At 34.4% G+C, this 144,179-nt stretch overlaps 16 protein-coding genes across 17 annotated transcripts; 7 read left to right on the top strand and 9 right to left on the bottom strand.

The window, feature by feature from the left end:
- Positions 1 to 10,837: 10,837 nt before the first annotated feature.
- Positions 10,838 to 15,173, top strand: LOC120335683 (uncharacterized). The gene is made up of 5 exons (XM_039403255.2): positions 10,838 to 10,949; positions 12,040 to 12,297; positions 12,598 to 12,802; positions 13,557 to 13,681; positions 13,994 to 15,173. Exons 2-5 carry the CDS (start codon positions 12,061 to 12,063, stop codon positions 14,198 to 14,200), a joined length of 774 nt encoding a protein of 257 aa, XP_039259189.2. The 5' UTR covers positions 10,838 to 10,949; positions 12,040 to 12,060; the 3' UTR covers positions 14,201 to 15,173.
- A 3,445-nt stretch (positions 15,174 to 18,618) lies between these two features.
- LOC120336700 (actin-histidine N-methyltransferase-like) lies at positions 18,619 to 32,511 on the top strand. Its single transcript, XM_039404434.2, has 12 exons — positions 18,619 to 18,845; positions 19,924 to 20,016; positions 20,408 to 20,550; positions 21,220 to 21,292; positions 21,686 to 21,796; positions 22,440 to 22,520; positions 24,790 to 24,982; positions 26,471 to 26,585; positions 27,179 to 27,353; positions 27,658 to 27,816; positions 30,376 to 30,536; positions 31,090 to 32,511. Exons 1-12 carry the CDS (start codon positions 18,743 to 18,745, stop codon positions 31,456 to 31,458), a joined length of 1,776 nt encoding a protein of 591 aa, XP_039260368.2. The 5' UTR covers positions 18,619 to 18,742; the 3' UTR covers positions 31,459 to 32,511.
- An 803-nt stretch (positions 32,512 to 33,314) lies between these two features.
- LOC120336701 (peptidyl-prolyl cis-trans isomerase FKBP2-like) lies at positions 33,315 to 36,711 on the bottom strand. The gene is made up of 5 exons (XM_039404435.2): positions 36,514 to 36,711; positions 35,787 to 35,899; positions 33,651 to 33,697; positions 33,539 to 33,574; positions 33,315 to 33,421 (listed from the first exon to the last, which is right to left on the bottom strand). The coding sequence occupies exons 1-5, from the start codon at positions 36,679 to 36,681 to the stop codon at positions 33,360 to 33,362; spliced, it is 426 nt and encodes a 141-aa protein (XP_039260369.2). The 5' UTR covers positions 36,682 to 36,711; the 3' UTR covers positions 33,315 to 33,359.
- A 27-nt stretch (positions 36,712 to 36,738) lies between these two features.
- Positions 36,739 to 44,260, bottom strand: LOC120336699 (uncharacterized). The gene is made up of 2 exons (XM_039404433.2): positions 44,177 to 44,260; positions 36,739 to 42,437 (listed from the first exon to the last, which is right to left on the bottom strand). The coding sequence occupies exon 2, from the start codon at positions 42,400 to 42,402 to the stop codon at positions 38,431 to 38,433; it is 3,972 nt and encodes a 1,323-aa protein (XP_039260367.2). The 5' UTR covers positions 42,403 to 42,437; positions 44,177 to 44,260; the 3' UTR covers positions 36,739 to 38,430.
- Positions 44,261 to 45,807: 1,547 nt separating this feature from the next.
- Positions 45,808 to 47,993, top strand: LOC120335552 (kelch domain-containing protein 4-like). Its single transcript, XM_078120587.1, has one exon. The coding sequence runs from the start codon at positions 45,951 to 45,953 to the stop codon at positions 47,658 to 47,660; it is 1,710 nt and encodes a 569-aa protein (XP_077976713.1). The 5' UTR covers positions 45,808 to 45,950; the 3' UTR covers positions 47,661 to 47,993.
- Positions 47,994 to 48,611: 618 nt separating this feature from the next.
- Positions 48,612 to 59,708, top strand: LOC120335551 (isoleucine--tRNA ligase, mitochondrial-like). The gene is made up of 15 exons (XM_039403079.2): positions 48,612 to 49,379; positions 49,459 to 49,581; positions 50,220 to 50,629; positions 50,731 to 50,880; positions 51,202 to 51,484; positions 51,991 to 52,190; positions 53,023 to 53,199; positions 53,733 to 53,984; positions 54,509 to 54,743; positions 55,031 to 55,156; positions 55,892 to 56,023; positions 56,463 to 56,566; positions 57,253 to 57,395; positions 58,005 to 58,198; positions 59,392 to 59,708. Exons 1-15 carry the CDS (start codon positions 49,215 to 49,217, stop codon positions 59,671 to 59,673), a joined length of 2,976 nt encoding a protein of 991 aa, XP_039259013.2. The 5' UTR covers positions 48,612 to 49,214; the 3' UTR covers positions 59,674 to 59,708.
- Positions 59,709 to 60,793: 1,085 nt separating this feature from the next.
- On the bottom strand, positions 60,794 to 88,369 carry LOC120335448 (rab3 GTPase-activating protein non-catalytic subunit-like). Of its 2 annotated transcripts, XM_078120568.1 has the most exons (29): positions 84,897 to 87,366; positions 84,313 to 84,392; positions 83,485 to 83,605; positions 82,665 to 82,749; positions 81,906 to 82,029; positions 80,666 to 80,876; positions 79,609 to 79,859; positions 79,047 to 79,190; positions 78,466 to 78,606; positions 77,771 to 77,954; positions 76,963 to 77,185; positions 76,004 to 76,144; positions 74,656 to 74,732; positions 73,661 to 73,813; positions 73,136 to 73,272; positions 72,283 to 72,544; positions 71,236 to 71,385; positions 70,355 to 70,617; positions 69,642 to 69,768; positions 68,541 to 68,771; positions 67,529 to 67,654; positions 67,073 to 67,182; positions 66,320 to 66,496; positions 64,798 to 65,042; positions 64,072 to 64,237; positions 63,192 to 63,371; positions 62,419 to 62,478; positions 62,180 to 62,338; positions 60,794 to 61,365 (listed from the first exon to the last, which is right to left on the bottom strand). In XM_078120568.1, the coding sequence occupies exons 1-29, from the start codon at positions 84,997 to 84,999 to the stop codon at positions 61,210 to 61,212; spliced, it is 4,587 nt and encodes a 1,528-aa protein (XP_077976694.1). In that variant the 5' UTR covers positions 85,000 to 87,366; the 3' UTR covers positions 60,794 to 61,209. The 2 variants fall into 2 exon arrangements, with proteins under 2 accessions (XP_077976694.1, XP_077976699.1); XM_078120573.1 differs by lacking the exon at positions 79,047 to 79,190 and having other exon boundaries at positions 84,897 to 88,369.
- Positions 87,520 to 94,560, bottom strand: LOC120335522 (uncharacterized). The gene has a single exon (XM_039403039.2). The coding sequence runs from the start codon at positions 94,509 to 94,511 to the stop codon at positions 88,398 to 88,400; it is 6,114 nt and encodes a 2,037-aa protein (XP_039258973.2). The 5' UTR covers positions 94,512 to 94,560; the 3' UTR covers positions 87,520 to 88,397.
- Positions 94,561 to 96,085: 1,525 nt separating this feature from the next.
- On the top strand, positions 96,086 to 96,850 carry LOC120335525 (nudC domain-containing protein 2-like). Its single transcript, XM_039403042.2, has one exon. The coding sequence runs from the start codon at positions 96,368 to 96,370 to the stop codon at positions 96,848 to 96,850; it is 483 nt and encodes a 160-aa protein (XP_039258976.2). The 5' UTR covers positions 96,086 to 96,367.
- On the top strand, positions 96,812 to 98,625 carry LOC120335524 (bifunctional peptidase and arginyl-hydroxylase JMJD5-like). The gene has a single exon (XM_039403041.2). It carries the CDS (start codon positions 96,813 to 96,815, stop codon positions 98,085 to 98,087), a length of 1,275 nt encoding a protein of 424 aa, XP_039258975.2. The 5' UTR covers position 96,812; the 3' UTR covers positions 98,088 to 98,625.
- Positions 98,626 to 98,861: 236 nt separating this feature from the next.
- On the bottom strand, positions 98,862 to 102,147 carry LOC120335523 (uncharacterized). The gene is made up of 2 exons (XM_039403040.2): positions 100,989 to 102,147; positions 98,862 to 100,100 (listed from the first exon to the last, which is right to left on the bottom strand). Exons 1-2 carry the CDS (start codon positions 102,107 to 102,109, stop codon positions 99,800 to 99,802), a joined length of 1,422 nt encoding a protein of 473 aa, XP_039258974.2. The 5' UTR covers positions 102,110 to 102,147; the 3' UTR covers positions 98,862 to 99,799.
- A 4,549-nt stretch (positions 102,148 to 106,696) lies between these two features.
- Positions 106,697 to 113,051, bottom strand: LOC120336306 (monoglyceride lipase-like). The gene is made up of 9 exons (XM_039403961.2): positions 112,950 to 113,051; positions 112,264 to 112,402; positions 111,596 to 111,702; positions 110,827 to 110,963; positions 109,695 to 109,805; positions 109,087 to 109,176; positions 107,845 to 108,060; positions 107,498 to 107,592; positions 106,697 to 106,836 (listed from the first exon to the last, which is right to left on the bottom strand). The coding sequence occupies exons 1-9, from the start codon at positions 112,984 to 112,986 to the stop codon at positions 106,830 to 106,832; spliced, it is 939 nt and encodes a 312-aa protein (XP_039259895.2). The 5' UTR covers positions 112,987 to 113,051; the 3' UTR covers positions 106,697 to 106,829.
- Positions 113,052 to 114,886: 1,835 nt separating this feature from the next.
- On the bottom strand, positions 114,887 to 127,520 carry LOC120335270 (succinate--CoA ligase [GDP-forming] subunit beta, mitochondrial-like). The gene is made up of 9 exons (XM_039402754.2): positions 127,385 to 127,520; positions 123,832 to 123,979; positions 123,003 to 123,202; positions 122,682 to 122,834; positions 120,114 to 120,300; positions 118,190 to 118,351; positions 117,484 to 117,626; positions 117,008 to 117,128; positions 114,887 to 115,521 (listed from the first exon to the last, which is right to left on the bottom strand). Exons 1-9 carry the CDS (start codon positions 127,454 to 127,456, stop codon positions 115,409 to 115,411), a joined length of 1,299 nt encoding a protein of 432 aa, XP_039258688.2. The 5' UTR covers positions 127,457 to 127,520; the 3' UTR covers positions 114,887 to 115,408.
- LOC120335272 (glycine cleavage system H protein-like) lies at positions 127,510 to 128,311 on the bottom strand. Its single transcript, XM_039402756.2, has one exon. The coding sequence runs from the start codon at positions 128,213 to 128,215 to the stop codon at positions 127,706 to 127,708; it is 510 nt and encodes a 169-aa protein (XP_039258690.1). The 5' UTR covers positions 128,216 to 128,311; the 3' UTR covers positions 127,510 to 127,705.
- A 1,165-nt stretch (positions 128,312 to 129,476) lies between these two features.
- LOC120335271 (alpha-ketoglutarate-dependent dioxygenase alkB homolog 4-like) lies at positions 129,477 to 130,778 on the bottom strand. Its single transcript, XM_039402755.2, has one exon. The coding sequence runs from the start codon at positions 130,463 to 130,465 to the stop codon at positions 129,557 to 129,559; it is 909 nt and encodes a 302-aa protein (XP_039258689.2). The 5' UTR covers positions 130,466 to 130,778; the 3' UTR covers positions 129,477 to 129,556.
- Positions 130,779 to 131,524: 746 nt separating this feature from the next.
- LOC120335269 (NHL repeat-containing protein 2-like) lies at positions 131,525 to 140,633 on the top strand. The gene is made up of 11 exons (XM_039402753.2): positions 131,525 to 132,280; positions 132,568 to 132,767; positions 133,003 to 133,140; positions 135,877 to 136,078; positions 136,262 to 136,470; positions 136,963 to 137,188; positions 137,974 to 138,056; positions 138,226 to 138,372; positions 138,698 to 138,820; positions 139,290 to 139,472; positions 139,904 to 140,633. Exons 1-11 carry the CDS (start codon positions 131,947 to 131,949, stop codon positions 140,396 to 140,398), a joined length of 2,340 nt encoding a protein of 779 aa, XP_039258687.2. The 5' UTR covers positions 131,525 to 131,946; the 3' UTR covers positions 140,399 to 140,633.
- Positions 140,634 to 144,179: the final 3,546 nt, after the last annotated feature.

Genomic DNA, 144,179 nt, shown 5'->3' with positions numbered 1-144,179 from the left:
AATGATGCCTTATTTTAGGCAATAGTTAGAGTGAGTTCAAACCAGATACTATTTTGGCATTGGATGAGAAATGACTTGAACCGAATGAGAAATAACCTAATTGGCCTCGCCTTAGATGACCACTGAGTTTGTTAATAAAAGATTGACGGACGAGCGTGATACGATGATCCATTCACTTGCATCATATAAAAGTGTACTAATGAATTAAATACGACATTAGCATTTAGATGAAGTATCTGCCTCCACATGGGTCTCAAATACAATTTGCTAAAATGAAAGTTTATGCTAAGCCCTCGCATCGCACAAATCTTACTAAACTTGGTTTTCAGTGCACCGGCAAGTCTATGTCTTATTATGCGCAACCAGCAAGTAAAGGCTTACCGCTTTCATGCTCATATCATGACATTTTATTACATCTACTTTTTGCTAGTTGCAAGTCGTTGTTTTTGTGTCGAATAGCACATTACGTTTTCAAATTACGACCAGTTAAATTCCGAAACTTTTGGGCCATATAGTGTATCAGAGAGAAATTGCGAATAAACTAAAGAACAAGTGCATGTTGTGGTACGTTTTGTAAAGCATTTCGAGTATAATTGGCAGGACGCCGATTTAATTTACGTACAATTCAATGCGACATTGAAATAGCTCAGGTCACAGGAAGAAACGTCTGCTGTCGTTGCCCGTTGGATTGAGGCAGGTAAATACTGTAATTAATTTATTTTCGGAATATGCGGGTGAAATCCTGGTGGTGAACCAATTGGGCGAACTGAATTTATGGTTTTGGAACCACATCTCACATTCACTCGAATTGAAATACTAACTTTATGTCCGATCTCAAGGTTGAGATATGTAACGTACTGCAAATCTATACTGCATATAGGTCCCAATCCAACGGCCAGACTGAAAGGCAGAAGGTATTATTAATTAATGTATTTCGAGGATATACGTGAATAAGCAGATTGGGATTGGGAAGAAAAGTTTACCTTGCAGTTGCAGCGTATAGCGACTACACTACAAATTACACAATCAATGTGCGTTGTGACGTAATTGAAACATCTGTTTATGATGACCCTAAACCCCGGATTGGTAAGATACAGATTTGGGACCTCCTACCTCCAGCTTGGATTTCGCAAACTGTTCGTCATGAGCATTCCATTCAAGTGGCATTTTTCTGAGCCAATTGTGCGTAAAAGGTACGTCGGATATTTTATGCGTAACATTGATATATATTAAATTTTTCTGTACCGTGATTCCAGTTTAATACTACGTCATAATTTTAACTGCCGATAATGTAAAAGAAAATCATTGATGCAGAGGTCAACAAAACAAACTTTCCGTTCCGCCAGTCTTTCTTCGTGCGAATCCAACAAACGTGTCTGTACCGCGCGATCCAACAAGCCTATGTACTTCAAAGTGCGTAATGCAATAGCATGCACTTGTACATAGAACAAAGTTGCGATTCAAGTTTTACGCGCCGGAAATGCGTGGTTGTTGTTTCTAGCCCTCTTCTAATCCTTTTTCTCATACGAACCCTTTTTATCAAGAGCAACCCTTTCACTGCACGCTTGATGGATTTTAGACATTTTTCAAATTCCCTTTCTTGCTCGCGTGAGAACAGACAGAATGAGATAAATAGAAAATGTGGTTTCTTTGATCTGGGTTTCTGAAAATAGATATCCGTTAATCTATGTTCGTTGTGTGGTTTATAAAGAGGACTTCTGTCTTTGAGCTTTTCATATTTAATATTCAATTAAGCAACTTTATCTTTATGCGTCGCAAGTACTGGTGTACATACTTTGTAGAGCCGCCGTAAAATTTGGATGTCCTGATCGCGAAGAGGGCTTCAAATTTTGTTAGAGACTACAAGCATATTATGAGACACTGGGTGTTATGGGTGTTTCCCTGTGTATCGACTCCCTTGTAGGCAAATCAGCAAGATAAAACAATTCAAATTTTATACACCACTCAAACACTTTTTTCACCCGAATATATTTTTGGGCATGGTGGTAAAAACATCGTCCCGTTTTCGTGGTTCCGCTTGATGTTTTTAGGTCTTTTGTCTTGTTTCCAAAATGCAGGTATAAATCCAATAACTCGATGTTCTTTTATATTTAGGGTAGTTTTAATTTAGTTACAGAAATCAAAAACTGACCCAAAAATGGCTAGATTATGCTAGACCTAGCAATCAGTACCCTTGAATGGCAGGTGGTTAAAAACTTTTGAATGAAAATGATGGTTTTTGAATATGTAAACCAGTTAGTAGACGCCTACTTTAAGATAACATCAGAAAATTTGCACCGGTTAAATGTTGGGCGACTGTTAATGGTCAGGGAAACATTCCATACGATCGCACAAAGAATACAATAAATAATTAGCGTTTTCTAATCAATCCCAGTAGATTTCATCAACGTTTTTGCCGTTTCGTTCTATTCGGAGATTAATCTTCCCGCCCGGGCCTGACACCAGCTTCGCATAAGTAACGCTTCGTTTATATAACGTCGATTCTTTTACATAAGGACGACGCACCGAAACCTTGAAATAGACGGTTCCATTCGAGTGCCTTAGGCAAACAAGAGGTTATTTTTTCCACAAAACGCCCATAAAACCACCAGTATAAACAACAGCGTACCGACATTCTGTCACGCCAATTCATAGTTAGCCGACAGAGCGGGACTGACGCGTTGTATTATTACGAAAGGGTGGTCGACCTGTTATGGTATAACATATATAAGATAGGGATAAACGCAGTTTTTATGTTACCGTAAAACAGTTTTAGTCGCAAGTTACAGTTGTACAAAAATTGACACTCTCCAGCATGGTACAGATATAACCAGATTTTCCTCGAGGGCACAGCTAAAATATACTTAGATCGACTCTTCAGTTTATATTACCAACATAAAGTATTCAAAGATAATTAGACTATTACCGTCTACCTTGACTTGAATTTGACATATTATATGATGATTTTTTCTGCAAAATAACGGTTCAGACAGATTTTTGCAAATCAGTGTTAATTGCATTAGAGAATCTTGCATATTTGCTCGAAATTTGCTTCTATTAAATAATATAACAACTGAGCGCGTAGAAATTGGCGTAAAATGGAAGTACGTTTTATGTGCGGTATATGAGGGAAAACAAGACGCCATTGTAACATTTCAACGCGTCTGTAGAAACAGGTGAGCAAATGTCCAAGACAAAATTTGATATGTTATACCGAAGGGTTTACTAGTGAGAATCAACAACGACAGGAGAATTTACTAACAACGTTAAATTAAATATATACTCGTTTTTTTTACCTTTGATTTATGTATTTCGAAAATTTATGATTTCTGAGTGATTTGTGATTGTGACAAATGATTTCTGAGCAAAATTACTGACTTGCAGAAAATTAAATTTTGATGCTAACTTGATTTTGTCGTCTATACTCAATGTCATCATGGTTCAGATGAGTTTAATATCTCACATCCTAATATATTTTGTCAAAATAATCTTTAATTTGATGATATATTCCTCTAAAATATTATTTATAGAAGATAAAACAATTAATTGGTAAAATTATTATATAAACTGTGTAAGGTTGAGGTTATTCAGAAAACCAGATTCCAGATTTGTATGTAGTTCAGACACGATAAAAGTTTTCTATTTTACCACAGCCCAACAAATTTCGGTTGCAAAAATCGTTTAACGGAAGTGATTGGAAAGAGTATTTGAAATGAAAATTGTACATTAAAGTGGTGTAAATAAAAAAAAAAATTCTAGTAAAAATAAACTGGAACATAATCCTGTACCTTGGTTTCACATGTCAAAACACAACAACAATGTTAGCTCAGGCATAACTTAAAAATGATTACAAAAGCGATTATTTGCACGCTATGTACAAAAACAATGGACGGCCTTTTCAAGTAGGTTATGTTCAACGAACGGATGTGTGAATAAATTTATGAAATTCAAAAAATGCGCCCACGCGTCCACTTGAAGCTTTTTTTTATCTACCATCGTCGTGCACAAGAAAACAGATTGTCGAAATATGCTTTTTTTTTTTAAATATGATCAACATCAAATTTCCCGCTTTTGTATTAAAACAAACATTAACACATATTATGTTGAGAGTAAGTAACAGATGGAGACGCTCAAATAACCTTGTTTGTGTAGTAGAGGTCAATCAATATTCCCCGTCCGCAATATGTATTTAAAAATGTCAATACTGAAAACGTTTTCAAAAAGATGATTATTGAAATTGATATTAAAAAAGTCCTATTATGCGTTTTAAAAATAAAAGGTACTGTAAGGATTGCCAAAGGTATCACGATGGGAGATAAAACATCCTAAATAAGGCGGAGAACCCCACGTATCTTTTTACCAGGCAAAATTGGGTACAAGAATAGCTAACCGCTTCACATTCCCAGACACAGACTTAGTTATAGATGAAGGCCGTAACCGATCCACCGGGTTACGTGTACCACCTTGCGATCACAAGTCCAGTGTAAATCCTCCCCTGTATAAACAGTCAACCCTACGTATTACGAAACTCCGAACCCCGCTACCACAACGAGTCATAGATGTTCAGATGATACCGTCATTAGCAATGAATCAGGGTGTTTGTGTTGTATAACGAATTGGTTAGAGCGATTTGGTAAGGATGCAAGTAGTTTGGTGTATAGTCAGACAAAATGTAAAGCATTGATGAAGCATTTGTCCAATTTATGACCCTGTGCGCAGTTTTTCGTAATTTAATACTTGATTCAGGTTTTACAAATATGGCCTAGCACTTTGAATATAAAATTCATAAAGTGCAGAAATATTCCCATCAGACTTCGCTTATATATGCTAATTTAACATTTAACGCAAAAACGTTTTTGATAAATAGGAGCATAATACCATTCTGTTATTGGCACACCACTAATATTCTGTTTACTCCAGCCTAATTTGGATTAGGTCAGGTTATTGTCCCACCTTTTAACCCTGACATTGGCAAACTACGACGCGCGGGCCAAATCCGGTCCGTTAGGTAATTCAATCTGACTCGCCTGATGCTGCCACAACCAAACTAAAACCAAATTTTAATGTTTTACCTAAAAAATAGCTCAAGGAATTTGTTGAGATTGCGATAAAATTTAGTTTTGGAACGCGGCTTATTGTTTTTCTTTTTTGCTTTTGTAACACCGTAAATATGGTTCACAAAATGTAACTTTTTACGCCACACTTACATGATCCGCAAGTCCAGGTGTGTAAAATTTTTGGCCCCTGATCCAAAAACCTTGCCCACCCCTGTTTTAACCTATCATGAAAACAAAGAATCAAATAATGTAGATCAAAATGTTAGTGGTGGCGGAATACCAAAATTGTACCCGGATAAAATATAGAATTTCGTAATTAACTATCTAAAATGCATACATCCACATCATCATTTATGAAATTGAGGGAAACTGCTGACATGCCGGTCGAGAGTACTAGCACGTGTCACTTGTTTGTCGAATCCAAGTCACGCAATATTAGTTTATTCACGGAAGATTAATCAACTGTCAAGTGGATATCAAATATAGACATTTCCTGCTTTTATCTGCATTTTACTGTGTCATCGTACAATGAGACATCAGAAAAGCAAAGTCATGAATATTGTGGTGTTTTTATTTTTTGCTAAAATAAGTTCGCGCAAGCGTAACCGTTGATATAACTAGTAATACAAAAATAGAACAAATAAATTTTACACCAACGTTAACGTCATCAAAGTTGTTACCACAGAATACATAGTGAATACAATGCAATAAATGCAAAATAGCGTGTATTAACTGGTCCTAAAAACAATTGCCGACAAAAAATTTCTTTTTAATCGTTTAATACAGGCATTTTGATGTTGCGTGCTGAAATACGAAACAGAAATTTGAATATATAATGCCTTAATATTACTGATATCTTCGATTGCGTGCGATCAATTTAATAATATAAGTCTAGTGATTGATAATTATTTGAAAATAACAGTAACATGTTTCACTTTTAAAAATGCTAGTTACTTTTACCATAATTTTACCATATTTTAATATATTCAGTAACTATTGTTGAAAAGTGACTCCTCAGTATTGGTAAGGCATTTTTAATGCGTCGTCCGTCACTCTAATTTTAGCGAATTCTATTTTTGTATCAGGTTGCTAAAACAGTTTAATAAATGTACAAAGTTTTTAATAGTATCTTGAACTCTGAATCAAATAGTTCAACCTCGCGTGAGAATGCTTTATCTATGAAGATGGCATATTTTCGTGCAAAGGAATTCTTTCCGTTTTGGACATTTGTTTAATTAGTATAGTGTACGTGCAGTTATTTACCACGCTTGCACGCAAGTCCAATCCTTCGGCAGATATATAGCGGTCGGTAGTATGCTTTCAAAACAGCATGGTATTGAGCAGTAACCACAGGTTTGATCACAGGTTGTGGTGTTTGAGTTCGAGAAATTTTGGCACTCGTATGTGAATCTTTGGATATATGTAATGTGTGTTTCTAAAGATACAAGAATATTAAAAATAAGTTGGTATATATTTGCTCCAGGTGTAAAATAAACCGTTTTGGAGTTAATTCGATGATTTAAATTTAAAACTTTTAACGATAAAATGAATATCGGTTTTTCAACAAATCACGTCCAAGGTACGAACTAATAGGAGGTGTGTGAGAGGTTTAACTTTTCACAAATGCAATTTATATTATTTTTTTTTTCTAATCTTAATATTATTTCGTTTTTAATATAATTTAGAAGTAATACTACAAATAAATCTCTCAGTTATTTCAAACGATTGGTGTTTTATAAAGTTTCAGTTTCGAGGTTTGTGGTCTTTTTGTCTGATGAGCAGAAAATTAATGCGACTACTATACTATACGCATACACACAAGGTGGTCTCTGTCGTGAGTGGGTTTTGTATTTCTCTGGAATGAATTCTTTACGCTCAGATGTTACCCCGCTTTGCTTGGAAATAACATATCGTATTGGGTTTTCATTGTGGGGTCATGTGTCCGTGATCAGTTCGTTAAGCTATCCTTTATAACTAGGATTAATTCTCTAAAGAACGTGATACCACGATATCTATTAATTAAAACTAACTATAAGCGAAATAGGGTTTCTTACATTCAATTGATTGTAAATCCGTTGTTTATGTTACAATACCCTGGTACCCTTTTTTTGGCATGAAGGGCAGAATATATTCTTTTGAACAAAGAAGGTGGAGTGGAAAATGACGCTGTTCCAATACAATTTCGTACGTTATTTAAAAATTCTATACGAAATAAAAAATTGAAGGTATCAAAAATATCATTATAATAAAAATGCAATGATGTCCAATACAATGGAACCCTATTTAATAAATTTTAACGGTTTTCTAGTGGTTGTTGCTCAACCATTATTAAACTTAATCGCTTTTATTTGCGCTTGGATGAATTTACGTGTTCGCTCAAGAATGTGGTTATGATATAGTATTAGCATCCTATAAGCATAATATTATAAATCCAACTGAAAGTATGAAATGATATTTATGTTCCACTTCGCATAGGGCCAATTGTTGTTGAGGATATTTTATAGTCGTAATGTTTGGTTCCACATGGCCCCAGCACAAAAGTTAGCCCGGAAATAAAAACATTCTTTTGACTTTGTCAAAACATATTTTATTCAATTATCGGATCTAACTATAAAATTATATTTTAAAATATGATTTATTCATTAGTAACATCATATAAAGCATACTTATTTCTGCTTGATATTGTGATATCATATAGGTGTTTCTGTACTATTGTTTTGGAGTATTTAAAATCTAAATATAAAACTCAAAAGAGTAAAATTCGGCACGCGTAAATTGCTTGAAAAATTAATAAATCGACGAATAAGTTCAGAATGAGAAAAGTAACTAAGATAAATGACATGATAATTAATTTCCAACGTCATTATAGTGAGTCGTCCGTCTCTGCTACGATATTATTTTCCAACGTTCCATGTAAGAGCTATGAAGTGTCTCGTCGACTTTCAATTATGCTGAGATGTACAACCACATAATACATATAGATTACATATAATAGGTATATCGGATCTATTGAATCCCGTATACCCGCGGGATATTGTATCATAATAACTTAGCTGCGTTATAGATACATTATAGGCGACCCTTCGACATAGTTAAATGCTGTTATTGTGGTATGTTCATGGACCGTTGATCGCGTTATTCGCCCGAATTGTAAAGATCTTGGTAATTACTAAAAAGCGAAAAGAATGAAGAGTAGCATAGACCGGTCGAAAATAGGTAGCTTGAGTTTACGGAGTAATGCTTGGTTCATTGAGGTTAGAGTAGTTCTAACCCTAAACGACTTCAACCAACCATACTCGACCAACCATACATACTCAACGTAGCTATATTGAATATTTCGGACGATCTATTTTTGACCGTAATAGAGTATGTCTTATTTTGTTATATTCGCTCTCTTCGATAATTACCAAGGCAACTAAGAAATATATTTGGCATTCTTTGAACCGGATATATAGATAGACAGTATAAGGAAAGGAGAAAAGCATGGACATGTCACAATTTGAAACCAAATCCAAATATAAAAAAAAATTAACAATTGCCTTTGTCATTTTTCCAAGTCAATGCTCGTCCGTGTGTGATGAAATACGAGACAAGGCAATGGTGAGATCATAATTTGAATCAATCAGAATTAAAACTCTTTGTTTGGCATTTGTCCAAAACGTTGATATATTTTAATTTCGTGCTTGTATAAATAATAAAAGATTCCGGTTCCAATTTGTGCGTTTCGAAAGATATTTTTTAATAAACGTCAAAAATCAATATCAGTCACTATTCATTCCGTGATAACGTTTTACGCTAATCATAATATCAATTCTCACCACGATATACACATTCGGTTTTGGTATCGAATGCTGTCAAATGTCGGTGACGAACTAGTTGTGGATGAATATTTTTTCAGGTCAAGTTTTTTTTCAAAGACTATCAATACTATCAAGAATAATATGTTTGGCGAGTACACGATGCTTTCAAAGTCCGATCTCGTGGAAAGACTTTGCAGTATACCCGTCGTTTTTTGTTTTACAGCAACAAGCAATCCGATACCGTGAACGTCCATGTTCAATAACTTTGGGAAAGGTATTAGAGTTATAGTCAGTGAGACCCTATTATCGAATTATACTGGCTGAAAAAATATAATTATGTAGTTCTCGAATTGCCAGCTGTGTTCATAATACTAAAATTATTAACTTAACAGCTGAGATATTTAACAAAAAGAAATTGAAATCTAGCCCGACACAAGACAAGGTCGACGTCGGAGGTATTTCTTGATCGTTGTATATCGTTGAGCAGGTATAGTATATTCGATTAAGTTTCAGGTCCATCGTGATGTTTGTTAATTGTAATATGTGGAAGTCCTTACCTTCGCTCGACCTTGTTTTGTGTGAGCGTTCTATGACCCAGTCCACACAGGTAGGGTACGGCTAGACAACAGTTCAGTCACTTATCTACGTATATGTCGCCCGTCTAAATATTAGATTTCGCGATCTCGATTACGCTATCTAACATCTAAGCTACTGTTTGAATAAGCGGATAGCTTGAAGAACTTATTATTGCAAAATAAACGATCATATTGAATATCATACAATGTTATTGACAATTGCGAATGATGTAATGTGTCAGAAATATTCGTTGCTTTATTTAATAACTCCAATCGAGTATGGCGACATTGATGAAGCGACATATCTGTACCGCGAGTTCGATTGTGAGCCAGTTTCAGGACTTGATTTGATTAATCACTTCCCACTTTAAACATACGCCAAATACAGAAATTGTTTTTGTTTATATAAAGTGAAATAAATTCTCGAAAATATAACTGGAGAAAATAACATAATTGCCTTAGTAAAAAAAATTGCTCATTGATGCCAAATTGATTTATTCGCAATGCCAAATTAATATTGATACAAATTGTTGAATTTATAAATTTCTTTCACAAAACTAATGATACGTTTTCAAATTATTTGTTCGCATATGCTTCATCTTAACACATTAAAATAAACGCCTCCGGGTGAAGCGACGGTGGGATAAATATACAAAATTATCCCCAGCAGAGAAAATTACGCGATTTTTATCAACTTTAAAGTACGGGCGTTAACTTGAACTGAGCGTAATTATCTACAAGTATAGCACATTTAAATTTTTTTCAGCTTATCTCTAGCCATATAGTCGCACAAACGTAAGAAAATCAAACTTGCGTCTGTTATTGGAATTAGGTGTCAAATTGTGGTTCCTTCATCTCCAGTCTATGACTCGGCTCCTAATTGATCATTACGACCCAACACAACAATATACTATACAATGAAACGCCTTGATTATAGAATAGTAATGTATAAATACCTTTCTATGGTGTGACAAAAACACAAATTCTTAGATATTAGTTCACTAAAATCTGACTCTATCATAATGTATATGATTGTTTTTCGATAATGGTATTAATATCTGTTTAGAGTCTATCTGCTGATATTTTTAGAGTAATAGTATTCCGGATATATCTAATTGGAAATGATTGCCAAATTTTAACAAATTTGAATACCCCGCAGACGAAGCAAATGATGATATTAATTTTGTCGCATGGGTAATTTGCATATGAGAATTTATGATTGAGCTCATTTTATACATGTTAGGTATACGTGACATTTGTCTGTCAAATATGATAGAACCACAATGATACGCACCATGTTCAAGGCTAGGATTGTGCCGATTTAGTCGTATTTGTATGGTACATATACTATTACACTTTAGTGCTATGTATGTGACCGGTATTATTTTTAATGATAAATTGGAGTACAATTTAGTCACCTGCATTTGTTTGAACTTGGAAAATGTATAACACCTGGTATACTATTGAACAGGAGGGCCAACAGGAGATAGGTTTCTTAGAAAACATGTCAGAAAACGGTGAGAAAACAATGAATTTTTGTTTATGTTGTACTCATAATCGTTACTGCATATGTCAGATGTTGAATTGTCGTATACAAGTTACTCTACCAGCAAGTATCCATTTACGTCGAAGTAATCACTCAGAAGGAATTCAAATTCAGTCATATATGATGTAGCCTAGTTAGACTTGCTTATTATACCTAGGCTATTTTCAGACGTCTTCGTTCTTTAATTGCCAGTGTTACAATTGCCAAGATTGTTATTAAGTTTGAATTTTTGATTTTATGTTCCTAAAAATCGAATGTTACCGGTATCACTCTGCTCGCCCGACAGAAATCTGACATTTGAAATTGGTTTTGATAGTTCCGAAACGTAAGGATTTTCACTCCGTTCTCTTAACCTAGCTAACCCCACAAAAATATTAAGATTTAATTCCAGACATTGGATTTTTTTCTGAAATCTTCTGACAATGATTTACTTGATTGAACCACAAACTTACAACGGAAATTGAACTCTAAATTTAAAACAAATTAGTTGAAATTGATTAAATGTTCAATTACCTACTACTACAGAAACGCTGTGGCTTTGTTCCAGCATTAATGGCGGGATTTTCGATATGGCAATATCAATAAAATATCTGTTAGAAAGTCAGTCAAAGTAATTACATTCCGATGTTTGGCGTAATCATTGAATATTTCATTTACAATGCATGTACACGTCACAAAACATTTCCTCGTTGATAATGTTTTACATGATCGTAGTCTGGACCATGGCTCCAGTTTTAAAGTGAGAAAGTCGGCTGAAGTCACTGTGTCATAGTTTCGAACAAGATTTTCGCAATAATACAAATTAAAAATTATTTTTATGAAAACAAGAAACGTGATGCTTACGTTTCACTGCTCGTCGCACGTTTTTAGCTAGTGATTTATTTTGCGTCGAACAATTACCGATACGTCCTCAAGTTAATAATAGGACATAATGTTTAGTACTCGTAGCCTATTGGACCCTCTTCATAGGAATTTATTTATTTTTTAGGCAAAGGTTGAATCAAGCTCAAGAGATCTTAGAATTGAATACTTTATTTAACATCTATTGCGTATCTTTTCAGCTCAAATAGCATAAATAAACCATGTCTAAGATAGCGTTGGTTTTGGGTGGAGCCGGTAACATCGGAAGTGCTTCCACGAAGGCCTTCCTTGAAAGTGGTGGCTACAAGACTGTTGTGATTACATCTCGGAGTCAAGAAAAAATTGACAAAGTTAAAGAAGCAATCAAGGCTAGTCTGGGACAGGATTCCTCTGCAAAAGTCTTGGGCGTGGTTGGAAACGTAGCAAATGAAAAAGCATCAGCAGAACTCCTAGATAAAGTAAGTCTTGAAATGTATTCTCCTAAGTTACTGTTGCTTAAATGCAGCTGTATATTATATAGAAAGAAATTATAACGTAAAAAGGATATAACATAGAAAAATGTCGTGCAAGCTGAAGTGTTCCATGTGGATCCCCCATATTTATATTTATTAATTTAAATAAAAGCCTTTTCAAATTCTAAAGCCCTACCCCTTAGAAGAACCTGTGTACTCTCGTCGTACAAATTGTTTTTGTCCTCGTGCATATCGCTTGTGCGCTGGCAGATGAATTATTATAAGCTATGTCTACATCTTTGTCAGGTTAAGTCTGCTGTAGGTGATAAGGTTGACGTTATAATATCAGTGATGGGATTCCCGTATCACAATTTCGGACCACTGCTACATGTTAATGCGGAACAGATAAATGACGTATTTGGCTCCCAATTTTTTCCCGCATTTGGTGGATACAAGACATTTTTCCCGCTCGTGAAAAATAGTTCGTCTGGGGCATACGTGTCCGTTACAGGTGAGTCTATGATAACCTCGCGTATCTAGCAGTTCTATTTGCTAGTGCAATGCAATGAAGAAGTCATCATTTCACAATGTATATTTAAATTAAAATGCCGAATAAATATCAGTTTGCTTTGTTTCAACAATGATTCAATTTTTGGAAATGTATATTTGCGAAACCAAACATATTACTCGTTCCAGTTAATGCGTACATTGGGTGTAATTGAAATGATTTTTGACTTCTAAGTTCTAATTATTTATCTTTGTTCGGGTATATACTAATTTAAACTTTATATAGAACTTTGTTCACAGTATTGGTTGGATGATTGATAGTGATTGTTGTATATGAAATCCTCCCTTTGAATCATTCATTACTAAATTAACGTTTTACATTGAATTCTACTCCGGAAATCTAAAAGAATTCCTAAAATGTACATAAATCGTACGTCATTTTCTGTAATTAATGTGAAATCAGTCTGTGGATAAACCCGTAAAAGGATATAGATAGCAATGACATTGATATTATAGGCTATTAGCTATCGTACATTTTCCCGATGATGCGTGCTTAATAAAATTCCTTAATTGCCAATTAGAAGAATTTTATCTGATCAATATAAGTTGTAATTGAGGAAATGTTAACCGACAAATCTTCGTTTTTGGGCTTTAGCTTCGGAATATTCTCCTGACCTTTGACTCCGAAAGTATAGCAAACGTGATTAAATATCATTTCGCCTCAATATTTGTATTTAATTATTATTTCAAATTGACAGGGGGAGGACCGGATATGTATTTAGGACCAGGAACAGCCGGTATGACACTGGGTGGGTCGCTCAGCACCGCTTTGGCGAAAGTCATAATGAAAGAACAAGCACAAGACGGTGTTTGTATAAGTGAGGTGAGCGATGCATTAGTGGCTTCATGAGAAATGATAAAATATTTTACCTATCTTCCTGAACTTGTAATGTATATTAATATTGAGTTCGGGTCGTATCTCTCTTTTATTTTTAACCGCGCCAAGAAGACAATGTTTTGTTACCCTCTTGCACAAAAAACTACATCAAACGTTTTGTCTGTGATATAAATTGACTAATGATCACATAAAGTCTGAAATAGAGGATATAATGGCAATTGGATATATATATATATATATTCTTGTGATTATTGTCTAATATCTTACCTACACTTAATTACTTACTAAATACTTCAGGTTTCATTTTCTTGCGGCGTCTGTCCTGATCCATCTGTGATGCCTCCTGGATACAATTGGCTTCCAAGTGTCGACGCCGGAAAGGCGCTTGTCAGTGTGGCGACTAAAAAAGTTGCTGGCGGACAGACGATAACAATTCGAACGGCGGATGACTTGTCACATGTTATCGCTAATGGTGCGTTGAAGCAAACAAATGGCGTGGCATAATATAGCACCTGGAAGACTGTATTTTGTTTTTGATAATGTCTCACATGGCTACAAAATTGAACAATTGTACGTGGATTGTCATCTGGATTTAGATCTGTATTTTATTTTATATTTGCATTTTAGGAAATATTCAAAACATATATATGTTATAACTCAATAGAGGGAGATATTCAATGATTGTCTAGAAAGACACCTTGCCTATAGTTACTGCACTTGAAAATATAGATACTACACCCGATGTCGGTAATTAGAGTGTCATTATTTGAGTGTTTAACAAAATATCTTCACATTTACTTTTCCTAGTCTAATCATTCAATCTTGCTGTCCGTGATATTAACAGGTTTACGAAACACTATGTTATAAACCAAGGATCTCAGAAACTTGCTTTTAGATTGATTATACATTTGATTTAAGTGTGCGATTTTAATATTTTTCGTCGAGAAGAAGCACGGTGCTATTTTCTAGTTATTTTTTTACTTACTACCTGTACACTTTCTTACAAACGTACGCTATTCATTTGTCAATGGCACGCTCGAAAAGTGTTTATCAATCGTATTTGTCATAAAAAAAAATAACTAAAAACAAATATGGTAAGGAATGCCTCTAATTGGGGTGAATTTGAACCAAATGGATGTGGTAAACCGAGCATAAAACTATGCTGAGATTGCCAATCATAATTGAATAAACCATTTTGGACAAGCGTTATTCATGAATTATGTGCAGCAAATTTGTTGGTTCAATGCAGTATATAATATTTTAGAAGTGTGATAGCTCAAGTGTCTCCGATGAGGGGCACATTATCAGTTTACGCATAGTATGATGCAATAAACCACATTTTTAGTCAAACATCAGTTTTTCCAACGAATATTTAACTAAATTTTACATTTTTGTATTTAACTGTTTTGTGAAACTGAATTAATTTTCAATATTTACTGCTAATCAAATCTTTAATAATATTTTAGTTTCCCTCGCATCCTGTAGTCTGTTTAAATCTTTGTGTTGCGTGCCAGAACTGTTCCAGTGTAACGGGCGTTAACGAAGTTTAGATAATGCTATGGGTCAAATAGGTGCAGTATGATAAGTCAGTTGTTTTGGTATCTGGCAAATAAATCGTGGGTTAAACTTTGGATTAAAATTCTCGAACCGGATATTTTACAGTGGCATCACACCATTACAACAAAAATATCTGTGCAGTCATTGTGTAGTTATAGGCAGTGGCGTATCTATGGTATGGCAGCCGTGACTCGTGCCATGGGCGCCTTTTGGACAGGGGCGCAAAAGGGCGAGAAGTTTTAATCACGAAGTATTATGTTTTATGTTTTGAATAGTGTGTTTTCAATAAAATAATTTCCAATTGAAAATAATAGAAACTCGTATTTTTATTCAAATAATAACGTAGAAGTATTTAAGTGCACCAACAGTCGTTAAAAATTGTCAGTCAGCGATCAAGAATGCGACTTTTTAAATTTGCCATAGACGCCATTTTTCGTAGACACAGATTCAGATTCAGATGTATATTATATATTCGATATGACAAAAATGTTTGTTTTTTCAATTTCTTACACTACTATTGAATTGTAAGTATCGATTGACCACTGCTGGACTATCTAAGTTTTCAACTCGAAGTGCCAACTTAGTCAACATTGTCGAGACATCGCCTAAAATATCAAAAACCCGAAATACAGTGTAAAATTTGCTCATGGCATGAAACTGTGGGAACATTGCATTGAAAATAAAATGGGACGGGATATCATCAATTAAAATAAAAATTTTTGTTGCATTCGGAAAACTAGATGAAGTTAGGAACATTTATCGCACCGCTTGCTGCCCTATCTATGAAAGATGAATGTGTGACAAAGCAGGGTGGTCTAACTAAACTATTCGCAGAACAATTTTAGCGTACACTAAACCATTGGCAGATATTTGTATTTATTAGTCAAACATTTCTTCAGCTATTCCAACTCGGGTTGGGATTCCGAGATTTCTAGCCTTTCCCTAATTCCGATGTCGCAAATGATATTTGTTAAAATCGTGGAATTTCAAGGTTGTATCTATAAACGTCAAAGGAGGTTAACGATGGAATCCAAACAGTGCGTCAAATGTGCAAAGCGCGACGGCATTAAGCGTTTAATGAACTGAATGTCGTTAACAGCGAAAAACAGTCAAATAAATTCCAGAATTGCGTCTCGCACCCATTTGCCAGGCGTATTCCAGAGGGTATTGCCAATTAACAATATCGCGTTGGTCGCTCTTCATTGTTTCAAAAATAAGATAGTTGATGGGTACTGTATTTGCAAGAGAGAAACGAATGTAACAGCACTCCCGTGAATGTTGTATTCCCAGTACAAAATACTTGCATCCCCGATGCCTTCGCACCAGTGGCGTAGCAAGAGTCTCGTGGCCCCCCCCCCCCGCAAAAATATTTTGTGGAAATGAACCTAAAAACTCTCGGACATTAGCTAAAACAAAGTTTTTCTTATTTCGTCAAAAAGCATAACATGTCGGTATAAAAAAAAAACAATGGTAACCTAAAATTTGCGCTTACGTGTTAGCAAACTCATCCACCATCTTCGTCATATCAATTTTTTCAATTTGCTTTAAAAATCAGTAGCTTACGTGTGATCATTGTCGTGTAAGTTTTGGAAGAAAATTCATTCGCGCCGGCGCCATCACTTTTGGAGATTGAACACGCATCTGGTTTTATACCGATACCACTGATGCTAGGCTTAATTCCTCCTCAGTTACGTTCGGTATTCCCAAGTCTAATTGCTTCAATTTTGGTTTAAATATTTCGTTTATCTTGGTTACTTTTTTTCTATACGTTCTTCCTCTTCTGCCCTTTATTCTTCGTTTTTATGCGCCACTAAGAGGTTTTGCTTTCGACATCAATCTGACAGCCTTCGTAATTGTGCCGGTGGCCGGTGCAATCAAACCACACGACGCCGAAAATCGACGACTTCGGCATTGTTACGTAACAAAACGATTTATATATTTACGGCAGAACTAGCATCAACATTATAAGATGTGCATTACTGCTTTTGCAATGCAGCTTTTGGTTTTGCAGCTTAAATTTATAAATTTTAACCGCTTGGGGTTAAAATTTTCGCTGTGGGCCCCCCGCGACCGCGGGGTTTGCGGGGGTGGATGCTACGCCACTGCTTCGCACCTTGAACTCGACGTTTCGTGCGCTTATTTTGGTAAAAACACGCCTCCATTTTCATTTTCATGGCCATGTGACAGCAGTAATAAATTCTTTTGTCATTTTGTTTGTCCTTTATATATCTTCCTTAGGATAAAAAAAAAACGCCACCCATGCAACATGATAATAACGGTACTCCATTTTTTTTTTATATATTTCAACATTTTAAAGTGACCAAACTCGCTGTATTTTGATCACTTTATAGCTGAGATAGAGATAGCTGGGCTCTTTTCCATCGAAGATATGTTCGTATAGTCGTTGATCAGATACAGTATTTTTAATTACTTATGATAATGAATCTTGATTGATTACCTCGAATAGCCACCACTATCTTTTCATCATAATATGGGAGTAGGGGGATTTTGAAGGAATAAACTAGGAGCATTAATTTCCCTTTTTACAAGATAAAATAATAGTGCAGTATTAATACAATACAAACATAATGGAGACAACATTAACAGATACCAATTACTTACAATAAACTCAATATCACAGCTATTAGCATAGCCTATATTTTTTAATACCAAGATTTACCTATTTTTTTCTAGGTTTCTGCATTTTTTTCTTTTCTCACTGCCAATATTCCTTCATTTTCATATTTATTCCCCACCAAAATTTGATAAACTATCGATTTTTTTACCAATTTTACACTTATATAAATAATAAATGAAAAAGGCCAACAAGCAAGACATAATTACAAATCATGTCCGAAAAAATTCGACAGTATCCCCAAAAAAACATTCAATCTTGCCGAAGGCAAAATTTTGGGACCTTCAGAAGTATGTCCACCAGGTTAGGGTTCAGGTAGTGCGCCCTCTTGGTGCACATACGTCGGGAGCGCCATACCGTAGGACGTAGGTGATTTTTTAACTTACGCATAACATAAGTCACATAAATTTGCAGGTACTACATTTAAGACGTATAAAACAATATTCAACACAATTGCCCTATGAAATTGTTTAATGTGAAAAGACACGAGTTTTGTTTCAGAACTTTCAATAGTTGAAAAATATATATTAGTATGAAATTTGTTTTAATTAACAGTTAAATCAATAGGTAAATTTTCCGTGCTTTTATTGGTAGAAACAAATCGTTTTTCCCTGATTATTTTCTGAAATTTCATGGGTGTACATTGCCGCCTCCAAGTGAATGGAAAACTCGGGGAACCCCCTGTGCAGCTGTTCCGTCTGTCAGTTTCGCAGCTTCCTTGGGCGAGGTGTGGCCTACATCGCACAATTCTGGTTACTCTTAACCGTAAAAGATATTTCGTTTGTCACAGTTATATAGGTTAGTTTTAGGCTCTATTATAGTCCATTATTCCTAGCGAACTTCCAGCCCTTAAGATGGGTAGAAAGAGCAGATCTAAACATGTTGCCAAGCCTCCTGCCATCAGTGCTTATTCAAACAAAAAAGAAATGGATCGCTTAGTGCAGAAACTTTTGAACAGTAAGTAGGCTAAATTAATTGTTGGGGCATTGAGAGTTATTCATGTATAGATGATGAACTCGCATGGTTAAATGTAAACATGTAAATTCTTTAATAAAAAGCATGATGCATTGGAAATCAAATTTGACTTTTTCAACATTAAATTACAAAAGGGAAATTTCATTATTTAACCCCATTTTATTTTCCAATACCATTTGTAGCCTTATTTTTGGGGTCTCGTGTAGTTTCATACCTAAAGTACTTCTAGTGGACATAGCATAACAATTTTGCATATGTCTGTAGTGCAGAAACTTTTGAACAGTAAGTAGGCTAAATTAATTGTTGGGGCATTGAGAGTTATTCATGTATAGATGATGAACTCGCATGGTTAAATGTAAACATGTAAATTCTTTAATAAAAAGCATGATGCATTGGAAATCAAATTTGACTTTTTCAACATTAAATTACAAAAGGGAAATTTCATTATTTAACCCCATTTTATTTTCCAATACCATTTGTAGCCTTATTTTTGGGGTCTCGTGTAGTTTCATACCTAAAGTACTTCTAGTGGACATAGCATAACAATTTTGCATATGTCAATTACCTGACTGCGTCATCCAAAAATTACGTCACTCTGACATGATAATGGTCTTCAAACTATACACACTGTCATCTGAGATGGCAGATGATCACCCGAAATGGAACAAGCTATTTTTCTCATCGCAGCGATCCTGATACGATAGAGATTAATGAGTTCTTTATCGTCAGCGCAGATACTTTGGCAAGCTCTATGACGTGTTTGTGACGACGTAGTGACTTGATTTTTGGATGGCGTAGTTAGGTGGGGGTTAGGATTGACATGTGCAAAAATCGTTAACGAATATTAAATATAAATTGACATTTTTCAGTAAAATATACAGAATATCTTCATTGTTCTTACTGAATTCTATGGATGAAATTTATCAATGCAACACAGCTGGTAGTGAAATGTGTATTATTATTGAGTATTATAACTTATAATTTATGCTTATGATTCCATTTTAAATATAAAGAATATTCTAATCTATCTATTCCTCAAAGATTTATGTGTTTTTTCCAGCATGTGTGAAGCCGACAACAAGAAAGGACGAATGGGAAAACTACTTGGAAATTCAATTTCTGGTGGAAAGGATACGACAATATCAAAATAGCAGTGATTATAGTCTTCTACTTTGATAATTCGATCATAAAATGCGATTAAGACCTTCATTAACTTCTTCCATAAGACCAAGTAGCCTATTTCCTTTTGTAAACCAATTGTGCTTATTACCTCAAAGTTGTCTTATCATAAATAATTGTATATATTTGGAAAATGTTCCTGACACACACTAGCAAAGGAGCATGTAGTATATTCTGATTGTCAAATATACAATGATTTTTAGAAACCATGTTTACCATTCTACATTTAGCTGTTTCAAGTCCTTCAGGAAAACTGAACTTTTGTTTAAGCAAATTAGGGAAGATATGCAGTATCAAGTTGCCGATCTGTATAAGGTAGCATATTTTATTTTTATTACTTTTCACTGAAGTTCTTTTGCATTTAGAACCCTTCTCTGGAAATCGTGAAGAAAAACTTCCATTGTTCGTTGATTGGTTGAAATCAAATGGAGTAAATATGCAGGATATTGTGTTAGAAAATTATGGAGGAGAATATGGAATTGGAGTGAAAGCAGCGAAAGATATTAAGGTAAATTTAATTCTTTGAATGCAATTAATTGTATATTTTATCTGCATTGTTTCATCACTATTGAATCATTGTTGCCAAACACTTTTTCAGATATTGTGTTATATTTATTATTGGTACACTGTGATTTTTTTTCCTATGGTACTTTTGATTTGCAAGACTATGTCCTGTATAAAAATTCTGCTTTTTTGTCAAACACTAAAACTTGTTAAAATTGACAAAAACCGAATACTTGGTATCTTATTCTAGTGCAGCGCTTTTCAACCTTTCATATCAAATATTTTGGTGTTGGACACTCCAACAGTAACAATGAAAAATTATTCCAGAAGATAAAATGCATGAAATTCGATGATCCTTCTGCTATTGAATTTCTCTCACAAATTTTTAAATCGTGGCTCAATAAAATATTTAGTCGAACGACTGTTTTTATTTTTAGTTGTTGTTAAAGCAGGAAATACTGCTTCACACAAATAGGTGTTGGGAAATTGACAAACCTTTGACATAGTTCACTCAATGGGAAACTTGCAGTAAACCTTACAAAAGTCCAAAAACTCCTAGAACAGCTGGATTGATTTATAATTTATAGTGTTATGCCAAATGCTTATTGCTATAGCTGGAGATATGTATCGAGAAATGTATATCTATACAAAACATTCATGCTTATGAATACAGATGGACGATGAAATACTTCAAGTGCCATACAAACTAATGTTGACATCAGAAAAGGCAGAGGAATCCTATCTTGGTATGAGGCTTTTTCATTATTTGATTTGCAAGTTACTATTTAGAATACATGATGTTTGATAAGTAAATTAGGTGCAAAAACTTTTATGTGGTTCATGCAACTAGTGGTGGACATATAAATGTGTATAAATTAGGTAAAAAAACTTTAATAAACACTGATTAAAATAAAACAAACCTGGTTGGGATACATTGAGAACTGGCTTGTAAAATTGAAATTGTAACACAATTTCATGAAAACCCTGTACATTTTTTGTTCTTTATAAACAGCTTTGGTTTTTCATGACTTCTGTACAGTAAAACAATGTGTTAACTTTTTTCTTACTGGCTATAACTAAAATACATTCGACAATGAATACATGAATCAATGATGAAACAATGGTGAAATTTTTTTCAGTCGACCTCATCAAATCGAGAAAAATGCTGATAGAAATGCCAAACATATCACTGGCTTTGTATTTGCATTGTGAAAGGCTGAACCCTGAATCATTTTACAAACCTTATATTGGTAAGTTTGTAGACAATGGTCTTTAAAATGCTAATTTTTCAACATAAATTTTGATAGTGAATTCTTAATTTCAAGAATGATATGAATTTAGTAATACTGATAAGTAAATTTATGATGCTTACCAGCTGCACACTGTTTATTACATGTTTTCGTTTTTTTTTTTTGGGGGGGGGGACATGAACAGAGGCTTTCATAGTAAAATTAACTGTGAGCTGCTCGATTCTTTGGTCGCAATGAAATTATTCTTTTACTTCCATATGTTAGCTTTTTATTATGGAACATGACAAATAAAATGCCTGCTGGAAATCTGTTGAAAACAAAACTATTTTTTTTTATTGATCCATGGAATTTGAAAGTCTTTGGAAGAAGGGCCACAGATATAATATTTTAGATTTCACAGTCGTGATTTAAAGATAATTGAAGTAAATTCACTATTGCTCTGTTATTACTCATCTGTGCTATTAATTTTGAGCCATAGCTCTTCTGACAAAAAGATAAAAGTCATAAATTGTCAAGCTGTATGCCTCGTATTAGTTCTGTTATCCATAAAAATCATTATCACCATTGTTCAAGTTTTAGTAGCAGGTCTTCATTCATTGAGATATCTATAACTTGGTTACTAATTTTTATTCACTATTTTTAGATGTACTTCCTAAAGAATACAACACCACGCTGTATTTTTCTTCCAAAGAAATGGAAGCATTGAAAGGAACATCTGCTTTCTGTGAGTACATGCATAATACTTTCCTATCCACCTTTTCCTAATTTTTGATTCGCAGTAATTAATTAAGTTATGGTACTACCCATTTGCTCAGAATATGCTCACCATTGGATAGGCCTATTGATTGTCTTCACAAATGTCCATCCTGTGAATGTGATTGTGTGCAATAAGAACAATAATGTTCACATATGTTGTCTGAGGTATAAATATCAAAAAATACAATCTTATTCCTACAAATATAATTTGTAATTCTTGCTAAACCGTGGAATTTGATTTAATCTGTTTTGTGAGCAATTCACTTACAATGGTTGCGGTTCCGGACATAATATTAGGCAACTGTAGAAAATTTCCACCAATGCATAAACTAGACAAAAGATGTGTTGGAGAGTCCTCATCTCCTTCCCCAATTTCTACAATCTCAACAATGGTTTTTGAAAGTTTGCTCTGACTCATTTATTTGAGTGGTTCATGCATGTGAAATTGGTCAAGCAAATGAGCGCATTTTATACAAAAAGTACCTACATGGGAAGGATTAACAAACTCACACAAGAAACAAAACCATTTTTTTTTAGTTGACTTCTCAGAATACATATTACATCCGATTTATTTAAGGTCCAAAACGAATCGAATATTCGAATGTATTCGAATATCAAAGTATTCGAATACCTTTTCGGCTGATTTTCGAATAATTCCGAATAGTAGCCATTTTTCGCCGTAAACGTGGTGTTTCCTTTTAACGGGAATCTTCAAACGACTTTTTACGCTGTCTCACGTATTGTAATGACGATGAAATAGAATCGGCACTTTGATTGTTTATATTCTGTGCGACCGTACGTCGCATAGTGTTGCGACACATTTGCACGTTTGCGTGGGTGGACATTGCCGACATTCGTGTACGTGGCTTTTAATTTACAAATTCATTTCCATTACGTCGAAAAATTGAGAAAGTATGTTTATTTTATTTCTATGTGGCCTGCTTATTATTCGCATGAGTCTTCCCAAGCATGATTTGTGTAACCTTATATTTGGGTCTTAGGGTCTGCCAATCATGATATTTAATCGCAGGCTGGTTATCGTTACTTTAAAGAAACACGGCCACCGAGATAAAGTGATTTGTGACCCTTTCGTTTTGCCGATTCAGCAGAACACGACAGGGATAGGAAAACACAGCTGTGAAATAACCTGTGGACGTACAGTATAGTACTTATCACATTCCAAAATTATTTCGACATTCGGGTTAATAGGTTGTCTAAAATGATTGCCGCTTTACAACTTAAATTAACCGCTCATTTGTTAAAAATATTTAATTCTGTGAGTATGATTCTACCAAACTAACATGATCTGGTTCTAAACATATAAAATTATTAGCGCCTATCAGCATTACTGAACAACAGGGACACAATTTTTCTACCCGTCTTATTGGAGGCCTATATGGAAAAACCTCTTTTTTGAGTGCTAAAAATAGACATCGTCCTATTTGCCATGTGGACTTATTGGACTTCGTGAGTACGAAAATAAGAATCAAAAACTAATTATATTCGGCACAATATCACGGCAATCTGTGGACATAAATTGTGTGGCAAACTCGTGATTACTATTAATTTTTGATTCCTATTTTCGTATTTACAAAATACAACGGCGATCTGTGGACTTAGAATGTGTGGGTAAACTACCCGATTATAAATAGTTTTTGATTCCTATTTTCATATTTATGAAATAATGAAAGTATTATTACTCAAACATACAACGGCGATCTGCGTACTTAAAATGTGTGGTAAAGTTCCCGAATATAATTAATTTTTGATTCGTGTTTTTGTACTCACGAAAAAATTGTCACAAGTCGGAAAAATACCTCATACTTTATCCCGCTTTTTGACAAATAATTTGGATAATTGTTGGTATTTAAAAGTATGGGCGTTTTACTAGGATGATTTTGTGTTGCGCAAATATTCAAATCCATCATCGATCCCACTATTGTCGTATTAATTTAATTCTGTTAACATGACTCATGGTATATAAAATATATACTGCAATAATCTGCAAATATGAAATGCCTGGTAATTTGGCTAGGTTGTAACTTTAGATAGCAGTTATTCCATTGCTTATTGTATGGAAATTCCTACATACATTTAGATAAGCTTCAATTAGTGGATTTTATTTTCGAAGTATTCGAAATTTCATATTCGAAAAAAATAATTTCGAATGTATTCGAAATAGTGAACTATTTGATATTGGCCATCCCTGGACCGTAAAACATGGATTCTATTTTTAGCAACTGCGATTTCCCAGTATAAAAGTATTGCGAGGCAGTATGGCATGTTTTTCAATTTGATGCATGGTGGCACAGCCATGCCAGAAGTAGAAAAGATTCCACTTACTGCAAAGAATGAGTTTACCTATGATGCTTATCGATGGGCTGTTGCATCTGTTTCCACACGTCTCAATAGGATAGCTATTTTGACCAAGTAAGTAATTGCGATCAGCAAAATTACAGTTATTTTTTTAAAAAAAAAAAATTTTAGGCAAAACATTGGTTATACTGGAATTTCTTTGCATTTTAATCGAAGAATTTATATTAATTTTTATGCAGTAGAATCCCCACATATACACCCGTCATCCATGATTTCACTATAATAATAATCAACTTCGCCGGGAAAAATAGCAATCTCTGGTATCTGAATTCTTAAATAAAAGATTGCAACTATTACTAATTCTGAAACTTTGTTGAATAAAATTGGAGGGTCAGCAACCTGGTTTAAAACTGTTTTTATTTTGTGGACCAGTTGTTGAGAAACTACAAATCCTAATTAAGCAATTAAAAATATAGTATTCCCGAGTTTAACCAATAATGACACCCATGTGTTTGTTTTCCCCATCATATCGCTTCAACCATAAAAGTATGACACCTCAGTTGACATATTTCAATAAATAGTAATCAGAGATTTTATTTTTCCCCCTTTTTTTCACGGACTAAAAATTATAATCCTAAGTGATTCAAGAGTCTTGCTGCACACTACCACAAATATATTTCTGTAACGTTTCGTCTGACCAAGGTCAGACTTCTTCAGACATACATAATTCAACTACAACACGAAAAGCAGTTACATGCATATTTAAACAATCACAGTAGAATTATAGGAGTCACGCATGTTAAATGATCAATAAAATCTGTGAATTTCTTGATTAAATAACAGCGGGCGGCCGGAATAAGTGTCATTGATGAGATCTCTCTCTTTGTTTTATATTTAGCAATTGAAGTCCAAATTACACAATGGTGTTTTATTTCTCAGTATTGTATAATGCAGACCAGAAAAGTTGTCTGTGTGTCAAATGTAATATAGTGATATTTTGTCTGTTATTAGCATATCTGGCCATGCATGATCCAATTCTGAGAAAAAAAAATATATTAGGTACAAGAATTGATTAAAACTTTTAAAACGTAACTGCTTTTCGTGTTGTAGTTGAATTATGTATGTCTGAAGAAGTCTGACCTTGGTCAGACGAAACGTTACAGAAATATATTTGTGGTAGTGTGCAGCAAGACTCTTGAATCACTTAGGATTGTTATCTTTACTCTTGCTACAGCATCCTTGCATTATACGCATACGGATCCACCGGCACAAAAACATAGAAGAAGGATAAGTAGTTAGTCTCGCAGAAACCAAATAATCAGTTAAAATTTAATTGCTACTGCAGAATTGCTCTCCTCAAACCTAATTCATAACTTTTCATTTTTACGTAGCTTGCTAATCTATTTCATCTTAATAATAAAAAAGTTTGCCTGGTAATAAACTTTTTGTGGATTGCCACTGGGCACTATGACACTGATTTAAACTACTGAATTTTAAGCCTCTTTTCACCTACTTTACCATTAACGCAATCAAGTCAATGACCACCATAGATCAAAATTTTTTTGTTTAACGTGTTCGCTCATTATTTTCATGTAATTACAGAGAAGAAAAGCAGGAACTTTGCAAGCATGGTGGTTCATGTCATGATCATCATGCAAAAGATTCAACTCTTGCTCTCATACCAATGTGGGATATGATAAATCACAGCTTGGGACAGGTCAGTGCTAAAGCCTTAAATACAGTTTACATGGACCAAAGCATTATGGGTGCATTGCACAGTTACAGCCTACTTGGCAATCTTCCACGTATATGAATTTGGACTAATGAATTGTATTATTATTGCCATACTTATTCTGAATGTGTGATTGCAAGTGTCCGTCCGTATACTTTGTACTCTGTGGTTGGTGCATTGTGCTGAGCATTGAGGACGTGCTTGCTATCGCACGTTTGATTACTCTGCATGGGCTTGCTCCTACGAAGATTAATTATGTGCGAGATGATTTGCTAGACTTCTCGTCGTCGCAGGGTGGTTCACGTAGCCGCTGTTCAGTTATAAAACTGTCCACCATCAAGTGCAGGCATCTGGACAAATACCTGGTCAACTATTCCCATACCCAACATGGACTGCTAATCGTAGAAGAGGCCATGGTTCACCTTATGATCAAGCCTTATTGTCAGCTTGCCTATTTCCCAGGATAAAAAGTCTATCCCAAATATTTGGGGTGCTATGTGTAAAGTACCGTTCATTTGGTGCAAACTGGTTCAAATGCAGGCATAACATTTTAATGAAAATCAAATTTTGTTTTACAGATAAGTACTGATTGCGATCCAACGTTGAAAGTATGCAAGAGTTATGCAATGCAAGACTTCAAGAGTGGAGAACAAATAAAAATATTCTACGGTGCTCGCAGCAATGTTGGATTCCTTGTGTACAATGGATTTGTGGTCGAAAATAATCCATATGATCGTGTGGACATACAGCTTGGTATACTACTGAAAATTAGCTTGTTTTAAAATCAAATTCAAATATTATTTTGTAAAATTGGCCAAAATATTTTGATGATTTCAAAGCTGGGATTTCAAACTTCTAATGGTGTACTAATCTAAGTCAAAATTCGTGAAAGTAAAAAAAGCATTAAGTTAATCCAGCATTATCAAGATACAATTGAGTCATTTTTTAAATGGTCTTGTGTAAATATTCCCAGAATCCACACCTCTTGAGGCAAAGTAAGAATAATACCCCCGACGAGTTGTCGAAAATTTATTAACATATCGCTTTTTAAATTCAGGAGTCAGTTCCAATGATAAATTGTACAAGAAGAGAGTACAATTGCTAGAAAGATTGAGGATCCACTCGAGGGGTTCTTTCCATATATTTGCGATGGTTGAGAACTTACCAACTTCACCTGAACTGTTGGCATTTCTGAGAGTTTTTCATATGAATGAAGGTTTGTTGTCTGGTGATATAAAAAAATTGTTGAGAAATAAAAAAATGAGCGCCAAGCTAGTTACTAGGGATGCGACGAATCCAAAAAGGTTCGGCTCGGCCGAATCCCGAGTATTTGCGCTGGACTCTTGTCCGAGTCCTGAGTCCAATACTTTTACATAGCTCCGAAATAAATACCTAAAGTGATGCTGTTGTTCGCGTATATATTCATTCTGTATGATAAGACTATGTAATTAAAAACGTTGCACATAAACACTATTGCTTTCGAGACAATCATTCGCTGAGCGGCTAGTTTAAATTAGTATAAATAGGTCCTATTCCCCGTCGAAGGAATAAATACTTTGTTACGTAACTCTGATCTACCGCCGCGTCGACTGCTGACGACGCCGCGCTCCTGTCCTGTCACGATAAATATGGGCCATAACCCACACGTTTGAAACAAATTTTTCATGGGAAATTTTTACTTATATGTTATCTTTTTTAGTCGGCGCTGATACAGACGCCCATCTCCGTGATAATTGAGATATTAATAAAGAATTGCCAACTGTGGAGGCATCGAATAAATGTATCTTATAAATATATCGTAACAAAATAGCTAGCTATTCTTCGTTTGAAAACCATCAATAGCGATTGTCGAATCCGCGGAATTTAGGAATGTGTAATTGTTGCTTATAATTCAATAAGAGAGACGCAAAAGGCGAAATGTGTTATATGCTCAGTTAGGGCTGTCTGTTCAAACTCATGGTCATGACGCAATCATTTTCATTAATACAAATAACGGCGCTTTGAAAAGCAAAATCGAATTTATTAACATTAATTCAGAAGTGAGAGTTACGGGTAAGATTTAAGCCACGATAGGTATTGTTCGCTTAAAATAGGGACCGTAATTTACAAACTGTGATATGGAAGATCAAGCGTTGCGTGAGAGCGGATAGTGAAAAAAAGGTGCTTTAAAAATATATTTTACTAACAATAATTAGGATGTCGGTCGCCGAAACAATCGCTCTGACAAAAAAACAATTCGCGATTGTGATAAAATTACGGATAAGAAGTAAAGGCGCCGCTTTTTTATCGAGTCTCCAGTCTTCTAGTAATTTTCTACTATCGGTAAATAAAAAGAAATAGTCGAATTATTCGATCAGGAAAAATTCGATTTTGCCCGTCACTAATCGCAGTGTATGTAAATACTTAATGAATAAAAATAAAAAGTCGGCCCGATTAACATTCAATTACCACGAGTAATAGTTTCCAAATTTATGCACATTTAATCGATGCGACATGCAAGATTGTTTTTGTACATTTATACGATTGTAACGCCACTGACATCTGCGAGTTGTACTTTTCTCTCAAAAGTACCGTAATTTTCACTATTTTATCGTTTTATTTCTAACATTTCTCACATTTGTTTCTCTCCGGAAATGGCGAGATCATTTGTGGAACGATAAAAGGCGAACAGTGCGACATGGTTACCGCTGATTACGGATTAATCACTGTTCGAGGATTATCAAGTATATGCTTGAAATAGGACATGGTAAACATTCACTAAACGACGTCTGGCAATGGAAGGCAAGCTACACGCAACACTGGAATTTATTCAGCTGACTTTCGCTGACATTTTTTTGTTCTTACGGCGTCGTGAACTTGTAGTTTTGGCGCCTAGTTTTAATTTCACCGTAGAGAAAATAGGCTGGACAGTCTCGTGGCAAAACAGAACGAAAAAGTTGAATTTCTCGTCTAATCCGCCACCAGTCTGCGCTTGACTATCGCGTGACGTATGATATCCCGGACTCGGGTAAAATCATCAAAGACTTGGGCCGAATCCGAGTATCAAATTACCAGAGATTCGGCCACGAATCCGAGCACGAGTCCGAATCTTGTCGCATCCCTACTAGTTACTAAACTAAAGTTACATGTGAGAAATTAAATGGAAAATGGCATTCATAATATAATAATCTTACTAAATGTTGAAGAAAATGCTTGAAAAATAGTTATTACTTGTTCAATTTCATGGCAATCGAAGATTAACAGTTACCTAATACCGGTAGTTAGTGTTGCACATAATTTAGTTTGGTGTCACGCAATAATATTCGATTATTCAGTTCGATTCGGCGAAAATATTCGATTCAAATCAAATAATTATTCGATTTTGGACAGCCCGAACTGTGAGCGAATTGAACAAATGATCACTGAAGTGCCAAGAGCTACTTCGTTATGGGATAGAATTATTCACTAGTAAATACCAATTGATGCGAGTATAGAAGAATTTCTTATTAGTTCAAAAATAGCCATAAAGTAGTGAAATAATCTACATATCTGAAATTCTTGGAAAAAACTTTGTGCATAGAATTTTATTAGTGAAAGCCTACAGCCAACCAAGCTTAATGGCTGAAAACCTTTTTGGGGGAAAAAAGTTCTGAAAGAACACAGTCCATTATAATATCTGTATAATAAGCACATTGAACCCAGATTTTATCATTTTTATATAGTCTACAGATCTGATACAGGGGTTTTTGACAATCAGTTCCTATTCATGTTCTTATTTTTTATTTTCTACTAACAGAAGAGTTGGATTCCTGGTATGAGAAAGACTTATTCGGTGCAAATGGTCTCAAAGATATTTACATGCCGAACACCAGACCTATTGAGGCTGACTTGAAATGTTGGAAGTATTTGGAAAATCGGGCTGAATTATTAGTGCGTGGATTTAAGAAAACAGAAGTGGTAAGTTGAGCACAATGGTCCTGCCGTTTTTTGCTTTGGAGTAAACCAGAGAAAAATTGTGTGATTATGTGTACGCATATATATATTATTTTTACTATCACAATTCATGTCCAAGGTTTGAACAAATTTGGACAAATAATGTTGGAGCATAACTTATTACATAGGCTTTCTAGAAGTTGCAGGTACAAAACTTCTGGTTATTGATCTTGTGACATGCGTTGTTCGCATCGCACAAGCTAGCTGTTAGGGCATTGTAACGTCATTAGCATAGATAATAAATTGGAATTATCTTCCAGATTAAATTAGATTTAAAAACTCGTTTCGTGGGCCGCAACCCATTTAAAATTTGCATTGCGGGTCGCATTTGGTCGCACACCCTTGACTCAATAGATTAGGAAAAAATGGAAATCTGATTGATTAGAGCCATTGGTTGCGAACCACACTTAATTGAATGGATTGTTTGTTCATAGGTATGTTATCAATGTGAGAATTTTCTGTCAAGGTGCATTTTCTATCATATGACTGGTCAATATGTGCCTATTGTCGTTTGTAGGAAGAAGAAATATTCTCAAATCCTGAAGTGTCAGAGAGAATGAAATTAGCAATTCGGATGCAAAGAGAAACAAGAAGAGTACTTGAATCATGTCAAGAGTTCTGTTACAACTTTGCTCTTGATGGGCCATTCCGAGAAAAACTTCTAGGTAGCTCAATGCCTGACTATGGCACTCTAGCTACAAGCGTTGCCCCACCCACAGAAGAAGAAGGGTGTGAACGAGACACGGACGCTGATATTCAGTTACTCAGTAAAGTGACCGCAGAAAATATGATAAGCGAGAAGAATTTGACTGAAACTGATTTAAAAAAGAATGAAATCAGTAATCAGACTGAGGAAATTAATTTGCCTATACCTGCGGTTAATTGAGAACATGATAAAGCATCATTAGGTTATTTTGTTTTAATCATATGATAATTTAGTGCGATGAGTTTTGCAGTCTGAACTATGGCGATCAAAAATGATGACACAGCCATGAAAACTGAGATGGACAATTTTGAGTTAACTTAGAGGTTATATACAGTTGTGGGATTCAAAATTTTTACGTAGAGGTCTGCTTTTGTATCGTACATTACACATTGAATAAGGTTTAAAAAAAATGGGTATGCTGATTACCGCACCATTCTTAGAACATATTTGAGCGCCCTCATGAATCCCACCACTGGTTTTATATATATATATTCCATATGAATATGCTGAAAATTGGGTACTCCCTTAGTATGTGTACCAGGTTAGGCCATAATTTTATTCTGATTTTCTTTAGTTCGGGGACTGTCTGTGTTAGCCAAATGAAAATACCCCCTGCCCATAGGTTTCAGTCCCTTTACACAACTTGATGTAAAGAAGGCGAACAAAATTAGTTAACTCCATATTGGTACACATACTTCAGGAGCGCAAAAAATTGTGTATTCTTCTGGCATGCATCAGAAGTACTAATCAATATGATTCTACTTATGTTATTTTGAATAATTGTTTGTTGAATACTCTTTGAAGCTAACTTGATTTATTCATGTTGTCTGCCTTGTTTTGGTAGCTACCCCAAGATTATGACTTGTGTATAATATGTATCACAGTTTTAAAATTCCATAGTTAGTTGACTGAAAGTTAATAAATTTTATATTATTATTGCTGAATCATGGTTCAAATACTTGCATCCCTGCTGATGAAGCTTATTACTATTTTTGAGATCCTTAGCTCATGCAAATCCTGATCTTCAATTAAGCAAGGAGAGCAATAAATGATTGCTTGCTTTGCTAATATTAGATGGTTTATTTTTTATCTATATCATGAGAATAATGTCAACTTTTTCTTTTTTAATTTCATTATTTAGAATTTACTTAAATATGATGCGGTCATGGTCATCATTAAACAACGTTTGACAGATTTAACTAATAAATTTCCATCGCAGATATTATAGCGAGATTTAATGTACCTGATCTAGGTATGACATAGATCAGGGGTCGGCAACCTTTCGTACGCAGCTTCGCATGCCAAAATTTTTTATGTGTTTGGTTTGCCTTTTCAACTACCTTATAAGAATAGTAAGCAAATGGAAGATTAAATTTATTTTAATACTTTTATTGGACAAAGTCTAATACAATCAGAAGACTCGCTTATAATGAGATCCTCGTTCTTTCTTTTCCTTGCTCAACCCTGTAATATCGGGACTATATAAATTTATTACATCATTTTCTGTTGGCAATTCAGTTCGCAATCTCACAAGCTTATACACTGATTCCACGTGCGCCTCAAATCACTTGGCGTGTCATGTAAAATGCACGCGTGCCAGGGGTTGCCGACTCCTGACATAGATGGTCCTCCTGCGATATCAGCATATAGATTTTAGTAATTCACCCATCTAATCGACGGTCTGCATTAGTGATACCAATAAAATTAAATATTTCAAAAAGCAGATTTTTCGATACAATAATATACATACCGGTATATATATGTTGAGATGTGAAATCGAATTTGTGACCCAGATGCTAAAAGGCAGTTTATTGAAATAACTGCAATGTAATTTACCTTGTAACCCTAGCTGATACACGGTACATCACCTGGTGTGCGCACGAGCTTATATAGTAATGAATCTGTGCAAATCTGTAATACCATCGAACACCTGAAACCCAAAACTGTAGGAGTCCACACAAAAATCAGTCTTTTGTAGTCGACCAGCACTTTTATTGCAGCATTTTTATGATAGGACATGGATGAATTTTTCAAGACAAGACAGACATTTATTTGGTCAACTCTGGCATAGTTTGGATTAACTACAGTTCAGACTTTCCTTTGATTTTGAGAAGTTCAACCTCAAATATGAGCGTGGCACCACCTAAAACAAAAAACCTCTTGTGATTATTTAGCTTGAACAAGTTGTTAAAATTTGATCTGATTTTCACATTATGTTTTCCATTGACCCTTTCAAGACTGCCTGCGACTCCTTACTTACCAGGTATCTTTGGTGGAGATCCACGGTCACCATACCCTGCAATGCATATAAATATCATTATTTGTGTTTTATTAATTGTTGATTTATAAATTTTTGTGAAGCAAATTCTTACCAAGATCGGACGGTATTTTTAATTTTCTTTTCTCTCCTTCGCACATGCTGAAAATATAAGAAAATTCAGTAACCTTGACTTTTTATAGTTGGCTCAAAAAATATATGAAGGAGTTCGGCAATGCTTCGGAAAAACAGGGAATCCTCAGAAGATTTGATAACATATGGCATCGTATGGAAGCTAAGCCACGGTGTAAAGTTCTCCTAGATCAGAATTATAACGGTTCCTTGGAAAAACATAGGCAGCAGACTTTATAAAACGCGGTAGATTGTATAGAAGTGTGATATTTCAGAAATAGTAAGATTTCTTCTAAATATACATAAATTTGAAATCTTATTTGGTATATTCCAACAGTGTCTTTTAGAGTTCAATGTTACAGATTGCTTCATTATTGATAAGAAAGTAAAATAGGAAGAATGTGTACAGCAGGCCTGCACAACATGCGGCCTGCTAGATACTTCTGTGCGGCCCGCGGGTGATTTGGAAACACGCCACTTCTCGAGTCTAACAATCAAAGCCGGCATTGTTATGCAAGCGCACCGCTACTCCGATCATATTCGAAATTGGTGTGCCCTTCTCAACCCCTTAAAATCGTTGCTCGACCCCTCGCTCCCCAGTTTGGGAAAACCTGATCTGACTGGATCACGCATAAAACAATATCGGTATACAATCTCACACCCATCAGTGCATATTAGCAACCTATTAATAACCCCATTATTTTTACTAGCAGTTTATGAAACTGAAGTTTCTTCTTTGATTCAAATTTAGAACTTAAAAAAAATTCTTTCATTTATGAATGGTGCAGAAATTTTCGCACAAAAGATTTTGCTATTTACTGTAAAATTTCAAATAAATTGGAGCAGATTTTGTAGAAAAATGTAATTTACCAGTCAAAAAAGTACAACAGAGGAAGACCTATTGCTACTAAACGGATTGTTTGTCTAGCTACAATGGAAATATTCAATAATGGTAGATATGACTAAATAACTTGTCATACATATATTTGGGACGATTTTACAAATCTGAACCTGAGTAGAATATTTTCCTGCAGTCAGTTTATACTGCAACATGCAATACCTAATTCTAATGAAAAAGAAATATTGAAAATGAAGGATGGGTTTTCAAGGTAGATGAACCATTAAATACATATTTGCCATCTCCTATGCAAAAATACTGTAGGGCCTACCTTGGTTTTACTCAAGAAAATAAGATTCTTTATATTTTTAAGTTCCCCAGTAATGAAAGTGATTCATTAAATTTAACTGTTTCACAATATTATTTTGATTTTAGTTCAGCTTGTTAAATATGTATGTGGCAAAGTTTGCGGCCCGCCGGGCCTTCAGATTTATGCTTGCGGCCCTCGTGGTAATTTGAGTTGTGCAGGCCTGGTGTACAGGATTACATTTTATTAGGTGCCTTTTATTATGCTATAATTTGTTGTGGTTTTGTGTTGACTGCTTGGAACGCTTCGAAATTATGTATGAAACCTCTAAATACGATAATCATCGAAATCTGAAGTGTGTTTACTCGGTCAAGACATTGCCTGGCAATCAATACCATTCTTGTCAAACACCTAATTAAGGGCCAATTGCCAAATAAAGCATCTTTGCCTTTTATATTGTATAACCAAGCGGCTACATTGATACAAAATAACAAACCAACATAATTTCTCGCAGCCTGGCAAAAAATCCGGTCCACGTACCAGCGAGTGGGACAGTTTGTTTAGGCTGCAGTGCAGTTACTCATGGAAGAAAAGAAAAAGCTAAGGATAATGAACTACTAATTTGGATGTAACACGATCAAAAAAGCTACAAAATAGACAAATATTGTTGGGGCTCGTAACAGTACTCAATTACATTTACTAATACTCGTCGACCAGCACAAATATCACTTTCCAACTTTCAAATCATATTCACTTGTGAGCATGTTTAACAGAATAAGGCAATCCCACCCAGGGTCGCACCCACAGTTTGGGAACCACTGTCGTAGAGAGTTTTTTGAAGTCATCCTCAATTGACTCAGTAGGAGACAAGTAATGTTTACTGACTCCACGCTCTTCTTATGTTCATCGCATTGGTAATATACAGTCTGGCCATATATTATAAAAATTAAGACATCAAAATAGACTCGTCTTACCCAAGTAGTCCTTGGTCCCATCCTTTAATAACCTGTCCTACACCTAGTGTGAAAGTAAACGGCTGGTCGCGATCAACAGAACTATCAAATTTTGTACCATCTTCAAGAGTTCCCTAAAAATAAATGCAAAAATGAAGCAAACCTCTATTTTAATTAATCTATTCGATCAATATATTTGTTCCAGGGCCGGTCCAGTTGGAGTATTTTTCATGTTATTCTTGGATACATAAATATTGAGTGTATGGAGACCTTGTTTCATAATCACATCTCTTGTCTAGCTGGCATCAAAAAGTAAAAGGGAGAAAAGCCCCAGCACACGCATAGAGTTGAAGCACGCATAGAGTTGAAGCATGAGTTAATGCTTTTGGGTGTCGCTGCTTGATAGCCAGCTTTGGTGCCCCGCGGCTTCCCCTCCCCAGTAAAATGTGTATTCAATATTATTTTTTCGTCTTAATTTTGCATGTTAACTTTTTTCACTGAATGGAAAAAAATAAACTTGACTATGACTAATGCTGATGTTAGATAACTAGCGGGAAATATTTTAGAAAAATTTGCGTAAAAAAATTTAATAATTGTGCCTGTTACTGGTATTTGCAATGGTTCATCAAGTCCTTACCATAACATGGTAGTCAGTTGTAGCTTCTTTATTCAACTATTAATAACCAGACAAGAAGCAAATGAAGCTAAGCTTTAAGTTTGGTTCAGACATCAGACAAGAATATTTTACCGTATAGTGCATATCTAAGACATCTCCCTTCTTCGCTTTCCTTGTCTCATCTTTGTTACAATTTTCTGGTTTGTGCTTCACTCCAATTTGAAGACCTTTTTTCTTTTCAGCAGCATTTACAGCCACAAGCACCAACACCAAAACGATTAAGGCTAATAATCTCATCATTATAACAAACTACAATTATAAGTATACAAACTTAAATAAGATAATAACAGGAAGAAATGTTATGATCAAAAACAATATAATCAATATCAGATACAGATAATAATAATAGGGAAGGTATAATGGTAATCCAACATTCTTGTCTTGAGATGATTTATGTCATTGGATTGTATATTGTCCTATTATGAACAAATCAGGGTAAATTCAATGACACTGTCACATGCATGACCTTTAGTATTGAGCACATCCCTTAAATTTATGCAACCGACTTAAAAACGATAGAAATCAAATGCCTGCCTACAAAATAGCAGTATGTGCAGGAAATAATATTCCGTTACACAGGAAACAATGGATCACCTGTGTTACATAAACACATACACATACAATAACAATCTCAGGGTAACAAATAGGGTATATTGATTAACTGATTTAGCACCAAATAAAATATGCCTGGTGCAAATTTGAAAAATGGACAATGGCTTTAATCTTTGAAGACATTTCAAATGGTTAAGTATATGGTTCAAAATATTACATTCCACAGCACTTGGAATAGGAAGCATCAACACATTTTTAAACACTGAATTGGTTGAACATTTCAAAATCTGAATAAGGTGTCAGAATCATCACTCCACATAAAATAATACAGCCTAATTAGAAATGCCCAATCTTTTTTTTACCTTTATTTACCTAAATCTATTGAACATTACATAATGGAAAGTTGGCCTACAATTTCTTCTTTATATATTCCTAATCAGACTGAGAAATAAATATAGCAGTATTGAAAATTGAAACATAAATCAACAAACAATAAATGATAAATCAAAAATAAAGATTGCACATTTTATTGAAAATAAGAAAAACTGAATAATAACACAATAAATTTCTTCACATTTAAATTAACAGGCATATAATCAAATTTGCTATTAGTTATTATACTTTCATATTTCAAAATCAATAAATTCTGTATAATTTCATCTGATCAAAAACAGTATTATGCTAAATAAATAAACTTGGGACATGAAAAGAACATAAAAGCGATATGTTCAGAATAGCAAATGCTGTGTTTGAAAAAGCTGACTTTGGCGAGGTTTTACAATCCAAAATTAAATTTGTGAAAGTGTGATTCAAGCATTTTCAACATCTCTGCCTAGCCAGATATGATTAACCAATCAAAAATACCCTTCAATCCAAAAATTTTCAAGTATTTATACCAGGGGTGACCAACCTGCTTTAGACCGCGATCGACTAAAATCTTCAAAATAGCTTGCAATCGACTGATTGGTAATAAGATCATACACAAAAACGAATGAGTACTGAATATGCAGATAACTGCACACATGTATACAAATAATTCCACTGCTGCCAATAAGCTCGGCTCTGGGAGTGCATTTTCAATGAAATTGCCACAATAATTTGTATTTTTATGTTCCATTTAATTTGTTAATTTGATTATGTATGATATTCAGCACATTCATTTCACGGTAATTTTTTGGGGTTTGTTATTAAATTCACTCAACATCAGACTATCGATCGCGATCGACGTGTTGGCCACTCCTGATTTATACTATAATAGCTATTTTACAACACAGTATCTAATATGTTATACATATGAAAAGTGGAATCATTAGAAAAATATAATTGCACAGACGAAGCTCGTTGCTGACTATATTTTAAATAAAGCTAAAAAATTTGAATGCTGCATTCCAAATTACTACAGCACCGAAAATTTAAGTTCACAAATGCAGGTTGAAATCAAAATAGACCCAATGGGTCATCAGTTACAGTGGCTGTTTTAGCCTTTTCCGGTTGAGATATATTCTTTTTAGTAGTGGTTGCCTTCTTCGGTTTACCAGATGGTTTATTTGAGGTTGACTGGAAGATATCTGCGACATCATCATCGTCAAAAATAGATGAAGCTGGTGCTTTTGATGCCTTAGCTTTCTTCTCACTTTTTTTAGTCTTTTTCTGCGGCAACGTTTCTGCGAATATATCATCATCAAAAATGCTGTTGTTTGCGGCAGCTGTTTTCTTTTTTTCAACCTTCGGTGATTTTTTAGGTGGAATTTCTGCCGTAATTTCATCATCAGCGAACAGATCTTTTTCAATGTTTTTCTTAGATTTAGCAGAAGGAAGAGTAAAATCTAATTCATCACCAAATATATCCATATCGTCTACGACTTTTTTCGTTTTTTCAGATTTAGGTTTTGCTTCTGGAAGTATATCACCAAATATATCATCATCTGATGGCAATTTACTCTCTCTTTTTGACGTCTTTCTTTGATTAGTTTTACCAAAAATATCTCCTGCATCCTCCATGTTATCTTTTTCACTATCATCACCGAATATATCATCCTGTTTGCTAGGTTTTTTCTTATTTTTAGACAAAACGCCGCCTGTAATGTTGAGATCTTCAAACAGCTCATCGACATCATCATTGAAAGACAAATTTGGGGCTGATTTTTTCTCTTTGTTGGATTTTTCATCTTTCAAAGTATCACCGAATATATCATCATCGTCAAACAATTTCGGTGCTTTGGTTTTAGACTTGGTTGACTTGCTCTTAGAAAATAGCGAACCTGAAAATAATTCCGCATCAATATCTGCAGAATCTATTAAAGCTGTTTGAGGTTTTTCTTTTTCAGCAGGTGTTTCAGATTGTTGAAATATATCAGAGGTGGATTTTTGCTCCTTCGATTCAGAAATTTTATTCGGTTTGTTCTTCTCTCCTCCACTCTGCTTTTTCGAGGCACTGTCTTCTAATGGAGGTTTAGGAGCCGAGATTTCCTTATCATTGAGAATATCACTGGTGAAAGTTGATGGTGGACTTGAAACAGGTCGGCGAGATTTTCCATGACGACTAGGTGGGCGCCGGTTCGCCTGTCCTCGAGCTCTTGTCTTATTTACGCTCTCAAGTGTCTTTAGAACAGGGGGTTTGTCAAACGATACTTCCGTCTTTTCAACTGGTTTTGGTTTAGGTACAGCACCTGGTAATAAAGTGGAAGGATTGAAGGAGAGACCAGCACGTAATTCATTCACTGATTTCTTGCCACCAGACCCATCTATCATCACTGGTTTGCTTTTAGTCATAATCGGTGAATTTCCAAATGGCTTAAATGGTTTTGCTGTGGCATTACTAAATGATTTCTTGGTCGTGGTGGGTGACGGTACAATAACTGGTTTTGTCAATTCGACTATAGGTCTTGTTTCATCGGATTTAGTAGATGTTTCATTTACAGTGGGTAAAACAGCATCTTCCTTTTTGTCTTCATCTTTCAATTTGGAGCTAGCATCTGACGTTTTTCTTGAGCCTTTCTCTGAATCAAAATCAGCACTGCTTGAAGACTTGTTGCTTATTTCGGAAGTTGATCGTCTTTTACTGATTGCGGCAGATAGCTCAGCGCCACCAAAACCTCCTCCAAACATTGCCACTGCTCCTGCGGGTTTCTTTTTAGGTGGAATAATTTCTTCCTTTTCAGATTCATCTCCTGATTCTGCACTGAATAAAGAATCTGATTTGCTTTTCATAATCTCTTCATTCTTTATATTATTTGATTGAGGCTCTTTTTTTACTGGCAAACTTTGGCCAGGAGAAAACAAATCATCACTGTCGCTACCATCACTTAATAATGACTTCTTTTTTACTTTATCATTATCCTTCGATTTGGATTTTGGTTTTATAGCTCCGGTGAAGTCATCATCGGAATCACTATCAAAAAGCCCTTTAGCTTTGCTATCAGTTTTTGGTTTAGCAGTTTCTTTGGTTTTACCGGTATCTTTTGGTTTTGACTTGCTTTCCACAGGTGGTTTCGGTTTTGTTTTCATTGATGAGAAGAAATCATCATCGGATGCACTATCAAAAAGTCCTTTTGATTTGTTAGCAGTTTTATTCACTGGAGGTGGTTTATTAGAGAACATAGAATCATCATCCGAAGAACTGTCAAGCGCTGAAGGCTTGGTTGGTTTAGCTGATTGTTTTGATGACTTCGAAATATCATTTTTCTTTATTTCTGGTTTCTTTACAACAAGTGGCTTTTTTGGTGCAGGCTTCTGAGCAAAGAAATCATCATCACTGCTATCATCACCAAATAGATCAGATGCTGGCTTTTTAGTGTTTTTATCTGCTTTAATCGACATAGGAGGAGGCTTTTCATTTTCTGAATCACTACTACTTTCAAGAAAAGATTTTGATTTTGGCTTTGAGGTTGCAGAGATGTTTTGTTTCGACGGTGCTTTCTTAGCAAATAAATCATCATCGTCATCTTCTTCTTCATCAGCGAGGAATAAATTGCTTCCCTTCTTGGTTGATGACTGTTCAGAATGTTGAGAGGTTGTATCACTTCTTGTTGTGTCACTCTCTCTTCGAAGTTTTGATAGTAGTTCTTTGTTCATTGCCCCGCTAAACATTGATACCCCACCAAGAGGCTTAGAAGATTTTTCTTCAACTTCATCATCTTTGTCTGATTTCTCTTCTTCTTCAGATGACAATGTTTGACTTTTATTGTCTCTTATTTCATCTTCTTCTGATACTTCATCAGATTCTTCATCCTCAATATCAACGTCATCAAAGAGACCTCCAGATTTCTTCTTTTTATCAAATAAGTTTGTTCCAGCACCAAATAACCCACCAGCATTAGCGAATAAATCATCGCCGTCTTCTTCATTCGAACCAAACAAATCAACATCCTTTTCTTTTGTAGCTGTTTTCTTTTTTTTTGAAATTTTTGATGAAGTTCGATCTTTCTTCGGAGGTTTCACTTGTGGTGCTGGTGAATTTTCATCCTCGCTCGAACTGTAATCATTTTTCTTTCCAAATAAGTCATTATCTGACTGACTATCAGAAGTGAAGCTTGCTTTTTTAGTCTTTTTCACAGAACCAGCTCTGATATCTTTCTCGTTATCTGAATCACTAGAAATACTATCAGAATCATATTCAGATGATGATGATGTAATTGAATCTTTTTTATCATCACTTGGCTTTTCAACCTCTTCATCTGATTCACTAATGCTTCCTTGATCATCTTGAATTTCATCTTCGCTTGGGAGATCTTTGATTCCAACATCCTCAGACTCTTGAAATCCTCTACTTCCAATTAAATGTGGTAAAGGTCTTGTTACATAAGGATCTTTCGGTTCATAAATATTAGTTGGCAAATTATTTGTGCCTTGCCCATCTTCAGCATCTGAATCCATATCAGAATCATAATCCGAGTTTGCTGCATTTGCATCCAAAACATCAAAAGCGTCGTCAAGAACTTTGATGCCACTTTGTATTGCTTCTCTGAGTTTAGGAAGAGCATCAATCTCAGTTTGTTCTTTCTCTTTATTATCTGATTCTTCTTTTTCCTTTGACTCTGCGTTTGTTTCCTCTGAAACATCCTCGTCATATACTCGATTTTCAATAAATTGAGAATCACTCAAGGTTAAAAACCGATCTGCAACACTGCGCATTTTAGTTTCGGTCATACATGTCTCGTGAACTAAATTGTTTATTGCAAGTGTTGATTCATGTGCTTTGGCCATAAAATTTGTCGAAAACTCTTGCAAATATTTTAGTAAACCGGCATCTGCAGCTAAATTCCAATCGGCAGAGTTTTGTCGCAATTCATTAGAATTCCATGCATGCAACCATACTTTTTGATCATTCGAAGTTGGCCCATTGGCCAAAGTATCAGTTTCTCCAGCAGGCGCCGAAGTAGGGCCATTTGTCATTACTTCAGATGACATTATACCAAATATAATCTATATTAACACATTGAATTCTGAGAATTTACAAGTTTCAGAGTTTATGGTTTCAATGTACAGATGTAAAGAACTATGCAATGATAAATTCATTTTAAAGAGCTGTTTGATTCTCATGGTAGATTCACACAATACAATAATCAGACATGTAAATTTAAATCAAAGAGCGAAAAGTTAAAAAGACACATTCATCCTTATTTTTAAACTCTTTTTTATTGCAAGATGAATGCATTTGATTGCACAGGCACAATATGAAAATTTTACAGATTAAAATCTTTAAACTTTTCCTGAATATGTTAAATACAGCTGATTATAAAAAGCTCCAAATCTGAAAAAGTATAATTGCGGCCTAGCTGCATACACATTACACTAACAACTAAGTCAATTTTGAAAGACGGTACCGGTACCAGTCTACTGACAGACTGATGTATGGATGTACTACACAGCTAAAATTGGGGTCTCGTGTAGTTTTGTACCTAACGTATTTCTAGTAGGCGTAGCATAAAATTTTGACACGCCAATCCTAACCCTCACCTGACTACGCCATCCAAAAATTACGTCACTACGACATCACAATCACGTCATAGAGCTTGCCAAATACTCGTACGATCGCCAGAAATGGCATCGGTTCCGACGATAAAGAACTGACTAACGTCAGCGATCTCTCTCGAAGTATGCGGATGGTCGTCCAAAACGCGCAGACGATAACCCGAAATCGAGCAAGCTATTTCTCTCGTTTTTTCGTCGCAGCGATCGCAATAAGAGAGAGAATGCTGGCTTCAGCAAGTTCTTATCGGCGGCGCAGATGCCATTTCGGGCGATCGTAATTATACTTTGGCAATCCCTATGACGTGATGGTGATGTCGAAGTGACGTAATTTTCGGATGGCATAGTCAGGTGAGGGTTAGGAATAACATATGCAAAAATCGTTATGCTACGCCCACTGAAAGTACTTGTGGTGCTAAACTATACTAGACCAAAAGTACGTTAGGTATGAAACTACATGAGACCCTAAAATTGTTTGCTACGGGTTAGGATAGGATAGGATTTACATATTTATCCTGGGGGAGAGGAAAGCCGATAAGACGGCTTATCCATATGGCGAACCACGGCCTCTAGTCCGGTTACCATTCCAAGTCGGGTATGGGATTAGTTATATTGTTTGTTTTCGGAAGCATGGACTTGGTGGTGGAGGAAGCCGTAACCGACCAGCGGTAACGTGAACCACCCAACGACGGCGAGAAGTCCAGCAATCCTCTCGCACATAACCATCCCTGCATGGGATTCGAACCCACGCAGAGTAATTAGAGGTGCGGTGGCGAGCGTATTCTTAACGCTCAGCCCGTTGAGCTACACCGCCACCCACGCCATTATCGTATTAAACTAACTTTACATTCAGACATTGTCATTTACCGGTATGCAGGTATGTCTGTATGTTGAATGATATTTTGCTGGCTTGCTATCAATAATCTATTCACCAAATACCGTAACCTTTCATTGATATTGAGGATTCGGAACACAATTGCACGGTTTAAATTCCGGATAAGTGAAGAAAATTAAATATACATTAATCATATATAAATTGTACTTTATTTCACATATTCAATATCCAACAATTCATTGTATTTCCATTCATTGTAGTTGATTGTTGTCCCGAATGTTACCGGTATCATGGTTAAGATAATTGAATATATTTTATATTAGCATGGAAAAACAAAATTTATTAAGATAGGATTGGATAGAAAATCTGAAGACTTACCAAGTTAATAGGATTTTCCGATTTCCTGTTTATGTAAATGTTTTATTTCACATATACAGTAATAAAAATATCTGCAAATGTACGGCAGATTGTTCAACCCCCAAAAATTTCTATAACGGAACCACAGTCCACACGTATCCATTAATATGAAGTCAGGCGTTAATTTCAGTCACGTGGTTCTAGTTGTGGGGGGATCCCCGAGTCGCACGTTTGTGGAATTTCATATTGACTACTAATTCTGAATTTCATTAACTTTCACCATTTATTGCTTAATAAGTGTTGTCGGTTACACCAGAAAGGGTAGGATATTTTTATTTATCTTACTTTTAAAAAGGTCAATCATTATTGAATATTGAAAGGAATATTGAAAAGTGTAGACAAAATCCAAATTTTACAAGAGAACTTGATATTTTACATAATAGCCTAGCTTCTGATTAGTTTTGCATAGTGATCCTTAGTATTGAAACTAATGAATTTTTTATGTTTTCATGATTATAATTAATGCTAATGAATAAATATTGTACTAATGATTAATGTTGAAAATACATACTGGATATACCAATGGACTATTATATGGAAAAATGGACTATTATGGAACAACTACTCTGCTGATGATGTATTTTTTTTGTCACTTGTATACACTTATTTATTGGTATTCCTATATTATTTTATTTATTCTTTAATCATTGATTAATCCACATTGTGGAAACATTCAAAAATAAAAAGATCAATCAAAAATTTAAGCTAGCAAACTTCTCATGAAGTTTAAAATGCAGAAGTTTCTTGTGCCCGATGTACAAAAATTCCAGCAGCAAAAAAACTAGGTGAATGAAACTCGGACCTGACGATGAGCAAAATATTTAATTTTGAGGATTCAACAATAGTTACTGATCCGGAAGTGAATGTGTTTTTGGGTAGATTTATTGGGTCTCATGTAGTTTTGTACCTAACATACTTCTAGTGGATGTAGCATAACAATTTTTTCACGTGTCAATCCTAACCCCCACCTGACCACACCATCCAAAAATTACGTCACAGTGACGTAATAGAGCCCTTCAAACTATGCGAACTGTCATCCAAGACGCGCAGACGAGAACCCGAAATCGAACAGCCATTTCTCTCGTTTTCCCGTTGCAACGATTCCGATAGGAGAGAGATCGCTGACTTTAGTCAGTTCTTTATCGTCGGCGCCAATGCCATTTCGGGCGATCGTACGAGAATTTGGCAAGCTCTATGACGTGATTGTGACGTCGTAGTGACGTAATTTTTGGATGGCGTAGTCAGGTGAGGGTTAGGATTGGCATGTCAAAAAATTGTTATGCTACGCCTACTAGAAGTCTGTTAGGTACGAAACTACACGAGACCCGATTTATTTACTGATAAATCTTCTGTCAAACAAATTTTCTCAATATTGGTACTGGACTTCTGAGTAGTCTAATTGACAAAATGCTGAAATGTGGTAAATTATATGGGACAATGTTGAAATGGTCTCATTTTGTGCAAGAATTATTACCAGAAGCGTTGTAAATTTCCTAAATGATCCTTTTCCATATAATTTTTTTATTTGGTTGGTTTGTTTTATTTTTTGAGTCTAGGCTATATATTTCCTATCTCTACTTCTCAATCGACAATCTCAATTTATTTTATCGTAAAACGCCTGCTATTCTAGTTTTTTATTTTGAAATATTTCATCAACTTGATTCCGCTCAATTTTCCAGTTTTTTTCAACATAATCTGATTCTGTGCAACAATATAATCATTATTACGAATTACGATGGTTAAAAAGAAAAACAAGAAAGAAAAAGGAAGAGGTGCAGAAAAGGCAGCACAGAAATTAGCGAAGAAATCGAAAAAAGACGAAGGTGTTGAAGATTTGGAAGCTTTGATTGCTGAATTCAAAGTCATCGACAAGAAAAAACATGAAGTTTTTGAAGAAAAATCATCACCGCCTTCACCAAGAATAAATCTTTCTGTTACTGTTCATCCAGAAAAAGATGAAATTTTGTTATTTGGTGGTGAATATGACACTGGAAATAAAACTTATGTCTATAATGATTTGTTTATTTATAATATAAAGAAAAATGAATGGAATAATCTGTTTGTTCCTAATCCTCCACCACCTAGATGTGCCCATCAAGCTGTAGCTGTTTCAAAAGATGGCGGTCAATTATGGATATTTGGAGGGGAATTCGCATCTCCTACACACAGTAAATTTTATCATTATAAAGACTTATGGATTTTACATTTACTAAATAAACGTTGGGAACAAATCGACAAACCAGGAGGGCCATCACCAAGAAGTGGCCATAGAATGGTCAATTTTAAAAAGCAATTAATTGTTTTTGGTGGATTTCATGAAAGTTCAAGAGACTTTGCTTATTTTAATGATTGCTACAGTTTTGATCTAACAGAATATCAATGGAGTAAAATTATTCCAACAGGAAGAGGTCCGTCACCAAGATCTGGATGTCATTTATTATCCTCTTCAAATGGCATTGTCATTATTGGAGGATATTCAAAAGTAAAAATTAAGAAAGATATTGATAAAGGAACACCACATGATGACATGTTTTTTCTCGAACCTGACACCATTGGTGGCAAAGACACATCTGCCATTTTAAAATGGAAATGGGGAAAAGTAAAAGAAAGTGGATCAAAGCCATCGCCTCGGTCAGCGTTTGGAATGGCAACAATCGGAGGAAATCGTGCCGTCATGTTTGGAGGAGTATTTGATGAAGACGAGGAAGATGATATTTCAAGTATATTTTATAATTCAATGTATTGTCTTGATTTAACATCTTTTAGATGGTTTCCATTTGATTTGAGAAAAACCAAGCAGAAATCAAAGACAAAAAGATCAAAAAATGTAGAAGAAAGCGAAAAGATGAATGAAGATGAAAATGAAGAAGAACCTATGGAAACAGATGAAACAGAAATTGAATTGAAAGAAAACGAAGACGATTCAGAGAAAAAGAAGAATATTGTTTGGATTCCATGTGGAAGAATGAACCCCGTACTTGTGACAAAACACGGATTTATGTATTTGTATGGAGGAGCTTATGAAGAAGATGAAAAGCAAGTTACTTTGAATGATATGTGGTGCATCAATTTAAAAACACTGACAACTTGGAAACAACTCTATGAAGCTGATGACACAAGTGGTGACTGGCATGAGTCGGACAGTCAGTCATCATCTGAAGATGAGAGTGAAAAAGCTGACGAAGCTGTAGGAGGAACATATGACAATCAAGGTACGAAAGAAACCAAGGGTGATATAAAGAAAAAAGTTCGACATCCAAAACCTGAGGAACAGGAAAGTAAAGATGAATACTGGCTTCGAACGTCGGAGTATTGGCTTGAATTAATGTGCGATGAGGCCGATGAAGATATTTCTGCTGATAAAATCAAAAAGGCTGCAGAGGAAATGGCAGCTGCATGGTTTGATAAAAAGATGAAAAAGAAACCTAAAAAAATGGACGAGTAAAGAAGTTACAAGCCTCAGTTATACTGGAAAATATAATATGACCATTTGAGTTGGAAATAATTTGCACGTTGTAGAAATAACATTTACCGGTAGTAAAAAGCCCCCTCAGTTCTATTTCATGCTTCGCTGTAACAAATTTTGAATATTAGAGAATGTATCGGTGCAAATAAGTTGTTAGAAATGCTGTACTGTCAGTACTGTTCAAAATATTAGGAAATGGCATCCATCTTGACGTATGTCATTTAGTAATTGCACACTTTGCTACTGTACTGTAATTTAATTTGATGATATTGTTCTTTGTACTAACTCAATCATCTATATTTTTTTTCTTAGCAAATTATTTAGATATCAAATATTAGTCAAGCCCATTTCAATATAGAAATGCTTTAAATTGATGCATTTTGTTGATGACTTGACTTGCTGCATCAACCATATAATATGGGGAAAAGCAAAAGACAGAGTATTCATCAAAAAGATGTATTTCATCGATTAAATTATTTATATCAGGCTGCTCATACAGTGCTGACGATTAATCCTATGGATTGGGATTTATCGAGGCATTACACAAATACTTTAAGAACTTTGGCAAAAAAGAATGTTCTGCGTCTCCATCCACATCTTAAACGTACGCTTTGTAAAGGATGTGATTTGTTACTAATACCTGGAATAACTTCAAAAGTTCGAACAAGTGGAAAAAGAGAGAACCATATTATTATTGAATGTTTGCATTGTGATACCCTGAAACGATTTCTTTGTAAAAAGGAATACGTGTTATGGCATGATAATCCAAAAAATATTAAAGAAATTGTGATTTTAGAAAAAAGATCTATCGTTTTTGCTAAAACTGGAAGGGGTAAACAATTAAATGAAAAAGGCAAACAGAAGTCATCTTCAGATGAAATGCAGCAGTTAGAAAAAATGAAACAAGATAATGCAATTTATAACAATTGAATACTTGGAATAATTTTTATTATAGATATCAAAAATGTATCGACCATTGAAATATGTATGTTATCTAAAATAGCCTTATTTTGTAGTTTTGTTATGTGCCGTATGTGAATATTAGACTTTTTAGCAAATGTTACTAGGTAAAAAGAAGTCTTGTTACATTTTCCAGTGAAAATAGTATTTTTTTTAAAGAACACAGTATCTTAAGTAATCTAGTAATTTTGAAATATCGTTCAGAAAACAGTTGTAGTAGAATATTTATTTTGAATCAATTGATTTATTGGCCCATGTGCATGTCTAACATGTTTGTAATAGTGTACATAACATGTGTTAAAATGATATGCTTCACATGATATTGTGATTGACTGTAAACAAACATCTTTAGCCATTGTTTTCAGGATCCATTTTAACTGCAAAATTTAATTTACATCAACTTCTATCTTATCTTTTCATATGGATTGCTACAAGAAATTCTTATTATCGTAACATTGTTCATTTTTTGAGTTCATTTTATGAATCATGCCAAATGCCGATACATTATGTCTTTTCATTTAAAAGTAAATTTATTTCTTTATTTAGTAATAAACATTATGCGAGTAATACAAAATGCGAAATATTTATCTACATGTCAAAACCATCCAGTCATTGTGTCAGATTCGCAATGCTAGTAAAAATACATCTCCGTTTTCTCATACTGTTTTACTTCCAAAAACAACATTTCCAGCCAAAGTCTCTTCCAGTATTGCTCAAATAGAAAATTCAATTCAGCAGGTAAATCAACAGTAATTTACTGTAGTACATGTTTACTGGAGACTCTCAACAGGGTTAACAAAATCATTTTTAATTTTAGACTTACAAATTTGATGACTTATATGAATGGCAAAGAACCAATAATGAAGGAGAAGAATTCATACTGCATGATGGGCCGCCATATGCAAATGGTGATGTTCATGTTGGACATGCACTGAATAAAGTAAGTTCATTTCAAAAGACGACTCAGACTTCCTCATCTCCAGGTTGTCATATATTCTGAATCCGAAAACAGTCTCCAGGTTGAATGAAATTTCCAAATTCATGAAAATCTAATTTTAACTTTATTATTTGTCTTTTGAAAATAGTCTGTCACCGTAATAGTTTACAGTTACTGCTGGAAATTTAGACTTTTATTCAAGCTCTGGAACCTGTTTGGAGTCACAATGCTCCTTCGCTTTGACCCCAATACTAGATGGGAGAAAAATTGTTTATCAGTGTATACATTGTGCCTCTGGGCTCTGATTGAATATCTTGCGCGGTTTGCAGGATTCGTAGGAAATACTTATTTGTGACAGTTTGCTTGACTCCTCATTGTTGTAGGGTGATTCTCAAAACCGCTGGTCAATTACGACTTCCTTCGTCATCAGGTCCATGTATGAAACAAATATCTGATAAACTATTTTTGTACTCGACATGGACTGAAAACTGGATGACAGGCTGTGGTTTGCCATATGATTAAGTCATCTTTTTGGCTTTTTTCTCTCCTGAGATAAATATGGAATTCCTTACAAATAGATATAGAAAATATTATACTCAGCTCTAGTTTTATAATGCAGAAATTAAAATATCATTTTTCAGATTCTTAAAGATGTCACGAATCGTTATAAAATGATGAGAGGTTATCGTGTCCATTACGTTCCAGGATGGGATTGTCATGGATTACCTATCGAAATCAAAGCTATTAAAACAAGTGACCATCACAAACTTACTCCTATGCAAATTAGGACTGAGGCGAAGAAATTTGCGGAGAAAACTATATTGAGACAAAAAGATGCCTTCAAAAGATGGGGAATAATGGCAGATTGGAGTAATGAAGGCTGTTATTTTACATACACAAAACAATTTGAAGCCAAAGAAATTGAAGCATTTTATGAAATTTATAAAAAGGGATACATTTATAGAGATTTAAAACCTGTCTACTGGTCACCCTCAAGTTGCACAGCATTGGCAGAAGCTGAGTTGGAATATAATACAGATCACAAAAGCAGGTTGAGATATTTTACATTCAGTTAATGGAAAAATATTGCAATGCGGATGTCAATTTTTCCGAATACTACTAAAATAATTTATTGAATTTTTTTGTTTTTAGATCTGTCTATGTATCTTTCCCTATGACAGACATTCCACCATTTCTGAAGGATTTTGTTCCAGATAACTCAGTTATAAATATCATTGTGTGGACCACTCAACCATGGACAATACCTGCTAACCGTGCTGTCTGTTATGCTAATGATGAAAGGTACTGAATGGCACATCATAGACAGCAATATTATGCTGTGAACGTTGTTTTCTGGGTTGGGAGGCTGTACTGTTACTTCTTACAAAAAATTAAATGTATCCTTTTTAGCTTTCTAATATTAAGTTTAAAGTTTAATTCTAAAATTTGAAGCGCTTATATCATAGTTTTATTAGGTGTTGTTTTAGTTAATATCTTCCAGGATAAAAATGATGATTTCACGGTAGTGAATGATTTTGGCATGTCAATTATTGGAAATTAGGGTTTTTATCTAACTTCTAATTATAAAACTCTTACTTATCCTCATACAATCATTTTTTACAGTTACCACCTAGGTAGAACTGAAGATGGTAGATTTTTTATCCTAATTGGAAAACAGCAAAAAAATTTACAAAAGATATTTGATACCAAATTCCACACATTACTGACGTTTGAAGGCAAAAGACTTGAAGGAATGAAATGCAAACATCCAATGGATGCCACAAGAATCACACCACTGTTGTCATCATCTCATGTAACATTAGACAAAGGAACTGGATTTGTTCATGTTGCACCAGCGCATGGGGCAGAGGATTTTATATTGGGAGTACAACATGGACTTGATGTGGTAAGCAATGACAGATACCAATCTCTTCTGGGAGATGAAGTTGAATTTTTGAATTTTCTGCAGTCAGAGTTAGAATATCAGGCTTCTACTAGAGTCAAATTTTGACAAACGTAAGCGGCATTAGGCTGACTAAGCATTCTTAACAGACATTCAAATAAAGCTTGCATGCCCCAAAATTTTCATTATCAAAATTGGGTTTTCTCGACTTCAGAAATGAAATCAAAGTTAAAATTTTATTATTCGGGAGTCAAGATCCAAGGTCGGTTTTTATTTGAATCAAAAATTGGTGTCGGAGTCTGATGTAAACTTTCCCTACTTTACATTCCAGACTTTTTCTATTGTAAAATGTTCATAAAAAAACAAATTGATAACCAGAGACAACGATCTTTTTGGAGTTTCATTTTCTCCTGTTAATTTGGCACGTAAGATACAGTAATGATAAGTTATTTTCTCAGCTTGTTGCCTTTGTTTTAGTCTTTTACTTTTTACTTTCTTCATCTTTTCAGACTAGTGGAGTAGATGATATGGGAAAATTTACTGAAATTTCTGGATTTGATTTGGATGGGATGTTTATTTTTGATGACGGAAATGATTCAGTTATCGAGAGATTAAAACAGAATAATAAATTGATTCACGAACATGAATATATTCACAGCTATCCTTATGACTGGAGAACAAAGAAGCCTATATTTGTTAAAACGAGCAGGTAATGGATTTCCTACTTGGGTATATTTTGATCATACGACCATTATTCCTGTGTTTTGATACATTATGATCTAACGCAGTGGTTCTCGAACTTTTCAAGCTGCGCCGCCTTTTTAGGAATTTGTGTAGTCTCGCCCCACCTCACGGATGGAACATAAATATCCAAAAAAAAGTAATGTTTAATATCCGAAATAAGGAGGGCAAGATCAAATCTAACAAATATTTTTAATCAGCTTCACGCCCCCTTGTGGGACGTGCCCCAGCGTTTGAGAACCACTGGTTAATGCTTTGACTGTTAGGTCATTGCTTCCATCGGAAATATGTTATCAAGTCGAAGTAATGATTAATTATCAAACGCTTTTTCTATGGCCCCATCATGAAAACAACAAGCATAGCAATCATATTTCAACTACATGTGTTTGATCAACAACATTATATTGGGTCAATATTATCACAGAGATTCTCAAATAGGATTCAATTTTCACTTTATGAAATTCAGATATGCTCCGTTTTTATAATAAAAATTTTAGCATAATGAGAGTGAAAATATGAATCAAAATTTAATTTGTCGCACGATTACAAAAATTGAATAAAATATACAATTTGATAAAATAAAATTAGTAGCTATGAGATATTTTAGAGATTGTCAAAGGAAGTTCTGTATGAGAATAGGTCCTGCAAGTATCAATCTTACTAGTTCTAGATTCGGGATTGAGTATCTAAACAATAAGCTTGCATTTAAAAAGACTGGTTTTTGTTTCAAAGTAGTCCATCAAACATAATATCGTGTCTGTTAACATCAAATATTAGTTTTTATGTTTTATGTTTCACAGGCAATGGTTCGTAGACACAGAATCTTTGAAAGGAACAACAACAAAGCTACTTGAAGATGTAAAAATCATTCCAACTTCTGGTCGTGCAAGTATGATGTCACAATTAAAAGGAAGAACATTTTGGTGCATTTCAAGACAGAGAGCATGGGGTGTACCAATACCTGTATTTTACCAAAAGTAATTAATTATTATTATTCATTAAAATTTCCTCAAGCCTCACATCAATCGTTGCCGTAAACTTTGCTCTGTGATCAATCTCTTTAATTTCTGAGTGAGTGCTCATTACCTTGCTTTAAGGAAACTTTATCCAAAAAATTTGTGGTTTTTCAGTTAATAGTAATATAGATTTATAGATGTTTTAAAGTAGATATTGTTGTCGGAATATTAAATGAAGATTGATACCCAAATTAGCTAATAACAGAGGTTGTTTATCGTTAAATTTGAATTGTTGTAAAAAAACTTTTTGACTGTTTTATTTTGTGTGGATATGCATTATTTTTATCACATGGTCCAAAAATTTCTCTTTTTAATTTAACATATCACAGAAATTGTGTCTTATGTTATAAAAATATTTTGAGGCATTCAACCCGGAAATGTATATTTTTCGATAATGAACTATTTAGGGCGTGTGAATTTGTAGTTGATGGCCACTGGTTTAGCCAACGTACTGACCAACAAACCATGACACACTGTATATAAACTTGTTATAGACACAAAGGGGAGTCACTGCTGTCAGAAAACAATGAAATGCTGCTCACAGACGCTTCCATAAAACACATTATTTCAGTAATAGAGGAATATGGTTCAGATGCATGGTGGAAATTACCGATGCATCAACTTTTACCTCAATCTGTTTTAGATGATGCTGGTTTCCATAATTCATCTCCTGATGATTTTGAACCAGGAAAAGATATTCTTGATATATGGTTTGATTCTGGATTAACTTGGGCAGCTGTTCTAGGGTAATTTAATAATTCATGCATTATTGACTTTCACTGGATTCCATCAAGTTGTAGGACAATCGGTATTATTTATTACATCAAAATTGAACAAGCTTTTATAGCCTCTGACATATAGACAAAACATATCATCCACTGTGAGAATCACTGGTCTAGATGTTTATAGGAATTTGAGACTTTGTAAGCATTCATGTGGTACAGCTCACATATAGACCCAGCGATACAAATATGTGGAACGAAGAATAGCCTAGGCAGTTTTTCACACGACCCCACAACATAATATTATTTGATCAATCCTTCCTATATGCAAATCATTTCATTTACTGCTACGATTTCTATTAGATCACAATTAAAAATAAATAAAAGGTATATTGAATGAAGTAAACACTGATTAAAATAAAACAAACCTGGCTAAGATATATTGAGAACTGAACGAAACTAAATTTAATTACAACATAACTTAATGAGCATTGATTTTCATCTGTATTTTGGGGTAGGTTCATATGAAACTACGTATTTTTGTTAAGGAAAGAAGGTGCAAAAAAACATTCTGATATTCCTGTTGCTGATCTATACTTGGAAGGAAAGGATCAGTACGGTGGATGGTTCCAATCTTCATTGCTGACAAGTTGTGCAGTTCGGGGGAAAGTTCCTTACAAAAATTTACTTGTTCATGGATTTGTATTGGCAGAATCAGGAGACAAGATGTCCAAATCTCTCGGAAATGTCATTGATCCTATGGTTGTAATAAATGGAAGGAGGGTGTGTTGCATTGTCATCTTTTTTGTTCTTTTTCAGTAAATCTTATTGACCAAAAGTTTAAATCAAAACAATGGATTTGGAAATTCATTGGTTGAAAGCAGAATGTCACAAAGTGATAACGCTGTGAAAAGAGTAATTTCACAGGCGGAATGTAGCAAATGGCGTTAATTCAAAATAGAATATTCAGGCATGCATCGTCAATTCGAGTTCCTAAGTTTATTAATCAGATTTGTCTTCCCCCTCAACATAATCTTTTTGAAAAATGTTCATTCTTTTTATATTTTCAGAATTTGAATAAAAATCCATCATATGGAGCAGATGTGTTGAGACTTTGGGTTGCAGAATCAAATATTCACCATGAAGTTTTAATTGGAAAAAATATTCTTGATTCAACTAAAGATTCATTAAACAAAGTAGGATTTCTCTAATCTTCTTCACCAATTTGCACTTCATTTTATTATGCGATTATCAGAGATTTAATCGAGTCTTTTTCAAAATCTAATATCCAGCAAAATATACATGAGGTTAAAAATTGAGCTATTCGACTCAGTGTTACTTACGTGGTTAAATTGCTTGGTGTTTGCATAATTATGTGTTTAAGATTTGATATGCACCTCTTGCCTGCACAAATTGGTTACGGCCATGGTTTTCAAATTTTCAGGATCAGTGGCGTATTTCCAAACAATCTCGCCCCGTGATCTTCTATAAAAATACTTGTTTTGCTTTGAAGTTGTTTCAGTCTGTTATTTTATGCCCCACGTTTAATAATAAAAAGCAATAGAATAGATGTATTACAGTCGAAAGATTGAATAATTTACAGTGAATTCACTTTAAATTAATTTCTTCATTGTCGATGAAACCTAGTGAAAGTGTGCCTCTGTGCCTTTGCTTGTTACACCCAGAGAACCGCGCTGCAGACCCTTAGGCAGGGTTGGACCTATTTAAAAAACACTTTGATACTGCTCCATTGACCAAGCACTTCCATGATTCTGAATTATTCAAACGGCGACTCGGGTCAGTAAGTTTGAGAGGTTGTGCTTCCCAATTCCATCACACCGCCATGTTACCGACTTTCCCCAACCAGGGGTGAATAATTATAGAAATGTCAGCCCATTTTTATTAATAAAAAATATTATAATTTGTTTCAGATCCGACTTTGCTTCAGATTTCTTCTTGGTAGTTTATCAGATTTTCGATTTGATGATCACAAAGTATGTCTGAAAAAAATGTGGAGTGTTGACAGATATATGCTTTCTTTATTACACAAATACACCAATGAGGTATAGTGGTGAAATTGTTGGTATAACATGACTTACTCAAATAAACATTTAGATTTTAGAACATTCAGTTATACTACTGATACTTATACATGGGTGATCATATCTGAATGCATGTAGTGCCTAGTTGTTCTAGTCTCCAAAGTGTTCATTAACACTATCATAATCTTGATAAATTTTGTTTTGAGTTTCATTCATACAACTTTCGTAGCTATCCCCTGGAAAGGAGACTGAATTTTTTGTGCTCGATTTTCTGAATGACTAACAAGAGTGGTTTGATTAAATATCATAGTTCATTAACATACATTGATTTTCATCTGCAAAAATGTATTTTTTTGTGACACAGATTGTATAAATCACTCATACTCTAGCAATGTTTGGTACTAAGAATAAATCATGAATCACATAAAAATACTCATGCCTCAATCCTGATTATTTTCAGGTCACTGAAGCATATGATTGTTACGATTATGGGAAAGTGACTCGTCTATTGTTACGTTTTATGACAAAGTTATCAAGTTTTTTTTTCACAATCATAAAAGATAGGTAGGTATTGAAGTAAATACTGGATAATCATACCAATATTGGTTACATTGTAATATCTGTTTATCTGAAATTAATAGTTTAGGTTAGAACAGTGATCCCTCAGACTTCTTGCAAAGACTCCCGACACTTATGGCTCCCCTCTCTTTAAAAATATCTTATTTTGCTTTTAATGGGCCATGGTCGCCCAATCTTTAGTCCACCCATGGGCACTTATATGAGGTAGGCGTTTACATGGTGCTAATATTTAACCCTACTTATTAATTTATACTGGCCTTGTTTGGCCAACCCCTCCCCCAAAAGCAGTACATTGTAATTACTATTTCACAACGAAAATGAGAAGCGAGTATGACAGGAATATTTATCTCGGAGCAGCTAGACGCCATATTTCTAGGTGTGTGACCAAACAGCAGCAGTTCAGAGTGAGGCCGAAGCCAATCAAAGGCAATATGAAACAGGTGTATAATAGTTCTGGCAGTTATTTGGTCTTGTCATATTTCCAATTAACAGCTCTGGAGGACCCCTGTACTATCTCATATAGGTATTGTGTTCAGTACATTGCTACTGATGTATTACTTTAGATTTACTATTGGGTATTGGTCACTTCAGCAAAATATAAAGCAAGTTCTCAGCAATCTTTTCTGGATTTCACATGCATATTTAAACCTGCTTTTATTTTTGTACATCAGGCTTTACTGTGATGAACAGAATAGCGTTGCAAGAAGATCTTGTCAAACTACAATATACCATATACTCAATATTCTTGCCAAATCAGCAGCTCCTATCCTGCCACATTCAATGGAGGAAGTTGTAACGCATCATCCATGTCCAAGTACTCTTATGTATTATTGTAGAGTTTATTGCAATGACTTAGTTTTCCGTAGTTTCAGCATCACCTTAGTTGTGTTTTTATATGGTTGCTTTGACGATGCAATATCCTCCTAATCTCTTAATTATGTAAATATAAGGTACACCATTTGAACTCAAAAATCTTTTTTTGCTGGTGATGCTAGTTTTTGTGCTTTCGCGTATGCAAATGAAGATAACTTCTTGAAAGCTTCAGTATTGGCAAGCTTACTTCTGCTTCATTTGAACATTTCGACTACGATTCCACACTTCAGTTGTTATTAAGACTCTGATCCCTAACATCGAGGTTCGAACTTTGACACTTCCTATTTTCATTAATATGCTAAATAGCTTAATAACCAGGGCCATAAAGTTTGAAGTTTGGTATGTTTTTATTGATATTGGAGCTGTTTCCAGAAATCCAATTGTGGTTCTTAAAATCAAAAGTTCGGAAGAAATTTAAAAAAGCATAAAATTTACTAAGAATTTTCAACATACTTGGAAGTGTTTTTGTGGTTCGAATCTCAGAATGGGACAAATCTCCCACAGCCCTAAATTTATTGCTAAATAGGCCAATAACAGTATATTTTTGTAGTAACGGAAAGCATCTTCAAGGATGGTTGGTGTGATGCAGATATCTCTGAAGAATGGCATGATGAGTCAATACACAATAACTTCTCACATTTAATAAATATTAGAGATATATTTACTTCAAAACTACAAGGAAAAGAACATCTATTTGATGTAGAGTTGCGGGTGACAAAAGGAAGGTTGCTTGACATTATTCAGGTGAATATAAGTTAAAATTTTCATAGTGTTCAGTGTGACTGAGGTTGGACAGAATATGTCGAGTATAGGATAGATAGTCGGTACTAGTATATCGAACTGTAGTTCCTTCCTCTTTTTCTACTTCCTATTTGCAACAAGGATACTCGAACGAGATGGTATTAAAGTGACAAATAAGAATAACAAACTTGTTCCATGAAATAGTACGTATATTGGTGAATGGTCCATTTTCTGTTTGATTAAATTATATCCTCTTTATTCTTAAAGAATAGTCGCATCTATTTGTGTAACAGTTTTCTTGCACTATGCCAGGGGTGGCCAACCTATGGCGCATGCGCCAAACGTGGCGCATTGCATGATTAGAGGTGGCGCATTGCATCTTTAACCCTTTTCATGCCAAAATTTTTAATTGCACTTGGCTTCTCCACGCCAAGCCGTTTTTTTGCGATTTACATGGTGACTTTTGATTGTACCTGAAATCTATTCTCCTTACTCCACGTCGCCCACTTACGGCTCGTTGGAATTAGAAACAACAGGCGATTATCGACGTTAGCTTTTGGACGGACTTTATGACATTCATTCTAGACTTTTAGCAAAAATTAGTAAAATTTACTATTTTTTCCCTACTGAAGTAAAAAGTTCGAAACTTCTGGAAGAATAGAAAATCGTCATTTATCAGCTTGAAACATGGATTTTCCATTGCCCAGACTTCCCAAATATCTCCCAAGAACCATTGAACAACCAGTTGAATTGCCCAAGCCTAAAAAATTTGTTATAAATCAACCCACAACATGCTGAAAATGACCCCTAAATACCACCTTTTTCATCCAAACTTCAAATGACCATTGTCAACAAAAGCGAAGCGTAAAATCGCTTGCTGTGACGCAAGTACTAATCTCGAAGAAGAGTAAAATCATGCGACGCTAGGCCAAACAGCTGATTATATATGTGTGTATAATGTATATATATTATAAATTTATATAATTTCAACAAGAAGCGGACATTAGGCGTGGGAATACAAGAGATTTACGGCGCATCTGAAACATTATGTTTAAAACGTGGCGCATGGTATGTGAAAGGTTGGCCACCCCTGCACTATGCACACATTCTGATATCTCTCTAACCACAAGCTTTCATATGCAGGATTTGTTTAAAAGTACACCGAAACAAACCTTGTTATTTATTACCATTTTCAGGCGGTGCAACCACCAGACATCAACTCACATTTTTCTGAACTGAGAGAACTTTTTGGGTGTTCTAGATGCTTTGTTCATCTGCTTGAGTCGTCATCTGACATTGACAAATTTGCAGATGACAATTCATCATCTGTGTATGACAGTGATATAGGATCGTGTGTGATAAAGAGAAGTGATGCTGCTATGCAAAAATGTCAAAGATGCAGACTTTATACAACTGTAAAGTCTACTGATCCATGTGAGAGATGTTCAGATGTAATTGCAGGCCCATGGGCTGATTGATATTTATCATTGAAAAATAAACGTATACTGTGCTGCTTTTGTTTTTCTTTCATGAGATTGCTGCCTAGATTGAATAAATAGGAGGTATCAGAAAAGGTACACATCTCCGACGGTTTTACTGATATGGAATGATCTGCATGCAGTAGCGATCATTGATAAATGCAGAAATTTTGCAAGTTTCTCCTGTATTGCCAGTTACATGACACAGATGGCAGTCGTCTGCTAATTCTGGTGTAAACCTTATTTTTTCACAAGTCTCTCCTGCGATTGATAAATTTAGAATTTGAACCTTTTTTCTTATTTCTTTCACAATTTTTCAACAACTTTGTATACCTTTAAAATTACCAATGCTCAATAATTCTGCGCAATACCTATAGAGGGAGAAGTTTAGCTGAGGAAAACAGTGTTGTTAAAAGTTCCACTTGCTCTATCTATAGCCGTGGTTCTCAAACTTTTTGAAAAATTATGCATAATGGTCTCCTTGAAATTTTTCTGATGACTCACGCCAGTCTTGCGGTACACCAATGAAATGAAAGCAAATAGCAACACGGTATATCAAGTATTCATGTATTGAATGACATTGAAACAGTTCAATGAGATGGGTGCGCCTGCTAGTTCTACCTCGTGTTTGGTTTTGGATAATGCAACTCTCGTATCGTTTCCACGTCCATACTGTTTCAGCATTTGGTTTTAATAGCGAGTAGCGTAAAAAAGCTGGCTCACATTCGTAAGTTGTAGCAATTGGAATGAGCATTTTTAGTGCCATCTTATCGGGGGGCAACTTGAAATTACCCCAAGAAAATTTACAATCCGACGCACACTCATTTCATAAACATTACGCTCTGATTCACGGTACTTGCCACATTCACCAAAGTTTGTCACATAATATTTTGTCTTCGGTAGAGCGTGTAGTGCTTCGAGAAACACCGTAAAAGCATGAAATCAAATTTCGAGGTTAAAGTTGTCTCGCGGTCCCCCTAAAATCAATTCGCGGACCCCAGTTTGAGAACCAATGATCTATAGAATGACAGTAGAATCCTGTGAAAAATAAGCCCAATCCTGTGTTACCCTGTAGCCTATTTTATAGAGTTGCGCTGGAGCCGTATTTTCACCTCATGTATACAATAAAGGTTACTTTATTAGGATACAATTTAAGAGCAACATAAGAATATAGGCACACAAAATAGACTATTATTGCACCGATGGTAGAGAGAAAGATCTGACTATGCTTAGCATACAATTACAACATTCATACAGACAAAAATCATTACACAAAACTAAGCCAATAATAGAAGCATATCAATTAGACCAGAGCAACATTACATCAATTCTCTCTCGAATATGACTATTTATTACTATCAATACTGGAAAGGCACTTTCATCAAATCACTTTATGGTTACGATATGATTTTTCAGAATGTTTTAGGTTTTCTCAGTAAGTTAACTCTTGAGGATCAAACAATAAAATACTAGCGACAACGAAACACAGCAATTTGTATTCAACTCCGATATTGCTGAAATGATTGAACACTTGATTTATTTGAATCTGTTTACCATGGTAGAAGCAGCTTCTTCTAAAGACAAAGCCATATTATATAAAGAATTTGTCTCAGACATCATTGTTAATACTGTTCTTGATAATTTCAATGTGTCCGAAACATCAACATCTGGTTTCTTCAGCAATGTTGAATCCTAAAAAAGTTATTTTCTATGTAGGATCAAACAGCAATAATTAGCTATTTTATAAATCAAATAATGCAATAAAACAATGATTGTCGAACTTCTGCCCAAAACAAAGGCTGTACTATCAAGGCCCTAATTTGACTTACCTATATGAGTAAAAACTTTCCTGTTTGGATGGTTAGGGTGTCATATTTTTGACTACTTACCGTAAGTAAAACTCATGATATCCACTAGTTCACTGAAGAGAGTTTTGATAACAGGACTGGGGACTTGGAGCCACATTTAACATAATACCAGTAATTCTAGTGGCCCCAGCTCCGCCCATCCAATTAATTTTTCACATTTATATTTCCTAACACCTTAAAGAAACCCATATATCATAGTTTTAAGTTCTGCTTCCACGAAACTGCATTTGGGCTGATATTTCATGGTAGTTGTCATGAACATCAAGGAAATAATGTTCTGGAGTGATTTCAAACTAGCTCCCGATAGTTACACACCACTGTTATAAATCACAAGACATTGATGGCTTTTGTAGAAATTTCATCATTTCCAATAACAAATTCACACTTATCAAATTGAGGTAACTAAATAGTTCAATTTTTTAGAATTTCCAATAATCTAAATTTGGCAGTAAAATTAAGATATATACTAATTCTAATTGATCATAAGTTACTCTGTAAAAGTAGCAAAAAAAGAAAAGAAAAGGTAATTTAAATTCTCATCAGCAACTTTTTTCAATCTTTGGCCGGAATCTCTATTCTGATATGCTATTTTGCATTAGGCAAGATAAATGGCTTTGATAACTAATAAAGCTTCTTACTTGTGATTTAATCCATGTGCTTAGTGTAGTAGACATTCTTGACATCATGATAACACCATCATCAGGATTTGCATGAAGCAAGATATACGATAACCTTTGACCCACGATGAGCACCAATGAGGAAGACAATACTTCCTTGTCAGAAACTGTAACACTCGCCTGGCAAGGTATGTAAGATTTTGTGAGAATAGAGAACAAAGCAAAATTTTGAATAAAAGACACAAACAAAAATAGGTAACCTCAAGTCCTATCGCATCAAGTCCATTCTTAAACAGCTCATCAACATGATGCAATTTTACCTAAAAAACAAATTTTGTATTATTGAAATACATATATATATATATGAGCAAACAGACTATTTACAGACTGTGAGCTGCACATAACCTTAATCCTTCACAGATTTGAGTTTATATGCATAGCTAGGGAAGGAGAAAAAAGATTTAAAATAGGAAAAGAGAGAAACATAGTGAAAAAGGTTGGAAATGATCGTCTCAGAGAGCCTACAGAAAATAATAAAGTAATATCATTTTAACGAACACTTCCATTAACTATGAAAATTTGAAAGCAATATTACTTTAGTAGTTCCAATGTTCCAACCACATTCCATTGCTACGAAACTACGATTCAACTAGGTTCTACCAAATTCAAATATCAAAAGACAAAGAAAGGCCTCCACTAGGCACCAAAATTAAACTGACAGTGACTCGTTAAGTTTACTGGGGAAGAGAAGTCGCGAGAACCAAAGCTGGTTATCGAGCAGAGACACCCATGGTTCAAATATGTAATTTAAAATTTTAGAATTTTTCAATCTACTATCACTTCATTTGTTATGTATATAGTATTAAACATGCTGACTACAATAACAGATAGAAATCAGTTGAAAAAAAATAGGGGGAGTCATGGAGTGTGAAGGGTCAATGTAGGAAGGTCATATATCATGAAAGTTTGAGAACCACTCGTATACAAAATGACCATCTGTACTATGAAAAGGAAAGAAACTAAGCTATCATACCTTTTCTGATGATATATGAAATTCTGATGCCATATGAACAGCTGTTTCAATCCATTTTTCCAACTCTAATCTGCATTCTTGGTCAGTCATATGCAGTCTTAATGGACTACTGATTTCTTCTTTTTTATGAACATGAGAAGCAAGTTGTTGAACAGCAGCACTGACAACTTTGGTCAAAAACTGAAATGAAAAAAATATACACACAGATGTAATGTCAATATGTTGATCTTTCATATGATATAGATTAGGGCAATAAACATATAACAAGTGCTGGAGAGCTTGTACGAAATCAAAATGGCTCCACCTCTGGCTAGAAGCTCAATTGCTTATCTCTCCAGGTTAGGCTCTATGGCCATGGTTTCTTGGTATGACTATTACCAGAAAATATCACGGTTTTACTGAAGCAGTAATTAAAGCCAGGATATAAAGTCTTAAATTTTGAAGATAAACTTTTGAATATAAGCTGAAAAGGCTAGATTTTATTAATTGTATAGAACAATAGATTAATATAAATGTAAAAAATTAAGTAGATGGATAGGAGATGAAGACATTACAATTTTTGATAGCTCAACAGAACATCAAATTCACTTCAAAATAGGATATATTATGATCACCTGAGATTATAACTTATTGCTGCATCGCAAAACTTCTATAAATAATGGTTGATACATATAATAGCAAAGATACATAAAGCATTAATGAGATAAAATCAGAACCGTGAGGTCTGTGACTATTCACACTAATCTTTAACTTCCGATCATCAACATTACAATCCTAAAATTTCGACGACACTAATATCAATAAAAAAAGCCAAACTCTGACTTCACAGATCCCACTAAGTCAGCAATAAATCATATCTCAACTGCAATAATATATTTACATGTTGTCTGGCTTTATTTATTGGCATCTCCATTGTATCAGGATTAGGTAATGATGGATCTTGTGTGGTCAAGTCTAATCCAAAACATGATTTTCCTCTTCGATCGAACAAACCAGAAAGTGGCTTTACACCACGAAGCTGAAATTGCATAGTAGCATGCATGATACTGGAATAAAAGAAAATTGCTAAATTTATATACTGATACCATATTGATTATAACGGCCTTCTCTTTACAGATACATACCGCTTACTTGAAGATAATGAAAATTAGTACAAAATTAGCATATTGAATTAAAAATAGTTAAAAAATATGGCATGAAGTTAGCTGAATGAGACCACACGAACGAGGTTACAAACAGTCACTGATGTATAAGAAGATGTAAGATACTATCATTTGGAAGCGCTGAAATCTTTCCAGTTTGGCATCGCTAACATAATATATTACGCCATGAGCGTGGCATGTTTATCATATTAAGTATATTAAAAGTAACATAAAAATTCCCATGTTCGCTATGAAAGATGACTAGCAACTACAAAAAATGTGAATTTATACTCCGATTGCCACATTCCCCATTAAAGCTGATGTTAAAAGTGCTTCTTGTATGCTACTAATTTATTTCTCACAAGGGAGGAATTTATAATGACTTCTAGGTCTACTGAACAGACATGATTACAATATCCAACATTTAACATATATAAAGATGTAAAAAAAAACAAAAGACTTACAAACTTAAATGCATATTATGTTGTACCAGTCCATGATGAGCATGCGCATGAGCCCGGCCCATGTCCATGATTGATCGTTTGCCCGTGACATTCTGCCAGGGATCTTCTGACCCAGTAGAAATACCACTGGTATTGGAGGCCACTTGTTTAGGAATTGTATCCAGTTCCGCATCGGCAATGATTTGCAGTATATCAGTGCAGGCTTGACAAAATGAAGGCATCAAAATATCACTGATTCCAACCTCCTGTAAAAAATGGCATAGTTGAGTATCCTGCTATGTTCGCAAAGTTGAAGTCGCAAAGGGAATTCATTGTTACCAAATTTAGTAGTTCGTTGATCCCTACAGGTGTACTAAATAATTAAAAAACCTAATTAAAACTGAATGAGGTAAAGCAAAACCTGATTAGAATATATCGAGAACTGCCTTTAAAATAAAATTAAAATTGTTGTAACAGGACTTTAGGAACATACTGTTTTTGCACATTCAATCGAAGTGATTCTAACTACTATTAAAATAAATAACTGAAATTTAGGTATTGAGTGTTCTTTTACATCGGGCTTATGATCCAAAACTTTGACTGGAATTGATCCTTAGATTCAGTTTTTTTCTGTTCAACAGCAAGTGTCTAACAGACAAACAAACAAACAGACAAATACCTATCAACATACTTACAGATCGAGATCGGTAAGTAATAATACAGTACTGCACACACACAAAATATGATATACACATATAACACTTGAGCCCGGGTGAGTTCGATAAAGCATATTATTATGTAACAAAAACAAAGTTTTGCTGCTGCCGATGTTAAGAAATGAACGTGCAAAATATTGTGTGCCTTGACTGACGTACGGTCGCACAATAACTGCACTATGCAAAATTAATTGTCTCACTCCAAGAGTAGTGTGATAAATTTTAGTCGCAATGGTAGCAGTAGAATCAGAATGCCAATTTTTTTCAATTCCAAGCGAGCGAAGAATCGGACTTTGTAATTGTAAATTGGGAAGTTTGAGAAGTCATGTAACATTTATGGTTTGGGAATATTTATTTTTCGCTGTTTAGAATAATACATGGATACATAACAAGGTTTTTTGAGAGATTTTCAACACTTCCGACTAAAAATTAGACAGGTCTTGAATCAGAATTATATGATTTGAATAAATCCCAAATAAATGATGAAGCATTTACTCTGGGTACAATTACATAATCAAATTAACAAATTAAATGGAACATAAAAAATTAGGACGATTTCATTAAGAATGCGCCTAATGAATTGATCTTATTTACAGCGGTGGGGGATTTTTTGTATACGTGTGTGCATATCTGCATATTCAGTACTCAGTCAATCGCGAGCTATTTTGGCGATTTTAGTCAATCGCGGTCGCAAGTAGGTTGGTCACCCCTGCTATACACCATTGCGTCTGGAAAGCAAACAATTTCGAAATAATCCGCTCAATAGCATGAATTTCTGATCACTTTCAGTTATTCCAAACATTGTAAACACAGTAAATTTTTCCAACCTTTCTACATAATCTATCCTTCGGTGCTTTTCCGACTTTATCCATAAGTTTAGCAAGAGCAGCATATCGCTTGGTAACAAATGTTCTCCATGACATAACAGCAAGACCATGTCTAGAATGGGGATCTTCTTGAACCAATCTTAGATGATCAATAGCAGTGATAAACTTGGATATTTCCTAAAGCAGTATTTACAATAAATTAATAGTTAATCTATCAAATTTTCAAGCAAACAAGTTTATTTTTAGTATATTATTGGTAAACTAGGCATAACTATAATGAGCAAATTGAGCTGAACAGTATACCACACTATTTGTGTGACTGCTTTTCCGAAACCGTGCTTGCTCCATTAGCAAGGGGCCTTGAGCCTTGTGAAATCCTTCCTATGAGGCACTTTCACTCAAACCAAGGATCTGTCAATCAAGCAATAGAGATTTCCGATTCAGCATTTCCCACTCAAACCTATTGTACAGTATAAGTCCTAAGTCAACTAGAAACCCTTTGATACCAGCATGGTTAGTACAATGCTCCAACGACTATACCATCACTCTTATAAAAGCAAAAGTGAGAAACTTTTTTTTTTATACAATGCATATTTATATGCCTTTTGCTCTGAACAAAGCTCCGCACAAGCATCCACAAACATGTAATCTTTTAAAACCCGAAATTTTAACCTGCGATCTCATCATGGTATGTCTAACACTTCAACCACTGGGCTGTCGCTCCTGCTAATGAATATACTGACATGAACATACCAGTGGTTCTTTATTCCATTCCACCATCAATTCCCAAAAGCTGTGTGAATGAAGACAATCAGGTGCAAGAGAATATGGAAATTTAACATACAAGGTTTGATGAAGAAAATCTGAAATAGAAACCATGTTTATTTATATTTGAATGGTATGTTGATGGCCCATACTGTTTAGGCTCCTGGGATAATAAAAACAAATCAAACCAATTCAAATTAACTACCGTATTTTCCGGCTGATAGGCTTAGACCGGTAAAGAGCATTTTTTTCCTATTACTATATCATTATTTTATTCCTTTTTTCTTCAGTTAGGCGCCAGTGCACTCTAACTCTTCGACGTGTTTGCAGTACATGCGCCAAAACCAAAAAGCCTTGTTTTCATGAGATCCTATACGTGATGGTATTGGTATTTACTTTTACTCGTGATGAACACACAAATGCGGAAAACACAAGAAATATTACCCAAGAATGCTCTCTGTGGATCCGTCAAACTGACTGTTATATTGTCTAGTTCAACGTTTTTTTGCAATAAACGAGGTGGAATGTCAAGTTCACATATAGAATGAGAGACAAGTTCAGCCATATAACCTGTTGTAAATATAAAAAAATGAGTTTAATCCAAGTTTCAAATACAGTGGGTGCTATATTATGTTTTGGACTACCTTCATCCATGTTTACACCTTACATCGGATCCACGACCACGACCAAATGGCTATTGCTATAAGGAAGGATGGTTGAATAAGATTAGTGTATTATCGTAAAGTATGTATTAAAGTGATGAATAAGAATGACAAAATTGTCAATCGTGTTTTTAAAGCATAACTGGCAACCAATGTTTTCTCAGGTGGCTGAGCATGATCTGTGATGTCATAAGTTACAGTTAACTAATCATGACTCGCCAACTGCAAAGATGAAGGGACCATAATATGCTCTTTTAGTTGGGTGCACAGTTCTGTTGGTGTGTCTGAATTGTTGCTTTGGATATGGCTATGTCTGTTCACTAATTATATAGTTATCCTATATTAACAATAATCTCTTTGTATGAAATTGCAATTCTCGATTTATACAATAAAAAAAACTGTGTTTCGGAGGTGTTGATTTTGTCATGGCTATGTGTGTTCACTAATTATATACTTATACTAAATTAATCTCTGTCCACGAAATCACAATTCATGTTTTATACAATATCGAAAAATAGTTTTATTTTTAACGGATTTAACGGATTTTGATCGGTTATTTTTTGCCACATTTAATAATAAAAAACCAACAAACGAAAGTAAAAGAATGCATTACAGTCAAAGAATTAAACAAATCACATGTCATTCAATTTAAATTAATGTGGTCATCGCAAATGATGCCTAGAAAAACCTTGGGACCCCCAGATAAACTATACCCCGGGGCCAAAGGCCCAATTTAAGAAACCTTGAACTAAACTAACTTATTCGGACAATTTATAAAGAACAAGATTTCATACCTGGTCCATTTGACAACAAATCCTTTACTGATACTCCTTCGTTTACATAGTCATCACTTTGTTCAATAGTTTTATCATCTGTTGTATTGTCTTTGGAATCTTCTTTAGAAGCTGACACTCTTCTTTTTGTTTTTCCTAGTTTAATACTGGTGTTAATGAGAACAGAATCTTCTAATTGATGAATGAATAAATTCCATTTCTCAACATCAATCCATAATGTCTCCCAGTCACCTGAGATAAACAAAAAATATTGAAGTTAAAAGATTGAAATCTTGAGTTCGTAGTTGTGCCCACCACCTAACTCAGTGTGTAACAAATTAGATAGGTAATGCCAATCCCGATATTTTCAAAATAAAGCAGATCCTCACATATCAGTTGATTTTTGTACAGAGCCATGTTCTGAGCGAAAGGCTATAAGTATGTTGTATAAATAAATTTGTAAATTTGTGCTTTTACCCAATTCTACATTTATGATTGATGTCATGAGTGATTGATCTATGTTTAAAATGTAAGATCACATTTGTATCTTGATTGTTATGGTTCAAAAAAGAGTTGCCTGCTCGACTCTCATTGTTGTAACTTGTAATATTCATATATTTGCCAGACTGCTTTTCACACAACTCATTACTGATTTTAGGCCGTTAACAATAGGCCAAGATAAGCTAAATAATCTTCGCTATACAATAATTCTGTTCCCAAACTATAAATCTTCTTCACCTTAACATTTGTATGATCGCCAGTTTTAAGTTTAAACAAGTTTTGGCCTACCTCTAGTTTTTATCAGGATATTTCATATACCTCATTAAAAAGCTATTCCCATTTTATTGGATTTTGATAACAAAATAATGAATGTGTCGGATTCTATAATATGTTGTGAGATATAATACGTTGTTGTGAGATGTAATACGATTCTAGAGTGTATTCAAAATTCTAGATTTTAAAATAACTTTTTAGGATATATTTACGGAATAGGCCATCCATGCCAACTATATCATCAAAGCATTGAATCAAACCAAAAACACATTGATTATAATAATCTCATCCCTTGCTATGACTATTTTAGGATATTTAAACATAATAATATTATTAAGATGGAATCACCATTTCTAGGCTTTGTATTTTGTTCAGTACAAGATTCTTGATAAGATGGAGGATCAGCAATAGAATTCTCATCCACCTCCTGCTTCTGCATCTTCTCCCAACCATCCCCATCATCAGAATCTTCTTTCTGAGAGTATCAAATTATTGTAGGTATAAATCAATGAGATATTAAATATAACACAAGAGTTATTTATGACGAGCTAACATTCCTACTTCTCTTTCCCTTGAACTTTGACTCACCTTGTAACTGATAAACTGAATAAAAGTTTTTTTACAAGACAGACTGAATAATCAGTATTAAAAGCGAGTAAAAGTTCATTGAACTGAGAATTTCTCGGAGTTGAGAACAAGAGTGGGTGCAGAGTGGCTTGGTAATCAAAGCGTCAGGCTTAACGATCATGGCATCACAAATTAAATCCCATGCCCACCAGCATACCCGAGATGTAGCAAGGCAAAGAAAAATCTGGAAGATTCCAGTCCTTTTAGAATAAATTATATCTCCTGACATATCAGAGGCTGTTTGTGAAGCCTTATTTTTTTTAAATAGCTTGGAGTTCATAGTTGGAAGTCAAGTGTGAATTTTCCCGGCTTGCAATTAATATTTTTTATAATTACAGCTGATGAACCATATTACAGAAATTGATTGTGGTATTGGGGCTGTGGGAACAATGTACATCCATAATGATAATAAAGAGAGTATGGTAAGTACATACTTCTTCTTTATCTCCCTGAGTATTAGCAGCAATAGCCACGCCCCGGGCAACAATTGCCAGAAAATAAGCTGCAATTGTACTGTGTGATGATGCACATATGTCTTCTCTTATCCATTCCCACAAATTAATAGAATCTTCAGATGATTGTATATCTGAGCTCAATGAAGTATCTATTGATTCAGAGTTTGGTGTTGAAACATTGGAACTTTTCTTTCTGCATGATTCTATGAAATCGTACAACTTGCGAAGGCAGTTTGTGAGACCTGTCATGGATAGAAGTTGGTAAAATGTATATGCATCAGCTTTACTTGAAAAAATTGTTCTTGTATGATGAAACTCATCTTCCAAAGACCTTAAAATTTTTAAAAGAACGCGTCTGAAACCTTTCTTGATTTTCAATAAATAGGTCAAAAATTATATATTCCTTATGCAAATGAATACTTCTGCTTCAATGAAATACCTGCTATTGTACCTTTTCCACAATGTCTTATAATAATCCTTGATCGGTATTGTGTAGTTTTGCGCTTTCCATGATGCGATTTCTAGACTCTAGTGCTCAATTTTACAAAATTCACAAGTGGAAAAAATGGATTCGGATGCATATAAATTACTGGGAATATTTATAATTATACAGCAAATATTTTGTTAGGAAATTCCACTCCCAATTTTCTGATCACTTGGTAATCAGGTCAGTGTTTCGCCATGCTTGGCCATTATGGAGATATTGAAAACAAATAAATTGAATCATTCCATTGTACTCAATAGAGCCAAGTCCAAAAAACTGAACAGGCCATGTCATGTAATGCATGAAAAAACAACTTTATTATTATCTGCCATTTTACTTATACCAGAACAATCATAAAATATATACTTGCATTTACCATTGATAATTGATGTATCTTGTATCAACCAATGTTGGAATAAAAGTTCGAGTATGATTCGAGGTTTTAAATCAATCGATCCATTCAAGGTGAATAAAATATCATCAGGAGATGTAGATCCAAACAAACTTGAATGAAATAAGAATGCAGCTGAAAATAATAGATTGTTTTATAAATGAGAGAAATTGAGAAAAAAGAGAAGCAAAGTCATGATTTTCTGTCATTTTCGAGTACAAATTTTTGGATGACTTCAGTCAAAAAGGCCGTATTTTTCAATATACCTCCCAAGTAAAAAAATCGTCCAAAACTCATTTTAGATAAATTCTAGGCCATCAACTCTTAACATTTATTCAAATTTGTATAAAAATATAGTCCATGCCAAAATCAATGAAGGAAATGAATATATTTTTTTAATTTCAAATATTAATTATCAGTCGAGGTTGTGCGAGACTAACTCTCAATTCATCCTCAATGCCTTGCGCAAGTGGTTATGTATGCATATAATGCAAGGATGCTGTTGCAGGAATAAAAATACTATAATATGCAACTCAAGAGTCCTGCTGCACACTAACACAAATGTATTTCTGTAACGTTTCGTCTGACCAAAATCAGACAAGCAGTTAATAACAATGTCATTTTGGTCAGACGAAACGTTACAGAAATACATTTGTGTGATAGTGTGCCGCAGGACTCGTAAATTGCACAGTCAAATATTAATAACTGCATTTTTCCAGTTTAGACAAGAAAAGACATAATATATTCCAAAAATAAAATTAATTTTCAAAAGATTTTCTCTCAGTCTCAGTCTCAATGTTTTAAAATGTCCATTAAAAATGTGGCAGTTAAACTACCAAACCAACTATTATGATATTATAGCAGAACTTAATATCCTAGATCTATAGATTTTTAGTAACAGCTCCCTACATATCAGTTGCTGTTTGTACAAAGAAATTGAAGAAAAATAGTTTGAATTGAAGATATAAAAAATACTGCATCTTGATCGCTGATGTATAAACCCTGTGAAAAAAAAAAAACGATGATACTGACCCAGTTTTGCACTTTTTGTTCGTTCTGTTGTACGTAATTCAACATGAGGTTCAGAAACATCATCTGCTTTTCTTGACAGATTATCTTGAAAAGAAAAACAATCTAAAAATTCTGCCACATCGAGAGATGGTTTTTCTTGTCCTTCAAACTTCACCCGAGGCATGTGTTGGGATTTATGAAAGCAAGCAATTGAATGCAGAGCTTCTGTTGATTCAGTTCTCGTCATATGAAGAAGTTCAGACATTGTGTCCACATTGGTGACCTAGTAGAAAACAGGAATGCTTATTTATGAAAAGGGATTGTGATAGAAGAAATATTGTTAATATTTGTATTACGAACTTCAAAATTCCATTAACATGTAGATCTTTTTTCCGTTTCAAAAAGAGAATAACTGAATGGAAAAAATGAATAATATGAATTGAATTTTTACCTTTGTTTATCAAAATTACTTTAGATGGGAAATTTACTTAGTAAATCGATATTCAGAATGCAGAGGAGACAAGTATCGTTATCATATTCGATACTGGTTTCAGCTTAGGTAAATATAACTATTTTGAGGTGGGCCATTAGTAACTTTTTGATAATTTGCAATTGCACGATTATTTGACCTGGAAAATCGGCAATAATTAAGCACGATCATTTAAAATTTCTAATTGATCATTTAAAATTTGATAACGTTTTGAATGAGCTTTGAAATAGCAAAACTCTTTGCTTTTTATCCAACCTGTTTTTGCGACAGCTATGACTGTGATCACATAAACTAATGGTAAAAATAAAACTGGACTGACCAGTCGCTTGGAAAAATATCGGAAACACTGCGCTGGGGCATCACACGCAAATTTCAGATACTTACATCTTCTAACACAGTTTTTTCAGTTGCAGCACTAGACATTCCAGATTCATTCAACTTTTGCAAAGCTTCATAAAGATCAATGAGATTGATTTGTTCTTGACAGTATTTCAACAAATCACTGTCTGATTTTTTCAATGCTGAAAACAAAGTTGAAAGACAAATACGATGAATAAAAATTTCAAATTATCAATATGAAATATTGATATTTATCTTGAGTTATTGCTTTGAAAATTAAATCCGATACAAAATATATTTAAAATAATAATTATAATCTTTTCATCTTATGCATTTTTTATCTTTATTTTATTACGAGTTGTGAGATCACTATTAGTTCAAGAGCCCAAGTTGACAAAGTAATAAAGCATTTCTAGCTATAACTGACATGGAAACATCCATTTACAAAGAAATTTGCATAAAAAAGTGCAAGCAAAGGAAGGTATACATTGGGAAAGGTTGGCAAAGCTTCAAAACAATTTAAATGCCATTGCCACATATCCTCACTGATTCCTACACAATCACACACACCTCCGCCTTCTTTTAATCTTTGTTGGATAGCAGTGATACAACTTCTGAAAGTATCCGCTCCAATTTTTCTTGTATGAAGTAATTTCTCGAGTGCTTGTCGCAGCATTCCACTGATACGAATTTCCAGCAAAATTTTAACTGCTTCTTCCCCAGCTGAATATATATATCTGACTAATAATGACTTAACGAAAGCCTATAATTATATACATACAAGTTAAAATTTAATATTGTATCACACATCGAGTTTAATATAACAGTAAGGAATGTAGTCCAAATTTTCATGTGTCCAAGTTAAAAAATCTTTATATTTTCACTACAAACTGAATTCAATTTATTGAGTAAAATACATTTCCAATACTTGATTTGTACATCCTTGTAAAAGTATGCTGCTATAGTAAAATCAAATTAGATTATGTCACATTCTTCCAGAAATGACTTTTTACTTATCGATCTTAAGATCGGTAAGTATGTTGATAGGTATTTGTCTGTTTGTTTGTTTGTTTGCTTGTTTGTTTGTCTGTTAGATACACGCGATATCTCACGAAAGCGAGGTTGAATATGCTCCAAATTTTGCATGTGCATTCATCATAGTTCGGAACAGGAGTCTATCGAGTTTGGATGGATTATGTCGTATAATTAGCGAGTTATTAATTAATTAGTGATGGGACACACGGTGTCACTATGGAGTAAAACCACTGTTTTGGGGGATCCCCTAACCTCCGATCGATAAGTCTTCGGTTTCAACGGAATTCTAGTTTTTTAATCTTGTGTCATTATGGATATAGACCAGGGGCCATATTTTGGTATAGGTTCCATTTCTGTAACTGATTTAGGTTTGATGTTATTAAGTAGTGCCTTACGTTCATTTTTAGGTTTGGCTGTATAGATTTGAAAATTACAAAATTCGATTTTCTCAAAACCTCAAAATGTGACATAAGCTAATTTGGTTCTACTGCTGCAATGTGTAGGTTATTGGAAGGCAGATTTTAACTCACTTCTCTTCTTTGAATGCAAAATCAAATTGAGCTTCTTCAGCAAATGCATATCTCTGGCTTTCTTACTGTTTGCATCACTAAAAATAAATGTAAGTTTATAAATATCCTAACCAATCATACAACATTGCTATGAGGTTTGAGTACAACACGAATTAAATATAAATTAATAAAATAATTCACGCTATTCTTAAAGATTTATTCTTGTCGTAATAACTATTGAAAAGCGGCTTCTTAGTTTTTACGAACTAAAAATTTGGAATTGATTGGTCCATTAGTTGGGAAAAGCACTTTTTTCATAACAACAATTTTGCAAAACAAGCCATACAACAAATCTGAAGTGTTAAGTTTGGCAAAAAACATGTGGCACTCACAGACATAGCACAGTGGAAACAGCAACAGCAGTAAAAAAGTCACTGAGTCTTCTGCTTTAACCATAACTCTAAAATACTTACGCATTAGACCAGGGGTCTCCAACTCAAAACATGTCACGGGCCACTTTTTGAAATTTATTGACCTCGCGGGCCGCAAACCAAGAAATTAGGTACAAAAATGAGTATCTCTAATGTGTTGTGTTAAAATTACACTTGAATCTTACAGCAAACGAGACATGAAACATATTAATTCACTTGTGCTGGTTATTTGGTGCATGCAAATGCTCGTCCGTTAGTCGTGTGCGGAGGGCTGACTTACTAACTTTCATAGTCAAAAAAACTGCTCGCAAATATAAGAACTGCCAAAAATCGCAGGTATGCAAAGTGAATGTGCAATTAGCTTTGCAAACCTTTCTTCGGGCACAATGGACTGACCGAAACTCGTTTATTTCGTCACAATGAACATGCGAAATGAAATTATCGCATTTATAATTGCATTATAACAATATAATAAAACATGAACGTGGACAACTGGGGAGAATTTTGCTTCACTTTTTATAGTTTGTCCGACGGACTCTTGATGATAAATGACACGATAAAACCTACTAAAAGTTGACATCGTACTAATTTAGTTTTTCGTGGAAAAATCCCAACCATGGCGCGGGCTCGCAAACAATTGGCTGGCTGGCCGCGTGTTGGAGACCCCTGCATTAGACTGATTTAATTTTCAGATTGAGTTATTCAAGTGTCAGATACGTGATACTGGTTTTGCTATTTATATAAGGGAACAATATTATGTTTCTGCAATTGGGGTGCGAGAAGCGTTGATCATTTCAAACGTAATAAAAAGCAAAAAAGAACCAGTGATTTGGATTATTAATGAGATACGTTGGAAACATTGTTTTTTGAAATAACAAACATTTCTGACATGAACATTCATACTGTACAAGCGATAACATTTCATCATTATCAATTACCTGAGAGCAAGATGAAATGGAATCTTGATTTCTCGAACTTGTCCGTTAGCTTCCAAAAGACAACATTGGAATGTATGAGACACAGTGCTGGACATCGTACTTGTATTTAATCCCATCATACCATGTCCTGGACATAACAATCTAAAATATAATAGTAAAATTAATAGGAAATAAAATGTATTTTTTAGTAAATAATTTTTTTATGACACATATTCACGCCTTTCACTTCAAACAAGGCCTCAAAAACTGCCACTGACATCTAACAATGTGAAAGGGACTGGAATCTTTACGGCATTGTCTACTCAATTTACTGAACTACTTTAATTTATTAGGTGGAGTGAGGGGGGGCAAGCGATCTGAACCCAAGATATGTAATCTGCGATGCCAACACAGATACCTCTGAAACAGTGGTTCTCAAACTTTTTAGGTCGCTCCCCTTTACAGAATTTGTCAAGTCTTGCGCCCCGCCCCACAAATAACTAGCTAACAATAAGCTATAAATAACAGATAGTAAGACAGAAGTATGTTTTATTTAAAACACGATGAAAATATGTGGGTGGAACGTAAATAATAAAGTAAATGAAAAGTTTTGAAATGTAGATATCCAAAATGAGGCGGGCAAGATCAAATCTAACAAATATTTTTATTTTTAATTAGCTTCACGCCCCCTTGTGGGGTGCGCCCCACCATTTGAGAACCACTGCTCTAAAAGCTGACTAAAATGGAAAATCCCAGGTTCAAACCTCATTTCTACTACCACACCCATCTTATAACAAATTGAGTAGGCTATGTATATGCAATATGAAATGCGTAAGAAACAAATGGAAACAGTGTTTATGCATAATGAGGGGAGATGAAGAATTTGAAAATAGACAGGTAGGAATATAACGAATAAGGTTGGGAACAACTGCCCTGGACTAAAACAGAATATCAAATTATATCACAACATAACTACTCACTTTGCATTTTTACTGACATTGAATGCACCGACCCTTGGTCCATTTATGCAAGTCCATACTTCTAACAGACCTCTACGTGGTGCATAGATCAGAAGAAATAGAGCGTGCCTTCGAATATTTGAACGATGCTCATTATCAACATGTGAATGGTGATGATGATGTCTATGTGATCTGTGTGCATCGTCAAAAACTCTCATAAAACCGATTTGTGCATCCCTATAACCTGGAGAAAAATTATATATTCGAAGAAACATGAAAAAAGAAATAGTAACAAAGATAAATACATTGAGAAGTCTCCTATATTGCATAAGGTTCTATATGGGTGACTTGAATTCTTAAATTTAATTTTGATTCTAAATTGCTCCGTTCTTCAGGAAAATAAGAAGCGAAACTTCACTTTTAAGAATCTAACGCAAGCAAAGATTTTGCATCAAACAGAGCCATCTTCACTAAGCTATAATTATTACTGCGAAAAAATATTATTTCTACACTAAAAGGAATATTTTTTTCTATCACATGTTCATCCAAACAAGTTCCAGTACGAGCTTGCACTGATATCTAACAATATGAGAAGAGCTACCAAATATTGGAAAGATCGCAATTTTGCAATGCCTAGCCAATTCATTATACCGTGGGTTAGGTGGTGGCATAGGATTTGAACAAGACGTGTAACCTGCGATGCAAGCATAGTTACGTCTAATGCTTTAACCACTAGATACAAAATTTATTTTCACGCCCACAAACAGATGCATAAGAGTACATGAGTACCAGTATAGATCATTGGCCAAATATTAAAACAAAAATTCACCTTTCCACATTCTCAAAGCTATAGCCCTTGAAACATCCATCAGAATAACTCTTCCCAAGCTATCAGTAGTAGCAGCTAGAGCAGATGAAGAGAGATGAGCACCAGGAGCAAGAATAATGTTATCACCGTACCTCAGTGGATCTGGCATTCCACACCTAATGTCTAATGGTGTGCCAAGCTCTACCTGAAACGTATAATTAATTTATTTTTTTAGGGAATCAAATCTAAAATTTTGGCCTAAATTAGTGTACAACAATGGGTCTTTCGACAATTTCTAGTACTCAATTTCATGTGAGAAAACATAATTCACATGAATATGAAGAGCAGAGAAGCATTGACAAGGCTACTGCAAAGCTATTCTAGGTTTCAAAAATTCTGGAAGGAAATTCCACTATAGGAAGGATTATATTTCATGCTCAGCTTTCAACTGCTGCTATAGAAACTCACTTAATGCTAGATTGAATCAACGTTGACCATATTACAAATTTTTTCATTTTAGTATTTTTTCAATAATTCGGACCGGTACATGTCAATGGTTTACAATTTCTAAAATGGGCTGTGTATGATACTTGTAATTAGTCCTAACATCTATAGAAAGTAAAAATATTAAAACAGGGTTTTTTCAGTAATCGAAACATGTTTCGGTAAGTTACTGTCAATTAACCGCATTGTCCAAAGCAAGCATTCACACTAACCTTAGGTTTCTGTTTTTGTGTTGGTTCAGATTGAGCTCCAGTTCCCCATGCCAGCCATCTACTTGCTGAACTATACAAGGCTGATTTTAATTTGCTTGCAACTGCAAGAGCTACATGAGAGAGATGGGGTTGTGTGCTACCCTGAAATGGATAGAAAATCAAAATTAATTCGGAATATGAATATAAAATTAGATTGTGCTTTTATTATAAAAAGTATGTCCCTTTTTTGACATTCTAGAATACTTAAATTTCGATATAGGGTTTGAATTTTTTAAATTGCTACCCCAGATATATTAAAGTCAAAGCTTTTCAATAGATAATGCCATATTTCTATTACCACCTTGTTGCCACAATTTGAATATTTTTCAAATACAAAGTAGAAAATAAATCATGGGAATATAATTTTGATTTACTCAGGAACTCTAATTAACATTAATCGCTCAGTAACAACGTCTTTCTTTGTTTTTATTTTCATAAATTTATTGTGGGGCTCCGTAGCGGCCCTTTTTGGAGCCAGAGTGAGAGAATGAAAAGTATAAAATAAAACATCTTAGAATATTATACAAGGGATATAACCTTACATTAGATATTGGGTCAATTTTGTGCCGTTTTCTAGCTATGTCCCAAGTGGGGTCATTGAATGACCTTTTTCTTTTTGATTGTAACTTGTTTGAATTGCGAGTGGGAGTCGAATTTGGACTGATATTGAAAGTGCTTCCTGATTCCTAAACAATTCAAAATTGAAATTTCAATATCTATGACATTAGATGGACAGACGACCTAATGGGTAAAAACTTTGGTACTCCTGAAGTATGTGAACCAAGATGGCAGACACATGAACGTAGTATGCGTACCAGGTTAGGATTAAGCCATAGTTTCAGGTACAAATACTTAGGGAGACACTTGGCTAGTTCCCGAACTCGTAACAGCGGTAAAATTAGGGAAAATTGAACTGAAATTATGGCCTAACCCTAACCTGGTACACATACTACGTTCCGGGGTCCGCCATCTTGGTTCGCATACTTCGGGAGTACCGAAATTTTAAATGAACTGTGATAGTATCGCAACAACCAACAATTGTCATAACAATTCGGGATATTTTGTCTTATTTTTAAAAGCTTTTCTATTCAATAAAATACTTACTTCTACAGCATAATAGAATCCTGTGAATGGAGAAGTCCCTGTTGCTATAAAGCAAGACATAGCAGGTGCGGTGTTTCGAATATCAGCAGAATATCCACCTAATATTGATGCTGTTTTCATTTGATTGAAAGGATCAGGCATGAGAACACCAGGACTGATATGAGATGAGATTGGACTCTGATGACTTGTTAGTCTCCATTTTTTGTAAGACATTGGTGGTGGTTCAATAGTCATACCTCCACTAGCAGCAGCTAAATTAAAAAAAAGATTGATCAATAAAGCTCTGGAATGTTTCACTGATAATGATGGGTTTCACGGGATAAAAACAATGAATAGTGGTTAAAAGAAGTTGTGATTTGCTGAAGTTGTTGACCAAAAACTTTATTTCCTGTGTTGGCTCATTCACAGCTTATCATTCAAGTCAAATTCATCTGACAAGAATCCAAATGCAAATAAGAAAGTCAGATATATTATGGATAAAAAAAATTAGATCAGCAGCTACTAACATTTCCAAAGTGAATATATGTTGTGTAACTTGTGTTATATGTATTTATTTATTTGCAGCATCCAAGCCTGTCAAACTCAGTCAGTGTATCTACCTAACATAAAAAAAAAATTCTGGAGCGTGAGTTATCTGGAATTCACTAATATATAGCTGTTTATTTGATCGGATTGACATGAAATGGTCAAGCCTTGTGTTAATTGGTATTTACCAACACATAATTCACCCTATAATTCCTTATAATTTCAGTAGTTGTTGTCCTTAACTTCGCTCGGAGATCAATCTCCTTAATTTTTGAGTGAATGCATGTTGCCTTAATTTAGGTGAAAAAATACTACCGGTACTTATAGCCCTTCTATGCATTTGTACTTCCAACTATAATGTTCATATCAGCCTCAATTGGAAATATTATTGAAACTTACTAATAAAAATGAATATCATTCAACAGAGCACTTTGATTAAACTTGAAAGGAGTTAGTCAAAATGTGTCAATCGCATTAAATCAACGTCTCTCAATATATTGAGAATTTCAATATTTTGAAATCTTTTATTCACCCAATGCCACTTGACTCCTACAAGCTCTCAATGTTTGAAACAAACTGAATCCTTCGAGTAATACGAGAGCATCGCCATATAATATTGTAACTTCATCAGGTTGGTCTGGTGTAGAAATTCCAGTTTTGTGAGAATGATGATCAAGTGTTCTACATTTAATTTCCATAACAGGAGATTCGTGAAGCAATTGAGAGATCAATAAAGCACCATTCTAAAAATGAAATCAGCATAATTGAGAAAAATATATAAACCAGATTATCTTTGATGATAAAACGTGGAAATACATAAATTTGATGGTGTCACTATCAGGGCTCGGGACCATGATCTGGAGCCAAAGTCGTTTGCCAAAGTTGGCCTGTATCAGCTAGCTGGTCCGGCCCAATGCCAGAAAACGTGGGCTCTCAAGAGCCTTGAAGGTCTGAAACGTGTTTCAAGCAATGAAAAATTGTATACAGAATGTATACAAAGCTGTAGGAACCAGAAATTTAAGTGGTACATCTCCGAATCCATTAAATATTTCCCCACACTTTTTTCATACAAATAATAAACCAACCCTTTTACATTATTGGCTTCATTTGCTAAATTATATGTTCATACCTAATCCTAATCCACTGGTTTTGTCCCAGATTAAAGAATTACTTTGAAGAAATATTTAGTCTAGCTAATAACTCTAAGCCAGTGAAGCATAGTCCAGTTAGCAGATTGTTCAATGAATACAACAATTATACTATAAAATCACACATGTACAGTGAACCGTAATCGAATACTGTATTTAATGATTTCGTTTCCAAGTAATAAAATATAATGTATACTGAAATGGATGAATGGAAAATATTACATTATATTAGCGCTTCCCTACCGAGGGTCTACAGCTAGATTTTAAGGGGGCCATGAGCTTTCCATGCATGATATGATGGAAAAATTAAAATGGAATGGTAAAATGCAACACAAAAAATCAAAGGCAAGGAATAACACAAAATATTTAGTTTGCTTGGTTCAATAGAACCTCAATGCAACATTTGGCACTATTTTTCACGTGGATATCTCATACATGACAAAGCACATCTCATGTTGTCAAATTCACGATTGCCTCTATGTGCAGTTTTGATGAGAAGCATTAGTAGAGGTCACCAGTGCATAACAGTTTTGACCGGTTTTAATAAGTCCACAACTTTATGGCAAACCATCAAAGGGGTCCATGGCACAAAAGAGGTCGAGATACACTGTGTTAAATTCATACCTCTGTATACATTCTTATATACCCTGACGAAAAACCGACGACTATGCAACTCCAGTCCACGCTGCCATGTGAAGTCTTCTTCAAAGATACAAGAGGAATACAAAGGATACTTGTGATGTGTTCCCTGGATAAAAGGTTTTATTTCAAGCCCATAAAATAGAAGCATTTACCAAATTTGAGAATTTTTTCATTTCTTCAAATAGAGTAATTTCCATTTTCCCCATCTTGAATAGGAAATTGGGGAAAAAGACATACCGGTAAGCATTTGATAACATGGATGTTCAAAAATTGTCATGTTAAATATAGGGTAACAATTTACAGCCTGTTATCAGATAGCAAAAGTGATGTTTGCATAAAACCTGAATATATTAAATAGGCCCATGTGACAATCCAAGATATCTCCCAAAAAGAATAAACATGAAAAATAGCTGTATTTTTCACTTAAGGGTGAGAAACTAAGCCTATTCTGTCTATACCGTGGGCGCATTGGCCAGTGGGTGAAGCGTTAGACTTGGCCGTATTGGCATTCCAGTATACACATCTAGACTTCAAATTTCATGGCCACAACGTTACCAGGGTGTACTAAAGGGACAAATTCCGGTCCTTCTCAAAAATAGTAGCTCATTGTGATCCTTAGATATGAGTGGCCGTTAACATAGGACCTTGCTCCAAGAGAAAAGAGTATAATATTGTATAAAAACTGTTATACAATTACTAACGATTAGCTTCTGCATTAACTGAGAGTAAAAAATAATATACCCCGATTCTTCTGATATTTCCATTTGTGTTGCAATTTTGTATTTTCTAGTCCCATGGCTTCTTGCACTATGACCCTCAGATTTGGCTGTAAAGCAACAATAACAGACATTAAAAAGATATTTGTTATGGTATAAATCTCGGGAATCTAATTGAAACAAATTGAACCTAAATTTGAATTCTAAATTCAAAAAATCATTTGGAAAGTAAGAAATATATTTAATATAAATTAATACGAACTATTTTCAACTATCGATGTTTGAATAATTTGGTGTTCTCAAATCAAAATGCGCGTTACTTCTGATACAATCACAATCTATAAATAATAGCCTATACTAATTTTGCGGTTAAAGGGTTAGGCTTATTAACTGAGTTCACATCGCAGGTAACACACCTATGGTTCAAATATCATGACCATCCCGTCAACCACGGTATAATACCAGAACCAGGGAAGATTCTGGTGTTTCAAAAAATAAGAGTCCCTTAATAAATATCGCTAAATATTAATCATTGTAATGTAGGTTGTTCTGAGCAAAAGCCATTTCATAAAAAAGCAGTGTTCTTATCAATCGCATTTGCAAAATTTAATTTGATATGTATATTGGTATTAAAAAAATTTCGAAACTTAAATCAAGGACATTTCTATTCATAGCACCTGTGTTTATGGTTAAATAATCAGATTCATGATTAGGATTCAGAAACATAGTCTATATTGATCGAGTTGCTATTCTTTCAAACATAATATTATTATCAAATATTCTTTGACAATTCTCAAAATAAAAAGAGTTTTTTTTTAAAAAATTCAACTTCTGTCACAACCAACCTGCAAGTAGAATGATCTTTCCAGCATAACCTATTACCAACAAATCATAGGTAGGTGAGAATGCTATCTGGCATTTATGGAACCAGTTATTTTCTTGATCATCTGAAGAATCATTCTCATCCTGATACCAGAAGAAATAATATTTAAAATATTAATATTTGTTGGTGCGAAGGCCTAGCAGGTAAAACAATACACTCATATTAAATTGGGCAGTCAATGCTGAACTGAAAAGATTATTAGCTTCTTACATCATTAGTGGCTGCTTATACAGACCCTTATTCAGAGCAAAAGCTGTGAAATAAGATCATATGAAAATGTGTGTTTCAACCCATTGTTGCTCAAGCAAGTGAAATATTCGAATCAATTTATTTATTATATTCAATATTTTAAAATCCTGATTCTAAAAATGAACTGAAAGTTTCATTTGAAATTATAATTTTAAATGTCACAGAATGACCAAAAATGCCTTACAGTAATTTAAATATCCTATTTATGAAAACTTCAAAAAATATAAATCCAATCCAATAACTGTATAACTTTACTTTCCAAAATTTATCAAAAACATGTTATTCGCTGAACATGGAAATATATTCGATAATCACGAACATTATTTTAGAATGTGTTCAGAATAGAAAGTTATTAGACTTTGGCCATCTGTGATTAAAATTCCACTAAAAGCAAAATTGTCTCAATTTCTGATGATTTATATTATTCAGACTTCTAAAAGTGATATCTTTTTTTCGATTAAAAAGAATGAAAAGTGAAATGTTCTCCCTGAAATAATTGTCCACTACTAAATTATCAATTATTAAATAATTTTTAAGCAACCTTTTGCTTGCTATTGTCTTCATTGTCATTTTCCCAATTATTCGCCCAATCATCTTCATTCCATCCATCAGCATCATTATCTATATATAATATAGGCTAGATGTTATTTTCGAATACCAGCCATGTCGAGTACTTCCATATAGTAGTTAGCTACTAACCCTTAACAATTGCTACTTGTGCAGAGCTTTGTTTAGAGTGAAAGACGTACAAATAAGCCATGTTAAAAAAAAGTAAAATGGTAGCAATTTTAGCACAATTTGTAAATTTGAGCTTGAAGCCAATATAAAAATTTGAATAGTATTACCGTAATTGATGAATTTGTTTTAATATGGAACAAGACTATTGAATTGAATAGAATGGTCATACACAGAAGAGTATGCATTATTCACACATGAATCCACCAGCACAAACCTGGATGCAACTTGCTCGAAAGAGGAGTACCTGGCGTCAAATGTGGAGGCTATCTGCTTGCAGTGGCATGAACAGCTAGTGATGATGTTGAATGTATCCAAGTATTCTACTGTTTCAACATCCAAGCCTACAATTCCCAACTATTAGTATTTAGATGATAAAATATAGCAAACCTTTCATTTGCTGTTCATTTCCTGCATCTCTGACCGGAAATAAATATTTTCTGACAGATGTAACATCCTCAATAACACAAGTTTGTTTTAAACTGCAAGCCATATCTAGTTAATATTTATGAAATTATATAACATCTTGCAAATGTAAGGCTGTAAATATAATAACAAGGCACATAAGGATGTATGATTTAAAATAAATTGAATATATAACATCTATGAAACAATATCCAATCAAAGAAAAGCCAATGATAAACCATATATCATTTGCATGAATTAGCAACACCAGCACATAATCGTTAGATCATGATTTGAAATGAAATTTCAGTACAGCAAAAGATAGAGATGACAGATATTATACTAGAGGACAAATGCTAAATTCAAAATTTAGATTGAAAATTCCAAACAATGCAAATCTCAAATATATGCAAAGAATATAGACAGAAAATGAAAACAGAAAATGAATGTGTTTACTAAATACATAACCAACTGCTTGGATTATGCCAGTGGTTCCCAAACTGTGTGTCACACAGTAGTGTGACATAATTTTGAGTGTGAGTCGAAATATAAAATCATTTTCTAAAAAATTTCCTAAACTTGCGATTGTTTATATGTACAAAAACAACCCCATATATCGCATTGATTCAATGTGCATATATTATGAAAATCCTCCTCGTCAAAATTGAAATGTCAAATATTACTTCCAACATGTCATATAGAAAAACATGTAATATAGAAAGTAAATGTATGAAGTTTGAAAAGTTTGGGAATCTCTGGACCAATCTATAAAACTTGCATTTAGAATAGCTAACATTCAAACTATTGGGTATATACTAGAAAAAATTTGAAATCTCTAGCTACTAAATATATTCAACAGACAGTACGAAAAATAGTAACATGATCTAACGTGACATTCAAGGTTTAAAAAAAATTCAAATTATAAAGCAGAAGTCTTGAATATAAACTATATTTCCAGATGTTAGTAGTACGGATGGTACTACAACATAACATATATGGAAAAATTATTTATGTACAATTTATACAATATGTATGTTGATAAAATGATAAAACAAATATATAGCGTGAAATTGCACAAACACTGATGGCCTACTATATTGGAATTACAGACATAACCAAGTTGGCGATACAGGTTAGAGATACCAGGTTCAAGTCTCACTTCCAACACTTTCCTCAAACGTGCAATAAATTCAGTAAGCTGTGCATGAAAAAACTATACAACACAACTTTTTTAAAGATATGAAAAATAAATTTCATGAAAAATCACACTTTCAGCAATGCAGTATTGAATAAGGTTTTAATTACAATTGATTAAAATTTTTTCTGAATTCACGATCTATAATGAGCAGACCAACAAAAACTGATATATTAACGAAACGCGAATACACTAAAGCACTATTACTAAAAAAGGCAATGGTAAATTTATAAAATTTAATGGACGGATTGGCACAAAAGTACGGTTGAATTCATGTCCTTCTCGTCAGTTTACCAGTTCTGGCTGTGCATGGGAATAGAAGTAGGACAAGGATAAGTTTTCCGTTTTACTGGCAATTGGAAATCTTGTTTGAATATATAGGGTGTTCATAAAGTCCAATTACAATTTTGTTATGGAATATATCTTAACAAGGTTTGTTTGATTTTAATCAGGGTTTGAGTTTTTTACCAATACAAACTATATATGGTATTGATGAATTCCCTATTAAATTTCAAAATTTTTCAGACTTTATGAAAACCCTGTATATTAGATACGGTATATAATATAACATGAAGCATTTGTTTAAATACTCAGATAATAACAAAACAAGCGTGTGGTTGTAAAAACCTGTGAAGTGGCTTCAAAACGTATTGAAACATTATCTGTTTTAATCCCACTTGAATAAAACACAAGAGTATAATCTTGTGTATTTCTATTGATCAATGCTATGTTATAAATATTTTACAATACCAAAGATAAAATCCAACAATATGTCAAATTAGGGAATTTCCAGTGAAATTTTCAACTAAATTTGCACATTTTCTCAGTAATGAAGACTATGCCAAGGGATTGGGCAATACTGCATTTTTGACGAAAATACAATGAGTACAAAACAACTCATAAATTTCTTGAACACTCTAAGATGCTTTGCACAAAGTTATGTTCTCTGTAGAACAGTGGTTCTCAAGTGGTGAGGCGCGCCCCACAAGGGGGAGGTAAACAATTTTTCGAGGGGGCGTGAAGCTAATTAAAAATAATTGATAGATTTGATCTTGCGCGCCTTATTTGTTTTTTAAAACTTTCCATTTATTCAACTATTTACGTTCCATCTATGTATTTTCAACATGTTTTTCGAATAAAATTTTGCCTTACTATTTGTTATTTGTAGCCTTCTTAGCTAGTTATATTTTTGAGATGGGGCACGAGACTTGACAAATTCTGAAAAGGGGGCGCGGCCTCAAAGAGTTTGAAAACCACTGCTCTAGAGCAAGTTGCAAACGATCTGGGTTCTGTTTTTTAAAGCACCCTTTATATAGCATCTATAGACGAGTTACAAAGCCACTTAAAAATAGGTTTAAGTTAAGGCATGTGGAAACAGTATCTTTTAAAATATGATTAATTTTTTTTTATATAGAAAAAAACCGGTTCTCAAATTCATGAGAAATTCTTAACTAAACAGAAATTAGGAGCAATATTTGAATAGTACTCAAACATATTCATAATTTTCACACAGTAAAACAATTCCAATTTATGCATCTTTAGAAATACAAGAAAATCGAAACCCCAGCTGGCATATAAATATATTCCCAAAGCGTCTTTGTTTGAAACATCAAAATGAATGACCCCTGTTATAAAGACTCAAAATAAGAATAATAAATTAGGCTAGCATCTCCAAAGCTACCGTAACTTGCTACAAGAATGAATCATTGAAAATTGCTTTAAATCTAAAATAAAAGCAACCAACTGTGCTTATAATTTCCGAATATTGCACTTAGCAAATGAAATATCATGGGACATGAACATCACACATATTAATAATGCTTATGGAATAACAAATCAATATAACAAGAAATCCAAATTCAGGTATGAAAAGAATAACATGAGCACAAGTGTGAAAATGCAATATACCAAACAATATGGTAGATGTACCAAAACAATACTTTCTACCAAGCAACCTAAATAGCACCGTATAGGTATATCGCAGAATAGAATTGAAACATGTTTCATTAAACTATAAAACTAATGAGAGATATAATCAGTTTTAGAATTTTCGAATAATATTATAGACTTGCTTTCAATTTATAAACACATATTTTAGCAAAGACAATTTTGTTCAATGAATGCGATTTATTTCACAAAGTAAATAAATTTTGTGATAAAATAGTTGGTGGTCCATACCTGAATGTATCAAAAAAAAAAACATATATGATGTACGGTATATATATTATATGATAAAAACAGTGAGACACATTCACGAAAATTCTTAAAGTCTTGTACCCCAATCTATAGCGTTATTTCTGTGCTAAGCCATGTTTTTCGAGAATTTGTTGTGATTCAAGTTCATTAAATTGCAGTAGAAGTATTAAAACTTTTGCCATAGTCCCACATTCATTTCCCATAATATATTCATACAAAATCCTCCTTAGATATTCAAGTTTATCTGGATCGGCGAGAGGTGTGGCAAGTGACACTCTCGCTTGGAACGACTGAAGCATCATTTCATTTTCGCGTTCCCTCTGTTGCGTATCAGCAAGAATTTTATTCACTTCCGCTAGTTGTTTTTTCAAATTTTCATTTTCTTGCTCCATGTCTGCACTTTGTAATTTTTTTTCAGCAGTCATAGCACGATACATGGCTTTATCAACTTGTTCGGACATATTTTTTTCCATTTCATGCATTTCTGACTCGTACTTTTCGACAACTTCTTCCATTTTCTCTTCTTTTCCTTGAATTTCTCTTTGCAGAAAAACTAGTTCCTTGTGATGATCAGATCGCACTGAATCTTCAAATGATAAATTTTTTTTCTTCATTTTTTCAAGTTTTGAGTCGAAACTCTCGTTATTTTTCTGAATTTGCGTTTCATATTCAGTCATCATTTTCTTGATCTTCTTTGTTGTTTCTTCATCTTTCTCTCGCAACCTTCTTTCAAAATCCTCTTTTAAGTTTCCTAATTTTCTTTCAACTTCCACATCTTTATCTTCAACTGAAGTTTTAGACAAAACCTCCATTTGTTTTTGCGATGAACTGATTTCATCTCGTAATGACTGCATTTTCCTCTCATAATCTTCAATTGTATCATTTAAATTTTGCTTTACAGTTTCTCTATCATTCTCCAACTTTTCACTTCTTTTTCTAGCAGCATCTAATTGGGCTTCAAGAGCTGATATCATATTCAAATTTTCTCTTTCCGTGCTGTCAATAGTCTCTTGCATATTCTTTAAACTTTCTTCAAGGGAAAGAATTTTAGCATCTGATAAGTTTTGTTTATTTTTCAAATTCTCTATTTCGTTTGCAAAATCTTCTTTTGCTACCAACAATTGTGTTTCACTCTGCAATCTCCTTTCTTTTTCTTCCTGTAGTGCCATTTCCGATCGATCTTTTTCTTCATCCATTTTCTTTTCTGTTTCTTGCAATTTTAGCTTTGCCTCTTGAAGTACTTGTTCAAGTCGATCTTTCACTTCGGCAAGTTGAGCTTGTTCATCCTCGTACTTTAATTTTTCTTCCTCCATCATATTGACAATATTTTTATCAGATTCCTCTTTGATTCTAGCTTCAATTTCCAATTTTTCTTTTTCCCATGCCGAAAGCATTTCTTGTTTTTCACTTTGTAATTGTTCAAATTGGTTTTTCAAGCTTTCAAATTCAGTCAACAATGTTTTGTTCTCAGTAATAGCAGTTTCTTTGGTTTTATTAGCTTCTTCTAAGGCTTGCACCATTTGCTCTTCCAAAGAACTCTTGTCATCTTCTAACTGAGAAATTAATTTCAGTTTTTCTTCTAATTGGGAAGTAAAAGTATTTTTAATTTGAGCGAGTCTAACTTCAGCTTTCTTTTTCAAATCTGCCATTTTCTTTTGATGTTCTTGGTTTAATTTCGTAGTTTGAGCTTCTAGTTGTTCTTTAGATTCTTTTTCCAAGTGTATTGTTTTCTCAACAACAATGGCATCCTTTTCTGCAAGTTCTTTTTTGACTTTTTCTAAAGATTTTGCCATTTCGTTGTTTTCCGCTTGCGTTAGTTTCATTGAAGAATCGTTTTCCAATTTTTCTTTTTTCCAGTTTTCAAGGTCTTCAGTTTTAGTTTCAATTTCTAATTTCATGTTTTCCAGCTTTTCATTTAAATCAGAAATTGTTGAATCTCTCTCCTTCAACTGAACTTGTGAACCATCAAATGAAGAATTGACATCCGAAAGCTTCAAATTCAAACTTTCAATTTCTTTTTCAAATTCCATAATTTTTTCATTCTTTTCATTTACATCCTCTTCCAATTTCTTGATCATTTCATCATAATTTCGACTTTGTTTTTTAGAAGATTCCATAATGTTTTTTATTTGTAGTTGCAAATCATCCACAATGTCTTTTTTCGAATGTTCTGCAATTTCTGCATCCTTTTTAACTTTCTCAGAAAATTTTTGCTGTTCAATAAGTTTACTTTCAGTCTCTTGAAGCTTTTGTTCCAAAAGGGTTAAATTTTCTTGTACAAGCTTTGCACTGTCAGTAAGGTGTTGAATATTTTTTTCAGCAGAGGCCTTTTCCTCACCAAGTTTGTGGATTGTTTCTAGCTGTGATGTTAATTCAGCTTTGGCATTTTTGAGATGAGAGTGTTGTTGTGCTATTTTTTGTTCGGCTTTAGATTTCAATTCAGTATATTTTGTTTGCCAATCACTATTCTGCTTTTCCAAAGCAGCAGCATGCTCTTTCGTCAGAGCTTCAAATTTACCTGAATGTACTTTATTTTCTGATTTTAAGCTTTCTAAAAACTTGTCATTTTCTGAAATTTTGGCATGAACTTCTTTTAACTGAATAGACTGAGCACTGAAATTTTCCGTCAGTTTATTAAATTCTGAAATCTTGGCATCCAATTCAGTAGCAACTTTCTTTTCTTCATTAGATTTGTCTTCTAATTGCTGTTGAAGATTTTTTATTTCACTTTGTAACTGAGTTAAGTTATCATTAGATATATCAAGATCCTTCATCAATTGTTCAACTTGAGATTCTTTATCAGAGTTTAACTTTCTAAATTGGGAAAGCTCAGCTTCAGCAGCATCTACTTTCTGTTTTAGATTCGTTACTTCAATCTCATTACTCTGAAACTTTTCAGTACTTGTTTTATAATCTGCTTGGAGACATGCCAAATTCTCATGGGCTTCAGAAAGTTCTTTACATTTTTGTGATTGCTCGTTTTCGAGATCAGTAATTTTTTCATGGCATTCTTGAAGGGACTGTAGAAGAGATTTTTCTTTGTCAGTGGCATCAGATGTTTCGCTTTGCAGCCTCATCTCTAAATTCCTCATTTCAGTGTCAAGTTTCTTCCTCTGTTCAGTTAATAATTCTTGCTTTTCAGTATTGAATTTGTTCGTTAATTCTTCCACTAAATGACTTTTGTTCTCATCAAAAGCATTGTTCAAACTATTCCTCAATGATTCTAAATCTTGATTGTGAGTGTTTATCATTGATTCTTTTAACGCATCATATTCTTTTTCAGATTTCTCCTTCAAGCCTTCTAATTCATTTTTCAGTTTGTTTTCCCATTCAGACTCCATTGTTTTCAATCGCATTTCATGATTTTCAACCATTTTTCTATTTTGTCCTTCCAGTTGTTCTAATTTTATTTTGATTTCATTTAATTCCGTTTTAGACTTCTCAATCATAGATTCTTTCTCTGTCACAGTCGTCTGGTTTTCTTTAACAGTGGCTTTAAATTTTTGGGCAAGTGCTTTTAATCTTCCACCAGCTTCAAGAAATTTCTTATTTGTTTCTTCTTGTAATTTCTGAAGATCCAATTTCTCTTTTTCTAAAGTAGCAATTTTCACCACAGATTCCTGTTTTTCTTTATCTAACTGTGATGATAAATCACCGATTGCAGATTTATGGCTTTCCTCCATATCCAAGACATGTTTTTTCATTGTCTGTTCTCTTTGTTTCAATTTCTCTTCAGCAGCATTGCAAGCTTGTTCAAGTTCCTGTTTCTGAGATTGTAAATTTTTCAGATTTTCCTGCAACGTTTCAAGTTCTCCATGAGAAACTTCATTCTGCTGTAAGCTTTCTTGTTCTTTCTGTGAAAAGTCCTGCTGCAAGTTTTCCATTTTACTGTTTAGTTCTTTAATTATGTTATCTTTTGCTTCAATATTCGAATTCAAATCTTCTTTTTCTTTAGTTGCACTGTTTTTGATTTCTTCTAATTCGTTTAAAGAATCCTTCAATTGTGTATCTCTTTCAAAAAGTTTAGATTCTATTTGCGAAAATTTGATACTTAAGGCTTCCCTATCACAATTCAACAGAGTGACTTCTTTTTCGAGTTGGGAAACCTTCTCTGCTTGTTGCTGAAAAAGTTCGTTCCTCTCTTTACCTTGTTCATTTACTTGTGTTTTCAAATCGTCAACTTCTTGTAAGTATGATTTCTCAGCTTCTGCTAACTTTTCAGTCCATGTCAATTCTTTTGTTTGAAGTTTGTTTTCAAACTTTTTCTTTTGATTTGTGAATTTTTCTAAAAACTCTTGAGCCTTCGAAGTCATATGATCATCATGATATTTTTTAAGGCTGTCAAGTTCGAATTTATGTTCTTCACTCGCCTTTTGAAAATTGTCTTTTAGAATGGTAATTTCCTCTTCATGTTTGTTGGCCTCATCCACTCTTGCCTTTTCAAGCTCTTCCACTTTTTGACGAACATTCTCCAACTCTGTATCTAGTTGTTTCAACAAATTCTGAGCTTCAGTGTCTTGTTGTGAGACTGCAGCCATTTTATTCAGCTCTCTCTCCTCAATTGCTAATCTCATTTGATTCTCTTTTTCATCCAATTCCAGTTTATATTTCTTTGCTTGTTCTTGCAATGCAACTTCATGCATTTTTGTATGAGCCTCTAAATCACTTTTGTGTTTTTTCATTACATTTTCAAGTTTCTCATTAATATCAAGATTATCAGCTTTTGCATGTGAAACCTCAGAAACATAAGTTTTTCTTTCCGCATCAAATTCTTCTTCAATCTTTGTAATTCTGCCTTCCATTTCTTTCTGTATAGTTTCAGTTTTCAATAAAGCATCAGCTCTTTGAGCTTCTGCTGTTCTACCAATAGTAACTGCCTTTTGAAGTTCCTCCAACAAAGAATTTTCCCGTTGCTCTTTCTTCATTTTAAATTCATCAAGATCAATTTGCAGTTTCTTGACTTGTTGATGTAAGGATTCTACTTCGATATCTTTACCTTCAAGAATCTCATGCATTTGTCGTTTGGCCTCTGCAACAGCAGTGACTTTGTCCTCTTCAATTTTCTCAATAACGTTTTTTGCTTCACGCAATTGTTTGATAAGTTTCGACTTTTCCGCAACGTTCGAATCTTTCAGGTTTTCTAATTCTTCTAATCGCTCACTAAGTTGTTCTTGTAAAGCATCACCTTGGCTTCTTAGACCTTCACAAGTATCTTTAGCAAATTTGAGTTGTTCTTCTAAGGTTTTGACCCTTTTTTGAAGCTTTGAATCATCTCCCTGGCCTTGAGCAGTTTCAGTTTGTACTGGTGGTGGAGACTTCTGCGGATCATCTTTAAGAATTGCAACTTGAGTATGAAGCACTTGTATCATTTGATCTTTTTCTTCCAGAGAAACTCGAAACTCCTCTTCGAGATGCATTTTGGCTTTCAAATCCAACGCTGCGGCTTCTTTGAGTTCCTGAATTCTGCGTAGATTTTTATCTTGGGTCTGTTGCATAACTGATTGCAACTTTTCTCTTTCTTGTTTCGCCTCACGAAAATTAGAAGCAAGTTCTGCATATCTTTCTCTATATTTAAGAAGAGTTTTCTCCAGTCTCATTACTTTTGCAAATAGTTGTTCTTTGGGAATTGCACTTACATCAATAGCATTCCGATTCATTGATATTTCTTCTGTATCTGAAATGGAATCACTTCGCCGACGATCGTTAGTTTGTGCAACAATATCCGGTTTAGATCGTTCATTGGAAGAACCTGTTACATTGCCACGAACTTCGTCAACGAGAGAACTGATTGATTCCTTACTTTCCGAAAGTTTATTTGCAACTTGATCTTTAAGAGGAGTCAAAAATTCTAGTCTCTTGAAAAATGGAACTTTTTTCTCAGCTTCAGTAGCTATCTGAGCACTTTTTTGTGCTTGATCCGTTTCTCCATGATTTGAAGGATTGGGAGAAACATCACCTGATATATTTCCCACCTGTTGTACAATATCTGGTGATTCCATGGATTCATTATTTTGTTTAGTAGCTGCACCATTGGCACCATTCAAACTCTCAGAATTGGATCGCCTGGGTGGCGCTGAATTGGATGGTCGTGGCAATCTAGATGTTCCAGTACGACCAGTGGGTGTGCTTGAAGCATCACCCCGATTGGCAGACTGTGGAGTTCGAACTTTTTGATCAGTAGATACTTTCTGTTTCAAGTTTTTAAACATGATTACAACCAAATTATCTGCAAATATTAATTTGGGAAATCAGTTGTAATTAATTGTAGGACTTGAGGATTTCCCGATGCAATAGTTAACATATGCAAAATCTGCCTATCCACTAGGATTAAAATAGAATCAGCTCGGCAGTCGGTGCATCATGGTAAGCCATCGCATCTCTGATTACCCTGAACAGGTTCAAATCCCATGGGAGGTGATTATATGTGAGGGGATAAACAGACTTTTCACCCAACAGACTTTTCTGCCAAATAAGACAGTTTGAGTTAATCTTTTTGTTAATAATACATTGGCATTGGAGTTGCCTAAAAATACATGTGGATTCATAGGAAATTTGGGCATGGGTAGGGGGTTACAGGGTTAAGGTTGTACAGAAGCCACAGGTTGCCCATATATGGCACTAATGTGGTGGATAAATATCCTTAATCACTTAAATCTTAAAATATTTGAGTGTTTATTTAATATAATTTAAAAAAACTGCCATGTCAAAGTCATAACTCAAATCGCCATATGCCATCTAGTGATTGGAATGGTCTGAGGGGGCGAAACGTCTGTGGATCAAAAAGTCTGTAAATAATTACAGATGAGTAAGCACAGGAGTATAAGTCAGTGATAAAAAAAGAGAGAATTTATTATTTCGTCAAACAAAACACATAATATAAAAAATTTCAATAACAAAATAAGTGGAACAAAAGTTCACAGTATGACTGGGAGGTAACGATACAACAGTAATATAATTTATTTATTAAGTTAATTTGATTGAAGAAAAAGAAGAGTACACATGGCGCTTTTATGAGATATAAACATAAATTCGGACAAGGATTTAAATGAGAACTAATTAGAACTGCATTGCAACTCTATACAAAAATATTTCTACAACAGTACAGGAATAGACATATATAAATTAAAGCAGATATGAATTAGCCTATTAACGAACTTTTGACAAAGATGGAACAAAACTACAGAACTAAATTACGATAATCCAGAAACCATTTCTATTCTAGCAATAAATTATTGACTGCACAAAGAGTAAACTTTGGAGTTTGGAGTATCAAAAATTGTCAAATCTGTCCATCTATTTCACTATTGCACGTTGAAAAAATATTTATCACAGTAAATTATGAGATTCATGACAACAGTAGGCCTACTTATATTATATAGTTACCGTACATTACATAACTATGGAGCGCCTATCATATGAATCTAAAATGCCATCCAACTGCTGAACTGAGCAGATTTGCATATTTATCCCGGGAAGAGGAAAGTCGATAAGACGGCTTAACCATATGGCGAACCTGTCGCCCTTGCCAGCTTACCGGTACCCAGTAGACTAAATATAAATCGAAAACAATTTCAGTAAAACAGAGAAAACGAGATATCATATAGCCTAGATCTAACTTATAACACATTCAAGATGACGATAACATTAACACGTCGCAGTGAAATTACGATGCAAATTTTCAGTAGCATGTAATAGTCATTGATTGAGCGGAAATAAATACCGTAGTTACATCATGCAATCCAAGAAAACGTGTAGTAGCCAAAAAATATATTTACACAATTGTTAATACAAGAAAAATGAAATCTCAGATTGTAAAATACATTTAGAAAAATGGAAATTCTTGCCCACTAATTACGGAAGATTGGTGACGTTCCGCATAGAATCTTATCCACCACTGGAACTCTTGTGTGGAGGATTGATTTTAGCATGGTTAATTAACCATGATTTTAGCATAAGTTCATCATAGCCTATTCGGTGAAAAGCATTTGTTACATGGTTGCGATTGCTACTAGTTGAGCGGTTTATTCTCGTAGAATTTTCCGTTTACTTGGAGTTACATTTTGAAATGAATAGCGATTTCGACGAAAGAAGCGGTGTTGCATGTTGCAAGACTCCCTGGGGTAATTGGTATCAAACTGTGCAGGACGTGGTTGTTGTTGTTGATGTTGAGAAAGGGACAAGGGGGAAAGAAGTAAATGTGGTGATTGAACCCCAGCATTTATCTTGCGTTGTGAGGGGGAAGGAATTATTTAACAGCCCCCTACCGCAAGGAATATTGGTGGACGAATCAACTTGGAGTGTGGAAGATCAAAAATTAATCCGAATATTGCTTGTGAAACGCAGTCGCAAGAAAGAAAATTGTTTTTGGCCATCATTATTTGAGGGTGGAGAATTTGCTGTAGACCCTTTAACGAAAGATCAAATGCAAAAAAATTTGACTCTCGAAAGATTTGAACTCGAAAATCCAGGATTCGATTTCAGTAACGCTGAGATCACAGGGAATTATGAAGATGGTGGACCAACTCTTGACCTCAGAAAAGAGTATTAACCTTGAATCTCCGAAAGCAATACTACATTTTACTACTCGCAAATCTGAACTTAAGCAAACATTACCTAGCACAGACTCAGAAATGGAGCATACAATAGTACAATGTCTCCATGTATGTTGCAATAAGATTGACAATGTCTCATTATTCATTTTAAAAGAATGTTGCACATTATTATATGAAAACAATATTGAAAAATGTCTTGACAATGCAGAAATGATACTAGACTTAACATGGGAAAAGTTGAATTCTTTTCATTGGAAAAATGTCCCGCTTGTGTGGCAAAAACTATATTCATTTGCTTGTGTCTTCAAAGCTTCGTGTTTGGGCTATAATGCCACAACAGATGACGATTTGATAGAAATTTGTAGAGTCTCTGACATGGGCTTGCTAATGGGCCATAATGTAATGAATGGTATATTACACAAAATTATTAAAATTTTTAAACCTGCCCAACCGAAATATATTGAGACCCAAAACACTGAAAATTATGAACTAGATCCAGAAGTACATAATCCAATAAAAGTCTTATCAAATCCATCTTTAATTTCTTTCCAAGATTTTATGAACCATGCTCTTCCCATGGTGCTTAGCGATTGCATTGATCATTGGCCTGCTATGGCTAAATGGAATTTTCAGTATCTTAACAATATTGCAGGACACCGACTTGTACCTGTAGAACTTGGTGCTAAATACACTGATGAAAGTTGGGGTCAAAAATTAATGACTATTTCAAATTTCATTCAAAAATATATATTTAATGATGATTGTACATCAAAAGCGTATTTAGCACAACATACACTTTTTGATCAAATCCCACTGCTTAGAAATGACATATGTATTCCAGATTATTGCTGTATTTCAAAAATGCCAGATTGGGACCCTGATACTGATACCGAAATAAATGCTTGGTTTGGACCTGGTGGCACTGTTTCACCATGTCATTATGACAAAAAACACAATCTGTTATGTCAAGTTGCGGGACGTAAATATGTACGGTTATATCATCCTTCACATGAGAATGCTCTCTACCCCCATGAGGGAATGTTAAACAACACATCAAAAGTTGATGTTGAAAAGCCAGATGATACAAATTTTCCACTTTTTACTGAAATGGATCGTAATCATAGGGAAGAATGTATTTTACTGCCTGGCCAGATGCTTTATATACCTCCTGGTTACTGGCATTATGTTAGATCGCTAGATAAAAGCTTTTCTGTAAGTTTCTGGTGGAATTAATGTTTATAAATAAAACTTGTTTGTAGATTATATTGAATATTATGCTTCTGGATTCTGACTGGGGTTTAGTGGCATCACTCCTACACCCATTATGTCAATTTGGCTTGAATATTTATATTCATTTTCCAAATTAACAAAGGCATATCTAGCACAAACAAAATATTATGAATTATTTTGCACACAGATTCAATGGTATATGTAGCAACATTTACCTGTCACAGGTAGCAGTGGCCATTTTGAAGCACCGCATGTAATGTACCAATTTAAAAAAAATCAATATATGCAAGGTCAACGATATCAATTTGACTTTCAAATTCGTCTGAGACTTCATATGGATACTGAACGTGTTGAATACTAATGAATGATAGAATTTCCCGTCAAATTGTGTTATTGTTCTTTCTTGTCAGTAGTTACTGTCTGGTTTTATAGAGTGATGAATGCAGTTTTCCTTTAACAATATGCCACCTTTTTAACAATACATTGTGCCTATTTTATCATACATGTTGAACTACTAATAAATATAATCTCAACAATTGTACTATTTAGTTGCCTGTGAATATGTAACAAGGAGATTCAGGATACCGAGACCCGTGGACTTGGCATATACTTCTTTAAGAAAACATTTAAGAAAACAGTTTGCAGTGAAATACCAGCAAAAACGTCATGACGAGGCTACCTCTAACGCACTACAAGCCTGTTTATAAATGAAGAAGAAGTCGTAACCTTAGCAATTATCATACCATTCTAATTCCTTTGCAGAAGAGATAACCACTATTCACAATCTGTGATTTTGTTTTATTTAAACAACTAGTTTATGAAGATCACTATAACAAATAAAATATATTACTTTTGCTCCATTACACAGTGCATGCAGAAAATTATTTACAGCTCTCAGGGATGTAAACTCCTTATCTGGTGGTGGCTTCGAAAATTTCAATGAATCTGCCAAAATTATGAACATTATAAAGCTCCAAATATCTCTCAGTATAATGGGGAATGCCTGAATAGAATTTTGTAAAATTAAGGATAGAAAAAATGTAGTCATGAATTTTTCATATTGTTCCGGTAGCATTTTTGTAGATATTCAGATTCATATAGTCATAGTGCATTGGTATAAAAACATTTTGCTAGGTAAATAGATCACTTTTAACTATTGTCAAACACATATCAATCCATCGAATAGAAAATTCCATTTTCTTGTCATTTAATTTGGTGTTGCATGTTACCGAAATAAAAGTTGGAAGAAACAAAAATGCAATGCGAAAGCAATTAAAATGTGAAAAAATGGAAAACAGAGTTTATTATTCTACTCTAATATTGGAATAAAAAAGACTTTTCAATTGATTATACAAAAAAAATGATAAAACTTATCGCTGCCTATGATTTTGAATTGGTATTATCAACTAAGTGAAAGATGCTCTTTATTTAAAATTATACATAATATATTTGAATGACATTATTATCCTCTTGTCTGTACACCACATGCTTGTCAGGTAATCTGATTCTAGCAAATTTTTCACATTTGGGAGAGGGTTTGTTTACGAGGCCATTTAAAAACAGCATGTTAAAAATACAAAATGATAATATCTATCATGATCATTAAACGGGAGATGATAACACCAGTAATTTGATTTGTAAGAAATTGGGAACTTCCATATTACTAGACATATACCTATTTAAAAGCTCGATTCAACAAGATTAACAGTTAATGTTCACCAAGAATCTTGCCAAACTGGTTTTGCCTTCCTTTGCGAAAATTGCATAGACCCATTTTCATAATCCCCTTGTCTTGTTTGACCAGATCTCGGTCTTCTGCGCTGTCGTCCCGGTTCAACCGGTCTACCAGTTTGTCTCTCATAATCCCGTAATAAATTTTCCCTTTTGAGAATGCCAGTTGCTTTTGTTGATTGCAGTCTTTTCAGAATTGTCAGGTTCTCTCTTTCAATCCTTTGTTGGTCACGAATCCTGTTTGTAGCTGAGTGATATACCCTTGGTCCTTGTGCCGGGGATGGTCTGTTAATGCATGATTTGTATTAGGTACATATTGCAAAAAAAATTATATAAAAAAAAAAAAATCATACAGATATTGAATTATCCAATCGTAAGATAGTTTGCTGATACAAACTTGCTCAAATAGAACGTTCAATAGAGAGTTATACTGCCGCAAATGAATATATAAAATAATATTTGTCAGATTACGAGGCTTTATATACAATATTTAGTTCATAATAATTCAAGGCATCAGTAGCAAATGATTTTTTAAAAAAGACATTTGAGGATGCCTTTCAATGTTATATCAAATCACCGTAATTCGGGCGCCAATTGAATTGATTTTCGATCAATTTAAAACACTCGTAATATATCGGACTCTCAGAAATGCTGATATCGATACCGCAGAAATATTCTAATATAATTAAATTCAAAATCTCAAAGTTATGACCAAAATTGCCCTCATTTAATTTTAGAAAACTAAAAAAAAAGTGAACCAATCAAATCACTGTTTAATTTACATGGACTTCTATGAGTTCTTTAGTGAAATTATTCAGAAATACTATGATACTTTACAGTGTATTCATCATAGTAAATATTCAGTTTTGGTTATCTCTGATTGGAAATGCATAATGACGGTATTATTCTTCATGGAGTGCTCCAACACCTTGCTTCAAGCAAGGTCCTGCAATAGCGGTGGTTACTGCAATTTAGGGTATCAGGGAATACCAAAATTTTTCAAATTCGGTGACTATCCAATTTCTTTCGAGTACATGGCATGAGTTAAGGTGATACACCCATCCCAAGTTTTATAACCCCAAAAAGTAGATATATTCCGCAGTGTTGGCTTAATACAAATACTTTAAATTACAATGAAAGATCCATATCATATGGATCGTTTCTCATACCCACCTCCTTGCTGTTGCTGGTCTTCTGTTGCTTCTACTTGTGCTTGCATTACTTCTATAAGAAGATGCAGATGATCTCACACTAGAAGCACTAGATGGCCGTTGTCGAGTGTTAAGTTGGGCTAAACGCTGAAGCAATCTTTGATTTTCATAGTCGATATCACGAACTTGTTGATTGGAGAAGGACATGTTTTTTCTATGAGATGGTTTCAAAGGGGGAGGTAAAACACTTTTAGATGCTTTGTGGCTTTGATACATCCTCCTGGCTTTCTCTTCTTGCTCCATCTCTAAAACCACTTCCAGTAATTGACTTAAATCCATAGAATTTTCTGCTGCGACATCTAATAATCTCCTCCGATGATGACGAGATGACGCCTCCATCCTTTGTTGAATTTCCTCATAGCGACTCCTTTTTTTACGCTGAACTCGTTTTCTTCTTATGGCTTGAGTATCTCTTTCACCACTGCTTAAAGGGGTGCCGTCACTAGAATAAAAAATATCTTCAACAGATAAAGTTTCTCCATTCGCGCGACGAGCATGAGGACGTTCCCCATCTTCAATACCACTTTCTTTAATTGTGAATTTCGTTTTAGTTTCTTTTTTCATTTTGTTTCTTTTGTTTGGTGAACTTTCTTCATCATGGGGAATTGTACGTGGTCTCGGTGTAATATCTGGTGATGGCAAGGGAGAAACATCTGTCACAGAACCTGAGGAATCGTCGTCACTCGACGAGGAATTATACTTATTCATTGACGCTTGAACTGGAACATGGACGGTTAACTGTTCTTTAGGTTTTCGTTTAGAATTGGTAGTCGTTTGAGAAATTTGTTTGATCTGTACCTTTGTACTTGAAGTATAAGTTTTACTTGTTTTATGTTCAGATTCAGATAAATCATAACTTTTATGCAGGTCACCCATACCAAGTTGATCATTCTTCATGCCACTGCCATGAAGTTCATCATGCAGATTTCTTTCAGAAGAATTTACTGTTTTTGCGCTCCATTTTGATGTATTAGATACTTTTTTCTCATCTCCTACATCTTTGTCAGAATCGAAAAAATCAAAGTCTTCAAACTTTGATGGACGAGGTGTATCATCAGGTGAGGACTCGGAACTTGATGTCATGTTCAGATATGAATAAAATTTACTTGTTACTTACATGGCTAAAAACACAATGGGTATCAATTGGTTAAAAAAACTTAATAACACAGGTAAAAGTGAGCAGCCATTTGGTTTAAACTAATATTTCACAGTAGTGTCCAATTCTTCTTTGCATTTAACAGATTCGTATCTACTTAGGCAGGTGAGATGGAAACCACTTTTATTTAAGTATTACTTATTCTGTATCCTTGATCGTTCAATGTTAAAGGGCACAAACTATTATTCTCTAACTTCATTACTGGAACAACTTTTTCCCATATGAATTTTGCACAATTTCTGAATTTGTTTAATAACGAATTCCATCTATACGTATTTAAAGTATTATTTCATGAATGAATAAGAAACAAATTGCTTCCATAACACGTTTAGAAGACTGCTGATAACATTGAAGCAATAAATTATATTAAGAACCATAATAACACCACAGAATATGAATAACAAATCAAAAGGAACAGGGAGATAATAGCAGTTCCTCTCAAAGCATTGTTGAGAATAATACCTATGTTATAAATAATCCAGTGAATTTATTGATATAGTTTTGATTTAAGGATAAATATAAATTATTCAATGCAATATATTTAATAAGAATGCTATAACAGTACGGTATGGCACAGTTCTGCAGTTAGGATAAGATTTACATATTTATGAAAGACCGATTTACACCTACATTCATAATTGTACAAAACCTTCTAGCTTTGTGAATGGTATTCGAAGCTTTTTCAAGCAGTCTAATTCTAATATTCTTTCTCTTTTCCGTGTGCTTTCAAATCTGGGATGCAAAACTAACAGACTCGAGTCTACCCTACACCTTGAACGCAGGCAACGGGAATAAATCAGCAATACAGAACGCCGATTCCCTCTGCCGCCTCCAGTGAAAAAGCGTTATCATAACAAGTTGCCCAAGAAGTTGCTATGGCCAAACAAAAAAGGGGGCGGAGCTGCTGATTATATGATCCCGTTCCAGTTTTTTGTAAATACCGGAATCAAATGAGAACATCACTTTTCTTTCAATTTGATCATCTACAAAAATAAATGTGATAAGAGCAAATAATAAATAAATATAAGTATTACAAATCGAAGATATGTTTTTCATCTGAACTGGAATAACCCATCAGGAATTTTTCCGCACTACCCGTAAGAATATATTACGTGCGAGATATTCAAAAAATTAAAATTTGAAAATTTAAATTTAAAAAAACATAATGGAAGGCCACAATTTTTTCAATTTTCATATATGATAAAAATACTAAAAAAATAACTACCGTGTTTCCCCGAAAACAAGACCCAGCCTCAATTCCGAAAATGATTTTAATATGAGTCCTCCCCTTAAAATAAGACCTAGTCAATAACCAAAATTTTTTGCTTTTACCTAGTCGATAGCAAAAAATCTCCCCTACACGTTTTAAATGGTTGATAATAATCTATGTTTTGCAGTTATTCTTAATAAAAACGTGTTATTTATTGGTAAATGCATATCGGTTTTTATATTTTGTATATTTGAAAATTTCGTATTTCTCTACGTTGTAATTTTGTTTTTAATAAATTAAAATAAAAGACATCCCCCAAAAATAAGCCCTAGTTTTATTTTTCGGAAGAAAATTGAAATCAGACCTAATCTTTTTCGTGGAAACAATTAATTATTACTCAAAAAAAATATTGCAAAATGGTAAACTGACAGTCTATATGGAAAAAAAAAATTATCACGAACTCGTATTTTTATTTTAAGTGCAATTTTATTTATGTGGTATTTTGTCTATAGAAATTAATGTTTTTAATAATAATAAAAAAATGAGAATATATTCATTCTTATTCTGGCGCGGCGGTGTGGCTCATCGTGCTAAGCCAGTGTTTCCCAACCAGAGTTCGCGCTCTCAAATGAGTCCGCGGAGCATTTGAATGAGTCCGCAACGAGCCAGAAATTCACTGCGGGCCGCAAACGTCTTTGCGAAACTGAACAATCAGCCAAATGTCGAGTTACGTTAAAATTTACATAAAACGTCACAACCGTGACAACAAAAAAACTATCAATTTTTTATTTCTTATAAAGTGTTGCCCTGTTCACATTCTGATCAGTATTTGCATAATTGAATAGATTTATTGAAGGTATTGCCTGATTCTGTATCGCGTATTTTTATTTTATTGTGTTATTTGACTGTGTTTGGTGGACGGGCGCGTATTTTTAGGTTTTCAACTTTGTCCTTTAGTTCAGGTCCTCTAGCGATGTCTGGTTTATGCAAGTTAATTCGCATATCATTATTCGAGTCAATTAGGGCTGGTAATATATTCGAATATTCAACTATTAGAATAAGAATTAACTATGCGAAAATTTGGTAACAAGGGACAGCAACAGGTCACTTGCGCGTCGCTTAATCAAACGATCGGAGTTCACAACTCACTGGCAAGTTTCCGACGAAAACACGAGTCTGTACACGCTTCTACCAAGTGGTGTTTCTTGCGAGTTCGAACAACGAGGAATAAATTATTTTTCTGATACGTGTCAATGGTGGCAACCCAAGTTTTCCAATTTAAAAAGCGGCAATAATAAAAATAAAACCGACCAAATTTAAATCGCTTTTTTAGACATTGCAAATCGCAAAATTTCTGGTGCGATCGTAGTATAGGAGCATTTTTCCTTGAGTTTCTTTGCTTTATTGCCTTCCTATTGGTACGTATAGTAGCGTACATAAGTACGTACAGTGGCGCCATAGGCGTTGTACGAACATATCAGATTTGTCGAATTTACAAAAATACGAACCAAAACAAAATATAATTGGGCACTTCACCACGCATTATTGTGTCCACGGATTGCCATGATATTATCTGAGTATTATTGATTTTATTTCGTCAACACAACCGCAGATTAATATGGTCCCAATTAAATCAATAATAAAGCAATGCGATGATTATGTATTTTTGATTTACTAATAGAATTTAAATAATATTTTTTATAAGTACTAAATCAAGTGGTACTTTCTGGAAACTTATTGCAGATAGTAGGATTTTTCTAACGGCGATAACAAATTCGCAAGATCGCAAAAAGTATGTATCAAAACTAAATACAATCGGGCAATATATTCTCACATTATTATGTTTGCAGATTGTCGTTCTATTTTAAAGAAGTAATGCTTTCATCTTATCGTAAGTCGACGCAACCGCGAGTTACCATGAACACAATTAAGTTAAAAAAGAAAGACATTTTAAATTCTCGTCATTGTCACGGATTGAATATTGTGCGACAGAAAAGGCCATTACACACTAAAAAAGTCGGCTCTCTTAACAAACGCGTAACTGCGGCAAATTTCTGATTTCGAAATTCGTTACGGTTGCAATAAACGCACATTGTGTCCGCAAAGGTTTTCACCGATGAGAAAATAGTCCGCGACCAACAATGGTTGGGAAACGCTGGACTATCAGTATACAGGTCTGAAATCACAGTACTAGCAGACTAGCCTACAAAATGTCTTATCGCAAAACTAAATGAAGTGGGCTACAATGTACAAAATAAATGGCGTTTGACGGACACAACACTAAACAGCCTAACGAATGCATTTGTGAATATAAACTAGTCCGGTGTAGTATCATAAAAGCAAATCATGTCGCACAACATGAATTTTTTTGAAAAACGTCGCGCAACGCTTCGAGCCGTCCTCGCAAGAGACGAAACATGCCAGCGCAAACGAGCGAGTGAGGCAGGAGAATGCAGCAACCAGCAGCGTGCGTTTAACCTTGTTTACAATCAAATTCTTAACACTAAGAATCTATTTCAATGCATCGAAATCGATTCCGTAGTCGATTCCGACATCCCTAATCACAACACGCGAGACAGAGCAGCTGGTTGATTGCTACGAGAACCGTAGTTCAAGTACAGCGGTCCCCACATTTAAACAACACTCACGTCTCACTATACTTTGTCAATATTTTTGAATTTCCTAATATGCTGAACAAGAGTCTTCGAAGAAAAGATCGAGATAATTTAGTATTGTTTTCTTCAAAACCGTTTATATGAGAAGTGCACGTTCTTTCCCTTTACTTTTATTATCTCTCTAGCTTCAACCGTAATGATCACTCTTACAAAAGAAATTGAATCAAGACATAGGTTGCAAGGGAATGTTTAAAATTGTTTTGAAAACAACGATAACATGCTGCAGAAAGTATTGGTGACAATAAATATACCCGGAGCAACATGATTTTGACGCCATCCTACTTTTGATTTTGATTCGAAGCTATCAGCATGGTTTTCATAATATCGTTCTAACAGTAGTTAATCCACTGCCACTTTGGTATGCGATCTCGGCGTTATAAAACATTTTTCGTACGTTATCTCACTTGCCTAACGTGATCTCAATTGCATAAAGACATTCTTATAAAATTTAGTTCCTTACTCTAACCTTGTCACCGTTGGATTTGGTTGATACTAAAATCACCAGGATCGCATATCGAAGTGGCACTATTAATTCCGTGTACGTTTTAGCAAAAGATCCACAAAAACATACATTGCATTATTTGCTTTGTAATTAAAAATCACGAGATTCGTTATTATTTATTATTATTCATTAATCTGGAGTGGTATTTATTGTCGCTCATCACAGGAATCGGTTGTGACTATGAGGATACTCTACACATCAACATACATTGAGATTGCGCCTATATTCAATTGAAGAAAGCTCGACACCATGATCACGTTTTAAAGTCTGAAAGAAGTTTTGTATACCAGAGATTATCCTACAAAAGACAATGCAAAGTTATTTCACTGTTTATTATAGAGAATGGAAAGGAAAAAATAGAGAAAAAAACTTACCGTATGTATATATATATATAAACTCATTATGTAAATTTATTTTATTTGAAATTAGATTGTTAATGATATTGTATACTAATTTGAATAAAACTGAATTGCATAATACGTGAAAAAATACATTTATGGTATCTTGATATGGTTGTGAGTATTTATTTGAATAGCTAAATGAGATGGCGTTGTGGCATTTTATACAGAAATCATTTACAAGCGAATAGAGCAAAATAGGTTAAGGTTTCTGAATCAATATCTGATTGCTGAAATAGATGGCTTCAAGGACCTGGAAAATTGCGGAGCGTTTTTGAGAGCATATTTTAAGTCGAGCAATCGTATTGAAACATGAACTGCATGAAATGGGTTCGATTTTCCGAATACTTCAAGTATTGTTGTGTAATTTTTTTTTTTCACTTCACAGATTTGCCACAAGCATGTAGGCTGTAGGTTATGAGGCATACCATGCCGTAAGTCATCATCGAGACAAAAGTTAGATTAACCACGATTGAACTTGATGGTAAAATTAATTATAAAATTTAAAAAATAAAATGCAGTATTTCTACATTCGCTCTTTTATCCATTGTAAAACTTCATCAAAATAGGCCTCGACAAATTCTGGAGTTTCACGTTCGAGCTTATGCATTGCACCATTGTAGATCTGTGTGTTAATAATAAAACTTTTACTAAAACTGAAATTAATAAGGGGTCACATACCAAATATAAACGAGAATAAAATTTGTCATGGCTTTTTTATTGCTTTCGCTTAAAATCCTTCCACATGTAATTACTACTGACAATTGAGAATATGTTACCCTCATCACGATCACGAGAATTGGTTGATCAATTAATTTCGTTCAGGTAACGGTAAAGAGGAAGATTTACAAAGATAAACGACCTTAGTTGTTCATACCTTCAAAGTTAAATCTTCGCTTTTGGATACTTCAGCCATGAACCTTGACCCACTGACGTCACAAATTTTGTCATCTTCTGAATGTGCGACAAAGAACGATCCCGTGGTTTGTGGCAGGATTTCTTTCATCTTCTTAGCAATAGCCAAAAACTGAATTGCAAAACTGGCTCTCATTCCTAACTTGTCGTTTAGCGGGTCATTCATGTAAGTCTCCATCTGTGAAATACATGTTTTTAATGCGTATTCGTAGGGTTGAACCGTAATTCGTTTTTGTGAATTTTTCACGCTCAATATCACCAAAATCAGAAACATTAATTAAACAAGGATAGGCGAAATGATCATAATAGATACATGATTTCATGGTGTTGGCCCTACAAACGTAAAATTGCAGTGCTTATAAGACTTAAAATTTTGCACAGATCCGACTTTCGTTATGATAGTGTACATAACAGCTATTAGCCTAATTGACAAACATAGCAATAATACAATCGAAATTAAACTATTCATTTTCAAAGTATGGAATGTATTTTTTGTTTGCTTTTGGCTACCATGTTTGGTGCAAGTACACTGAATTCATAGGAAGTGTGACATTATTTGATATTATTAATGTTTAATAACGCTATATAGGAAAAGATGGATTTACATACATATTGATCCTGGGGGAGAGGAATGGCGAGAAGACGGCTTAATCATACAGCGAACCACGGCCTCTCATATGGTTTAGCAGTTCATATCGGGTATGGGATTAGTTAGCCAGTTATTTGTTTTCAGAAGCATGAACTTGATGGTGGGGGACGCCGTAACCGACCAGCGGTTACGTGAACCACCCCTACGGTAGCGAGGAGTCCGGCAATCCTCTCGCACATAATTATCCCCCACGGGATTGGAACCTGCGAACCCACGCAGATTATCAGATATAAAGGTTGAATCACACTATTTGATTTGAAGAAAGTATTCCACTAAATCCAAAATCACTCGGCATTTCAATGTTATGATTTTAAAATGATTCTCGGAATCAGAATGTCATATTTTCTGGATACTTCATCTACACAAGGAATACATTTCATCATTGTCTATCATTGGTTTCCTACCGATCTCTGTGCATATCCTTCATGAAATGAATGGTAAATGAAATGTTTCTCAAATTTCGATTACTATATTTTGGCAAACCCACAGAATCAATTGCTCACTTACAGCTTATTACAGGCGCTCATAATAACAAAGAATATTTTTTTAAATTGCCTGTTTCTCGTCTCTTGAAAGGAAGTCTGTTTCCATTTGTGCTATCCGAATTTTTGGTGCAAGACGCCCAACAATCTTAGCCAAGATAACCTGTTTTATCAAATAAATAAATGAGTGACGATTGAGTGAGCTATTGATATCTGGGCGTCCCCAAAGAATCCACTTCGAAATATCAATTTATCCGATGAAAACTGTCAGAAAATGCAATTAAGGTCAAATCAACTTGCATTTATGTAACAACTTCTCAATGCCCCATCATAGCATTGCTATGAAAATGCGTATATATTAAATTTTTAAGGCTTACTGATGAAATTAGTTTAGTGGAAATTGCAAAGATTGGCAAAAAAAGATACGAAGTTACGTTTTCGGAAATATTTCTTGCTTGATTATACATGATATTGCTTTTGTGGTAAAGTGTATTATAGATCAATTATTTTTTAGAATTATTGTAATTTCGTGAGTATTTCGTAAAATGAAAATCAGCTTTTAACATAATTAGATAACCACGAAAGTTGACAAACAAGCCACTTTCATTGACTTGGGGTAACATGTGATGCTACTTGAGTTGAGAATGTTGTGTATTCTATAGTCAATTATTCATAAATTACCTTCACTGGAGTAGCTGTGGCTTCACTTGGTGTGATATAGGGAGCTGATAAGAGAATACCGCGAAAGAAGTTCGGCCTTTCGTGAGCTGCGATCAATGCAAGCGCACCTCCCTGCACATAAAGATCAAACTTCATTTAGGATAGGATAGGATAGGATTTACATATTTATCCCGGGGGAGAGGAAAGCCGATAAGACGGCTTATCCATATGGCGAACCACGGCCTCTCGTCCGGTTACCATTCCAAGTCGGGTATGGGATTAGTTAGGTATACTGTATTGTTTGTTTTCGGAAGCATGGAATTGGTGGTGGAGGAAGCCGTAACCGACCAGCGGTTACGTGAACCACCCAACGACGGCGAGGAGTCCAGCAATCCTCTCGCACATAACCATCCCTGCATGGGATTCGAACCTGCGAACCCACGCAGAGTAATTAGAGGAGCGGTGGCGAGCGTATTCCTAACGCTTAACCCGTTGAACCACACCGCCGCGCCCGCGGCCGCCCGCGGAATTACTACTTCAAATTTTTAGGCCATCACTATGTAGTTAGTTTATAATATGTAAAAACAGAGGACTTTTACATATTATTATTATTGGACGCGAAGTGGACAAAGAGATCGCTTTGTTGTAATTATTAGTATGATGTTGTTAGAGTTCTTGTTGTTGCTCTGAAATAATCGCTTTAAAATTTTCAGCGGTTAAAGACTAAAATTTCGATGGAAGGCTACTACTTTTATTTAATTAAAAAAATATTGTGGGCTTTATAAGATTGTTTTTTTGTGTACGATGACGTCATCAAAATTAAACATTGCGCACCTCGTGGCGGGTCCGCGTTCATGTTAGTGGTAAGGCGAGGTCGCGGAGACTGCGGGTGGTGTCTACTGTGTCTGTGACAGATTGCATATCCGTACTACTTTGTTTTGGCTTTCGTGTTCATATACTTGCGCATCGTTCTTTAGTTATTATTGTAAATTCTCGAGTGGTTACCTAAATACATAGGACGCATATAAACTTCACGCCCATTGACTGTTGTCTGTACCTACCCGCAAGGTAGCCTACCTCATTATGCTATAATGCGTTTACAAAAACCGAATATGTAATTTTCATATTCAAAAAATAAGAAAACGTAGTTTACCATGGAATGAGCGTATATGAATATGGGAACCTCCGGATACTCCGGTCTTATCAAATCGATGTGTTGCCATATGTCTCGCACCATAACTTTATAATCCAATATATGACCTCGAAGACCTTGACTTTCTCCATGAGCAACTAAAATAAATGAAAGTAGCATTTTAGTTTTAAAATTGTGCACATAGAAACTGAAATGAAAAAAATCGATGCTAGTACTAACTATAGTTCTGACATGGGCAAACTACGCGGGCCAAGCCCGCGGGCCAAATCCGGCCCGTTTGGTAATTCAATCTGGCTCGCCTGATGCTGCCACAACTAAACTAAAACCAAATTTTGATGTTTTAGCTAAAAATAGCTCAAGGAATGTGTTAAGATTGCAATTAAATTTAGTTTTGGAACGAGGCTTATTGTTTTCCACTTTTTCTTTTGTAACATTGTAAATATTGCTCATAAAATGTAACATTTTAGATTGACTTTTTACGTCACACTTACATGGCCCGACAGTCTAGATGAGCAAAATTGTTGGCCCCTAGTTCAAAAACCTTGCCCACCTCTAGTACTATAGCTAGACGGTAGTATGCCGGATTTAATCACCGATTACGAATGTTTTATTTTACTGCTGTCTGTAGTTAAAATACATGATAGTTACAGGAGCATCAACTCCAGATTAATAGAACAGTAATGGAGTGGCCGTGGCGATCATTTTACATAACAGTTCCCTTGGTACTCAGCAACATACTGCACTGCTATTAATGTTGAATTCAAATCACCATCATCATGGGCAAATGAATAAATTCCAAGCTCCATCATTCTTTCTGCTAGTACTTTTGAAGGTGCAGAATGTTCAGCAAATCCGTGTGCATGGAACATCAATGCTCTGAATTTATATTATACAATAACTAAAGACTTGGAACGAAAAGAGGTGTTGGGAACCCATGGGTGTAATTTATTAGGAAATGGATAGGATTAGGATATGCGAAAATATAATATTGTGAACAATATAAAACAACTCCTAAAATATACTTGACAGATTTGATTTAAATTATTTAAAGATGATTTTATTCGTTTACCGAATTCATTTTGTATATGTGCTATCATCCCCAAATCTCTTTTTCTACAATAAGAAACGTTATCTTTTTTTTTAATTTTAATCTACAAAAATGTGGGTTACCCAAACCCAATATATACAAAATTTTAGTAAGCATAATTAATAATTATATAATAATAAAAATTGAACTGATTTTTGTAACGATTCCACAGCATGACAGGAATAGGACTGTAGTATTATCATCTAAAAGAATATCATCATTAGCCATGTTTTATGATAATTAACTCATAACTGTTTGATCGTTCGATTACTTGAAGGTAATATAACTAACTTATTTTTATAGACAATTTTTATCTTAATATTGAAAGCACAATCAAATCAAATATTTACTTGATTTCTGTATCTGGTTTCCAATATCTGCAAAATAAATATTGACCATCTGCATTAACGATATGATCAACGTCGCCGAATGAAATACCGGAAGAAGTATTTGGATATTTGATCTTTTTTGACACATTTTCCGTAGTTCCTGCAATAAAATAAAGAATCACATATTTAAAATTGATAAATTTTGTGGCATATGAAACATTTTATTTGTGAATTCAAAAATGTGCGTTTTTTGTTAGAAAAAATATCGATGAAAGTTAGCTAATATTCAATTTATTATATCTCTGAAGCTTGAGTTTTTCATCAAACCGGTTCCCTCTCGGCAAACACCAATTGTTATCTTGGTGTAGCATGCAGCGTCGATAATATAGTTATTCGATACTCCCGTTTCCCGTAGTATGTGAACCAAGATGGGATACCGAAACGTAGTATGTATACCAGGGTTAGGCCATAATTTCAGGTACAAATACCACGTGAGTCACTTGGCTAGACCCCGACCTCGTAATAGAACTAAAATAATAAGTAAAATTGGAATAAAATTATGGCCTAACCTTAACCTGGTACACATATTACGTTCCGGTGTCCGCCATTTTGGTTCACATACTGCGGGAGTACCAGTTATTCCAACCTAAGACCCATTTTCAATATGCGTGTTGCAGTACCATAGAAGCATGTATATCTATTCTTACCATTTTCTACTGCGGTTGAAGTATTTTTCGCATTCATTTTTTATGTTAGGTTGACAACACCAGTCTCAAATATTATATATACCAGACAATCTAAATAATACTGTAATTAATAAAAATCGAGTTGTATATTTTAAATAAAGAATTGTGGAATTAGGTAATTTATATATATATATAGACAAAAACCTACAATTAATGTGGTTTAATGACATAGTCCACAATAATACAATATCTCGCCTTTTCGTTACACACTTAGATAGCTGTTTGCTCTTCTGCGATCTCATTTAAAGACAGCATTTCTCATGTGTGGGTACTGAATAATTGTTTTGTGTTTTATGCTTTGCAACCTACGACTTCCTCATTTTGTGGATAATTGTCCACGCAATACCAGATTTTCATCACATAAACAACTTGTCGGTTGCTGTACTTGCTATGTCCCGCTCCTTTCAATCTGAGATAAATATATATATATAAGTTGGCTAAACGCTTTTTTCTCTAGACGAATCACAATTAATAAAACAAACAGACAGTTGTTTGACTTATTATCTCACTTGAGCTTGTGGTAACCGGCTCATTATTTGTCAGAAGCATAATAGACTTTGAAAGAACCTCATGCTTGGTGGTTTATCCTCACTCGACATTTGCAATCCAAACATAAATCTCTGTTCATTATTTGTTCAGCCCAAGCTTTACCTCGTTTGTAATGTAACCATGTAATGCCACCTATAAACGGGAGTCAAAAGTTTGGGTTAAAGTGCGGCCTGATGGGACTAATCCCGGCCCCGCCATCAAAAATAGGCCTAACGCGGTGCTCTTAGACCCTACCGCACCGGTGTGCGACTCGGTGTAAAATATATTTGAGCATTGCTCTTTTGTTTCTGAATAGTCAATTCAATACCTCGTGTTCCTAACCCGTAGCGCATTGCGCCAACCGTCGAGGCACGAACATCAGGACCTCGAAGGTTGGTAGTTAGATGGTCTATTGACCGTGGATCACATTTACATACTTTTGATTTTTCAAGTCATTTTTTTTTATGAAATAGCGATCTAGTGGTCTTAAAATCGGCGAGTCGAAAAAAAATGAAGATTCCATATCTATCACCTAAACCATAGTGTAATGACCTTGTGCCAGAAATGCCGAGTCCAATAAGATTTCGATCCTTCGGTGGTGATATTCTATTATATGTATCAGCAGGCACGTATCCAAAGGCGTACAAATCTCATATAAACAGCAGCGTGTTAAAAGATGCAAAAGTACGGAGTTAATTTCACCGGTATTGGGTGGAATGCTCATCATGCCAAGCGTTATAAATACGCTCGCCATCGCACCTCTGATGACCTTGCTTTGGTTCGCATCCCGGAGAGAATACTATGTGCGAGGGAATAGCTTTACTTCCCACCGCCGTTCATGTGACCGCTGGTGGTTATGGTTTGCTCCACCATTAGTTCAAGCATCTGGGACAAATAACTGGCCATATCAGATACGAACTAGCCGTGGTACGCCACATGATTAGGCCGTCTTATTGACTTTTATCTCCCCCGAGATGAAAATCCAAATGAGTTGCTGGACCGTATGTCACACGAGCAATTAGTCTCCAGTCGATAAGTCTACCTGGCGGTTAGTTGTGTGAGAGTCCCAAGTCATTTTATTAAGTAAAATAGAGTCTTTAATAAACGGCGAATTGCGCATCCAACAATTTAAAGTTGGATTCTGGATAGCTCAGAGTTCATAAAAAGACGGAGACAAACCCAAAAGATCCTATTAAGTAAAATAGAGTCTTTAATAAACGGCGAATTGCGCATCCAACAATTTAAAGTTGGATTCTGGATAGCTCAGAGTTCATAAAAAGACGGAGACAAACCCAAAAGATCCATCATACAAACACAGCTAGCGCAGGTGAATTTCTCAATTCCCGAGCTCGGCAAAAAACACACGTAGATCGAAGAAAATTATTCATAATTTTATTTTTATAATGATAAACTAACGCATAATTGCATCCACAGACTACACCATTCTTTATTTTGTCAAAAAGAAATTAAATATATGAACCAAGTCAAAAAGTAATATGCTCTGTCGACCATATGTAACTTTTTAACTTGTTTTACACCAAGCCTAGCATATATACCGGTAATCATGGATTCTGTGGAAGGTAACAAGAAAAAAAATTTGATTTCATAAAGATATATTGGAAGTTATGTTGCAGTGCATGATGTGAAATGATAACTAGGGTGTGTGAGGCAATTCTTAGGAGGGGCTTTAAGAGGGGGAAACTGCGCAACAGCAAACGTCGATCAATTCCATCTTACAATTAATTACCGTAAATATAAGTACAAATGAAATGACACAAAACTTGGATCATGCATGGGCTTTTCTTTACAAATTTCAATTGCTGACTGAATTATGGAACATTGTTATTATTTGACACTATGACAGATTTTGCATCTACCACTCGATGTTACGGTTATGATTTAACACAAGCTACTGCTTCCGCTGCAGCACTATCAAAGGAGGAAGCAGTCTTGATTGGTAGGTTACTTTCTTCTAATATTTTTAACGCCTCGTCAACATTATTACCTGCAAAAATAGAAGGAAATTGTTTCAGATACTTTCTATCAGACAGAAAAATCTTAACTGCTTCTCATTTGGTTGCCAGGCTGGGTTGTTGCAATTGCCTCAAAGCATGAGAATGGTTGGTGGAGAGTGGAGACACAGCAACTGACAGTATTCTTCAAACTTTCTTTCATCACGACCCACATGGCACGACTAAATTTTTTCGCCACCCTCAGGAACTTCAATGTGACAGATTTTCTTACATATTCTCGCACAACAGATCAAATTTTGGCTCTATTTTGGTGATGGTGGGCCTCAGTACTTGTTCCAAATTTGATTGATATTTTGTTTTAATATAAGTTAGTGTCGAAAAAGATTTTTTACAGATAAGTGGAGGCGAAACAAAAAGAGTAGGTATGGCCAGTTCTGACAATACTGGGTGTCGCAACCACCCATAAAGCCATTACGCGACCAACTGAAGGGTTGTGACCCCAATTTTCAAGAGCCTTCGGATACATGATACACTTTGCAATATTTTTAAAAGTGATGTATTTTTTCTCAATATCAACAGTCATCACTATTGATTTGTATTTAGCAAGATTGTGGCAGCTAATCAGAAACATAATAAATATTATGCTTCACAACGAAATCTACTCAAAAAAATGTAGTAAAAACATAAGACATGTTGTGCTCAACTATAAATCATATTCCAGTAGACCAGTGGTTCCCAACCCGGCGGGTTTCTAGGGGGGTCGCGAAGGTCTGACAAAACAGTAGAAAATAATACAAAACTTCAAGTTCAATATTGGCAAAAGAACGTGAAGAAGTCTGGAATGGACTCTCGTCTGCCTCCGAAAGATTTTCACTAGCTGTCGAGAGACCCCAGAATGTCGCGGCGCGAGGTGTTAATGGCATGTTAAACATTGTGACGTCACACGAACTCGTCTGCATTTCCGCGCGTCCCAATGCGGAAAACATGCGGGCTTCGAAGCAATGGCGAGATTTTGAAACCATGGCCGCTATAGCCAAACCCATGGCGGCTGAAATTTTGCTGCCGTATCCACGGCATGTTGGCTGTAATGGCAGGGCTGTCCCTGATTGTAATAAATATGGGTTGGGTCGGAACATTTTTCTTATGGATACAGTTTTGATGGATTTGGGGTTAGGTTTCAGGTTTAAGTAGATATAATTCCGCATGATGCACTAAAATCTGGTAAACGCCTTTGTGAATATACCGCGTAAAAGCGCCATAATCAGGGCAAGAGCTGCCATGGGTACGTTCGTGGCAGCAGCAAGCGGTAAGAACCTCGCCTCCTCTTTGCCGCTTACTTCACTGATAAGTATAGAAAGTGAGGCAGGGGGTCACGAGGTATTTGTAAACCACTAAAGGGGGTCGCGAGCCAAAAAAGGTTGGGAACCACTGCAGTAGACCAACAAGCTATGATTCGAATTCTGAGCCGTGAAATTATAAAGAATTCTGGTTTGTGATTGAGAGAAAAAGTCAATTTACCATCAAGCCTGACAACTAATGGAACTTTCAATTGCAGTTCTCGACAAGCTTTTGTGATTCCTTTGGCTATAGTTGCACAGTTAACAATTCCAGCAAAAATATTGACTAATATGGCTTGGACCTGGAATAATAATGTACTAGTTAGCCATATTGACATAGGTAGAGTAAATCTAACTTTCAAAACAATATGCATTAGCTTGTCCGTCATTGGGCCTTATGAAAGAAACCCAAAACACAGAAATCGTAAATTTCTCAATTATTTTATTTATTTTACACTTAAACGTTGTTTATATATGATTGTACCCAAAAGTTTCAGTAATGTAGAACGCTTCGCACAAAATGTTCTCTTTGAATTATGTTCTAAATGATATGGGTTGTGTTTTTGGGGTCACTCTGTAATTTCAAAATAGGTCATACAAATATTTCTAAGAAAAACTAGACGGAATTCATATTTTACTCAAATATTCTAAACTAACATTTGGATCTGAGGTAACAATTTTGAATGCATGATAAACTTGATCTTCTTGAACTCCTCCACCAAGATCTAGAAAATTAGCAGGACTTCCACCATGATGTTGAATTATGTCCATGGTTGCCATTGCTAATCCAGCACCATTGACTGTAAAAAATATGAAAGTTTGTCATTAGATGTAGATACAAGTATAATGAACTTAATGGGTTTAACTCTAGATCACTTGACAATGTCATAACAGCCCTCCTTTTACGATATGTACCCATAACCCATAAATGAAATATACAGCCGCAGAACAGTTTAAATGCTAGTAAGTTTAGGGATTATAACCAATTAAAATTTTTTACGTCATTCAAGAACCAAAATAATACATCCAAAAATGATTTCATTCCATATAAATAATATAACGACTGACGAAAAGGAAATTTATTTCCCTATCAAGCATATGAATTAATATAAGTTACATATTAAACAGGGTGTCCATAAAGTCTCTTTACATTTTCATTCAGTAGGTAAAATTCGCGATAACTACATAATTGAAACTAATTAACCGTGAATTGTTTATAATTTTTCGACTCTTGTTTTATTATTTTATCATTCTTCGTTTGTTGACTTCAATAATATTAAATAGTGAATACATAACTGATGGAAATTCATTAGAAAAATAACAAGGTTCATTTGTGGAGGACCTTCTACTACAAAGTTCCTACCTAAACAAGCAATGTTTCCATCCATAGCAATGTAGTTTAAATTATGTTTAGTAGCTTCTACTTCCTTAGGATCGGTTTCTGTTTTATCATCCATTCCAAATATTTCTTCTTGACGAAATTCTGCATTGTCATCGAAGTTGATTTTGGCATCGAAGCAGACAACTGAAAGATATTTGATGACATCTAACATGAAGTATTTATTTTACTGTACATTTAAAACAATTGAAATTTCCAACAATTCGGAAATGATATTTATTATTATTCTTTGTTTATTTTTTGTGTTGGAACATATATGTGACAAAAGAAACATATCTGACCGTATTACTGATACTATACCCAGTACTTTCGTGGTATGCGTACCAGGTTAGGGTTAGGCCATAATTTTATTCAGTTTCCTTATTTTAGCTCTATTACGATTTCGGGGACTGTTTGGTACACATACTTCTGGAGCACCCTATACCCTAATGGTTGCTTGTAATATAACTATATTAATATATATTAATAATTATATTCAGCATATTCCTATGGTTCATGAACAATGATGGGATTGAAGTTGTGCAAACCTATCCTTAGAATGTCATGATAATCAGCGAACCCATTCTTGTTTTAGACATTAGATAACCGAAGAAAATGGGTAATGTGCATTGCAGCGTTATATTTGATGCTTCCAAAGATATCTATCAAAAAAGTAGCGACAACATTAGTAGGCTAAAATGGACTTTTACCTTGTTCCTTTTATCATTTAATCTCATTTTAAGTTCTTGTATTATCATAGAGCTATGCGTCCGGCATGGTTTTCTGATTCAAAAGAGAACCTATTCTTAAAATTTTGAATCCAATCACTGGTCACGAGCTTCTATGACAGAGGTCAAGAACTCATGGCTCTTTTGGTGACGGCATATGGCTCCCAGAAAAATCCAATATTCGAAGGCTAAGCTTACTATTGTTACCAGATTTCTCTTTTATAGTCAAAATTGGCAGAAAATTTCCCAATAAGTTTGAGAACGAGTGCTTAGCGCATGTCCATGTTCTGCGAGAAAAATGCCAGATAGGCATTGTACAAAACTATGGGATTTTGGAACATATTTTGTGATATTACGAAGCGATAAGAGTCGCGGAGCAATAAAGGAATAAAAGTATTCCGTCCGTTTGTACTGTTTATTTGTAGTATATAAAGAGGACTAGCAAATATAACTTTTTAGAGTGCTACGGAGATGCCCAAAAGAAAAAATGTAACGAGTATCGTGGATTTCAACTTGTGCTGCATGTGAGCTGTCATTCAAGGCCCTCGGCGACAACATGCAGCATCAGTCATAATAATTGTATATTGACATTGTATGTTTTAACTGTTGAGTAGAAATTTGAGACTAGATTAAGTGTTTTAAAATGTTATATGACTCGCAACGAAATGAAATTGAAAATATGTACCTTTCATGGCTCTCTTGACCAAAAAGGTTCCCGACCCCTGTTCTATGACCTTCACCATTTGCTACTGACCAACACAAAATGATGATTAATTTTTTTTTTTTTAATGTCTTTGTTTTATAAGTGCTGACGCTGTTTGTGATGATAAAAATCTCTCTATCTCTCCATTTGTTACCAACAATTGTGAGTTGGCATGTGATTTCAGTCATATGACAAGTGAAATAACATCTCAAAATAGCTTATTCGCAGAATTAAATTTTAGTTTTTGATTCAATATGCTTAGGTCCTAAATTCATACATAAATAACTAAGACTCCAATTTACAATACCATTTTGCCATGCATGAAAAGGCAAGGTAATGATCAAACAAAAATTGTGATACAATTTACATATTTGTACAATGGGAACATTTGCACTTTTGCTTAGTGTTTTAGTCATTTTGCCAAAGTGAATTTCAAATATTCAAAATAGAATAACCAGGGTTGCTCCTAGCAACAAACCTCTTCCATCAGGAGTTTCTCCGAAAGGATTGATTTCGACTTGTGTTGCATCAACTTTAACAAATAAATGATATAAAGATTTGATTTGATTTGCAGCTTCTTCCTGTTTAGATCCAGTAAATCCTAAATTTTTTGCCATTTCCATCGCTTGTTCATCTCGAATTCCATAGATAATGTCAATTGGTTCCTAAGATAAAAATATTACTATTAGATCAAAGCATATAGATGGGATTTTATTTTATGACACTTACAATTCATCCTCCATACGTCCTGTTCAAGCACCTACTGATATCTCAACAATATGCAAGAAGCTATTATTTTTGGAAGGACCAGAATCTTTCCGGTTCGGCATTGCCTACTTAATGTATTACAGCCTGGGCAAGGATTTAAACAAAGAATGTGTAATCTGCAATGCCAACACAGTTAAGTCTAATGCTCTAATCGCTAGGCAATCACGAGCAATATTTCAAATCAATTAAGTCAAAAAGCCGTATTTCAAAAATTCATCAAGATTACAGTTATTTATTCGCCTATAAATTATAATACATTGCAATCATGGTTTCTGTTAAATCTCTCAGAGAAAAACGAGGCATATGTCAAGATTCTGCTTTAAACAAATCTATTTAGAATATTCAATATAAAATTATAGAATTCAAAACTATTCTAATACGGACATTTCGTTGTCAGGGATTATACCTGCAAAACAGGATAAGTCACTTGACATAAATGATTATCCTGAGCAGACCTCGGGAATGACTGATGAATTGTAAGATTGCTGCTGGACTGGATTGCTCAATATCACAAAACCAACCAAGTCTTTTTTGCATCTTAATCTAGATCAGTGGTTCTCAAACTTTTTAAGTCGTGCCCTTTTTAAGAATTCTTAGAGTCTCGTGCCCCACCTCAAAAATAACTACCGGTAGCTAACAATAAGCTACAAATAACAGACAGTAAGGCCAAAGGCTGTTTTATTCAAAAAACACATTGGAAATTCTAGGATGGAACGTAAATAATGAAATAAATGAAAAGTTTTGAAATGTAAATATCCAAAATGAAGCGGACAAGATCAAATCTAACAAATATTTTTATTTTTAATTACCGTAGCTTCACGCCCCCTCAAAATATTGGCTACACCCCCCTCCACCCATTTGAGAACAACTGATCTAAATGCTGATTAGTTAATCCCATACATAGTCAATCTGGACTGATAGCCATACAGGAGGACATGTACCATCTGAATAAGCCGTCATATTCAATTTCTGCTTCTTAGGAATGATATAAAAATGATGAATAGCCTATAAATAGGTATGTTACAAAAAAATTAAAGTTCATCCGATTTAAATAAAAACTGCACCAGTGAATAGATCTAAGTGAAAATAAAAAAACAATACCAAGTTTGCGAAAAACGGTCGAGAATTAACGGAGATATCGGCATTTAACTACTGCTCGATAGACCAATTTTTTCATAAGGATTGTATTGCGCAGACTTAAAAACCGCGAAAATGTCAGACCGATAAACAACAGAATGTATCTCGGCTATTTTTGAAGGTAATCGAAAAAAATTAGAAACGAAAAGTTATTGTGAATAGAAGAAGAACCTAATGCAAAAAAGTTTACAAATTCTTTTCAATGAAATTAGCTGCTTTCCAATTAATTATGTACGAGAAAGTCTCTGAACTTTACATAACCTCTGGTCGGCAACGACTTTCCCACTACGCAAGTGCCCGCCTACGCGGCAATTAACTGATTTACCGTTTTTCATATCCGACCTTAATGAACGATTAATTATCATTTGATATTCCTTAACTCGTAAGATATTACCGCGCTTAGTGAAATGCTAAACGAGAGAAATCGCTGCGAGGAAAAATGTCGGCATTCAATCGATAACTGATGCGCGTGCTAAGATACTTCCCGTGCCTTGAATTAATTTGTACCGTTTCGTAAACGTACGCGAATTGACTTTTTTTTAACAAGAACTTTAATGAATATGAAAAAAGAACACATATCAATCACTAATCTTTCGATGTGCGTCATATCTAAGAAAAATTGGGATTATTTTAGGATTTTATTCTGGCAACGATCATTGAGGCCGTCGGAAGATCGTCGCGTATCAACCCTGGAGTTGTGCATATTGGTTTGACAGTGCCTCGTTGCGGGTAATAATTAACGATGTTCTGATTGAACAAACTTCATAAAAATTGGTAAGTATCAAGTTAGGAATGACATACATGCGTCCATATATATTTTATTGGTGTCCATAGACAATATCATTAATTTGCAGTACGTATAACTTTAGCGTAATTTTTAAAAGCCCCGAATGTTGGGAAATTTATGCGCTAATGAAAAAATTCAAATACCAAATCATAGTTGTGTATTTTATCTAAGTTATGTCAAAATTTCATAGAATTCCAAACAACAGCAGGCAGTCCGTAGTCGTTTTTATGAGCGGTATTCTTACTTAGCAGACGTGGTGCGTACATTTTTTGGCGCGAAAAAGCGCGTTTTGTAACATTCTTACCATAAAGTGTTAAAAAAAATTAATACTGAAAATTTTTTGTATCCCAATACCTTGAATATTAAATCTGGTGTTTTCTCAGCAACTTCCTCAATATCCATTCCACCCTGTGGACTGCCAACCATCACTGGCCCATTATAAGATCGATCCATTAAAATAGCAAAATAGGTTTCCCTCTCAATATCCAAAGCCTCTGCCACCATCACCTTCATAGAAATTCAATAAGAATCCATATTATCTAAGAACAATATTCAAGATTGATAAAAATTAATTGATAAATGAAATACAAACATGAGATGACATAGATTCATGGATTTTATAGAAAGATATAATAGCAGTCAAAATTTTGGTTTTGAAAAATACCCAATATTTACCTTCACCACTTTTACACCATCTTTTGCTGTTTGTTTTGTAACAAGATTGTACCCCAACATATCTTTACATAATTGTGCGACTTTTTGAGGATCTTTCGTTAAATGAACTCCTCCTTTTAATCCACTGGAAAACTGACCTTTCCCTCGACCTCCTGCCAGAATTTGAGCTTTCAGAACTAATTCATTAGCACCTTTCAGCACTAAATAAAAAGATATGAGATTTTAAATAATGTACCATACTAACCCCATGTACTAACTACAGCCCACAGGGTGACCTCCCTAAAAACAGCGTTTTAAATTACGTATAAGAAAATGAGAAAAATTTATTTAACACCTGAACTCCTGTTTGCGTATGATTGACAGTTTTTGGGTCACCCTGTAGGCTACATATGATGTGAATGCTTTGTAGGTACTAAGGCATATCCATGCAGAATATTGCTGAGTACTCATGGTCTGAGCTTGGCAAATGTGATTTGCTGGGTTTGATGTCAGGATAGCTATTAGCAAAGGACTTGTTTCGAGTGATTGATACATAAATATATTTTGCGAACATCCATTTACTTGAGTTTCAATACTCAAAACTTTTTTTACTTGTGGCCCCCTGGGAGCCTATGGCGAGGGCCCAGTCTGAGTAACCCCGAACTGAATTAACATAAACCATAATAATATGAGACTTATTTGTTACAAAAATAGCAATATAATTTGATTATTAAGATTCCATAAATATTTTTCAGACGTCTTAAATAATGTGCTGATTTTACAAACAAAACTGTAAATGTTAAATAAATCCAGGAATAACTATAGAAAATTAACTTGGATTTAAACCTACTTAGGCCTTTTCCGATTTCTGCAGCTGCTTCTGCATTATCAGTGACATCAAATTTTTGAACGTTGACTCCAAATCTTTCCATCAACTTTTTACTTTGATATTCTTGCAGATTAAGATTCCTTCGACTGATGTATGTTGTCGTTGGATACTGTAAGAAAATAAATCAAAATATCCTCATTATATGAGGATGTAACGTAAGTACCAATAACCAAAAAGTCAAAAAAAGAATGCTGTACAATGACTGGCACTCAATTAGAACTCGCGAAATAATTCTGTTAATTACGATGCACAACAAATATTAAGGCACTGACCACTATGTATCAACGGCTGCTACTAGCCTGGAGCCTTTTGCTCAACAGAGAGATTGGAAAAAGTTAGTTTAAAAATAGTTCATGAACTTTTGTATGAACAAACCTGGGTTTTCATAATAAGATGGGAGTACTGTGAGTAACTGAGTAGCCAGGGTTGTCCAAAACGAATCGAATATTCGAATGTATTCGAATATCAAAGTATTCGAATACCTTTTCGGCTGATTTTCGAATAATTCCGAATAGTTGTCACTTTTCGCCGTAAACGTGGTGTTTCGTTTTACGGGAATCTTTAAACGACTTTTTACGCTGTTTCACGTAATGACGATGAAATAGAATCGGCACTTTGTTTATATTCTTTGCGACAGTACGTCGCATAGTGTTGTGAAACATTTGCACGTGGACATTGCCGACATTCGTGTACGAGGCTTTTAATTTACAAATTCATTTCCATTACGTCGAAAAATTGAGAAAGTATGTTTATTTTATTTCTATGTGGCCTAATTATTATTCGCATGAGTCTTCTCAAGCATGATTTGTGTAACCTTATATTTGGGTCCTAGGGTCTGCCAATCATGATATTTATTCGCAGGCCGGTTATAGTTACTTTAAAGAGAAACACGGCCACCGCGATAAAGTGATTTGTGACCCTTTCGTTTTGCTGATTCAGAAAAACAGGACAGGGACAGGAAAACACAGCTGTGAAATAACCTGTGGACGTACAGTGTAGTACTTATCATCACATTCCAAAATTATTTCAACATTCGGGTTAATAGGTTGTCCAAAATGATTGTCGCTTTACAACTTAAATTTACCGCTCAATTGTTAAAAATAGTTAATTCTGTGAGTATGATTCTACCAAACTAACATGATCTGGTTCTGAACATATAAAATTATTATCGAATTTTTCGACCCGTCTTATTGGAGGCCTATATGGAAAAAAACCTTCTTTGAGTGCTAAAAATAGACATCGTCCTATTTGCCATGTGCACTTATTAGCCGGGAAATACGGTATTTATAGCCGTCATTGTTACGATATCCAATAAATTGTCACAAGTTGGAAAAACAAGTCGATTTATTAGAAAATAATTTCTGGCAAATAATTCTGATAACGATAGTTAAAAGTATTCATCCTTTACCAGGATGATTTTTTGTTGCGCAAAATAATCCAATCCATGACTGGTACCAGCATTTAAAATGTCATGCCGTATTAATTTAATTCTGTTCAACGTAACTCATGGTTGTATCGACAATCTGTGGACATAAAATGTGTAGTAAACTGACCGATATTATTAAATATTGATTCCTATTTTTATATTGATAAAATAATGAAAGTATTAATGCCAAATACAACGGGTATTTGTGGACATGGAATAGGTGGTAAACTACCCAATTATAATTAATTTCAGATTCGTGTTTTCAAAATAATAAAACTAATAATTTTAAAATGCAACGGCGATCTGTGGCCTTCAAATATGTGGTAAACTGCCCGATTTACCAACATTTGAGTTATGATAATAGAATTAAATTAACACGGTAAGGCATTTTAAGTAGTGGTATCGGTCATGGATTCGAATATTTTGCGCAGCACAAAATCATCCTAGTAAAAAGTCCATACTTTTAAATACAAACCAATGGGAACCATTATCCAAATTAGTTCCCAAGAGCGGAATAAAATATAAACTTGTGACAATTTTTCGTGAGTACTAAAATAAGAATTAAAACTAATTATATTCGGCACAATATCACGACAATCTGTGGACATAAATTGTGTGGCAAACTCGCGATTAATATTAATTTTTGATTCCTATTTTCGTATTTACAAAATACAACGGCGATCTGTGGACTTACAATGTGTGGTAAACTACCCGATTATAAATAGTTTTTGATTCCTATTTTCATATTTATAAAATATTAAAAGTATTATTACTCAAACATACAACGGCGATCTGCGGACTTAAAATGTGTGGTAAAGTTCCCGAATATAATTAATTTTTGATTCGTATTTTTGTACTCACGAAAAAATTGTCACAAGCCGGAAAAATACCTCATACTTTATCCCGCTTTTCGACAAATAATTTGGTTATGGTTGGTATTTAAAAGTATGGGCATTTTAAGAGGATGATTTTGTGTTGCGCAAATATTCAAATCCATCATCGATACCACTATTGTCGTATTAATTTATTTCTGTTAACATGACTCATGGTATATAAAATATATACTGCAATAATCTGCAAATATGATATGCCTGGTAATATAGCTAGGTTGTAACTTGTAGATAGCAGTTATTCCATTGCTTATTGTATGGAAATTCCTACATACATTTAGATAAGCTTCAATTGGTGGATTTTATTTTCGAAGTATTCGAAATTTCATATTCGAAAAAAATAATTTCGAATGTATTCGAAATAGTGAACTATTCGGTATTGGCCATCCCTGCGAGTACACTATCGAAAATAATAACTTGCATTTTTAATTGTAACATTACAATACTACACTATACATGTATATTTACTAAGTTTTTTTAACAGTAAAATATTTGTTATGTTAAGATTAATAATTGTATAAGTTGATTAGAAAAGAAATTTGTATATTTGCTTTGATAAATTTAACCAATTCTGAGATAAAACAATGTTCAATTTGGCCCACGCTACATTCCATACAGTTCAATTTGATTGCTCCACAGAGTATATAAAATAAATCTTTGGAAAAAAGAATGTTACACCTATGTAAATGAAGCCAAGATAAATTACTGGCTGTAATTCAATGGCAAACATGTAATATAGCTATCTTTTTGTATAATTCAGTTTATTCGGTGGGTTAGTTAGAACTAGTAAATTAGAATCTGAATGCTTCATTATTAATTATAATTATGACAACTCAACAAAATTTGGCACAGCACCAAGAACACTCTTCTAAATTAGCCAAAATCAGCTTAAACTTTCAAACTAAAAATTTAAGGACTTACTTAAAATATTATGAAATAATAATGGTTATATTAAATTTACACAAATATGCTGAGCATGATCTAAGGAAGAGTAATACAGGCTTTCTGGTCCAAAAAGTGGGTGTGTCTGATTCCGGACATTCGATTCGAGCACCAGGGTGAAATAAATTGGGTAGGAAATGTTAGACCAGAAAGTTTTCAATCTTTCAAATAATTGTAGCTCACTTCATATCATTTATTCTACAAGGCATTGTTCGTAGCCAGATGCATGGATAAGCGTCGTAAAAAAGTATCTCACCTGGGAATTCACTCGAGTAAAAACTTGTCCGCATCTGGTGGCTCGTTTCAGAGCATGTCTGAGAGAAGACATTGTAAAAATAACTACTCAGTATAAACTATTTACACGGTAATTATTGGATGAGATCTAAAGCAAGAAATGTAAAATGCAATAAAAGTCTCAATATTTGGAACAACAAACATGTATGTGATGATCTACTTTATTAATTCATTGATCTTTAATAATTAATATGTCGGACGAAATCGAAAAAGCCCACTTGTTAGTCCAGCAAGGTCTAAGGTCAAGAACGCCATAGACATGTACAAACAATTTATATATTTGTTATTCAGTTAGAAAACGTTTATATTCATCTTCATTCAACAGATCCTTCAATTCATCATTATCCAAGACCTCCATTTTCAAAATCCACCCTTCTCCCCTTGCAGATTCGTTAATCAATTGTGGTTCATCCTCCAGCTTCTTATTTACTTCAACAACTTTGCCGGATACCGGAGAATATAGATCACTAGCCGCCTTGACGCTCTCAATTACAGCCATCTCATCGCCTTTGGAAAATTCAGTTTCGATAGCAGGAAGCTCACAATAAACCAGATCACCAAGTTGATCTTGAGCATGTTCTGTGATACCAATGGTTCCTATACCATCTTTCACATCTATCCATTCATGTTCTTTGGTGAAATATGTCGTAAGACTTCTGGATGAAATGTGTAAAGAGCGTTTGACAAATCCTACTGAAGTGGATGTCAATGGCTGATTGAATTTCCTCTGCAATATGTTTTTACTCACAATCAGAACTCGCTTTGATAAACCAATTCTAACCAATCTTTCCATAATTTCAAAGCAAGCATAAAAATCTGTGCCAGGGGGCACCGGCTAATGGACTAAAATTAATTACACTTTTGCTATAAAATGTTTGAAAATAGTCTCTTTTATTAATAATTATGCAATGAAAAGTATATAGCATACCCTCACATTATCAAAAACAAGACATTTCTGGATGGGATTTCTATATTATCAAAGAGAAGAGGAAAGCTAATAAGACAGCTCAATCATATAGCAAACCATGGCCTCTCATCCAATTACCAGTCCATCCATGTATGGAAATAGCAATAGGTACCCAATTATTAATTACCTATGAATGAACTTAATGGTGGTTATTCTTAAGCACAATATACATCATACACTTGTTCATATTAAACATCACTTAAAATAATCTGCAGTGGTTATCTGTTTATATTAAAACAGACTAAGGTCGTTACCGAAAACGCCAACAACATATTTGGACAAAAAAAAACGAGCATGTAAATTGTAACATATGTAAAATTTGGGAATAATGTTAAATTATTTTAAAGAATCAAACAAGTGCTATGAACAAAATATTGGAAATAAATTTACTTTCACATTTGAAACAAAAAATATAAGAAAAAATCAACAAAATTTGGTGTGAGACTACAAGACTCAGGTCAATGCAATTGTCTTCTAGGAAACAACTTTGGCTATTTCGAATTTGTAACAGATTGGTATAATAATGGGAAAAATCTGGTATTTATCATGACAAACAACATTTTATGAAAACAATACATGGATTTACTTTGAGTCCTAAAACTGATGCAAGACGGAACAATATTTGACACATTAATACAACAAATAATAAGGTATTCAGTTTTGAATTCATGTCTTTTAATACTGTTCATAACATCTGGAATTACACAATTCATGATGACATTCATCCAATAAGTGAGATTTGATTTAAAGCGTTTGGGATTTGAGACACAGAATGCAAAAAAATATAACACAGCATCTCTTTCAAAACAAACAAGGGCAGAACATAGTGATTTACTCTTTCAAACATTTTATGAAAATTTATTGCCTATTAAATAAATAACAAGCTCGCCAGCCTGTTGAATGTAGACAGGTACATAGGCCTACAAATGTGCAAAAATTAGTATTACCCTAGGCACGGAGGATCAGGTCAAACAAAGCATGTTTAAAATCGCAGAAGTGTGAAGATCTAACAAGAAAGAACAGTCGAAGTTATCGAAATTACTGTCATTCAACTTTTATAATACCTGGTGGAATATTTTCCTTTTAATAAAATTTTCAATTTTTATCGTTTTGACAAACACAATTTGTAAATACATTTAAATGCATACCTGAGAAGAATATCAATAGTTATAAAACAACATTTCCAGAAAAAGTATTAGCTATTTTTAATAAATTACAGCCTTGATTTCTTTGATTCCCATTTAAAAATTCAAATGAAAGTTCTCTAAATGTACAACAAACCCGGCGATTTTTTATATCTTCCCTTAAAATACCATGTTTCCATGAGTGTCGAGCAGGTCCGTGTAATACAACAAGAGACCTTGCACGAAGTGGTATCTTAACTTTTATATCAGTTGGATCGATCATACCAATACAAGGGAGATTTTTCCAGTTGATAGAACTTCCCCCCCAAGTCATTGTCAACCATGAGTCAGATAGCAAATTCAAAGTTACAAGTCTTTCACCCCATAACCAGCTATCATCAAAATGAGGGTCAATTGCCGAACCTCTTTCAGGAGAGTATTCAAGATTACAGAGTTCAACTGTCTTAAAGTCATTCAAGCCATTGATTGAAGATAATCTATCCACAGCAAACTTACAATAAGAGGGCAGTCCAGAAAACGAAGCAATTTTACATTTCTGTTTTTTAAAATTAACTTTTGGACCAAAGTCTTGTTTTCTTCTACCGGATTGCGACAGTTTCCATATTTCACCATCTATGGCATTCACCAATGCAATTTCCTCGGAATGAGATATGAAGTCATTAATGACAATCACACCAGGAAATTCGAAAAAATGTGGAAGTTCGTTAATTTCATTTTGGGTGATTGTCGTCAGTTCTGCACTTTTGGTGGCATGATTATAATAATAATGTTTACATTCTCTCTGATTTTGTGAAAGAGTTTCAGATTTATGAATCATTTCACATTTGAGGCAAGTTCTTATGCCTACACAAGCACATTCTTCGTTTTTGTTTTCTTCCATTTTCGAATTTCTGTAATTGGCATGATATCTCCTGAGCTCAGTATACAACATCCATTTGATGTACTTCTACACTAATACAATTTATTTCGACAATCTGAATACACAACACTCAATGAAACAAACAAATCATATAACAGGAATGCCTATAAAGCCAAGAAAAAATGAGTGGCACTTTTCACCGTGATCGAGTGAAAGAATGAATGTTCAAAAAGAACAGAACAATTTCAAAGAGTCTCTATAAGTGATAATCCTATACTATACTATTAGGTACTACTACATGAGGACTGTAGGGGTAATAACTGCTACAATCTCAAGCTACTGACCCAGCGATAAAAAAGAAATACAGCAATGTAATAATGAGAAACGTAGATCTTAACCCTCTGTCTCTATTATTTTTAAATTTACTCTATTATTATTATTTTATGTACCGATCCCCACGACTGAAAATTCAGAAAAATATTTGTACGATTGCCGTAAATAATGCAGTTAAAAATTCCGCTTATACTTTTCGCGTTTCTGACCTTGCGTGAAACGTGTCGCACGACTTGCAGAGGCCAGCGCACAGGCAAGATGACCGTTCTTGACAGCGAAACAGCGTTTATTAGCATAGCAACTTAGATAAGATTTCATTTCGATATATTCGCAAAAAACAAAAACATATACCGGTATACACGAAAGATTAAGACGAAGAATTTGGAAAGTGAACAAAACCTAATAAAATAAGTTTAAAACGTATTAAACGCGTTCACTCACCGAAGAAGGAAGAAAACAAGTCACAAACACAAACAAATAAACATGAATATTCACGGCCGTCATTACTCAGGCGTTTCACTTTGTAATCAGGTTGTGTGCAATTTTTTCAAAAACAAAACTAAATGCCCGCTGTGCGTGTTATGCGGCATGTAAACAAACAATCCGAAAAATCCTAGAATGAAGTACGAATGCATGTTTCCGTTCCATGCTCAAAAATTACTTTACTGAGTAATCGCGTATATCGTTGAAACATATTAAATATATACTGTATTGTTTCATTCCGGCTGGACAGGGACAATATCGCAACATTTATGAATTTGATCTACTCGAAACCAACAACTTTGACCGTGTGGTAAACAATACGCACTTCTCTGTACCTGGGCGTCTTTTCTTCCATCGATAAAACCGGCGGTGAACGCATAAAACTTGATAAATATGGTAATATTTTCCCATTTACAGATTTATCCAGAGGAGAGCCATATTGCGAACCCCCTTTTCCTCATCCGGTAAAACAAAATTCGCCGTTCGACTATTAGAAAAAATTGTTTATTTTACCTGCCTAACCTAGTACATTTTTGTGAATTAATCTTATTTATCTGCGTTATTTTATCAACCAATGCATCTTTGCTCTATTCATGTCAATATTTCGTTGCCGGTCCATCAGTAGACTACATTTTTTTAATGTTACCTGTTCGCGGTGTAGAAAGGTTTTTAAACATAATACTAATACGCGGCAAGTTGAGTTGGCTCAATGAGAGTTATGAGAGAAACATCGCGGAATGTTAAGAAAAAACTTAAGAAATGTTCACGCAATCTCGCAATGCATTCCAGCAATCACCAATTTTCACCCTGATATTCTAACTTGTTTTCCTGTGCGGGTGTTTTCATTCAGTTTACATTCGGAAAATCAAAATATACCGGTACTTATTATTATAAAGTTGTTGTTATATATTAAAATGGAGTCAATAGAAACTGCCAGCATGCTTCTTATGGGACGGGTGGAACAAGAGAAGGATATAAGTATAAAGAAACTAACTTTGGAGAAATTCTTAGACGAAGTGGAAAATAATTCTGCATGGCATAAAATATCAAGGTCATCTAATTTATTTAAAGGTGAGAAATTTCATTTTATTGGAGAGCATGTAAATCCTCTCCTATCCTAAATCCATAATGCCAATTTTTTATTCTTCATATTTATAGGTTAGGAAGAAAATTATTAGCTTTTTTGATTCCTGATTTTCTTTCAAAAAACTTATAAGATATTTGTTAATTAATTAAATGATTTAATGTAAAATATCATTGTTTTGTTTTTTTAAATTTCTTATTCTGTACAAAAATACAGAAAAATCAAACCATAACCAGTTTCATTCAACCGATGCAAATGTTTTAATATCTTGCAGATTGCAAATGGATCAACACCAATCGTTCACTTGAGCTTGACGATTTTTCTGGAAAGTTAGTTTTGATGGACTTTTTCACATATTGTTGCATAAATTGTATGCACATTATGCCATTTTTACATAACTTGGAGAAAAGCCATCCAGTGACTTCAGGGTTTTTAGTAGTGGGAATACACTCAGCCAAATTTCCAAATGAAAAGGTACAATGAAATCTCTCAATATGTATTATTGTTACTACATTTATATCAAAAAACATTCTTACGGTAAGTAATAATATTACTCAATGACTTTTTTCTGTCAACCCAGTAGCTCACTAGCAAGAAAACTTGTGAGAAACATAATTTTAGCATTTATAAGATAGATACTTATTAAATTTATTGAAGAAGAAACTCATTATTCACGTTCACTTCATAATTTTCATTATTGTATCACTAGATGGATGAAAACATAAACAGTGCAATTTTTCGAAATGATATTCTACATCCAGTTGTCAATGACTGTGAAATTAAAATCTGGGAAGAATTTGGTGTGACATGTTGGCCAACTTTAATACTTATTAGTCCCAGCGGAAAGGTAATTAAGCATAATGTTTTTAATTTATATTTGATGTGATTTATTTTATTTTTGTTTCAATGTAGAGTTAATTCAGCATTCAGGTATATGCATTCCCTTTAATAATATATTTATGCTGGAAAAGCAATACCAGTGAGCTACATACAGCATTCATTTGTGGTACATTGTTTGTCGTATGAATATGAAATAAGGAATAGACCTTATTCATTGAAAACCCATCCTACGCGCAAAAAGAAAAGTGATGTGAAAAATTTTTTTCAACATTAGCTATTATGGGGACTGTGATCACCAGAGCAGAAATTTGCATTTTATGTCATTTTCTAGATATCTTTCATTGTATACGTGAGCAGTTTTGAGGATAGAATATTTTTTACATCATTTTTGATATTTTTATTATGATAAACATGGTCAAGATTTTTAATAATCGTTCATTGAAATTTTAATGAGCGCGGTGTTTCCGATGACGTCATTCTCCCAAGATCATGAGATTCTGCCAACGCGCCGTGCTCTGTGGGATATGTGCTCCAACTGCTTGTGATACCAGAATACCGGTACCGGGACCACAACTGGCGTTCAACGAAAGACCTATTTTGGTTTTAATTGGATGTTATATATTTCATGAATTCTGTATGTACATTTCTGGTACACCTTTCAAAATCCAATAGCCTAACTCAGTTCATATGTTGACGGTACCTACCATGTACGGTACCTATCCCAAAATTGGTGATGTTCAGGGCTGGATTTAGACCATGAGAGGCCCCTTCATATTTTTGCGCTCAGAATTTCTCTCTAAACAACACCACATTTAATTGCTTAAAATTCAAAAATATGAAAGTATTAAACTTTTCATTCTCCCCATTCATGGATGTGAATTTTTAATTAAAAGGATGATAATTTACTTGAGGCAGTTTTGCTTTCAATTTCTTTGATCAAACAACCGCTACAGCCATACGTTAACATAGAAACTTCCAGCAGAATGCGCATAATAATAATTTCCCTTATTATGATGCAAACGACGCAATAATGGCTGTTTACAATGTGGTTGAAACTAGTTGTGTACAGAATTTTCTACTCTGAAAAGCTTGATATATATATATACTTTTTGTAGGGTTTAAACTTGTCAAGTTTTCAAAAGAATTACAAACTTTGAAACCGAATTTCGAGGCTCTAGGTTTCAGCCTGCCTAGCCTATTGGTAAATTCAGCCCTGGTGATGGTCCCTACAGCAAATTTCTGGCTCTAATCACTCAGCAGATTGAAATAAATGGTTTTCAGCATTTATTAGCAAAGATAGATATTTTAATTAAACATATAGTTCAACTTAAAGCCTGTATAATGATATTATAAATATATGTCCCATTATTACTGCATTGTGAGAAGGCTTTCTACACTATCAAGTCTATAAGGTTTTAGCATCTTCCAATGTCTCAGATGAAAACTTCAGTCTTCATTTCGCATATTCTTTTCATTAATGCCATTAGCATTTGAAGCTTGACTGCTTCCAATGTACCTTTTCCATTGTTGTTTAATGTAATATCCTAAACGTGACTTCAAATTTTTTTCTTACTTCAATCATCGCATGTTTGAATACCCGAGCTGACTTGTTATTAATTTACAATTTTTTTTTATAAATTAACTGTCGTACTTGCTAAGTGTCCACTAAGTGAAAATCTACAAAAAAAGCAGTGTTTAATAATGGACTACATTTTTAACCGAATCCAAAAATATTCCGTAACTTAGTCAACCCTTCCTCCGAGGAGTTTTTGTTAAAACATCTTAATTAACTGTTAATCTTGATAGCAAACATGGTGGGCAGGGGGGAGTTGACTGTGATGGTCGTATCGCTCCCCAGTCTATACCGAATAACTGTGTTTTGTATATGATTTTTATTGATTCAATGCTTGTATTCTGGTTGACAAAATAAATCTCCCTCTCGTATTCAGTCATGTTTTTTTAACCTAGTTACGAGACCGGTATTGTACCATTATAGGTTGGAGATATTCATCTTTTTTGTATACCGGTAGCGTACAACTTGTCCTGCCTATTGGCAAGATGGCCAACATTTTTGTTCGTAGGCCTATTTCAGTATTTACTAAATAATTTAGTTTTCACCTCTTGCAGCCTTGGTACGGTACCGGTAGTTTAAATAACACGTCAGCATGCCTTCAGTAAATGATTGCTAGCTGTACAGCTGTATATATGCGTAAAACCAGTAAACAAACGTGATAGAAATGGTACGGGTTATAGATTGTCAATGTTAAACGCTTCCAGTACCGGACGGACACGGACCCAAAGCGACATTAGGGCCGCATCTGCAGCGCATATCCCACAGAGCACGGCGCGTTGGCAGAATCTCATGGTCTAGTGATAATGACGTCATCGGAAACACCACGCTCATTAAAATTTTAATGAACGATATCAAGAATCTTGACCATGTTTATCATGATAAAAATATCAAAAAAGATGTAAAAAATATCCTATCCTCAAAACTGCTCACGTATACAATGAAAGATATCTAGAAAATTACAAAAAATGCAAATTTCTGCTCTGGTGATCACATTTCCCATAAGAGCTAATGTTAAAAAAAATTTTTTACATCACTTTTATTTTTTGCGCGTAGGATGGGTTTTTAATGAATAAGGTCTATTTTGAGAGATGTTGTGAAGAGGTTAGATAAAATTCAACAGCTTCACTTTTATTCACCTTCAACTTCCATTAGTTTTTATTCCTATTTCAGGTGCTTTTCTCTATACCAGGAGAATCTCATACATCTTATGTAGAAATGTTTGTTGACGTGTCTTTAACATTTTATAATTTAAGAAATGCTCTTAATAAATCCCCACTTTCAAAGTTGACATACCTGGACAACAGTAGCATACAAACTGGAACTGACAAAACGAAACTACGTTTTCCTGGCAAGATTGCGATTGATGATGCAGGTAATTTGAATCTGCAGAAGTCCCCATAAAAGCAGCCACAAACATCTAACAATATGTATAGAGCTTCTATTATTTTGAAAGGACTGATATCTTTACGGTTTGTCATTGCCTACCCAATATATTATATCTTGGGTGAGGAGGGGAATTAAATTAATTAAAATTTCCATTTTATTTTCGTCTCAGGTGAAAGAATGGCAATATCTGACAGTGGTAACAACAGAATTATCATATCATCATTAAATGGTTCAATTTGTCACATTATTGGTGGCGAAGGTTCTGGTTTCGTTGATGGAATTTTTGATAACGCCAAGTTTAATTCACCTCAAGGTATCGCATGGCATGGAAAAAATACAGTGTTTGTGGCCGATTGCAACAATCATAGCATCAGAAAGGTAATGCTTATATTTATGAAACACTGTGTTAGATTTGATATTATTTTAATAGCAAAATTGAATAGAGTACATAATCTTGGTCTATTATTTCAACTTTTTAAGGCTAATATGTTTGAAGAATATTAGATGCAATGTCAATATATCTAAACTCAACATTATATAAAGTGTACCGGTAATTGTTTTGTGACTTTTATATTTAGTTGACTTGATAATCCCATATTTTGTCATGGATGTGTAGCTGAGCATCATACAACTATGACTCAAAGTTGTGAGATGGTAATCTGTAGTCTTGCTCAGGACTCCAGTGTCAACTGGCTCCAATCACAAATTATTAGTGAAATTTGGCATTAGCAAGCAGGCTTCAGTTGAAGCAATTCGACTTTGGAAGCTCTGGGCATTTCATAATTTTGACTCAGGTCTCTGTCCTACATATACCGGTATCAATATCTTTTTTTACTTTCAACAACAAATAGGAACACTGTGTACATTTAGATTGATTTAATAGTGAAAAGAGTTGTGACAGTAGCTGGGACTGGTGTTCAAGGGCATGATTTAGAAGGAGGTGCACAGGGATTAGAACAGCCAATCAGTTCACCATGGGATGTCATTGTAGGAGGAAGCCCTCGATTTCCAGATGGACGAAGTATTTTGTATATTGCAATGTCGGGGTCTCATCAAATTTGGGCGTTTTGTCTAAAAACAACAGACTATCAAAAAGGTATGTAAAAACTTCAACATAGTTAGTTTCAAAACTTGTTTCAGGTCTAGTATAAATGGGTCAAAATGTTAGCAAGATATCACCCAAACAGTACTGCTGTGACGCTGTTTTCATTTATATACAGGGATTCCATACCATCCTTATTTCTAAGATTTGTCCTCATTTTTGACTTATTTTTAGCTTGCTTCCTTATTTTTGGCTTGCGTGTCCTTATTTTGACTTCATAAAGAAAGCTTTGTGTTGTTTGTTTTATCGTCAAAACTTTATTGTGGCATTAAAAAAAAAAGCACAATCTTATTTGAAACACAAAGAAGCAAGGCACAGATAGGCATGAAGCATTGTTAGTGTGGCGATCCTTAGGTTTTGTCGTGGTGATGGTTATTTTAGCCTAAATTTAAAAATGAGCAAATGTAAGAACATTTTTTGTGATGAGTACGGGAAAGAATTAAAAGTTAAACGAAGCTTGAAGGGTGAGTGCTTCGCACACGGTGACGTCTGTAATTGTGACATTAACCTGGAGGCCATAGTAAAGCCAAATATTTCTGCTCACAATGCAGAAATTCGGCCTTATTTTGGGTTCCAGATCGATGGAATCTCTGTTTATATGTATGAACTTCTTGATTCACAGTCAACTCAAAAACTCTATTTTTTGTTTTCTTAGTGTTGTTAAATCTGCTTTGACATTATCTTCTGCTTAACTGATCACCAAAAGTTCTGTAGACTTCTCTAAAATAATTTAAATTGCTGAATTTGTATGTAAGTACTATTCATTTGATACATCACAGGAGCTGAACTAGAAATGGGAACTTGTATTAGATATGCCGGGAATGGAAAAGAAGAAAACAGAAACAACAGTTATCCACACAAAGTAGGTATATATAATAATATACCCGTATGTATCATGGTAGATGGGTTAGTTAAATGTGATTAATGGACACTTATTCACCCCATTATTAAAAAGTACGCATTTTCACATATAATGTTGTGAGCAAACTATTAGAAAAATATCGCTATGAAATGAATTACTATTTTTACAGGCAGGTTTTGCCCAGCCAAGTGGGTTATCCTTGAATGAAGAATGTCACACATTATATGTAGCAGACAGTGAAAGCAGCACCATCAGAAGAATAAATCTTACAAATGGAGCTGTTCAGGGCCTTGTAGGGGGAGACATCGACCCCATGGTATGTTTGTTGGAAATATCTATAAGCAGTAAAACTAGTTTACTTATTATTTGATTGGCATGGCCTTGTTTAAGGCACTAAACTTACATTTTCCAATTTTTATCAATCTCTTGCTGAGACCTGTTCATATGTATATAATGAACGGCCATTTTTTTTTCTAAGTTCGACTGTTAGTGTTAGCCAATTGAAATTTTTACTTTTTGTTACATCAATGTTATTTAAATAATTATAATGAGGTACAAATATATCAAAAATGCTACTGGTGCTTGGAATCATTTTTATTCATTCATTTTGTTCATTTTTAATGATTTTTGATGTTGTTTAGAATCTCTTTTCATATGGTGATACTGATGGTAAAGGTAGAGAAGCAAAACTTCAACATCCTATAGGTGTAGCATGGGATCATAAGCGGGATTTATTATACATCGCAGATACATATAATCATAAGGTACAAATTTTAAAAAAAGGCATTTTTGAGTAAAATGTTCTAAAATTGTAAAATTGATGTGGGATAAACGATATTTTTAATTCATGGATAAATTTTAATTCAGGGAGGTTGTTTCTCATCTCTACTTCCTCGGATTATAAATGTATCATGTCATGCCATGAATATATCAACTATATTCAACATTTTTCTCTGAAATTTATATTAGATGGTAATTTGCTTCTGAATATCTAATATCAATCACAAACGTAACACAGTTTTGAAAAAGAAATATAGGTGTAATACAGACCAAAATGAAAAACAGAATCCATGTCATTTGGAGCATTATAGAGGAATACAATCATACACAAACAGAAGTTCAAGTTTGTATTTTCTTCATTTTCATAGCAGTAATCAGGAAATTTATGGGTCCTGTTTTTTCAGTCACCCTGCATAAGAAATTTAAGATCCGAATTCCTATTTTTTTTTTCAGATAAAGATTCTCAATCCGAAAGAAAAAACATGTAAAACCATGGCAGGTAATGGAAGGGAAAATTTGATACTCAATGAGCCAAGTGGGCTTGCATGCGATCCAGCTTGTGAGAATTTGTATATAGCTGACACGAACAATCACAAAATTAAAGTTATTTCACTGAGCAGTGAAGAAACAAATTCTGTAAGTTGTCATGGTAGCAGTAAATCTAGTTGACACTTAAATTAACAATAGGTCCCGGTTCTGTCAGGACTTCAAGGATTTGTATGGTATTGGCTAGCTAAGATTGGTACACTCTGCTTAGCCCTAATAACACCTAAACCAATGCAAATTCCAGCTGCGATGCAAAGACTCCTATCCTACTAATATGAGCGCATTTTGAAAGCGGCAACTTATGCCTATCAGGATATGCCTTTTGTAATAGTGAAATATGAGTAAAGCTGCATACATGCATCTTGTTAAAATAGCTGTCATAGTACTCAACTTTAATAGCTACTTTTTCACAGTCTTTTTTTATGTGAAATCATAGCAAAGTTATTGCTACTATAAAATTTATTGTTGCATTTCCTCAAGGCTTTGTTTCAATTCAATATACGAATTTTCCTACAATTCAGGTTGATTTCAATATTGAAAAGTATTTTGAAAACCTTTCAATTGATGAGTTTGATGGACCAATAAAAATGTCAGTGAAACCGTTGACCAGTAAAAAAGTCAATGCAATTATATTGGATCAGAGAATTGTCAATTACAACGGAACGATCAATATCAGTGTTACATGCCCTGGTTTTCATCTGAATCCAGATGCTCCGTCTGTGTGTCAAATAAGTTACAGTTTTGACAAAAGTCCTAACTTAATTTATCTTCTTCAGTCTGAAAACTTTAACATATCCGGAAAAGGTGTTTATTCATTTAATGTTAGCAAACTCGAGCCATTGCCGAAAGGCATTAATTCTATTCAGCTTAACATTTTCATTGAAAGTGTTTTATACTACTGCCAGGATGACTCTGGCATCTGTAAGATGCACAGTTATAAGGCTATACTGCCTTTGCTGGTTGACTCCAGTTCTGAGGCAATGTCGACTGAAGTTACTTTGGCCATTTCTCAGTAAATACCATGTAAATGGCATTACCCTTTGTACCAATTTACCCCTTTAAATGCACTTATTAACAAATTTTTGCCATTTAACATTGTGGTGTTTAAATAAATTGCCCTGCCAGCTGCCAATACTAACTATAGGTTGATAGATAATTCATTCTATTATTACTTGCACATTAACTTACCTAATGATAGTCATGTTTTTCAAGTGTTACCTTTTCTTTTGAATAAAACTTAAAAACACCGTCTTTGTTATGTTAGTATCCAATAAAAAGATCGCTCAGAAAATAATTTTCTTGAGAGAAATCTTCAACAGTTGTCAACTGACACTTCGCACATTTATGATTTTTTTTCAATTATAAATTTTTATATTTCAAATGCTGAATACAATTGTCAAATACTACAAATAGGCCGCGAGCCGAGGCCCTGAAAAACGCCTAGAAAGTGAGTTTCGTAGCGCACATCAGGTAATTACCTGAAAATGATTTTAAAATGTTCCTTAAAAATTTAGTAACAAATATTGCTTTGCCACTTCCAAAAGTTGCACGTTTTATGGAAAAGACGCTTTTACTGCAAGAAATATGTGCTACGATCTGTCCTATATTCTCTACATTTTCGGCAATGACTTCTGCATGACGTCACAATTGAATCGAATCAGCTGTTAGCGAGCGGATGAATATTAGTTATTACTGCTCGACCTTGCGTTGAGTTGGGCAGCCTTTCCATAGCCCTGTTTAGTTATTGGACACGTAGTGGACATAACGATCGTTTCAATATTATGTTGTTGTTCTTGTTCTTTGACACGTTTTTAAAAAGTCGCTTTTTTCTTCGAATACTGGACCAATTGCTTTGAAATTTTCAGTGGTTAAAGATTAATTTTTTCGCTAGAAGGCTATTACTTTTATTTATTTCAAAATTTTGCGTGAATTCTATGAAATTTGATATTTCGTCTAAAATTTTGCTGTATCATTTTTTATCCATGGGAACACGGATTTTAGTCAGTGTCATGACTGGCTGTACGTTTTGATTCTGCAAAATTCTTGCTACTGGAAATTCAGAACTTTTTTGAGGGTACCGGTAGCGTCAAAGGTACCGGTAAGGACTGATTCGCTCTGGTCTGACGTGTCCATATATTTGTGCGTAGCTCTCTTGTTATTAGTTGAGTTATCCTGAGACGTTGTTTAAAAAATGTATAAGTAAGTTATTAAACACTTGCAGATCTTTACCACCGATATGGGCCGTGAGACGAAGCCTTGAAAACGCCCAGAAAATGAGTTTCGTAGCGCACATCTGGTAACTAAATAAATTCGTCAATTTTGTGTGAAAATGAACATACTGAACTCATTACAGCTTGTTCCACAATCCTGATGCAAAATTGAATATAAGAGGTTCCCGGAAATTCAATAACCATAAGTTTACAACACATACATAAAAACTATGCAATTCGAGAGCCCTACAGCACACTAACACAAATGTATTCCAGTAATGTTTTTCCTATCAAAATCGGACTTCCTCAGTCAATCATAATTTAATAGGTAGATTACGAAAAATACTTTAATTGTGTGACAGGAGTCGCGAGTGACCTCGAAAGCAGCGACACCAACAACGCTGATTCACATTAGCGAATAAATTTTATGTAATAACCACAAGCAGTTTACAACAAGAACAGCATAAAAAGCTACATCCTTTTTATAGAAGCTATCAAACGTAATCATTTTTGAGCAATGAAGTCACAAATTAACATCGTGAGCACGAAAACACAAATAAATCAGTTATTTCTCACTTAGAAATTTAACGGAAAAGTCAAGAAAATTAAATGAATGTACAATATGTACATAACATAGTGAACAGAAATATAACAATTAGTCTTTTTTCAGTTTATGTGGTTATGTATTTGAACAAAGGCAATATTATTTCTAGAAACAGAACTACGACACTAACAAATGTCCGAAAAAAAAATGATAGGCCCTACTTAATAAATCAACTGCAATATCTAATTCACTTTCCTCTGAATTGTTTTCGAAATCCACTCTCGAAAATCGACTTTTCCTATATAAGTGTACTGTGATTTTTGCAGTACAAAAACAAAAATCTGTGCAATTTAAGTTGATTTTGGCACACTTGCATAAATTATTTTGACTATTTTTCTTACACTTGCAGTTTGCCAACTCAAGAACTGATTTGAGGGCCACATGCTTCTTCAGTGAATCCTTATGTTTGTCAGTGTTAAATAGACATGCCCTGGCCCCTGGTATCATTTACATTCTTCATATCCCCATAGTCTACAGCAGGGGTTCCCAAATCCGGCCCGCGTAACAATTTAAAATGGCCCGCCGAACTTGAGTAAAACGATGTTGTTATGTCATTACCACAGTTTAAGCATGTGTTTATCGCGTAACAATTCAAATATGCCGATATCTCAATAATACGTACCGGTATTACCATGTTTCCCCAAAAATAGAACAGATTATTTCAATTTTCTTTCGAAAAATATACCTAGGGCTTATTTTCGGGGCGTGTCTTTTATTTTCATGAGTCAAAAAAAAATTACAAAGATTTTCAAATATAAAAAATATGAAAACCAATATCCATTTACTTAAATGGCACGTATTCCTCTTTCACACTTGTTAAATTAATCATTTACAACGTGTATGGGAGATTTCCTGCTATCGACTAGGTGCTACTGACTATACGTCTTATTTTACGGTGAGGCTTATATTATAATCATTCTTAAAATTCAGGCTAGGTCTTATTTACGGGATTGGTCTCATTTTCAGGGAAACACGGTAGGATTACAAAGAGCAGTAATTAAGTTATCAGCCATATAAGAAAGCTTACAGATGTCAAAGAAACAAACAAAACTAGACTTTACAAATAGACGTTTCCGGGATAAATGGTAGCTTTCATATTTTCGTATTGCAAAGAATCAAACTTCAGCGATTTGTCTTTCTTGCCAATGAAATATTCCAGTTCTGAAGGAATACGACATAAAGCGCCATTGTGAGTCAAACAAACAGATTGCAAAAAATGTCAAATGGAAGTGAATCCACTGAACCCCAGCTAAACCGCCGCGAACTTTCGGGCGCTAAACTCTTCCGGCCCGCGAACATTCTCCCGATTCTAAATTTGGCCCGCGTCCAATAAAGTTTGGGAACCCCTGGTCTACAGTGAACAAACAAATTCCTCAGCTTTATTTATTAATGCCTCATTAACCTCAAAAGATCTTCATAGTTGAGAAAAAATTAATTGAAAACCTCAATGAAGTCTCCAACATGAGTTTGATGGGCAGTTTCAATTGCAGAAAAGTGCTAAAGTATTTCAATATGAATAGCCCATCTAAGCTGTTTGCAACTATTATGATTCTCATATATCTATACTCTTCAAGACTTCTTGTTTAATCCATTTTATAGCACTGATAGCAGCAGGGATTAGAGCCTGCGTTAGGTCGGATTGGTGAAACATTGCCGTTTTCTTTTATAGTACAGTATCTAAAATGAGGAAGAAAATCATATTTGGAACAGCATGAGTGTAAAAATACCACTAAATACTAACTAATACCTTGAATACATAATGCATTTTATCTGATGTACTCAATGAGCGTATATATGCTCATTGCATGTACTACAGTCCAGCAGTGTTTGCATACCATTACTAGACTATATCTCCACTAAATTATGATATATCACAGTCTGAAATGCCCTATGACAGTATGAGTATGGACTATAGACTATATTTTAAAACATCAACTGTCTGTCTACAACTTGGTTTCTCACCTCTAAATCGTTTCCAATGCT

This window comes from Styela clava, chromosome 2, assembly GCF_964204865.1.
Source record: "Styela clava chromosome 2, kaStyClav1.hap1.2, whole genome shotgun sequence".
NCBI lineage: Eukaryota > Metazoa > Chordata > Ascidiacea > Stolidobranchia > Styelidae > Styela > Styela clava.
The sequence above is the reverse complement of the archived record's forward strand: the minus strand, read 5'-3'. Positions and strand labels throughout refer to the sequence as shown.

Coding starts and splice junctions, on each gene's coding strand:
- LOC120336701 (XM_039404435.2), bottom strand. CDS start 36,681: ATGATGAGATTATTAGCCTTAATCGTTTTGGTGTTGGTGCTTGTGGCT. Junction 33,698..35,786: donor TGGGACCAAGGACTACTTGG/GTAAGACGAGTC, acceptor TTATATTTTCAG/CATGTGCGAAGGAGAGAAAA. Junction 33,422..33,538: donor ATCTCCACCAAAGATACCTG/GTAAGTAAGGAG, acceptor TTTTTGTTTTAG/GTGGTGCCACGCTCATATTT.
- LOC120335525 (XM_039403042.2), top strand. CDS start 96,368: ATGAATAGCGATTTCGACGAAAGAAGCGGTGTTGCATGTTGCAAGACT.
- LOC120335523 (XM_039403040.2), bottom strand. CDS start 102,109: ATGACATCAAGTTCCGAGTCCTCACCTGATGATACACCTCGTCCATCA. Junction 100,101..100,988: donor AGACCAGCAACAGCAAGGAG/GTGGGTATGAGA, acceptor ATGCATTAACAG/ACCATCCCCGGCACAAGGAC.
- LOC120336306 (XM_039403961.2), bottom strand. CDS start 112,986: ATGAATGCGAAAAATACTTCAACCGCAGTAGAAAATG. Junction 112,403..112,949: donor TTCAACCGCAGTAGAAAATG/GTAAGAATAGAT, acceptor ATTTTATTGCAG/GAACTACGGAAAATGTGTCA. Junction 107,593..107,844: donor GCGAAGATTTAACTTTGAAG/GTATGAACAACT, acceptor ATTAACACACAG/ATCTACAATGGTGCAATGCA.
- LOC120335448 (XM_078120568.1), bottom strand. CDS start 84,999: ATGGCTTGCAGTTTAAAACAAACTTGTGTTATTGAGGATGTTACATCT. Junction 82,030..82,664: donor GAAATATCAGAAGAATCGGG/GTATATTATTTT, acceptor CCTTTTATCCAG/GGAACACATCACAAGTATCC. Junction 73,814..74,655: donor TTTGCATTCAAAGAAGAGAA/GTGAGTTAAAAT, acceptor ATATATATTCAG/CTGGGGAAGAAGCAGTTAAA.
- LOC120336700 (XM_039404434.2), top strand. CDS start 18,743: ATGGGTAGAAAGAGCAGATCTAAACATGTTGCCAAGCCTCCTGCCATC. Junction 20,017..20,407: donor ACGACAATATCAAAATAGCA/GTGATTATAGTC, acceptor TTTTGCATTTAG/AACCCTTCTCTGGAAATCGT. Junction 30,537..31,089: donor GATTTAAGAAAACAGAAGTG/GTAAGTTGAGCA, acceptor TGTCGTTTGTAG/GAAGAAGAAATATTCTCAAA.
- LOC120335552 (XM_078120587.1), top strand. CDS start 45,951: ATGGTTAAAAAGAAAAACAAGAAAGAAAAAGGAAGAGGTGCAGAAAAG.
- LOC120335270 (XM_039402754.2), bottom strand. CDS start 127,456: ATGTCTTCTCTCAGACATGCTCTGAAACGAGCCACCAGATGCGGACAA. Junction 123,980..127,384: donor TTACTCGAGTGAATTCCCAG/GTGAGATACTTT, acceptor ATTTTCTTACAG/TATCCAACGACAACATACAT. Junction 120,301..122,681: donor CACCAGATTTAATATTCAAG/GTATTGGGATAC, acceptor TTTTTATCTTAG/GAACCAATTGACATTATCTA.
- LOC120335551 (XM_039403079.2), top strand. CDS start 49,215: ATGCGAAATATTTATCTACATGTCAAAACCATCCAGTCATTGTGTCAG. Junction 50,881..51,201: donor TGTTATGCTAATGATGAAAG/GTACTGAATGGC, acceptor CATTTTTTACAG/TTACCACCTAGGTAGAACTG. Junction 58,199..59,391: donor GGTTGCTTGACATTATTCAG/GTGAATATAAGT, acceptor TACCATTTTCAG/GCGGTGCAACCACCAGACAT.
- LOC120336699 (XM_039404433.2), bottom strand. CDS start 42,402: ATGTCATCTGAAGTAATGACAAATGGCCCTACTTCGGCGCCTGCTGGA.
- LOC120335524 (XM_039403041.2), top strand. CDS start 96,813: ATGGTGGACCAACTCTTGACCTCAGAAAAGAGTATTAACCTTGAATCT.
- LOC120335683 (XM_039403255.2), top strand. CDS start 12,061: ATGTCTAAGATAGCGTTGGTTTTGGGTGGAGCCGGTAACATCGGAAGT. Junction 12,803..13,556: donor GGCATACGTGTCCGTTACAG/GTGAGTCTATGA, acceptor TCAAATTGACAG/GGGGAGGACCGGATATGTAT. Junction 13,682..13,993: donor ACGGTGTTTGTATAAGTGAG/GTGAGCGATGCA, acceptor TAAATACTTCAG/GTTTCATTTTCTTGCGGCGT.
- LOC120335522 (XM_039403039.2), bottom strand. CDS start 94,511: ATGTTTAAAAACTTGAAACAGAAAGTATCTACTGATCAAAAAGTTCGA.
- LOC120335272 (XM_039402756.2), bottom strand. CDS start 128,215: ATGGAAAGATTGGTTAGAATTGGTTTATCAAAGCGAGTTCTGATTGTG.
- LOC120335271 (XM_039402755.2), bottom strand. CDS start 130,465: ATGTTGTATACTGAGCTCAGGAGATATCATGCCAATTACAGAAATTCG.
- LOC120335269 (XM_039402753.2), top strand. CDS start 131,947: ATGTTAAGAAAAAACTTAAGAAATGTTCACGCAATCTCGCAATGCATT. Junction 137,189..137,973: donor AACAACAGACTATCAAAAAG/GTATGTAAAAAC, acceptor GATACATCACAG/GAGCTGAACTAGAAATGGGA. Junction 138,057..138,225: donor ACAACAGTTATCCACACAAA/GTAGGTATATAT, acceptor CTATTTTTACAG/GCAGGTTTTGCCCAGCCAAG.